Below are 144,179 nucleotides of genomic sequence, written 5' to 3' on the forward strand. Positions count from 1 at the left end.
GGAGGAAGTGAGAGAACCTTCCCCCCACCTGAGAAGGACAGTCACTGGGAGGATTTTTTGGCGTCTTTGGAGGGCTTGCCGAAGTAGTAGCCTCTCCCTCCTCTGGATCGCTTGTCAGAGTTGTTTCTGTCTCGATCCCGGTACTGCTGTCTTCTGACTTTTCGGCCCTTCTGAAAGGAGCGCCGAAAGGTCTGAAATGGCTGTTTTGGGAAATTCTTCTTTCTCCAATACATCATCCAATGCCGGTTCAAACAGGAAATTTCCCTCACACGGCAGAGTTTCATCTCTGCCTGTGTGTCCCCCGGCCAGCATTTGAGCCATACTGCACGGCGTCCCATATTTAGTTGATTTTGCTGCTAGCCTGGCTGAATCTGCTGAAGCCTCAGCGAGAAAGACTGCCGCTGCTCTGATGGCCGGTATTGCTTCCAGAATAGACTCCCTGGGGACTCCTTGTTCTAGCTGATCCTTCAGGTTATCAACCCATGTTTTTAGGGATCCAGCCACACAAGTGGCCACGATGGCGGGTCTTAGTGCCCCAGCCGAGGCCTCCCAGGCAGTTTTAAGACAATTGTCTGTCTTTCTGTCCAGAGGTTCTTTTAGGGAGCCTAAATCCTCAAACGGTAGGGAGGATTTTCTGGCGACTTTTGAGATTGCTACATCAATCTTTGGAGCTCTATCCCAGGACGAGGATGTTTCTTCATCAAATGGGTACCTCCTTTTTAGGGAACTGATTATCTGGGACTTCTTCTCTGGTTTTTCCCATTCTCTCTTTATGAGTCCTTCCAGCTGTTCGTTAATAGGGAAGGCTCTACGTTTTTTCTTTTGCAACCTGCTAAACATCAGTTCCTGAGCCGTCTTTTTTGCTCGCTCATCTACCAGCCCCATAGTAGACCGGATTGCCTTTATAAGCTTATCTGTAGCTTCTACTGGGCATCTTCCTCATCAGAACTGCTATCCGAATAGTGGGATTTATTGGAATCCTCCTCTGACCCAGTGGAGTCCTCCTGAGAGACTACTGAGGGGCTGGATCTATCTTTTGCTTTGCTATCCGTATACGCTGATTGTAACGCCCTCACTGATTTACAGACCTCCGTTTGAATTAGGAATCTCAGGTTGTCAGAGAAGGAGGATGTCTCCTCCGCTACTGTTTTGTTAATACAATCCTGGCACAAACTTTTATTCCAGAATGCTCCTAATGGACTATTGCATAAGGGACATTCCTTATTTTTGGCTTTTGACCTACTCTTCTTAGGGACCTCCTATACTCCACCCCGCCAATGTATGTAAAAAGAGGGGAGAAAGGAGACAAGAGAGAGAAAGAGAACAGACATTAGCGTGCTGGACTTCCTCGAAGCTCACTCACCACTCGGATGCTTCACGGAACGGGTACCGGATCTGGAGGCTGACTGGTCTTCTCTCTGTCTCCCAAAGAGACTAGGGACCCCTCCTTTTTGCGGTGACGATCCGCCCGTGCGCTGCCCGAGCTGCTCCCACTGCTGCTGCGGGTGCGTCTGGCTCTTCTCCTCTGAGCGAGACCGCCTCTCCTGCACCTCCTGGTGCGGCTGCAAGTGTTCTGGTGAAGGGCTCTCCATTGCTTAGCTGCTGCTGCTGTCACGTCTAACCTAGTAATGGTTCCGTGACGCCCGCCAGTACCTCTGCTGAGTTTAAATACCAGCATTTCCCTTTTTCTTTTTTTTTTGTAATTAAACACCTGGTTGACCCCATCTGCCGGCTGCCTGCGCATGCACACTATCATGCCTCTAATAATCAGCGCGCGCTCTTATGCCGGCTTAAAAATTGTGTCTGCACACACCCTGACTGTATCTGGTGTGCGCCCATAGTCATGTGGCCGTACCGCGCTTATTCCTGTGCGCGCTCTCTGACCTGCCGCTGCCTCCCGTGTCGCAGCATCTACTTCCGGGGCGTGCCTTAACTACTTCCGGTGCACGCTCTCTAGTGCGTCGCACCTGGCCTGCTGTCACTCTGCTATGAGCTCTGCCCCCGTCTGTGCTTCTGCTACTGCTTTAGCTGGCGCCTCCGTCTTCCGGGTGTTTGCGCTGCCTGCGCGCTCCCGGATTCTGTTTCCGGTGTGCGCCTGGGTTCTCTGCCTCAAGCACTTCCGGCACGTGTGCCCGCTCCATCTCTGGCGTTCCCTCGCCACCAACGCCATGACACCTGCCCCCTCATACTTGCGATCTCACCGGACCTGAAGGAACATGGACGTTACCCTGGCTGAAAACAGGTACCCAGACTTCTTTCCAGTGGGGTCTGGCTTCTGGCCTCAACAGGGAGGGTACACTTACGTGGCTTCCGAGGAGCTTAATTTCTGCCCGGGCACCGATGTGTCTCATGGGCTGCATGGCCACTGGTTGTCGACAGTGAGGGAGCACAAAGTGGCCTCCGTGGGCATCTATGGGGTCTGTCGGTCATCAGGGAGGGTACACGAACCATGGTCTCCGAGGTCAAAACTTCACACGGGCATCTGCCTCGCAGGCTGTGGCCATGCACTCTCTCAGGGGGGCATAGGAATATATGGCCCCCCGAGGCGACATCTGGTACCTGGTGACGGGTGTAGCAGACCAGTGCCTGCCAGTAATCACCCGACCCAGGCCCAGGCATCCTCTTCTTTCTTATTTCTTCCAGAATCTTCAAGAGGTTTTCATCTTGAGGCTTCCCCATCGAGGACAGAAAACCAACTGATGCGGAGAGAGGAGCCTTTTATCTTAAAGGTTTCCTGTCCATGTTGGGCGGATTCCCTCACTCGTGGTGCCATCATGTAGAATGGAAAAACTTTTATTTTCCTCATGAGAAAAACTGTTGACCCTCAAACCACACTCTGATCAAAATAATCGGTCCTTTATTGTCGTACGTGAGAAAATTGTACGTCTGAATGAATCCTCAGATGTTGCAGATGGATAGCCTTTCTTGCCATGTGGAAAGCTCCAGCACTGCAAATAACGCCGCTGTTTTTACTGTAAATTGCTATGGTTTCCGTGTTTTAAAACCCAGCATAGCAGCTACATCTGAATAAACCCTATACATTGGTCAGTGACTAATGATGATGGATATTGTTTGCAAATAGCTTAACTGGAGAACTGGCTTATCTAGTTTCTTATGCATCTTAATGGCTTTGTGGTTTTGGCCCAGGAAGCCACTTAGTGAAAAAAAAAACAGCAAACATCACAAACAGCTTTCCTCTTCGGGGCATTAACTTTGTTTTCCATGAAGTTTTGGCAATATAAATGTTTTTTTTTTCTGCTGTGAATCTCATTGTGACATGGGATCTGGATATTGCTTTCAGAATCCGGCTCGCGCTCTATGATTTACAGAAAGGTTATGTGACTGCGCTGAGCCTTGTAAGATGTGGTGGGATTTCTAATTCCTCCATGACCTTCATTGGCAGAAGTCCAGGAAATTGAGGTCACATAGGCAGAAGGTCATAGATAACTGTGTACAATAATCTTTAAAAACATTTCTGCCCAGAGAGTATCTTTATGCCGGAGCACACATACAGTACTGTATCATTGGTGGAACTGCACATAGACCAAAGAGGTAAGGGGCCCATTTCCACCTCGAAAACTGTGAAAATTGGGCATTATGATGAGCTATTGGACTTCAAAGGGCCCATATATTGTTTTTGCACAGGGTCCCTTTTCTGTTTGTGTCCATATATAAATGTAATGGGCATCTATAAAATAAGCTTTGCTCTGATCTGGGCAAAAGGTAATTGTGAATGGAGAAGGTGAGCTGTGATATTACTTTTTGTGAATGGTGGATCTTTTGTTATCTGTCATTGTATAAGTAACCATGATAATTCTAATGTTTGCCTATAAAGAGACTTCTGAAAAGTGATAGAATCATAGAAGGTTAGAGTTGAAAGGGATCTCCTGGGTCATCGCGTCCAACCCCCTGCTCAAAGCAGGATTCACTAAATCATCCCAGACAGATGTCTGTCCAGACTTTTCCACTGATGGAGAACTCACCACCTCAGATGGCAGTCTGTCCCACTCATTGATCACCCTCACTGTCAAACAGTTTTTTCTAATATCTAATCTGTATCTTTTCCCTTTCAGTTTTATTCCATTGCTTCTCGTGTTTCCATGTGCAAATGAGAATAAGGATGATCCCTCTACACTGTGACAGCCCTTCAGATATTTGTAGACAGATATTAAGTCTCCTCTTAGTCTTCTTTTTTGCAAGCTAAACATTCCCAGTTCCTTTAACCGTTCCCCGTAGGACATACTTGGTAGTCCGCTCACCATTCTGGTCGCTCTTCTCTGAACTTGCTCCAGTTTTTTTTGTCTCTTTTAAAATGTGGTGCCCAGAATTGGACTCAGTATTCCAGATGAGGTCTGACCAAGGAGGAGTAGAGGGGGATAATGATTTCACGTGATCTAGACTCTATGCTTCTCTTAATACATCCCAGAACTGATATCAGTATCTAGAATTAAGCCGTTAGCTTCTAATGGCCGGAGTGTAAACAGCAAGATTTCAGATTTTATTTTATACTTTTGATATAAATAATGATACAGAAAAAATGGCAAATATTTTTTAAACTACACTTAACATAAACATATCAACTATGTAAGTGTTTTCTATAAATGTTTTTGTAATTTAGGACTATGATACTACACGGCATTCTGGTTGGACTTGCAATCCCTGATCATGCAGTTCACATACAGATTAGACAGCTGTCGGCCAAATACTGCTTCAGCCGGTCGTTTAGCTGATGGCCCTCTCAGCCGACTGCCAGTTCTGAGTGATCCTGTGTCTCTATGATAAAGCCGCCTGGATAACATGTCAGCTAACAGCTTCTTGTCAGGAGAACAATATGATCAGCGGAATGAAATTGAGCATGCCTGATCGACATGTCCGCCAACTATCAGTCGTCCAGTGGCCTCATACACATTAGTTGATATCGATGGGTTTGGCAGGCATTAGTCTAATGTGTATGGGGCCTTTAGGCTGCGTTCACACTTTTAGGCTGAGTGCAGACGGAGTTTTGAGCCCTGTGGATTTTTCCGTGCAGAATGGAAGAAAACCGCAGGTCAAATGACCTGCATTTTTCCTGCGGATTTCTTCCATTTTTCACGCGGTTTTTGTGCGGTTTTCCTTTGCGGTCTTCCCCCTGCGGATTTGGTAACAGGGGAGATAGAAAACCGCACAAAAGAAGTAACATGCTGCGGATTTTGTACCGCAGGAAAACCGCGCTGAAAAATCCGCAGCGTCTGCACAGCGTTTTTTTTTCATTCATTTTAAAGGTACTGTACATCACAATGCGGATATGCAACGTTTCTGCGCGGTAAAATCCGCTGCGGAAACGCTGCAAATCTGCATCGTGTGCACATGGCCTAAGTCACTGCAGTCATTTTACTGCTACCATGCAAAATCTCTTAATTTTCTAGAAAAAAAGCTGTTTCACCTACAAAACCGTATTGTCGCTACGATCTGCCCTGCAGTCTTAAAGGTAAAACAGCTGCCTCCCTGCAAAATGAATTTATTGTGCAGAGGAGCAAGTAAAAAGACGCGAGGAGCACAGGGCTTTTACGTTTTTTTTCGCTACAGTGCGGCGGCTGCTTGTGAGCACAGTAGTGGCAAATGCTGATCAACATATATTCTGATATGTAACCACTGTTTCCATTCCATGTCTTTGATGTAATACAATACGGGTCCGAGCCGTGCAGGCAGCACCAATATCTTGTGTCACCGGGAGAGCAGGCGGTGGTGGACTCTGCTGAACGGTATTAGTCTGGATACCATTACTACAATATACATCACAAAGGGATTTTTTTTATTACCGCCCTACATAAATGCTATTTCCTTCAAGGTTTAAACATGGATATCCTTTTGAGGTTTTCATTCAAGCCAAGACTCTTTCTGTCTATGCAGTGTCCACAATTCGTGTACACCACTTCCGAAGAACTTTCTTTTTACACCTAGTGGTCGAGAGCAAGAGCCAAGATATAACTCCATTATCTTCATGCATTGGCCTTCCTATCATATTTGCACATTAATAACTTACCAATATCACAGAATCAACACAGTGTCTTCAAAAAGTTTGTGAACGACTATCAGGTCACATGGAATTATCATAATGGATGCATAAAGCACAGGCAGCACGGTGGCTCAGTGGCTAGCACTGTTGCTTTGCAGCGCTGAGGTCTTGGGTTCAAATCCCACCTAGGACAACATCTGCAAGAAGTCTGTATGATCTCCATGTGTCTATCTGGGTTTCACTCTAAAGACATACTGATGGGGAATTTTCACAAAAGTCTGCAGTCAATCTATGTGAGGATTCTTGTGGTTTCCATTTCATGTCGGTGATGAAACACAACACGAGTCACAGCTGTGCAGGCAGCAGCAATGTCGGCAAAACAGCAAGACTGAGCGGTCATATGACCGCAGGTATGCAATATGCATAATTCTGGCCACATTGTAACTGAGTGCTTCCCAAACTCCAGTCCTCACAGGTTATGCTTTCATGATTTCCATAGTATTGCACAGATGAGAGAATTGCTGGTACCTTGATGATACTTCCACCCACTGTGCAATTCTAAGGAAATCATCTGTTGGGGGTCATGAGGACTGAAGTTTGGGAAACACTGTTCTAACTAGACAAGCACGTGAATTGCACACCTGCCACTTACCACTCAATCCGACTGTCACTCTCGTGCAACTCGGAGACAGATGTCAGGATCATGCACCTACAGAAAACTTTTTCCGAAAGACTTTAAGTTGCGATGCACCCCGTCTAATGTTCAATGTAAAACTACATATTTGCAGTAAACTCCATCTAGTGATGGCTGGTACCGTAGTAACCAGTGAATCCTGGAGAGAAGGCCACACACATTTCAATCTTCACATAAAAGTTTTCGATAACAATCTATATGGACAAAATGACGCACAATAGGAGAATAAAACGCTATGTATGAAGACTGAGGGCAGTAATGTCTCCATTTCTGGTTTATATATTACTTGTGGGAGTCAAAGACGAGTCTCTCTAAGATTGACTTGGTGATAAAGGTGGACATTTTTCATTCTGTTGATCATCAGATTTGGAATATATGTTATTGGCATATTCCAGATACTGAATCTCTCATTCTTTTTATGTACAATTACAGAATTTAGTGTCAATTCATGTATTACAGATCTGACAGGGCAGTAATAAGTGGTTACATTACTAAATGCACTGTTACAAGTGGAGTACAGTCGTGTTTAGAAGAACAAGTTTGATCCCTTGATCATGTTCTCCTCTAATACTGGTGTAGTATTTCTGTCAGTCTATTTTAGGCATCCACATGGCATGGTTCAGTTGTACCACAAGAAAAATGGGTTAATTTAAAAGGGTTCATCAAAAGTACAGGCGGAAATAAGGAATGTGCCAATTGCTGTCTGTACAAGAATAACTCTGAGATGAGAGATTTGGCAAGGTCTGGTGTCTCTTTATAAATCAGTAGGAGCCAAACTACTTCTTGTGAACGACAATTCTCCACGATGAGTTGATGGTCGAGCAGCGGTGGGGCCAGGACACAGAAAATGAATGGAAGTAACATCTGGCAGTCAGTTACTCGTCTCCGAAGCTGCATTAAGTTCAGAACAATGGGCTGTGATAAGCGATTACCGCTCTCGAAGGAGAAAAAATATTACTGCTTTCAAGAAGTGACCCAAGTTGCAGGCGCTGGAGAGCAACCAGTGGGATCGTAGACCAGGTTCAGTGGTGAAGACACATTTTGTTACATCCGTCTGTAAATTGAAGAAGGAAATAGAAAATTAGAAACCATTCACATGTAAAAGGAAACATTAGAAAAATACACGGCTTAGTCTCTGTTGATACTGGTATGATGGCTTATGTTTCTACAAAATTTGACGGCTCTCTTATATAATCTAATGTTATCCATTTACTGGATCCATTCCAACCTTTTTCCCTCCTATTGACTGAGGGTGAACACCATGCTACGCTATTCTGACTCTAAATTCGTAATCTCACAGAACAGAAGTTATGAAAGGAGACTTATACTTATCAGCTTGCACCGTCCTTCTTAATTGGCCTTTGTATTTTATCAGACAAAAAAAAGTAATGATTTCCTGTTAGAAACTGTTAAGAAGTGCATGTTATTGAATGCGTTGACTTTAATGTTCATTTGTTTGAAGAATTTTTTACATTCGACCTGAAGCTATATGGGATATCTTGACTAACCTTTGCCATCTGATTTAGTGCTATTTTACTAGATAATTTGGACTGTTCTGTGTATACTGTAAATTGAAAGAAAATTGCTAGTCAGTACTGGGGGGTGTGGTTGGACCAGGAGGCACGAGACACTTAGTCCTCTAGTCAGTAGAGTAGCTACCTGGAGACAGAGTGGGCAGTTATATATAGATAGAGTTAGATATAGTTATATATAGTGTCCATATATTGTTTTTGTGCAGGGGCCCTTTTCTTACACATTGTAGATGCTGCTGCTGCTGCTTTATATACCACCACAACAGCTGCAGCTCTCAATCGGTTGCACCCCTCACACATACCAAAGATTGCACAATCAACAGGCAACCCAAACATGCCAGCATAACTAAAGAACTGAGTCAAGCTTCCAGGGTTGCTGAGCGGAGGTCAAAAAGGTACCATTCCAATGAGCACTTCATCGCATTCAAGCAGTCCGTCACTACCTTCAAGTCCACACTGACTGCAGCAAAACAAACTCTTCTCTCATATCCTCCCTGTCTGACAACCCAAAACTGCTATTCAGCACTTTCAATTCTCTCCTCCATCCCCAAGCTCCTCCTCCCAATCTTCTCATCTCAGCTGAAGACGTTGATGTTATAGATCTTCTTGAAGAATAAGGCAGAGAAAGCTTTGGCCTACAACCTCCACAGCGCCTCCTCATAACTGCTCAACCCTCCTCCTCCAAAAACCAGCTTCTCCATCATTAAAACTTCCCTCTTTACTCTCCAAATCACTACCTGTGAACTTGACCCAATCTCTTCCCACCTCATCCCAAACCACAGCACAATCTTTATCCCAACCCTAACCCATCTCTTCAACCTGTCACTAACAACCAGTGTCTTCCCCTCAAGCTTCAAACATGCCTCAATCACACCCATCCTAAAAAAAAACCCTCCTTTGACCTATCCTCTCGGTCTAGCTATTGCTCCATATCACTTTTCCCTATGCCTTAAAACTACTGGAACAAAACATCCATTTTAAACTGTCCTCTCACCTCTCCTCCCACACCTTCTTCGACCGCTTACAATGTGGCTTCTAACTGCACCCTTCCACTGAAAGCGGCCTGACTAAAGTCACCAATGACATACTAATTGCCAAATCCAAGCGACACTACTCTGTCCTCCTCCTCTTGGAGCTGTCATCTGCCTTCAACACAGTGGTATATGAAAAAACCTTAGGCACTAAATGGATGCGGTGATTTTTTATTATATCAAAGTGGTATACACTTGGCATAAAATAAATAATTTTATATTATTCAGCATCATATCGAGACAAAAAATTATATAGTCTTACAAATTGATAATGTTTTGAAGAGAAAGAAGATCTTCAATTCAGGTAAATATACCTCTGGGAAAAATAAAATAGATTAGAATAAACTAGATTATTTTTATGATAACAAGCATTTGGTTATAAAGAGGTATTTCATTATTAAAAGAGCGGTTAAATCTAAACACAGAGTCCTCTATCAAAATAGAATACAGGATTTAATCTTGATCATAAATTGCAACAACATGGTCATACAGACAGCAGGTATGGCAGCTATGGAAATAAGTGATATAAAGGTGTATTACCTGGGAGGGGAAATGAGAATGGTGAGAAACTGTGAATGAAAAAATCCCCACAGTATGAGTAACAGTGGATATGGGTAAGTATACATATACCATATAAAGAGAAAAAAAGAAATAAAGGAATAGGGGGAAATAATATGTTTACCTATGTCACCGGGAAGTGAACACCGCCAAGAGTATACCACTTTGATAGAATAAAAAATCACTGCATCAATTTAGTGCCTAAGGTTTTTTCATATACTATTTAAATACATTACCTAACAGGCACTCCTTTTTTGTCAGTACCCCCTTATTTTCTATTGATTCAACACAGTGGACCATTCCCTCTTACTACAGACTCTCTCATCTCTTGGCATCACAGACTTGCCCCTATCTTGGATTTACTCATATCTAACAGATCGGACATTCAGCATTTCCCACTCACATATCACCTCCTCATCTCGCCACCTTTCTGTCAGTGTCCCACAAAGTTCAGTTCTAGGACCCCTGCTCTTCTCCATCTACACCTTCAGCCTGGGACAGCTCATAGATTGCCACAGTAGTTTTCAGTATTCCCTCAATGCTGATGACACACAGATCTACCTTTCTTGAACCGATATCACCTCCTTACTAACCAGAATCCCACAATGTCTGTATGCCATTTCATCTTTCTTTCCGCTAGATTTCTAAAACTTAACATGGATAAAACAGAACTCAACATCTTTCCCCCATCAAACTCAACCGCCCACTACAGACCTATCCAAATTCAATGGCTGCCCACTCTCCCCAGTCCTGAAAGCTCGCTGCCTTGGGGTACTGCTTGACTTCTGATTTCTCCCTCGAATCGCACATCCAAGCCCTTTCCACTTCCTGCCGACTCCACCTCAAAAATGTCTCCCGGATCTACACATTCCTCAACCAAGAATCCGCAAAAACACTAGTGCATGTCTTCATCATCTCCCGCCTCGACTACTGCAACCTCCTGCTTTGTGGCCTCCCCTCTAACACTCGAGCACCCCTCCAATCTATCCTACACTTCGCTGCCCAACTAATCCACTTATTCTCCCCCGCTATTCCCTGGCTTCTTCTCTCCGTCAATCCCATCACTGGCTCCCCTTTGCCCAGAGACTCCAGTTCAAAAGCCTAACCTTGGCGTACAAAGCCATCCACAACCTTTCTCCTCCATACATCTGTGACCTAGTCTCCCAGTACTTACCTGCACGCAACCTCTGATCCTCCCAAGATCTCCTTCTCTACTCCCCTGTTATCTCCTTTTCCCTCAATCGCATACAAGATTTCTCTCGCGCATCCCCCCTGCTCTGGAACTCTCTACCACAACATATCTTGCCTACCGTAGAAACCTTCAAAAGGAACCTGAAGACTCGCCTCTTCCGACAAGCCTACAACCTGCAGTAACCCTCATTCCACCAAATCACTGCACAACCTGCTCTGCCCACACCCACTGTATCATCATCCATCCCTTGTAGACTGTGAGCCTTCACGGGCAGGGTCCTCTCTCCTGTACCAGTCGGTCACTCATTTTGTTAAAAATTATTGTACTTGTTTATTGTTATGTATACCCCTTTTCACATGTAAAACGCCATGGAATAAATGGCCCTATAATAATAAATAACAATAATAATACTGCACGGAATTATATCACGTGGTGTTGGATAAGGCCTCTTTCACACTTCCGTTTTTTACAATCAGTCACAATCCGCCAGGTTTTGAAAAAAACGGATCCTCAATTTTCTTTTGAGGATCCGTTTTTTTCCCCATTGACTTGCATTAATGGCGGATTGTGACGGATTGCTGTCTGTTGCATCCGTTTTTTGTGAGGATCCGCCAAAAGTTGCTGTCCGCCACCATCCTCAAAGATTTCAAAACGGAGCTTGCAACGTTTTATTCTGTGGCGGATCCTCCAGACACTGATTTAACCCAAAAGCCGGACAAAATCTCTCCCTCTCCCTCTCCCTCTCCCTCTCTCTCCCTCTCTCCCTCTCTCCCTCTCTCCCTCTCCCTTCCCGGCCAGCAGTTCCTTTATATTTTCTGGATCCGTCTGAAAACGGATCCTGTGCCATCCGTTCGCATCAGTTCAGAACGGATCCGCTTCTCTGACTTTTTGGCGGATTTGAACTGATGCAAAAAAACTGAAGTGTGAAAGAGGCCTAAGCCGTTATACCTGAACTGAGTTCTACTAAGAAACTGGTGTTAGCCTACGTGCAGAATCACTATGTATATACAATAATAACCCTCATGGGCTATGGTGAAGTGCTAATCAATTATATACTATCATCATAGTGACCCTTGAGGGTTGTTATTGTATATACATACAGTGTTTTTGTACATACTCAACACCATTCAGTACAAATAGTTTCTTAGTAGAATTCAATTCAGGTATCATTGCTATACAACACCATGTGGTATAATTCCGTGCAGTAATGCTGCTTTTACTGATTAGCTATTCTAACAGGCATGTAATCACACATCAGGATTAGCCAGACACATTCTCCTCAGATTATCTAAGTACTGGCCTTTGTTATGACATCATTTTCCTTTATTATGATGTTATGTATACTAATTGTCCAATAAAATTTTGCTATTATTACACTTTATTGTGTTAAGGGTTTTTTCTCCTTTTGATTTTCCATGGCTGGAAGAAGCTGTCATGACGGTCTGGGCCAAATGGAAAACATAGTAAAGGTGAACGACTCCATCAGAGAGAACGTCAGCTGTAAGTCACCATCTTTTATTGTACTGTGATCACTTGTATGTTCTACCACTTTATGGTCACCATATGATATTAATATCAGTGTTGCTCTTTGTATAGTGAATTACTCTCTGTAACAACACAGTCATCTGCTGAGGATATCCACTACCAACAGGGTGCGCCACCGTAGTTGCAATCAGGCTTACCTGGTTAGTGGCCCACTCAGATGTTTTGCCCCCCACCCACTGGGCTGAACTCCTAGTTACACCACTGTCTCTAGTGATAATCTCCTGCTGATAAAACACTGATTTTATTGAAACAACAAAACAGCCTGGAAAGTAACACATCAATGGAATCAGGGTCTCAGCCCCTAAAATATGCTGCACTTAGATTATAAAGAAAAAACATGCTGACAGATTTCTGTTAATTCTTGTGACTGATATACAACTGAAAAAGACATTGGGGAGAGGCATTGTGAAGTAAACCTTCCCTAATGTTTTTAGTGATGGAGAACATCCAACAGACAGAATGCAGTTTACAATTATAATCCCAAATGCCCTTTTCTACTGGATGTCAGGTGCAATATACATTTTGCTCTCTAGCCTTTTGAATCTTTCTGGACAGTATGTCATGTGCAGTAATGAGCATCAGTGCATGGTGCAGGGAGTATTATAGGGAACCTGAAATGACTTTATCTGGAAAGCAGAAACCAAGTAATCTAAATGGCATCAGGAATGAAAAACACAGACTGGACTTGATTTCCCAATGAATTCCTGGTATTTCAACTGTGTCACAGCCCCCTTAATCCAGCTTAAGAGTAATTTGAAGTTCAAGTCATTATTAAAATATGGTGTGATACTAATTTCCGTATGCTTTCTTTGAGCTTTTTCGTAAAAGAACCTGTACAAAGACGGATATATATGCAGAGCAGATTAAAAGCCAGAAACCCCTATGTAGAGTAACAGGATGTTTAGTTCTGAATGCTAAAAGGCTGGTTATTGTACTCAGGGCGGCCACTGACAGCTTGGAGCCCCTGTGCAAGAAATGTGTCTGGGCCCCCCTCTTTTTATGGTGACATAGATACATATATATATATATAGCCACACACACATACATGTATATATATTACATGGTCTCCTTTATTATTTATATTGCCGTCCCTTATTATACAGTGCCCTTTCTTGTTGTCTACAGCACCGTCCCTTACATATCGGATTATATAGAGCCCTGTTTTTTATTACATACTGTCCTGTCTTGTTAGCTGTATAATGCAATGATGGCTGATGGAGCATGGGAAAGTTTATTTTCTAATGGAGGAGCTGATGGACTGGTAGTCTGGTCACCGGCTCCTCGATCAGCAGTCATTTTATATCTAAAAAGAGAGGGGACTATGTAATAAAAGAGGGCGCTGTGAATAACAAAATTAACAAGAATACACTATGTAAGAGACAGCACCATATATAACTAGAGAGGATGGTACGTAATAAGGGGCAGTGTTATACATAGTAAAGGAGGAAATTATGTAACTAAGGATGGTGTTATACAGAATTAGTGAGTATACTATATACGTTATACAGAATTAGTGAGTATACCATATACTAAGGGTCTGTGTTATACATAATAAGTATGTACACTATATACTAAGGGACTGTGTTATACATAATAAGTATGTACACTATATACTAAGGGACTGTGTTAGAAATGATAAGCGATAATAATATCTTCCTCCACCTCCCCCTATTCCTAAGTCCATTATAATTCCCCCTTCCTCCCCCCCGCATCCTATTATTGTCCTTTCCCCACCCCATCGCTCTCTTCACCACCTCCATCATTGCCTTCTCCCCACCTCTATAATTGCTTTCTCCCCTGCCACCCCATCATTGCCCATTCCACCACTTCTATCATTTCATCCTCCCCCACCACCCCATCATTGTCTTCCTCCACCACCCCCATTATTGCCCATTCCACCACTTCTATCATGTCATCCTCCCCCACCACCCCATCATTGTCTTCCTCCACCACCCCCATTATTGCCCTGTCCACCACAACCATCATTGCATTCTCCCCCACCATCCCATCATCATTGCTTTTTTCCCCCACCACGCCATCATTGCCTTCTCCCCTACCACCCCATCATTCCTTTCTCCCCATCTCCATCATTGCCTCATCCCCCATCACCCCCATCATTGCCTTCTCCCCATCACCCACATCATTGCCTTCTCCCCATCACTGCTTTCTCCCCACCACCCCATCATTGTCTTCCTCCACCACCCCCATTATTGCCCATTCCACCACTTCTATCATGTCATCCTCCCCCACCACCCCATCATTGTCTTCCTCCACCACCCCCATTATTGCCCTGTCCACCACAACCATCATTGCATTCTCCCCCACCATCCCATCATCATTGCTTTTTTCCCCCACCACGCCATCATTGCCTTCTCCCCTACCACCCCATCATTCCTTTCTCCCCATCTCCATCATTGCCTCATCCCCCATCACCCCCATCATTGCCTTCTCCCCATCACCCACATCATTGCCTTCTCCCCATCACTGCTTTCTCCCCATCACCCCATCATTGCCTTCTCCCCATCAATGCCTTCTCCCTATCACCCCCATCATTGCCCTCTCCTCCACCTACACACACACAGCACCATTCACCTCTTTGCACATTCCCCCAGAGCTACACATGCACACACACAGCACCTCTCACCTGTCCGCACCGCAGGCACTCCTGCAGCATCACCTGCGCCCTCGCTTCCTCTCTCTGCCACAGCCGGCCACTGAATGATGATGTCATCCAGCAGCGCTGCTGTGTGAGCGGAAGCACGGGCGCCATGTAGGAAGTAGGATGGATCCCTGCAGCTCCGCTTCGCTGCTATTTTCTCTTGTAGGCAGCAGAGCTGCAGGGATCGCTCGCACATGAGGGCAATCTGGCAAGGGGCCCCCCAGAGCCTTGGGCCCAGAGAAACAGGCCAGATTGCCCTCATTATTAGCCGCACTGCAGGGGCCCCCCTCCATCTCTGGGCCCTGGTGCAGCTGCACATGCGGTATGTCCACCCATGATTGTACCTGTTATTATACGTGTCCTTGTGGACATTAGAAGTAATCAGTTTCTACAGATATGGTGGGAGATTGCATTAAAAAAGTCAGACTTTTATCTGAATCCAACTTGTGATGGAGATGTGGTACTCATATTGCTGCTATTAGCTACACGCCACTGGCTGGGGGCGCCTGGGGCAGCGGAGGTTCTAGGCAGCTGCCTATATGCCAGCACATGTCCGGTTCTTATATAGAAATCTATCACCAGGTTTTTCCTACCCCATCTGAGAGCAGCATAATGTAGGGGCAGAGACATTGATTCCAGCCATGTATCACTTACTGAGATGCTTGCTTACTTTCATTTTGATGAAATCCCTATTTTATCTGCTGCAGAATTGCCAGTTTGACCCGGACATTATATGAATGGTAAAGAAATGTGCTGCTTTCTTTTGGAAAATATAACAATTCCCTTCTTTAACCTGTTCCATCCTTTAAAGAGGACCTTCAACGTGTCAAAAGTGGTGATTTTTGCACTTTTTTTTTCTATAACTCCTTAAAGACCAAGCCATTTTGTAGGATAAAGCCTCATATTCCAGATCTGACCAGTGTCATTTTATGTGATAACTTTGGAAAGCTTCTGTGGCACCCCTGAGGCTCAGTCACCACAGGGGTACTGCACCTCCTCCTGAGGTGTGGTACCCCACCATCCAGGTAAGGTTGAGACTCCTGACCCCACTCCAACACCTGCACCCCACACCACAAAGTAGTGTAGCAAAGCACCTTCGGCGGCTCCCTGCTTGGAGTGTAGCAAAGCACCCATTGGTGGCTCCCTGCTTGGAACACGAAACGTGCTGGGTGGTAGGTGGAGTTTAGTTTACATTAAAGAGAGCGGGAAGAGTTTGGGAGAGGAGTCAGTTGTTGAGGAAGGAGAGAGAAGAAGATCCCTGGAGAGAGGGATAGATGGATGGAAGTGCTGCAGCAGATCCCAGTGACCTGGGTCTGCTGGCACGGGAAAGGAAGAGAGAGAGAGCAACATAGACTGAAAGCCTGATTTTCCATAGAAAGAAAGATTAGTACGGAATGTGAGGAGTAAAAGAGAGCAGAGGACGTGGGTTAGAAGAGAACCCTTCCTAGAAGTTCTAAGCGCAAGGCCGGGGTCCGGTCCCCGAAGTTGTATGGATACTAATGGTCCTGCAGCAGACTCCGGAGGAATAGAAGTAGTGACCGCTTTATTCCCACACAAGACTTGGGGGCACAACAGCAACTGGATAGTGAGCCGGGACTTAGTACAAGGAGTCCCCGAAGCAGCTGTCTGCCGTACAAGTAGAGTTCATAAGAACATCGGACATGAGGAACTCCAGTGTAACTCAGTACTAGGAGAACTTCATTTAAAGGCGCTATAAGAGGAGACGTTCAGAAAGGCACATGTTGGCGGAGTGTTGGAAAGGAGTATTCCATCTGGCCTGGAGGTTGACTGAGTCCCTGACCCCGAGGACACGGCACGGAGGCAGGCACCTGTTTGTACAACAGACTGTGAGTAAAGCTTTGGGACTACATGCCCTGGTGTCCTCCACTCATTCCTGCGCCTACACCGCACCATTCCTGCAATGCGTCTCTACACTGCCCTGGGACTACAGCCCTGCCTGTGGAGGGCTATAACATCACTGCTGCACCACACCATCTGTCCCAGAGGATCTGTCTGCAGCGTCGGCTTACATCTCTATTGCTGAACACCACAGGTGGCGTCACAAATCACTCATAAACTTTCATCACTATAAGCACACTGCAACAACTCCTTTTACAATGGGCGCCCCGGGCCACGGGCCGGGTCCCAGCTGCCGTGACATCTCCCATTGAAGCTCATCGGGCCCGGTACCGAGTACCCCACAGCCCTGGGATGGCGACCCACTTCTACAAATCCCAGTGATTCTGAGATTGTTTTTTCAGGACATGTAGTACCTCCTGTTAGTGGTAAATTTTGGTTGATATGATTTGCTTTTATTTATGAAAATATCGAACATTTGACAATTCGAAAATTAGCTTTCAAACTTTCTCTTAAATTAGATAGTTATACCACACAAAATAGTTAATAACATTTCTCACATGTCTACTTTACATATGCATAATTTCTTAAATCTAATTTTCCTTTTGTTAGGAAGTTAGAAGATTTAAAAGGTTATCAACAATTTTTCATTTTTCCAACAAAATTTACAAAACCTTTTATATTGGGTCCGCATTACATTTAGGGGATTATATGAAAGAAAATACCTGAAAGTGACACTATTCTAAACTGAACCCCTCAAAGTCCTCAAAACCACATTCAAGAAGTTTATTAACCTTTCAGGTGCTTCACAGGAACTAAGGCAATGTGGATGGAAAACATGAAAATTTTACTTTAGCCCCAAAATGGACCCCAAAATTTGTTGTGCAATTTCTCCTGAGTACACCCATACCTCATATGTGGGGGAAAACTACTATTTTGGTGCATGGCAGTGCTTGAAAGGGAAGGAGCACCATTTCACTTTTTGAACACAAAAATGTCTAGAATCGAAAACGGACGCCATGTTGCATTTGGAGAGCCCCTGATGTGCCTAAATAGTGGAAACCCACACAAGTTAGCAGAGTTTGGAAACTAGACCACTCAAGGAATCTATGTAAATGTGTGGTGAGCATCTTGAACCCCCATGTGCTTCACAGATGTTTATAACGTACAGCCGTGAAAATAAAAAAAATCACTTTTCTTCCCACATGTTGTTTAGCCTTATTTTTTTATTTTCACAAGGGTAACAGGAGAAAATGGACCCCAAACTTTGTTTTGCAATTTCTCCTAAGTACTCTGATACCCCATATGTGGTGGAAAATTACTGTTTGGGTGCATGGCAGGGCTCCGAAAGGAAGGAGAGCTATTTGACTTTTGGAGTGCAAAATTGTCTGGAATAGATATTGGTCGCCATGTCGCATATGGAGAGCCCCTGATGTACCTAAAGAGTGGAAACCCCCAACAAGTGACCCTATTTTGGAAACTTCACCCCTCAAGGAATATATCTAGAGGTGTGTTGAGCATCTTAAACTTACTGGTGCTTTGCGGAATTTCAAAACATTGTGCTGTGAAAATTAAAATTATTTTTTTGCCCCAAATTTTTCATTTTCACAAAGTTAACAGGAGAAAAAGGAAACCTAAAATTTATTATGCAATGTCTCCTGAGTACGGCAGTGACCCATATGTGGTCAAAAACGACTTTTTAGGCACAGTAGAAAGCTCAAAAGGGAAGAAGCGCCATAAGAGTCCAAATATGCCTTGAATGGTTGCAGGTGGCATGTCACATTGCCAGAGCTTCAAGGGTTTCAGGACAGCTGTACCCCCATAAATGACTCCATTTTATAAACTACACCTCTTAATGAAATCACCTAGTGGAGCAGTGATCATGTTGACACCACATGAACTACTTGTGTTTCCTCCCGCTACTAATGTACCTATACCCGACATTGCCATTTCCGTGTGTGGTTCCACTATTACTCCCCAACAACATGCCCGCTGTCTTGGGGTCATGCTTGACTCCGAGCTTTCCTTTGTCCCCCACATACGATCACTGGCTTGCTCTTGTTATCTGCACCTCAAAAACATTTCTAGAATTCGACCTTTTCTTACTTTTGACTCGGCAAAAACTCTTACTGTTTCTCTTATTCATTCTCATCTCGACTATTGTAACTCTCTTCTAATCGGTCTCCCTCTCCAATCTGTCTTGAATGCTGCTGCCAGGATCATATTCCTCGCCAATAGTTACACCGATGCCTCTACCTTGTGCCAGTCATTACACTGGTTACCCATCCACTCCAGAATCCAGTACAAACTTATTACCCTCACCCACAAAGCTCTCCATGGCTCAGCACCACCCTACATCTCCTCCCTTGTTTCAGTATACCATCCTACCCGCGCCCTCCATTCTGCTGATGACCTGAGGTTAGCATCCTCAATAATCAGAACCTCCCACTCCCGTCTCCAAGACTATACACGTGCTGCACCAATTCTTTGGAATGCACTTCCCAGGTAAATACGATTAGTCCCCAATCCCCACAATTTTAAGCGTGCCCTGAAAACTCACTTATTCAGACTGGCCTACCGCCTCAACACATTAACCTAATCTATCCCTATGTGGCACAGCCAAAAGTTTTTACCATAACCAGGTTCCCCGTATCATGTTCCCACATGCTTTATGCATCCATTAGCCCTCTGCGTCTGTACTGTTACACACTTAACATTATGGCTGGTCCATACAATCAGGGCAACTGTTACCACCCACCTTTCATGTCTCCCTTTTTTTTCCTCATAGATTGTAATCTTACGGGCAGGGCCCTCATTCCTTTTGGCATCTGTTAGTATATATGTGATTATTGTTATGCTGTAATGTCTATTGTCTGTACAAGTCCCCTCTGAAATGTAAAGTGCTGCGGAATATGTCGGCGCTATAGTAATAAAATTTATTATTATTATTATTATTATGTTTCACAAAATTTTATACCATTGAGCGATGAAGAAAAAGAACTAAATTTTTACAACTGTAATGTTCCTTTAGCTCCAGGTTTTACATTTTCACAAGAAGAAATAGGTAAAAATGACCACATAATGTGTTAATCAAGTTCTCATGAATGAGGCAATCCCTTATATGTGGCTGTACAGTGCTCATAGCCTCACAGTGAGACTCGGGAGGGACTGAGCGCTATTTGACTCTTACAGAACAGATTTTAGTAGAATAGTTTATGGACTCTCCATATACAGAGCCCCTAAATGCCAGAAGAGCAGACTCCCCCCCCTCAATTGACCCCAATTTTGAAATTACAGCCCTCTGGGAATTTATCTGCAGGTGTAGTGATGATTTTGACTCCATGGGTGTTTTCCAGAAACAAGCATCAGTGGATGTTGGTGAGTGAAAATGCAAATCTGCCATTGTAGTGCCCGTACATTATGCCCAGCTCCTGCTTCTGGAGGCACGCACCCATAAATTAAGTGGGCTCTCCTTGCTGCAGTAATGCCAAAGATGTGGAGGCTAACTGCGGTTTAGGCACACTGTTGGGTTCAAACCGGAGGGGCATTTGGATTTTGGAGCGCAGGTTTTGAAGTATTTGTTTTCGTGGGAGCCACATCACTTTTCCAGAGCCTTTGAGCTACCAGTAATGTGGAAGCGTCCTATATTTCTGTTAACAGATGACGCACCTGAGTGGGGACTTGCTTTTTCGTTGGTTGAGTAGAAGTATTGTCATGATGGACATAGCACGTCATAATCCTGGAACTGATACCCATTCATGACGTGCTATGTACGTCATTGGTCATAAAGGGAATGTGTCAGCAGGTTTTTGTATTGTAATCTGAAAACAGCATGATGTAAAGACAGACTCTGATTCCATTGATGCAGAGGCGTAGCTAGGGTTTTGGTTCAGGGGGGGCGAAACTTTTGAGTGGGCCCCTAACCAGGTAACCTTGATTATAACTGGGTGACGCACCTTAATAGTGGAGGAGAACCTCAGCAGATGACCGCGCTGTTACTGAAAATAATTGCTATATAAAGACCAACATTGATATTACCGCCATATGGTCAGTGGTAGATACCCGTCCTACAGAACATACTGTATAAGAGATCACAGCACAGCTACAGATAATAATCTACCGCTGACGTTCTTTCTGAAGGAACCGTTCACTTTTCACGTCTTTTCAATCTGGCCCAGACCGACATGACAACTTCTCCAGCCAGGACTCGGCTACAGAGAATACAACAAAGACATGTTTCACTTCTCACATTTTCGGCACTGTCCAAAACGGGACTATCCCCAACCTGCACAAACTCCTCATTCTGCTGATGCCCCAATGCTGATCCGCTGCTGTCGTATGTGACCCTATTAATGCACCTGCTGTGTGGCCCTGTGTGACCTCTAAATTTTAAAGCAACCCTCTAGAAAACACTAAGGCCGGGTGCAAGTGCCCTAGAAAACAGTGCCCACATTTTGTCCCCTAGAACGTAATAATGCTAGTACTGTACATAATGCACTCCCCATAGGCCGACTCTATAGTATAATGAATTCCATATAGGCAGCCTCTGTAGTGTAATGCACCCCTATAGGCAGCCTCTATAGTGTAATGCACTCCCCATAGACAGCCTCTGTAGTGTAATGCACCACCATAGGCAGCCTCTATAATGTAATGCACCCCCATAGCCACCCTCTGTAGTATAATGCACCCCCATAGCCACACTCTGTAGTATAATGTATCCCCATAGCCACCCTCTACAGTATAATGTACCCCCATAGCCACCCTCTGTATATGCACCCCCATATCCATCCTCTGTAGTATATGCAACCCTATAGCCATCCTCTGTAGTATATGCAACCCCATAGCCACCCTCTGTATATGCACCCCCATAGCCACCCTCTGTATATGCACCCCCATAGCCACCCTCTGTATATGCACCCCCATAGCCACCCTCTGTATATGCACCCCCATAGCCACCCTCTGTATATGCACCCCCATAGCCACCTTCTGTATATGCACCCCCATAGCCACCCTCTGTATATGCACCCCCATAGCCACCCTCTGTATATGCACCCCCATAGCCACCCTCTGTATATGCATCCCCATAGCCACCCTCTGTATATGCACCCCCATAGCTACCTTCTGTATATGCACCCCCATAGCCACCCTCTGTATATGCACCCCCATAGCCACCCTCTGTATATGCACCCCATAGCCACCCTCTGTATATGTACCCCCATAGCCAACCTCTGTATATGCACCCCCATAGCCACCCTCTGTATATGCATCCCCATAGCCACCCTCTGTATATGCACCCCCATAGCCACCTTCTGTATATGCACCCCCATAGCCACCCTCTGTATATGCACCCCCATAGCCACCTTCTGTATATGCACCCCCATAGCCATCCTCTGTATATGCACCCCCATAATGATCCTCTGTATATGCACCCCCATAGCGATCCTCTGTATATGCACCCCCATAACCACCCTCTGTATTGCACCCCCATAGCCATCCTCTGTATATGCACCCCTATAGCTACCCTATGCATATACACCCCCATAGCCATCCTCTGTATATGCACCCCCATAGCTACCCTATGCATATGCACCCCCATAGCCACCCTCTGTATATGCACCCCCATAGCGATCCTCTGTATATGCACCCCCATAACCACCCTCTGTATTGCACCCCCATAGCCATCCTCTGTATATGCACCCCTATAGCTACCCTATGCATATACACCCCCATAGCCATCCTCTGTATTTGCACCACCATAGCTACCCTATGCACATGCACCACCATAGCCACCCTCTGTAGGATAATGCACCACTCCCCATAAACTAAATACCTCTCTTCCTCCTGGTTCCTGCGCTGATCCTGCTTATCTGCGACTGCAGGCGCCGGGTACTGACGTCATCGCGCCCCCTGTCAGTGTCGGCGTCGGTGACGTCAGACGCTGACAGGGGGATGATGAGAGAAGGAGCGCTCACTCCTTCTGTCATCAATGCGGTCAGCTGTGTCGGCATGTAGCTGACACCGCTGACCCTGCGATGACGGGCAGGGGGCCCACTGCTGGCACCGGGCCCCCCCGCCTGCTAAGGGGCCCATAGCGGCCAGACTCTCCCTGCTCTGCCGCAAAGTGCATCTGTAGCGTAGCGCCGGGTGGGCCCCCTGAGAGCGCGGGGCCCGGGGCCACTGCCCCCCCGGTAGCTACGCTACTGCATTGATGTATCACTTAGTTCACTGGGTGCAGCAGTTGTGATAGAATCACAGTTTTCTCTGTTGCAGATCTAGCAGTGCTCTGAATGTTTAGCTGTGTATAGCTCCGCCCACACCACTGGCAGCTTTTTGTCCTTGTACAGTGTACACAGAAATCTGCCAATCAGTGCTGCGGGTGGGGATATACAGAGCTCATGAATATGGAGGACTACATGGCAGTAGATGTAATAGTCCTCTAGTGATAATCTCCTGCTGATAAAACTGATGTTATCAAAACTACAACATGCAACCCAATAATTGACACACCACAGAAATTGGGGTCTTTGTTTCTACAATATGCTGCTCTCAGGTTGGGTGGCAAAAACCTGATAAAAGATTCCCTTAAAAAGTAAAGATCTGATATAAATTCAAGACAACTAGTGTGTCTGAGACATACCAGACTATTGGATATTCCATAGAATAGGTAAAATAAGGATGGCAGCAAAAAAAATATGATTTTGTGACAAATACGTCTATTCTACGGGTCAAGAAATTAATGAATGAAGTGCTGCACTGTTTGTGTGAAAATTAATGTATTATATGATAGTTTGTAAATTATTCGATATATTTTGTAAGTCACATGGATGCCCATGAACAGATGCATTGACACATGTGTGTGGGAGATGAATAGTAATAGCGGCCAAACTGGAAATCTTTCAACTTGTAGGTGGAGATGACTAGTAAGCCAAACAATCTGGAGCCTGGGATCAGCCTGGATGTGCACTTACAGAAAGGAGCTTCAAAACTTGAAATAGATGGTGCAGATAAAATGGTCACAAGTAATAAAATGTGTGTGTGCCATTGAGGTCGCCATCATGACTACAACCCACCAGTTGCTGCCTGAGAGCTACTAAGTTTGACTTTAACAATGGGCAGACCTGGCCTCCCACATTGTGCCGTCCCCATATTCCCTTTCTCCTCTTGGGATCCACTATAAGGCCTCTTTCACACATCAGGTTTTCGCCGTCAGGCGCGATCCGGCGCTTTTGACAGAAACCGGATCCGGCGAAATGCAATGCCGGATCCGGTTTTCCCCCCCCCCATTGACTTGCATTTGCGCCGGATCGCGCCGGATGGCCATGCGTTTCATCCGGTTTTCGCCGGATCCGGCAATGTGTCGCGATCCGGTGTCTGGAAAAAACGGCTACTGTAACGTTTTTTGTCTCCGGCGAAAAAGCCGGACACGCCGGATCCGGCGCGTCCGGCTTTTTCACACAATGAAAGCCTATGAGCGCCGCAATGCGCCGGATCCGGTTTTTTGGTCTGAGCATGCTCAGTAGCTCTGCCCACAGGAGATATATAAAAGCAAGACAATGGGACCCTCAGCCACACCCAACATGCCACCCAAGCCAAGAACCAGGAGCAGGAGAAGGCAGCAGACATCTGCAGCAGCAGCACCATCAGCACTACCCCAAATGGAGCAGCAAATGGAACATGCTGAGGAGGGGAGTCCAGCAGCAGATGAGAGACGGTAATTATCAAATCCCCCATTCCTCCAAACTAGGGCCATGGAATATCAAGATATTCATTGGCCCTTTGTTTCTCTTTATTCAACAGCCGCCAAAGAGATGCAGCAGCAGCAGAAATGGCATCACTGGCAGCAGCAACAGCAGCAGCAATACCCACAGCCATGGAGTCTGGCCATCAACAGGACAGCACATCTTCTTCTGGGAGCCCTCCCTCGCATCGTCAGCGTTTGACGGTAAGTTTTTATTTCCAAAATCCATCATCTCTGTAATATATGTCTATGCATTGCCTTTTATTTCAAAACAGGAATCACAAGATGAAGAGGAGCTCCCAGAAGAAGAAGGAAGGGGTGGACAGACACCTGGAGTGGGCTTACAATTGGTAAGTTTTTTGCATCAAACGCAGAAACACAACATCACACTACACACAACACATAGAAAACAATGTTCTGCAGACCACACACAGCAAACAAATGCCTACATCCAAAGACATAACATTTTTTGTTTTTTTCTCTAGTCTTCCCAATCTGGTGCTCGGCCAAGAGGTCCTCGCAGTGCCTCCCAGGGTCGTCGGCGACAGCAACGCGGCGGTCACCAGCGTGTAAGTATAAATATTTTTGCTTTGTTTTTTTGCACTTTTTATTTCATTTCTTTTGTGGAGGCTAATGTTATTTTTGTCTTTTTCTTTAACAGCCTTCACAGCGTGCTCCCGACTCTGACGGTGAGGATGGAGGACTCGATGTGGACCACCTCATCGATCTCGTCAGACAAAGGGAGCCGCTCTGGAATATGGCTGACCGCCGCCACGCTGACCTTATCGTTACCCGACGACTCTGGGAGGAAATCTGTTCACTCCTTGTGGGCCGCTGGGAGGACCTCGATGTTCGGGACCAGATTAAAGAGCGTAAGTATATACAGTAACGGTTGCTTGATGTAAACCAGTGTTTCCCGAACTCCAGTCCTCGTGGTCCCCACGGATCATGTGTTCAGGATTTCTATTTACTATGGAAATCCTGAAAACATGACACCTGGGGACCATGAGGACTGGAGTTTGTGAAACACTGATGTTGTATACTAACCACTCCTTTCTCGTTTCAGGGAACAGAATTGTGAATTGGTGGCGGTCTGTGAGGGATCGTTTCAAGAAGGAGTTCAATAAAGAGATGCGGGCCCCGAGTGGATCTGGAGGACGCAGGAGCAAGTACAAGTACGCACAAGCCCTGTCGTTCCTCCGTGAAACAATGCTCACCAGAAGGTAAATATTACACACCACATGTGAAAAAAAATGTTAGATGTAACTTTTTTTTTTCTGCCAGGGCCATACCATGTCAGTATTTTAATTGTTTTTTTTTCTCTTTATTCCACAGCACGGTGAGCAGCACTCGGGAGCCTGCACGATTGGACCCTTCTGAGGCGATCCCTGAGGAGACCGGCACCGAGGGACACTTCGACCGCCCCGGTACATCTGCACCTTCCCAGCCTTCCCACACATTCGACCCATCTGTCCCATCCACCAGCACAGGAGCATCGTGGCCGCCTACATTACATGAAGCTGCTGGTGAGGAGATCGCTTTCCCTTTACCCCACCCTTCTGCCCCTGCCACCTCTAGTACACCTGCGGGTACTGGGCGGCAGCGGCAGAGGGGTCAGGAAAAGAGTTATGCGCAAGAGTTCTTGCATCTGAATGCATCTTTCCAGAACTGTCTAAAAGTCTTGTCAGAGCAAATCTCCGCAGGCTTTCAGCAGATCAACTCCAGCATTCTGGAGGTGAAGACACTTCTGCAAACCATGCATTCAGAAGCAAGATCTTCGCCAAACCACACCTTTTTCAGGTCTGTTGTGGAGCGCATGGCAACACTATCTCCTACCCAGCAGATGCATGTAATGCATTCGTGCCACGGTGCTCTACAGCAGGTTACCTCCCAACCTCCACCTCCCACCACTGTAGTTCCTCCACCTGCACCCCCTCCAGCCACTTTCCATCCTCCCCCTCCTATTACATCTGCACCCCCTCCAGCCACTTTCCATCCTCCCCCTCCTATTACATCTGCACCCCCTCCAGCCACTTTCCATCCTCCCCCTCCTATTACATACCAGCAACCTCACCAGTACCAGCAACCTCCCCAGTACCAGACATCTCCCCACTTCCAGCAACCTGCCCCATACCAAACTCCTTCCCCGTACCAAACTCCTTCCCCATACAACTTTCCATCAACATCATCTGCTCCTACAGTCCCTGCCCAACCCTCCACTCCACCGCCCACCACCTCTTCTGCCTCCCACATGTCCACCCATTCTGTAGTTTTTTCCACACCTTCACCTCTAACTGTTCCTTCCCCACCACGATCCCAGTCCTCTCTCCACACACCCAGTGTCGAAGTGTCCCGCAGCCCCTCCAGCAGTATTTCCACCCCACACTACACAGATTTGTAATGTGTGTTTTTTAATAAAAATGCCCATTGGGTTTAAAACCTTTATTAAAAAAGTTTTTTGCACTTTAAAAACATTTTACAAAAAAAAAAAATTTTTAAATAAAAGTTAAATTATCGTTTCACAATGGTTGTCTGTCTTTTCTTTCTGCGGCGAACTATGTTTAAAAAAAAGGTTAAATACAGGGTATTTCAAAGGTAAAAAGGTATTCAAAACCAGGTATAACTGTGGGTAAATTTTAGCTTTTTGCCACAGTTGTGTTCCTGGTTGTGTTTGAAGCAAAGTATTTCACCTAAAAAGTTGTGTTTATTGTTGGTGATTTCCTAACAATGTACACAACTTTTGTTAAAAGGTGAAATACTTTGCATAAAACACAACCAGGTACACACCTGTGGCCTAAAGCTAAAAATAGTAAGACCATGACAAGATAGCCAACTTTGGTTGGCAAAGGTATATACTGTTGGTACAGAAGGTACACAAGTTTAGGGCACAAATCTTTCACACTCTGTCATCCCAGTGTACTCTGCCTTGAGGGTCAATTTTAAAAACCGGATCCGGCGTAATCCGTCGAAAAACGGATAGAAAAACGGATGAACCGGATGAGACGGATCCGGTTTTGTCTGTCAAGAACAAGACGGATCCGGCAGAAAACCGGATCCGGCACATCAGGTTTTACAAAACATTTGCCGGATCCGGCATTCCGGCACGACGCCGGATCGCGCCTGACGCCGAAAACCTGATGTGTGAAAGTAGCCTAATACGGGCTTGACCGACCTGGGAAAAGACAGTAATTTGTCCTCTTACTACAAGATCAGGGGGTCCCTGTGCTGGAGAAGTAGAACAGTTTGCTCTGGAGCTATGATCACCTGCAATTATGGGATCCAGAAAACATTGTGGCAATCACTGTCTGCAATGTCCATCATTATTTATACTCCTTGTTGGAGAATTTCTGGGTAATATATTAGTGCTAATAATGAAAATGACTTGTTCCACTTGCAACATGAACTCTACAGAGAATAGGCACAAAGACGCTGCGGTAAATTCATCAATTATTCTTAGACAGTGCAACTTAGACCAGACAGTCTTATAATGTGCCAGATTTACCATATGAGTTGACGCTGTTTAGTAAATCTGGTGCATTTTTACACTGTAAAGTCTAATCGCTTATAATTTGGTTTAGTGTGTGTCAGAAATTTTCACCAAAACATTTGTGCATTTTTTTGGAGCGCGGAGTTATATGTTTGGACACTGCCCTTTCTGCTTTTTAGCCAAGTTACGCCCTCTGTCAAACAAGGCACAAAAAGTGTCTATAACACACATAAATATGGTGAAATTCATAAAAAGCATGTATTTAGCTTGATAAATGCCCCCTATCATTTCCTAATGAGAGTGATTTTTCAACTTGGCTATCGTATAGAACCCAAATGATTCTGGTGTAAAAAGGTGCAACATTTTTGTGTAACACGAAGTTGAGCAAAAACTTAGCAGCTTTTGGGATTTTCACACCATTTTCATCCAACTCTAACAAAGTGGGTGGGTTGGGGGAGGAATGACAACACCTGTTAGTTAAATTCATGAGAAGGGACTGGAGTAAGATTTGTAGTGAGGCGCCTGATTCATTAAAGGGAACCTGTCACCTGTTTTGGCCACTATAAGATGTGGCCACTGCCTTTCAGGGCTTATCTATAGTATTCTATAATGCTGTAGATAAGCCCCCTGTCCAACCTGCAAGATAAGAATAATAAGTTTTATTATACTCTCCCGGGGAGGGGGCGTCCGGTGTGGTCCAGTCCGATGGGTGTCTCAGGTCTGAGTCCGGGGCCTCTCATCTTCTTGCGACGCCGTCCTACTGCTTGCTTCATCACTCCCCGGGCATCGTGCTCCTGCACAGGCGTACTTCTCTGCACTGTTGAGGGCAGTGCACATTACTGCAGTACGCAGGCACCGGGAAAGTTCAGAAAGGCACAGCGCCTGCGCACTGCAGTACTTTGCTCTGCCCTCAATAGGGCAGAGAAGTACGCCTGCGCAGGAGCGCGATGCCAGGGAGTGATGAAGCAACAGGAGGGCGGCGGCGCAAGAAGATGGGAGGACCCGGACCTGCAACACCCATCGGACATGACCGTACCGGACTCCCCCCCCCCCCAGGTAAGTGTAACAAAAGTTGTTTTTCTTATTTTGCAGGTCGGATCGGGGGCTTATCTACATCATTATAGAATGCTGTATATAAGTCTTGAAGGGCAGTGGCCGCATCTTAGAGCGGTCAAATCAGGTAACAGGTTCCCTTTAAATGGTGGGCGCCTCTTAATGACTTAGGAGCCCATCACTACACCTCGCCCTCTGATCAAGGCCGGCATGAAAAATAGTTGAATCTAATGTAGTTTCCAAATGTAGTGTGAGCTGGATAAGCAAGGGGCGGTGGAGAACAGACCAGAACAGGCTTGAAAAGGACCTAGATGACACTCATCCGTGGACTCTTCCAGAGAGAGAGAGCTCATAGAGGAGATATGCTAGTCATGTTATGCAGAAATTGGATGAATTGTGGACTTCTTGACACAGACATGATCTTTCCCAAAAAGACTGGCCTCCAGAAGGGACTTGAGTGAGGTTGATTACAGGGAGAATGCTCAGGAGGAAACTAAGCCTTTAATAGGGTTGTCCACTACTCGGACAACCTCTTCTCACTCAGAATGTTTGGCCTCGATAAAATAAAAACACTTATACTCACCTACCTACCGGTTCTGTTGTGGGTGCTCGCGTTCCCAGTGCTCACGTGAGGTTGTTAAGACACGTGAGCCCTGCGCCTCATCAGCGCTGGCATCACTGCTCCCACCTTTGGAAGTTTCCGTAATCAACAGGAGACGAGAGCTGCCGTAGCCTCTCACTTCCGCTTGATTTGTTATAAGGCTGAAGGCGCTGATTGGGCTCAGGGTTGACGTGTCATAACATCCTCACGTCAGTTCCGGTTAACGCAAGCTCCGACATCGCTGGCATGGTTTTTAATTTAAGCGGGCCAAACATTATGAGTGAGAGGAGGTTGTCCTAATAGTGGACAACCCCTTTAACAGAATTATGGAAGTAACTGTAGAAGATTTAACAAAAATGATATATTTACCCATCCTCCTCTTCGCTTCAGCCAAGTGACCAAAGTCTTGCGTACAAATTCCCCTAGACAGTCCACAATGGTCAGAACCAGCGCCGGCTGAGACTGTTTCACACAGTCAACTGCAAGTCCAGCTGCCACTGCATACAGTGAGACCACTTTACCCCATGTGATTCCTACAGAAGCAAAGAAAAAATAAATTGGAAATATACATTAAAAAAAACAAAACAAAGTGCCAGCAAAGAGACCATGTATACAGTCTGATAATGCCCGGTGGGTGATGTACGGTAAGTAGGGGAATGACAGAATGACAGAAATCAGACGTAATCATTTCTATGGTTTCATAAAACTAACTAGCCTTTTATACAAAAGAGATTTTCGCCATTTATCACATCATTGTTAATTTTAGATATTGGTAGTCACTTGTAAAATTAAACATCAATTTTTAATTAATCGGGGAGACAAAATGACTTGTTGGTGCCACCACCACCATTTGACACAGCCCTTTGCGCACATGCTCCCGCTGGCAGATAATTGCATGAGTTATCACCGGAAGGGAGGAGTGAAGGCATTTTTATATTTCAGCTGTTGTAAGAACCTTGCCTTAGATTCCTGGATTAGGGTGTTCCATGGATTGACATTATACTTGTAAGATTATTGCTATTTCATGCATTTTATCGTATTTTTTTGCACTTCTTCGTTCCATGATACAGATACATCTAGGTAATACAGGTGCAGAATATGGATTCTGCAGTTAGGCTTCTTTGCTGCTGGGACAATGTGGATGTAATATTTAAATATCTTTTATAGTGTTTCATCTGATGTTTGTGTTGCTAAATAGTGATGAGTGAATGCGCTCAGATAAGGTGTTATCTCAGCATGCTTGTGTGCTAACCTAGTGACTTCGGTGTGCTCGAATAATATGTTCGAGTCGAATCCCCACGGCTGCATGTCTCGTGGCTGTTCGACAACCACAACACATGCAGGAAATGGCTAAAAAACAGGTAACTCCTGCATATGTAGCAGCTGTCAAACAGCCACAAGACATGCAGGCACGGGGACTCGAACATAATATACGAGCACGCCGAGACACTCGGTTAGCACCCGAGCATCTTCAGATAACGTCCTATCTGAGCACGTTCACTCATTGCTATTGCTAAACACTATTCCTAACCTATATGTTGTATTTATGTCTTTTGACACGATAGAAATGTGTGTCCCGTATTACATTGTGCTGGAGTCAACAGTGTTATATATCATTTTTACGCTATGATGTTGCCCGCGCTGCCCTGCCACAAAAGGTGGTGAGTTCTCCTTCAATGGAAGACTTCAAACAGAGGCTGGACAGACATCTGTCTGGGATGACTTAGTGAATCCTACTTTGAGCAGGGGGTTGGACCAGATGGTCCAGGAGGTCCCTTCCAACTCTACCATTCTATGACTGCAGTGTACACATTGGGATCAGTGTGCCCAACACTTTGATGTACAGACATCGCAGTGTATCTGTGCCATGAGTGTGCCTGTATGCCATCTGTGCATGCAGTGAATATGTGCACTCTGTATGTGTGTCGTATGTACAGTTGTCACCAGAAGTTTACATACACTATATAGAAATACACATATGCATGATTTTCTCAATATCTGACATGAAATCAGAATAAACCTTTCCCATTTTAGGTCAGTTAGGATTACCACAATTATTAATATTTGCCAAATGCCAGAATAACGAGAGAGAGAGAATGTTTTAGTCATGTTTATTACTTATTGCAAAGTCAAAAGTTTACATACATTTCATTAGTATTTGGTACCATTGCCCTTAATCCGAATGACTTGGGTCAAATGTTGTATTTGTGTATAATTGTTTGTAAAGATGAACGAGGCACCTTCCTGAGTGGTATGATGGCTGGACATGCCCATCTTGTTTGTACTTCCTTGTACTGATGAACAAGGCACCTTCAAGTATCTTGAAATTGTACCCAAGGATGAGCCAGACTTGTCCAAGTCTACAGTTCTCTTCCTGATATCTTGGCTGATTTCTATAGACTTTCCCATGATGCTACACAAAGAAGCAGTGTGTTTCAGGTGTGCATTAAAATACATCCACAGGTGTCTCTAATTAACTCAGATGTTGCCAAAAAATCAGAAGCTTCAAAATACATGATCTCTTCATATGGCAGTCCAGAATTGTTTAAAGGCATAGTGATCTTAGTGTATGTAAACTTTTAACTTTGCAGTAAGTAATAAAAATGCCTTAAAACATTCTCTCTCTCATTATTCTGGTATTTGGCAAATATTAAGGCTAAGTGCACACATTGCGGAACTCCCGCGGAAGTTACCGCGGGTATTCCGGAATTCCATTCCGCGGGAAAACCGCATTTTAAATTACCGCGATTTTCCCGTGGAAAAATTAGCGATTTGCAAGTGTAATTAGCTTGCAGAATGCTAGCGTTTTCCAAGTGATCTGTAGCATCGCTTGGAGAACTGATTGACAGGTTGGTCACACTCGTCAAACACAGTGTTTGGCGAGTGTGACCAACTTTTTACTATTGAGGCCGCCTATGCAGCATCAGTAGTAAAAAGATCTCATGTTAAAAATAATAAAAAAAAATAAATTGTGTGTTTCTCACCTTCTGGCGTTCCGCGCAGAGTTCCCGATCATTGCGATGCTCCCGTTCCCAGTAATGCCTTGCGAGACCTTTGATGACATAGCAGTCTCACGATACTGTAGCGGTCTCGTGAGACCGCTACGTCATCACAGGTCCTTGCCGCAAGGCATTACTAGGAACAGGAGTTGGCGGGAGCATCGGTAAGGCTGCGGGGGACGCCGGAAGGTGAATATAACCCGATTTTTTTATTTTAATTCTATTTTTTACAGGGATATGGTACCCAGGCCCTGGAGGACAGTCTCCTCTCCTCCGGACCGTGGGTACCATCCGCAAATGTTCTTACTTTTCGCATGGTGTGCACAGCCACATGCGGAAAGTAAGCAGAACAATGCATTCCTATGTGGGCGGAATCGCCGCGATTCCGCAAAATAATGAGCATGCTGCGTATTTTTCCGCGATGCGATTCCACCGCGGGAAAATCCGCAGCATTAGCACACTATTGCGGAATCCCATAGGAATGCATGGGATGCTGTTTTTTTGCATTTTCGTAGCTAAATCACGCGTTAAAAACCGCTGCAAAAACGCGAAAAAACCACAACGTGTGAACGCAGTCTTATAATTATGGTAATCCTAATTGACCTAAAACGGGAAATTTTTTTTCGGATTTCATGTCAAATATTGAGAAAAACATGCATGTGTGTTTTTATAAAGTGTACATAAACTTCTGGTTTCAGCTGTACATGTCTGTAGACTTTTTTCTATGTACTGTTGAAACCGTTCATGCCTGCATTTAGTAAGGCTACTATAGATATAGAGAGTGTGTATGTACGTAAAATGCATTTGTGCATGCGTGCCTCTATTTCCTTACATTAGATTTTTCATTTATTAAAAAAAGTCCCACGATCCCTCAGTATTCGCTTGAGCTGTGACTACTGCCCTGTATATTGCATGCATACATTGCAGTAATCTATTTAAATCCAACATGTCGTACTGTTGAACTCTCTTTTGGAATGTGGCACAATGCCCAGGAATACTTTGTAAATAAAATGAACATCTGACTATAACCCATTTGGTAGATTGACTTTACAGACTGGCAGAAAGTCACAATCAAGGACTCTGTGCGGCACAACGCTGTGTGTGCTTCAGATCACATACCTAGATAGCGATTTAACAGGCAATTACATTTTTATGGCTAACACCAATTATATAAAATAACATAAAACTATTGACATGCACCACGGAGACTGGAGCCACGAGGTTCACATTAATACAGTGCTCTGCGTTGGCGTTTCTGTTAGAATACAGGAAAGATGTAGATCTTTGTACCGTGTTTATGCATGTCTGAAAAGGATGAATGATGTTAGGACAGAAGCCGGGCTCAGTCAGGGATCTCCTTTGGAATACAGATCAGAAGAGCACTGTATTAAAGGGAATTTGTCAGCAGACTTTTGCTACGCAATCTGAGGGTAGCATGATGTAGAGGATGAGACTCAGATTTCAGCAATGAGTCACTTATTAGGCTGTGTGCTGTTATTTCCATACAATGAATATTTTAGCACCAGGATATTATCACTGCCCTGGCCACTGTGCACATGAGCCCTGGTTCAACTACACCCCCTGTGATAAGCAGCTCACTGTCAATAGACAAGGTACACAGAAAGCTGTGGTGTGGGTGGGGTTAGCTTTCTGAGCTCTGCTACATCTAGAAACTCTGATTTTATCACAACTCTCGCTGATAAAACACTGATTTTAGTGAAACATCAAAACACAGCCCAGTAAGTGTTACATCACTGGAATAAGGGTATTTACCCTTACATCATGCTGCTCTCAGAATACATAGCAAAAGCCTGCTGACATATTCCCTTTAAACAGGCACTCTAATGAACAGCTGTTTCACCTGCAAAACCAACTGGTAAATTTTAATGGGTGTGCAGTCCTGTGGGTAGTAATAGTAACGAATGCTCTGCAAAAGCATGAAAACAATGAATTTAAAAACCACAGCATCTCTCAGAGGCATTGCGGCAACGTCAGTCCTCCTCTATCTAGCATTACCTTTTGAACTAACCAATAAAATGTAAAAAATGAAGAATTAATACATAAAGTAAAGAAAATGCAGAATGTTTCGGTTTATAAATAAACTTAATTTTCTGAGAACAGAATACCCCTTGAAGTAGTAGTAATATGGAATACTCTGAGAATAGCACATGTACATTTTCCAGCTCTACTACCTGCTGAGAAAATCTCTGCAGCAACTGCCAGGAAAGCATCGGACAGGACAGACTCGGAGGCGAGGGAGATGTTCAGCTGACGGGCAATGTTCCGGTATACAGCTGGCCTCATATATTCAAGCTCATCCCCTGCAATATCAATAATGAGAAATAGTTAGTTCTAAACTTTTGTCTCAATACGATGTAGCTGCAAACAAATACTTTTCTCCTGAAGTTCTAAAAGGATTTCAGAGCCCCGTTCTTAGGATCTGTTGGGATCCGATTGTTCAGACCTCTACCGATCTACCAGCTATTACTTATCCTATATGGGTAGGTAATAACTTTCAATATATGGAATTTCCCTTTTTATGTGATTAGTCCCAATGTGCTATTCAGTACTATGTGATATACTCAAGGGTGAAGGAGACTGAAATTTGTGGTCACTGGTTGTGATCTGATTTTATGTGCATATGTATCAGGCAGAGTCCCTATCCTGTTTGTTCCTACATCTCAGGTTTTTGGACTTTTCATGAAATAAATGAAGCATGTACATTGGGATTATCTGTAATTCCTTAAATTGTCATATTGAGTTCCAGTTACACTTGGCGAATATAGAGAGCAAACATTGTTAGGAACTCTCATTTCCCGAAAATAGGGCAGCGAAAACAAACTATCGAATCACATAAAGAACAAGCAAAACACTTCTTCATTGGTTCACATTAGTCTTAAGCCTTCTTAAAAAATCATCATTCACAGCAACACATCTTCCTGTGGACAAGGGGCTGTAAGCTTAGGATTACTTTATGGCCTAGAAGACTGATGTTTTGTACCCCAGTCTTGAAGAAGAGTGCACTGGAGTAAGATGTGCCACATTTCTAAAGAGGCGTGCATGTACACCTCTTAATGAATTTGATGTAACTTTAAGGGTACATGCACACGCTGCGGATTGGGGTGCAGATTTGGCCACGCGGATTTTGTAAAATCCGCAGGTAAGTCTGCAGGTCAAAAGACCTGCGGTTTTACCTGCGGATTGCTCTGCGATTCTGCCCTGCGGTTTTTCATCTCCTCAATGGAGGAGATGGCAAACCGCAGCGGAATCCGCAGAAAGAATTGACATGTCAATTCTTTCTGCGGATTGAGAACCGCAGCAAAACTGCGCGGAAAAATCCGCACCGTCTGCACTGCAGTTTTTGTTTTCCATAGGCTATAAAGGTACTGTACAGGTTCCTGCGGAACCGCAGCAGAATCCGCAGCGTGTGCACACACCCTTAGTCATGCTGCACCGCCAGAAATGTTTACTCCAATCAGCAAATGGAGTACATCTCTATCGCAATATATGCCGCTTTTGTGTTGTAAATTTTGTTAAACTTGTTCACTGCGCCTCCTTCTAAGCTCCGTCCACTTTTCAAAAAGTTAGCTAAAATATCCAGGATTGGTGTAACTGTGAGTTGCGAAAACATTTTGCTAAATTTCAAACAGTTTTATGCCAGAATTCCGACAAAATGTGTATGATGAATTGGGGTCCTAGACTTTTTGTACTAAGAATTTTTTTGGTGAAGCAATACAAACCTTAAATGGGTTGTCCCCTGCTTGGAGAAACAATGTAGACTCCATATAAAATAAAATAAAAAAAAATCTCTTGTCTTCCTGCTCTAAGCCAGAGAATCCAAGGAAAGATCTGCCCACAGGCCGCCCCAAAGCTCAAACATGTTCCTCATCATAGAGACAGACTGTGCTTCGGCCTGTGTGCAGGTCTCTCCTTGGTCTTTCCATGGTTTCTCTGGGCCCGTCACACTAAGCGATATTGCTATAATATCGCTATAATGTCACTGATTTTGTGACGCAGCAGCGATATTGCTAGCGATATCGCTATGTGTGATACTTACCTCCGACCGGCTCCCCCGCTGGTTATCGCTGATCGCGCGAGAACATCCTGGGCCGTTTCTCGTCGTTAGCTTCCTGCTGTGGCGACGAGCGACGCGTGGACGCGGGCGGGAGGACGTCTTCATCACCTCGTCTGACAGGTAAGTAGCGACCCCCGACCGCTGCTATGTTGCTGGTGAGATCTGCCTGTGTGGCAGCTCACTAGCGACCACTTAGCGATGCACCAGCGATCCTGAACGGGTCATATCGTTGTCGGGATCGCTGGTGCATCGCTAGTGTGACAGTACCTTTAGAGCAAGCAGATAAGACTCTGCCTACAGACCGGCCTCAGAGCACGAGCATATCATTAGCTGAATACTTCTAACACCAATTGCACAAGAACCACAAGATGGATTTCTTCACCCCAGGTATCATTTTAATCCATATAACAGCGGCAACATGACAGTTTCTGTAGGTTACTGAGCAAAATCCTGCCGACAGGGTCGCTTTAAATAAAATGTTCCTGTGCTGAGATAATCTTACAAATGTTCCCCTGCTGTGTACTGTGTAATGGCCGTGTCTGACCGTACAGGAACATGGGCTGATCATACCACAGCTCCTGGGCGGGGTAGAAAGTATATAGTCATTATGGCATGGAATCGCAAATTATTCTTTATTTGAAGCAAAAAAAGCAGTGAAATGTTTTACCTCACAAAAAGAATCAGCTGTGATCCCATACTGTCCTGTCTGTATCCTCTCTTTTGCTTCCTCCCCTGCCCAGGAAATGTGGTATGATCAGACCATGTTCCTGTACAGTCAGGCACAGCCATTACACAGTATGTAGCAGGCGCACATTTATAAGATTATCTCAGCACAGGAACATTTTATTTAACACATCCAATTGTGAAAATTATTATTATTCCAAGATCTATTGAGTAAAATCAACTTTTGTTCGTGGGAAAACCCTTTTAAGTTTATCACATGGAAATTGCCCAGTGATTGCTCATTGAAGCTTAATGAATTCCATCTGTTTGCTTTATATTCACTTGAGGAAAATATTACGTGATTTGAGAAAACCAGGAATTTTACTGTAAGCTATTTAAAGCCCTGTTTTCTTGAGTGTAATATGGATGTATTTCTGTACCTGTACTACGGCTTCTAGTCCGGAACCAACTGTAGGTCGATTGACCACAACTATGAGGCTGTCAATTCGTGTCTTCAGACGCATCAACGGGTCAGGATTTGTGGATGTTCTGCTCTTGTTTGAAATTGACCTTAGGGCTCGTCCAGACAAACATATTATACTGATGGGTGCATAGCACACAGAGAGAATATGCACCCATTATAGCCAAGGTGCCTGTGTACATGGCCAATTTTCCATGTGGACTTATGGTCTGTGTGATAAAAATCACACCATGCACAACTTTGGTCCATGTAAATGGTAGGTAGCTGCTGCACACGGAGCTAGTCACATCTGCAATTTATGGATGTGAATTACGTGAGTTTTCAACTGCCTTCTGAACCTGGCCTTAGTCTATGTGGGTAGGTAGAAATCTGTAAAGTCCGTATATTCATAACGGGGCTGAAATGTTCTCCTCATCCACAAAACAGTTGTATGTACTGTATATTATGAGAGGCTTGAGGACATGGCTGATACCAAGAAACATTGTTAAGACTAAAGGTTGAATGTATGAACATAAACTTTAATATCCTGTAGAAAATATGCACAAACATGAACTGAATCAACCTCGGACAGGTGTCTGGTTTATGTCCCATTGGATAAGCAAAACATAGTCACGTAGAGAGCCATAAAGAGAAAGAAGGCGCGTAAGATGTTAGGTTGGGTGAAGATATGCTGCATTTTCCAAGACAGTCTGCTAATTTTCCTAGATACCCATCATTTTTTAGAATTAGAAGACTTCTGAGGGTCAACAGTGAAAAATTTAAGGAAACCAAAGAACAGGTTGTACAAGACATTGACCATGTAGTTGTCAGTATATTCTGTGGATGTTAGATCTGGATATTCTTTGTCTGTTGATAATAGAAAGAATAAGAGGAGGCAAGGACCATGTGCACATGGAGGGATTTTTTTATGTAGAATTGATAGGGAATCAGTAAAAAAAATATGGCATGTGTAATTGCATGCAGACGAAGATGCCATAACGTGTGATACAGCGCTACAGGGACTCCTTGTGCCAACGTATAAGCTCACTGACTATGGTAGTAAAAGTGTGCCTCTTTAGAAAAACTATTTTTCCGGAAGAGACTGAGATAATGGTAGAGATATATTGAAACTTGGGGGTAAAAAAGAACCAATTGCCTAAAGCAGCAAACCAAATATCAACTCAATTTTTTCAGATTTTTTTTTCTGACTGGCTGCAGTGGGCAACTGCTACTACATTTCCTAGACAAGTTTTGGTAAGTCTCCCCTGATAGCCAAGCCTTTTTCCATTAAACATAACAGGCATCCCATTATTAAAGAATACCTACCAAGTCTCAGGAAGGTTACAGATACCTCCGCCATACGCCCACTTGCTGTAGAAGAGATGCCATGTTCTGGTTTGCTCCATCCAAGGCCAGAACGCTGAAGTCGGGCCTGTATATAGTCTCTGCATAAAGCTTTGCCCTGTGCTACCAGCTCTTTATCTGTGGGGGACCTGTCGAAAACCTCTAAAACTTCTGCAGCAAACACAGATGAACGACGTAGCATCTCCATTTTTAGAGAGCACAAAGGAAGACTTTATGTTCAGCCTTCATTCATATGTAGTCCATGGCTTTGGATCAAGCATCTTATCCAAATGAAACCTAAAGAAACAAACAAAAGTGTCTCCATCAGTCTTAGACATATAACAGTAGTGAGAAAGCCACGATGGGGCTGAAATCCGACGGCCGCTACAGTTTTCTGATTATTTAACAAGTAACCGCTTGATTTTTAGTTTCAACGATTTTATTGCAAACATGAATATCTTTTAACATGAAAGACATTGATATCAAAGCACAAGGGTCCCCTCGCAGGGGGACATATGTGAGAGGATAAATGGAAAAATATACAATATCCTTATTATCATAGTCTTAGCTTTATAAAACTATAGAATAACAGGCTTAACACAACTTAGGCTGCTTTCAGACTAGCGTATTTTACATGCAGTGCACGGCACCGCTAAGCCCCGCCCCCTGTCCGCCCCGTCTGGTCATTTCCTCCTACTATCGCACACAACTGCATGCGATCTGCGCACCCTATCTTTAGCATAGGGTGCGCTGGCCGTGCGCTAGTAGGATTTTTGCATGTGCTGCGCACTTTTTGAAGGTGCGCCGGTGTGCGACGAACGCACCATGTTGCATTTTGGTGCGCTTGGCGCACCTTCAAAAGTGCGCAGCGCACGCAAAAATCCTACTAGTGCACAGCCAGCGCACCCTATGCTAAAGATAGGGTGTGCAGCTCGCATGCAGCCATGTGCGATTGTAGGCGCTAATGACCGGACGGGGCGGGCAGGGGGCGGGGCTTAGCGGCGCCATGCGCTGCATGTAAAATGCGCTAGTTTGAAACTAGCCTAAGTTAGAGTTAATGGGGAAGGGGGAAAGAGGGGGGATGGACAATGAATGCTGTTATTAAGAAATAGTGTAACATTTGTTTCATGTCCTATGTTCAACAGTGATAATAACTATATTTATATATTACATGGATAGGGATATCATTCTAGGGAGATCATCATTGTTTTGCGCCTGGATCCAAGGTTCCCATATACCTCTGAAAACATCAAAAGAGTCAGATCTAATGGCTTCTATTTTTTCATACAGCATCATTAGGTCAACTCGTTTTTTCACCTGTAATATTGACAACGTATTAGTTTTCCATTTACTGGCTATGTGGTTTCTAGTTTCCATAGTAATAAAATCAATAAGTCGGCACCTTTTGTTATTGGCATGGATTGGTCTGTCCCCTAGAAGTAACACAGTCGGTGTTAGTAGTAGTTTCTTATTCAGGACAGTGTTGATTAATTTTATGACTTCTTTCCAGAGAGACTTCACTATTGGGCATGTCCACCATATGTGGAGTGTGTCTCCGTCATCAGCGCAACCCCTGAAACAATTGCCAGGTACCGTATGCTAAACGCTGTGTAGGAAACTGGGAATGTATTCTGTGAAACAATTTAAGGGACATATCAGTGAGTGAAACTTGATTACTACCTTTTACTATATTTTCATAGCATTTGTACCACCTTTGAGGTGTAAGGGAGATTTGTAAATCTTCCTCCCATTGTTCCATAACCTTCATTTTCAAGCACTCCCTAGGTTGTAGAAATATAGAGTAAAGATAGGATATAAGACCATTTCCCAGTGGGTCATATAGACATTTTAGTTAATAAGATGTAGGTTTAGAGTCCGCTAAGTTTGTAGTTAATTTTTGTAAAAAATGGAAAATTTGTTCTAACCTAAAAATTTCAGACCTTGGTACTTGATGTTTTGTGATGGTCTTGTTTTGGCATTAGTTTAAAGCGAGTAGATAAATTTTGCAGCCTAATGAATTTATTTTGTTTCCACCATGTGTGATTCCTTGACGCTACCCTTGGCGGAAACATGGGATTGTTGAACAATTTTAAAAGTGGAGATGGTTGAGACTGCAATGCAAATTGAAATCTATTGGTTCTCCATACACGTAGTGAATGAGAGGTGTATGGCGAGTGTATATCCATATCTTTGGGTAAAGGTCCCATGGCCCAAATCAGACTTTCCAAGGTGTAAGGTGCTATGTGAGAGTTTTCTATTTGTGGCCAGATAGGTGCCTGCTGTCCAGCGTTCACTGCTGCCAATTGAGCAATCTGGGCCGCCTTATAGTAGAGAGCAAAATTCGGTAGTGAGAGTCCTCCTTGTCTTTTGTGTCTAAACAAGGTATACTGAGATATACGGGGTTTCTTATTGTTCCAAATAAAGCGCAGAATGTGTGAGTTTTTTCATTTTAAATGTCAGTTGAGGTATCGGAATAGGCAGGGATCGGAATCAACATAGAAATTGAGGCAATGTAACCATTTTTACTGAGTGGATCCTTCCCAAAAAAGAAAGGGATGGGGAAGACCATTTTGAAAGAGTTTGCGGTAATTTATGAAGGAGAGGGGCAAAGTTATATTTAAATAGAGTGGATTTGGACGTTGTAAGTTTAATTCCTAAATAAGTGATATGTTGCTTTGCGTGTCGGAAATGAAAATTACTTAGTATGGAAGCTTGAACCGTAGGTGAAATATTCAGGAACATAATCTCTGATTTATCCATATTAACCTTAAGTCCAGAGACCTCCTCAAAATGATTAAGTGTTTTTATGAGATTAGGTAGCGATACGTGAGGATTCTTTAAAGTTAATAGGAGGTCGTCGGCAAAAAGACTGACCTTGTATTCATGTTTACCCACATTTTGGCCCACTATGTCGGGGTGTAGGCGGATCTTTTGAGCCAGTGGTTCCATCACCATAGCGAATAGGGCAGGGGACAGAGGGCACCCCTGCCTGGTTCCCCTGCTATTGGTTTGGGTGTGATCGAAGGTAACTTCAAGTAAGCCACTGGGTTATTATAGAGGAGCTTAAGTGAGTCAATTAATTGTTGCAAAATCCCCATTTTATACAGTATATGGAACATATATGGCCAGATGACAGTGTCAAAAGCCTTTTCTATATCTAAAGTCAACAGGACCAAGGGAGATTTTTGTTTGTTGGCGGTATGAATAAGATTTAGATTCCTGCGAATATTATCCAGGGCCTGTCTTGTTGGGATAAATCCGACCTGATCTTTGTGAATGAGGCTGGGTAAACATTTATTGATCCTATTGGCTATTATGGATGAGAATATCTTAAGATCTAGATTTAATAGAGAAATAGGTCTGTAGTTCTTGGTGAGTAAAGGATCCCTCTGTTGCTTTGGAATAACTGCAATACTGCAATATGTGCTGTATAGAATTCTGGTGGCATTGGCTGACCTGTTAACATGCTATTACAGTATGTTTAGTCAGTATTGTTGAAAAATTTTTATAATATAGTGCCGTTAGCCCATAAGGGCCTGGGGCCTTCCCAATTTTTAGATGTTTGATAGTAGAGGCAATTTCAACCGCTTGATTTTTGAGGAGGAGCAGAAGTTTCACCGGCAAAACCACGCAGCCAAAATAATCAGCGCAAAATCAATTGATTTTTTTTAATGAGCAATTTCAGACACTAATATGTCCACAATATAAAATAAATAATGTTGGTGGCAATTGCAAAAAATATCCCCAAAAATTATATTGAGAAAACCTTGTAACTGTTCAGTCACTGTAGTCAACTGCTTTATGTCTTGGCCCCTCAGAAAACGTCTGAAGATATTGGTTGTTGGGAGCCATCATGTGTCCTAATATACGGAGATGACTGGAAACAGCTTACAAATATCTTAAAGATATCAGTATGTCTATCACGATAACCATTGTGTTATGTCCACCCAATCGTATGTACTTAGCATCTCTACTTTGCTGAGAACCATGGCCTCGCCACCACCATGACCCGATTTTTACCTCCATTAAGGGCTCTTCTCTCTCAGTACTTGAGGCAGCAGCTGACAGGAGGAACTCAAATCTATCAGTTATTTTTGGATTGTCCGTGTTCTGGGAAATGTAAGTGTTTATGTCAAACTGTCAGCGCTGCCTCAGTATTTTTCACCCTGGTCTATAGTTCACTTAGCAAATTGCCCTACAAGATACTTGAAATACCTCAACAGACTTTCATGGTCATATTTAACCCCTGTCATTCTTACTGCCTATAGCAGTGGTGCACAATCACTCTTGGTCTTGAGGGCCACATTGTCATATTGAACAACCCCCGTGGGCCGCAATGCAGCATCATACACATCACAAAATAAATATCTATTAGATGCAGATTTCATTTTTAGGACTCTCAGATATCGGAAGGATGGAGGTCCTCTACTCTTCCATTCACAATCCATAATGGAAGAGATCATGGATTCAGCTTTCTCCATTGCAGTTTATGTAAGGCAATGGCACCGTCGAGTGTTTCCCTTCACCCATAATTGACAATGATTATGGCAGCACTCATACATGGCCACTTCTGTAGTTTTACCGTAAGCGAGGACAGTGACACCAGTGCTGATTGGGTGCAGGGATCACGTGTCATAACGACCGCATGAGAGCCCCAGCAATGCAACTGCTGACACCGCTGAAAAAGAGCCAGCATGGGAGCTGAGTACAGGTGTTTTTGTTTTATAGTAGTGAACAACCCCTTTAACACTCTCCTACTCTCTAATATGGAACATACACAAGAACAGTCACCCACCAGGAATGTCTATGATGGAATAGATGAGCTTTGTACAGAAAGGCATTGAGGGACGCATGCGGCCCTTGGGCCACAGATTGTGCACTGGCCTATAGTCTTGAAAATGAAACTTTTTTTGTTGCTTTAACAGATTAGGCAACACATTTAAGATCCAAAATTTCCACCCATTTTATATGAGGCCAAAGATGGTCCACGAGCAACAATAACTTAAGAACCTATTTACCCTTTCTGTGGGCATCTAACTACACCATCTCTATAAAACTGTAGCAGACGTCCTTTTATACATGTCATACTATGCAGAGGCGCTAGAGAGTCTGCAAGCATGTGGCCCATACTGGTGCTATCTACTAGTCATACTGTCATAGGCAGCAGGCTGCAACTCTGACCTAGTAAAATGTAACGGTGTTCATGTAAGCGACACTTTACAGACTTGTAAAGCTTCATAGATTTGGTCACTGGCGTAACTACCGGGGTAGCAGCCGAAGCGGTTGCTTTGGGGCCCGGCCCATATAGGGGCCCGGGTCCCCGACTCCAATCGGCGCTACCCCAGGGGCGGACCTACCGCCCGTGCAGCCTGTGCATTGCACGGCTCGGGGGCCCCAGGGGAGAGGGGGGCCCTCCAGCACCACATGGCTAATTATTCAAATTAGCCATGTGGAGCGTCAGGCGCAAGGAGGAGAGGAGCCAGCCTTGAGGTGAGATGATATCAGCGTCAGTCACGCTGTGCTGCGCTGCTGCTGTGGGAGAAGAGAGGAGGAGACAGACTGTCTCATTCACTGTGCCTGTGGCGCGGCTGGACAGTGGCTGCAGCCGCAGGTCAGTCAGTCACTTGTGTGTGTATGTGTGTATGTATGTGTGTATGATGTATGTGTGAATGTCTGTGTGTATGTCTGTGTGTCTGTGTGTATGTCTGTGTGTGTATGTGTTTATATTTGGATGTGTGTGTATGTCTGTGTGTGTATGTATGTGTGTCTGTATGTATGTATGTGTGTATGTCTGTGTGTGTATGTATGTGTGTGTCTGTGTGTGTATGTCTGTATGTATGTGTGTATGTCTGTGTGTATGTCTGTGTATGTGTGTGTGTATGTATGTGTGTATGTTTGTGTATGTATGTGTGTATGTCTGTATGTATGTGTGTGTATGTCTGTGTCTGTATGTCTGTGTGTGTATGTATGTGTGTATGTCTGTGTCTGTATGTCTGTGTGTATGTCTGTGTGTGTCTGTGTGTGTATGTATGTGTGTATGTTTGTGTATGTGTGTGTATGTCTGTGTGTGTATGTATGTGTGTATGTATGTATATGTGTGTGTATGTGTGTATATGTATATGTGTTTGTGTCTGTGTGTATGTGTGTGTATGTCTGTATGTATGTGTGTTTATGTATGTGTGTGTCTGTGTGTATGTATGTGTGTATGTATGTGTGTGTATGTATGTGTGTATATGTATATGTGTTTGTGTCTGTGTGTATGTGTGTGTATGTCTGTATGTATGTGTGTTTATGTATGTGTGTGTCTGTGTGTATGTGTGTGTATGTATGTCTGTGTGTGTATGTATATGTGTATGTCTGTGTGTGTATGTGTGTGTGTATGTATGTGTGTATGTCTGTGTGTATGTGTGTGTATATGTATGTCTGTATGTATATGTGTATTTCTGTCTGTGTGTATGTCTGTGTGTGTCTGTGTGTGTCTGTGTTTCCGTGTGTGTGTAGGTTAGCCTGGCCCTGGAGGAGATGCGGATATGAGAAGACTGTGATGAGGAGAGGAGGCCATGATGCCCGGGGTGATGGGAGAAGAGAAGGCCATGGGGGGTGATGGAAAGAAAGCATTGATGGGGAGAAGGCAATGATGGGAGTTATGGAGAGAAGGGAGTGATGGGGAGAAGGCAATGATGGGAGTGATGGAGAGAAGGGAGTGGTGAGGAGAAGGCAATGATGGGAGTGATGGGGTGATGGAGCAGGCAATGATGGGGAGAAGGCAATGATGGGAGTGATGGGATGATGGAGGAGGCAATGATGGGGGTGATGGAGCAGGCAATGATGGAAGTGATGGGGAGAAGGCAATGATAGGAGTGATGGGGTGATGGAGCAGGCAATGATGGGAGTAGGCAATGATGGAAGTGATGGGGAGAAGGCAGTGATGGGGTGATGGAGAAGGCAATGATGGGAGTGATGGGGGAAGGCAATGACGGGAGTGATGGGGTGATGGAGCAGGCAATGATGGGAGTGATGGGGAGAAGGCAGTGATGGGATAATGGAGAAGGCAATGATGGGAGTGATGAGGAGAAGGCAATGATGGGGGTGATGGAGAGAAGGCAATGATGGGGTGGTGGGGAAAAATAAATGATGATGGGGTGGTGGGGGAGAATGCACTCGTGGTGGTGGAAAGGGCAATAATGGGGGTGGTGGACGAGGAGGAAATGATGGAGGTGGTGGAATGGGCAATGATGGGAGTGGTGGGGGAGAAAGCAAAGATAGTGGTGGGGGAGAAGAAAATGATGGAGGTGGTGAAGAGGGCAATGATGGGGTGGGGGAGATGACAATAATGGGATGCGAGGGGAGGAGGACAATGAGGGGTGTGGGGGATTGGGATGTTAGGAAGGGGGACTTATAATGGCCTTAGGAACAGGGGGAGGTGGAGGAAGACATTATCACTTATTATGTCTAACACAGTCCCTTAGTATATAGTGTACTCACTATGTCTAACACAGTCCCTAAGTATAAAGTAGACTCACTAATTCTGTATAACACCACCCTTAGTTACATAGTTTCCTCTTTTATTATGTATAACACGTCCCTTATTCCGTACCATCCTCTCTAGTTATATATGGTGCCGTCCCTTATTATATAGCTTCCCCTGCTGTTATATATAGTGCTGTCTCTTACATAGTGTATTCTTGTTAATTTTGTTATTTACAGTGCCCTCTTTTATTACATAGTCCCCTCTCTTGTTAGATATAAAATGACTGCTGATGGAGCAGCCGGTGACCAAACTACCAGTCCATCGGCTCCTCCATTAGAAAGGAAGCTTTCCCATGCTCCATTAGCCATCATTGCATTATTCAGCTAACAAGATAGGATGGTATGTAATAAAAAACAGGTCTCTATATAATTCAATATGTAAGAGACGGTACTGTACATAAGAGAGGGCACTGTGTAAGGGACAGCAATATACATAATAAAGGAGACTATGTAATATATATACATGTATGTGTGTGGCTATATAATATCTATATATATATATATATATATATATATATATACAGTATATATATATATAGCTTTGATGCCATAAAAGGAGGGGGGCCCAGACACATTTCTTGCACAGGGGCCCCAAGCTGTCAGTGTCCACCCCTGTGCTATCCGGTAGTGCAATTTAATTAAGTACATTACTGTGGCGCTCCGGCGGGTGCTGTGGGTGGCCAACGCTGTCTTGGGGGCCCGTCGGCCCGGTGAGTGTAGTGTAGGGGATCCGGGGCCCCGGCGGAAAAAAATGTACACTATGATTTCGCAGCCTACACTGCATTTCTGTGCCTGCTGTGCGGAGCGAAGCACATATTGGGCCCGCCTCCCTGACTGCAGCCAGTCACAGAATGTATTGCTTCAGACTAATTCAGTCCCGCCCCTTCCCTGAGCCCTCGCTGTCTATTAGCTCTCTGCAGAGCTGCCTGCCGCATGGACCTCTGGGAATGTCTTGAAGGGGGTGTGTCTTTGAGGGGGCCCCGTTTAAAAGTTTGCTATGGGGCCCAATCAGTTCTAGTTATGCCCCTGGATTTGGTTTAAGGCTAAATTGTATATGTTTGCCCTAAATTTAAAGGTTTTGTTTTTTTTAAATTCACACAATGTCCTTAAAGGGAATCTGTCAGCAGGTTTTTGCTAGGTAATCTGAAGACAGCAGGAGATAGAGGCTGAAACAATGAATTCAGGGAGGTGTCACTTGTCAAAGTGCAAAGTGCTGCTGTTTACTAATTATGAATGATTTATCACTAAGAGATTAACATTGCCGGATTGGTCTGGTAACTTAGGAGCTCACCGTCTATGAACTTTGTACATATAGATCCTAATGTGGGCAGGGCTAGCTTTCTCAGCTCCGCTTCATTCTAAATCTAAAAGCTCTGATTGTGTGAGAACGGCTGCACCCAGTAATCTAAGTGATACATTGTTGGATTCAGCATCTCTGTGCCTACATCAGGCTGCTCTCAAATGAGGTAGCAATAACCCGATTATAGATTCCCTTTAAGATGCATTAGTACCGGATTAGTACAATCAGCTGTTTGAATGGTCTCCAGCCTTTTTGCCAGAGCGGCTACCTCTTCATTACTTTTTTACATTTTTTAGAAGTTTCAACTACCCAAATCCAGTGTGGTCATTTTGTCTCTGTTTTAATAGAGAATTGATCAAACCAGACATTTAAAAGAATTCTTCAGATGTATTTAAATAAAGCTTCATCATTGCATATGAAACCCATTAACTTTGGAGGAAACTTATTAACCCTCCGTCAGGCGCAATATAGATTCTCCTCAGTTCATGCGCAATGTGCCTGACAAGCACAGGTCAGAAAACCACCTATAGTAGCTACATATTTCAATTTCAGGACTATAGAAGTAGTCAGTGACCTTCATAGGAATGTATTAAAAGAGATTACACCAAATCAGATGCAAAAAAAACCATTTATTAACCATAAACTTATTAAAACTAAAAGTACCACTTTTCGGTAGTACCGCCAAATAGGCTCCAGTTATCTTTACTTAACTATTGCTTAAATATAAAATTATGGAAAAAAACTTAAAGGATATTGCACTTAGATGTTACTTAATTATTTTCTACTCATCTTCAGTGGTTTCAATTGCAGCAGAAGCAGCACAGGTACACTTAGAAAAGCAAGGCTGGCAGACGAAAGTTGCATGGGAAAGGCAGATTGATTCTTTACATATTTTGCAGTCATATTTAGAAAGCCTTTTGAAACCAGATACAAATGAGCAGGTAGTACAACTGCGTCTTTTAGAAGGTGGTAGAGTCGGTGTTTGTTCTGGAACGTCCTTGGGACGTCCTTTGTATTTTTATCTTTGCCCAAATAATAAGCTAGATCTGTGTCTGTTTCCTCTGTATCAGTGTCATCACCATCCTGCTCTGTTCCAGAATCGGTGTTACATTCTGCTACCTCATCTTCAGATGAAATGTCACTAGATTCCTCTAAATCCTCAGTTACTGCTGGTTCTTCCTCATCATCTTCTAACAAAAAAATCTTCATTTCTTCTAAATGAAGGGGTTTAGATGAATCATACTGTTTTCTGGCCATTGCAGCAGAAAATCTGAAGCAAGAGAGAAAGAGTATGTGTTAGGGCGCAATGTGCCTTAGAAGCCACCCTCCTTTTGTCTAAGAAAACAGTACTTATGTACACTAACTTAGCATTAATCCTTCATAAAACAAGCTAAATACACAATCGTGATGAATAAAAAAAGAAAATACTAACCTTTCAATTTGTGTTGAAATCAGGCGCAATGTGCCTGAGAAGCCAAAGTGTTGATATCTGCTCACTAGAAGGTCTGCTGAGTCACTGTGATATCAGGGTTCACAGAGCCTGTAGAGTCAGGAGATAACTAGGAGGGGTGGGGTTTTCTGATAAGTGGGCAAGGAGAGAGAAGTGAAACTAATTACTGTGTGCCTGTCAGATCTATTGCGCCTGACGGAGGGACCAGAATTCAATACTCAGGTTTTAATAAAAATACTGCTGGAGCAGGATGTACCTAATGTTTAAGGAGTCACACACCTGCTAATAAATTGTGCTTCTCGAATTAGGCAGATCTCCCATGTACCAGAAAATCAGGTGTGAATAGGTGTAGATTTACATTATAATTTACAACTTTGTTATGGCTGAAATTTAACTTAGGGGAAGTTCCCCTTAGTGTACTATTTCCTACTCATCTTCTAGATATTTTTTTGCTGACAGTAAATGAGAACACTTTTGATTACATTAAAGTGGATCTGTCTTCAGATTTCACTATAAAAGCTGCATACATAATTAAATAGATCTCTTAGACCTGATGAGGCTAATTCATTCACCTTGAAACTCAATGTCAGCATGGCTGTATAACACTCCACTCACCCTTGCCTGATTGACAGCTCCTCAGTGTCCCTCCTCCCTGCTGCTGAGAGCTCACACTGATCAATACAAGCTGCAGTTGTCAGTCAGTCTAAGTAGGTTGGAAGAGACTGAATACACATGGATTCATGAGCTATCTCATCTATAGATGGACTCATAAAACACTCATCTTAAAGGGAACCTGTCACCATGTAAATGCCATCCACTCTGCAGGCACCCTGTTACAGAGCAAGGGGAGCAGAGCAGACTGATATATAGCTTTGGGAGAAAAGATTCAGTATAATTTGTGTTTTATGCACTTAATCCTCTGCTCTTTCTGGGATTATCAGTCCCTTGGGTGTTCCTATCAGTGACTGACAGCTTTATACTGTATGTGTGTGTGTATGCAGTGATAGCTGTCAGTCACTGATAGAACCGCCCACTGGACTGCAGAATGGATAGCATTGACATGGTGCAGGTTCCTTTTAATGTCTGGAATATGCAGCCATTCACAAATGGATCTTCAAGTAAGTATAACTGCCCCATCAGGTCGAAGATATCTATTTTTTAAAAAATGAAGTTTCTATTGTGAATTCTGACGACAGATCTGTTTAGACTTCTTTATATACAATTGTAAAAGCCACTGAAATATCACTGTGTATCATGGACAAAATTTGATGCCTCCCCCCAAACCAGAAATAATGCAAGTTTAGTTATACTGTATGGAGCTGTGCAATTCACAGGTGCCTAATAAGGAAAGCGTGAAGCAGCTGAGGCGATTCCATGTTGCTGTCTTATTGTCTTATTATCTTTATTGTGCAGCATTTTCCTGTATCTACTTTGAGGTCTTCCTCACTTGCCGTTTGTCCCAGTTGATAAGGCCACAAGTGTCAGCAGGGAGGGCATCCTTACAAATGTACTGATTAGCCCAACACAGGCTTCCAATTTTATGGCCTTTATTTCCTTTGGTTTTCCATTTACCGTAATTAACCCTAATGGTCAGATTATGCAATAAGAATGTCTGTGGAACTTGGAAGTTGTTTTATAAAATCCCTGTTACATTGTCATCTGCGTTATGTCATCCTGAAGGTTATTAATCTTTATAGATAAATGCTTATTGTGCCAGAAGGTAACATTCAAATGTAAAAGCGCAGAAAAACATTAGGTATCCGCTACATAGAATTATTGCAGTTTAGGACAATATGGTGACTGGTCATGTAATGCAATCACATGCCACTTACCATACAGTATATGGGGACCTGCAACCACAAATCCTACAGGGTTGTCTTTTTTAATGCAACAGTTGCTTTGCCTTAAGTCATGGATCTCTCATTATTTGAGAGTTTCCAAAGCAACATTATCTAATACTCAGTCTTAAAATAATACTCAACACAAAAAAGCCCCCAAAAATGGAAAAAAAAATCCCAACAACTCTTTCATTAATCGTCTCCTTTTATTTGATTCTATTTTACTATACAATAACCCCTTCCTGACATGTCACTAAAGTATTGCAGTATACTGTGCAAGCTATTCAACAATCATACAGTTGTGGCCAAAAGTATTGACACCCCTGCAATTCTATCAGATAATATTCAGTTTCTTCCTGAAAATGATTGCAAACACAAATTCTTTGGTATTATTATCTTCATTTAATTTGTCTTAAATGAAAAAACACAAAAGAGAATGAAGCAAAACGCAAAACATTGATCATTTCACACAAAACTCCAAAAATGGGCCAGACAAAAGTATTGGCACCCTCAGCCTAATACTTGGTTGCACAACCTTTAGCCAAAATAACTGCGACCAACCGCTTCCGGTAACCATCAATGAGTTTCTTACAATGCTCTGCTGGAATTTTAGACCATTCTTCTTTGGCAAACTGCTCCAGGTCCCTGATATTTGAAGGGTGCCTTCTCCAAACTGCCATTTTTAGATCTCTCCACAGGTGTTCTATGGGATTCAGGTCTGGACTCATTGCTGGCCACCTTAGAAGTCTCCAGTGCTTTCTCTCAAACCATTTTCTAGTGCTTTTTGAAGTGTGTTTTGGGTCATTGTCCTGCTGGAAGACCCATGACCTTTGAGGGAGACCCAGCTTTCTCACACTGGGCCCTACATTATGCTAAAAATTGGTTGGTAGTCTTCAGACTTCATAATGCCATGCACACGGTCAAGCAGTCCAGTGCTATATGCAGCAAAGCAACCCCAAAACATCAGGGAACCTCCGCCATGTTTGACTGTAGGGACCGTGTTCTTTTCTTTGAATGCCTCTTTTTTTCTCCTGTAAACTCTATGTTGATGCCTTTGCCCCAAAAGCTCTTATGTCTCATCTGACCAGAGAACATTCTTCCAAAACGTATTAGGCTTTTTCAGATAAGTTTTGGCAAACTCCAGCCTGGCTTTTTTATGTCTCTGGGTAAGAAGTGGGGTCTTCCTGGGTCTCCTACCATACAGTCCCTTTTCATTCAGACGCCGACGGATAGTACGGGTTGACACTGTTGTACCCTCGGACTGCAGAGCAGCTTGAACTTGTTTGGATGTTAGTCGAGGTTCTTTATCCAACATCCGCACAATCTTGCGTTGAAATCTCTTGTCAATTTTTCTTTTCCGTCCACATCTAGGGAGGTTAGCCACAGTGCCATGGGCTTTAAACTTCTTGATGACACTGCGCACGGTAGACACAGGAACATTCAGGTCTTTGGAGATGGACTTGTAGCCTTGAGATTGCTCATACTTCCTCACAATTTGGTTTCTCAAGTCCTCAGACAGTTCTTTGGTCTTCTTACTTTTCTCCATGCTCAATGTGGTACACACAAGGACACAGGACAGAGGTTGAGTCAACTTTAATCCATGTCAACTGGCTGCAAGTGTGATTTAGTTATTGCCAACACCTGTTAGGTGCCACAGGTAAGTTACAGGTGCTGTTAACTACACAAATTAGAGAAGCATCACATGATTTTTTGGTGTGGAATTATATCCAATTTGGCTTTAGGACAATTCTTTTTGTGTTTTTTTCATTTAAGACAAATTAAATGAAGATAAAAATACCAAAGAATTTGTGTTTGCAATCATTTTCAGGAAGAAACTGAGTATTATCTGACAGAATTGTCAATACTTTTGGCCACAACTGTAGGTTCAAGTCACATGAAAAAAATGGTTATAAAATAAACGTTATATATATATATATATATATATATACATATACAAGCAAAAAAGGAATACAGCAGCACTCTATGCACTAAGATGTATGCAAACATTATTTATTATATGAAATTTGTGTTGCATTGCTGCTATATCAAATATATTTATAAAAATGAAAGTACTTGGCACATAAATTGGCTAGTTCATAAGAGCCCATCCCCACAAGGCATAGCTTTCTTTGATGAGACCCTAGCCTAATATTTATCAAACGTGCCTATACTATTGGAGGTTGTGACTGAGCATTGCTCCTGCCAGCTTATATTGTTTTTATCCCATCTGTCATTTATATGTGTAGGCTTATAGCCCTGGAGAGGCATGTTTGATAAATATTTGGTTAGGGTACTGTAAAAGAAAGGTACGCCTCATGGGATCTCATGAATTGGTCAATCTGTACACTAATCTATATAGCAGGAATGCAGTCCAAATTTCATATATCCAATGTTTGCATACATCTTAGTGCGTACAGAATGCTGTTGTATTTTTTTGTTAATATATCATGAAGTTATAGCAGCTTGCACCTGTTCACACTTGACTTGCTTTACTCTGATCGGATGTGCGAGTTTTCTTCTGTTTTTTTGTAGTATATTATTGGAGGTTTTGACTGCCTCCTTTTCTGACTAAGCTCCTTCCATCATCCTAAGGCTGTTTTTAATTGGCACTGGATCCTACCTACACGCCATAGATAGATATACTATAGATATGTATAGATTTATATAGATATTTATCTATCTATCTACAGTGGCATGTAAAAGTTTGGGCACCCCCTTTCAAAATTACTGTTATTATGAATAGTTAAGCAAGTTGAAGAAAGGATTTCTAACAGATACATATATATATTATATATATATGTCATGTTTACATTTTAAAAATTACAAAAAGGAACACAGGCCGATGCAAACATTGGGCACCCTTAGAGATTTGTGTAATCAGATACCTTTGACCAAGGTTTTCGACCTTAATTAGCCTCTTACGGTTATGGCTTGTTCACCATCATAGTTAGGCAAGGCCAGGTGATGCAAATTTTCCAGAGTTATTAAAACCCAGCCTCCACTAACGTGAGGAAAAACAGCAGTCTTAGTTTCTTCTAAGCAGCTGTCTAGCACTCTGAAAATGGTGGAGGCCCACAAAGCAGGAGAAAGCTATAAGAAGATAGTAAAGTTGCCCTTTCCTCAGTTCGAAATGTAATTAAGATAATGGCAGTTAACAGGAACAGTGGAGGTCAAGATAACGTCTGGAAAACCAAGTGAAACTTCAGAGAGAGCTGCTCGTAGGATTGCTAGAGAGGCAAATCTGAACCCCCTCTTGACTGCAAAAGACCTTTAGAAAGATTTAGCAGACTCTGGAGTTGTGTTACATTGTTCTACTGTTCAGAGACACCTGCACAAACATGGCTTTCATGGAAGAGTCATCACAAGGAAACTTCTCCTGAGTAGTCACCACAAAATTCAGCATCAGAAGTATGCAAAACAACATCTAAACAAGCCTGATACATTTTGGAAACATGTACTCTGGACCAATGACGTTAAAGTAGAACTCTTTGACCACAATAATCAAAGGTATGTGTGGAGAAAAAAGGGCACATAATTTCAGGAAAAGAACATCTCACCAACCGTTCTGCATGGGGGTGGATCAATCATGCTTTGAGGTTGTGTTGCAGCCAATGCCATGGGGAACATTTCACAGGTGGAGGGAAGAATGGATTCAATGAAATTTCAACAAATTATTGATGCAAACATAACACCATCTGCAAAAATGCTGAAGTTGAAAACAGGATGGCTTCTACAAATGGATAATGATCCTAAACACAAGTCAAAATCCACAATAGACTACCTCAAAAGATGCAAGCTGAAGGTTTTACAATGGCCCTCACAGCCTCCTGATCTGAATATCATTGAAAATCTGTGGCTTTACCTCAGATTAGCAGTGCATGCAATACGACCCAGGAATCTCACAGAACTAGAAGAATTATCCAAGGAAGAATGAATGAAAATCCTTTAAAGAAGAATTGATAGACTCTTGGCTGCCTATAAGATGTGTTTACAAGCCGTGATACTTGCAAAAGGAGGTGCTACTTGGTACTAGTCATGCTGGGTGCTCACATTTTTAAATCGGACCATTTTATTTTTTTTGCAATTTTTAAAATGTAAAAAAATGACAACATTTTTATTCCCTAAAATACAAAGTGTATATGTCATCTTTAACTGTAGGCCTTTTAGAAATCATTTAATCTTCAACGTGCTTAACTGTTCACAAAAACAGTAATTTTGACCAGGGGTGGGCAAACTTTTACATGTCTCTCTATCTATCTATCTATCTATCTATCTATCTATCTATCTATCTATCTATCTATCTATCTATCTATCGTATGCCCAAGCATTGAAATCACCCCTTTTCCCATTCCAAAAGTAATAATCACTAAGTCTGGTGTATCAATATAAAATCTTATTGAACTTATGTGGTAAATGCTGTAAAGGAAACAGAAATTGAAATTAATTACGGTACCTTTTTTCAGTAAGTGTTTCTCCCCCAAAAATGCAATAAAAAGCTATAAAACATTGTATGTACCCCCAAGTAAAAACTTCTTCATTTCGGCACGCTAAGAAAAAAAAAAAAAGAAACCCAGACACTTCCTTTGACAAAAAAAGTTATAGGTCTCAGAAAATGGTGATAAAAACATTTTTTTTTAAACTACAAGTAATATATACAGTACTGTGTATGGAGGAAGGGGCCAAAATCCCTGCAAGAACTACAGGAAACGTTTGACCTCCTTAATTTTAATTAAGTTCTGTTTTTCTATTGTATTAAATATTGTATCAAATACTTATTTCATGCAATAAAATACAAAATAATTACGTAAAAATTAGGAATCCAGCTTCAAGAGTAAAATAATGATATCTTTATTTAGTCATTTTAAGAAACCGGTTTCTCGTATATTTTTTTTCTCCGCACCTGTTATCTCCAACTACATTTCATTTGATGTTTTACAACAATGCCATTTATTATTTTAAAATGACTAAATATAGACTTTATTTTTTTATGCTTGAAGCTGGATTCCTACTTTTTCATATCAGTTGTCTTCACGTCTGGCAGAGACTAAATCCAGTGCTTCGCTGATGGAACCTAATTCAAGTTCCCCCTAAGAGTGAGCTGAAGCCTTTTTCTCTCTATTTTTCCTAATATTGAGCTTGTGGTCCCAGCTCTCTTCAGGTCAATGACCGACCAGGTCCCCCATCTAGTTCTGGGCTGATTCATGACCTTTCTCAGAATCATCATTACCCCATGAGGTGAGATCTTGCATGGATCCCCAGACCGAGAAAGATTGACAGTCATCTTGTGTTTCGTCCATTTTCTAATAATTGTGCCAACAGTTGTTGCCTACTCACCAAGCTGCTTGCCTATTGTGCTGTAACCCATCCCAGCCTTGTGCATATGTACAATTTTGTCCCTGGTGTCCTTAGATAGCTCTTTGGTCTTGGCCATGGTGGAGAGACTGGAGTGTGATTGAGTGTGTGGACAGGTGTCTCTTATTCAGGTAACAAGTTCAAACAGGTGAAAAAAATACGCGTAATGAGTGCAGAATAGGAGTTTTTCTTTAAGAAGCACTGACAGGTCTGTGAGAGCTGGAATTCTTGCTTGTTGGTAGGTGATCAAATACTTATTTGATGCAATAAAATGCAATTTAATTATGCATCATACAATATGATTTTCTGTTTTTTTGTTTTGTTTAGATTCTGTCTCTCACAGTTGAAGTGCACCTACGATAAAAATTACAGAACTCTCCATTCTTTGTAGGTGGGAAAACTTGCAAAATCGACAGTGTTTCAAATACAGTGGGGAAAAAAAGTATTTAGTCGGCCACCAATTGTGCAAGTTCTCCCACTTAAAAAGAGGCCTGTAATTTACATCATAATCAGACCACAACTGAGAGTCAAAATGTGAAAACAAATCCAGAAAATCACCTTGTCTGATTTGGCAAGATTTATTTTTCAAATTATGGTGGAAAATAAGCATTTGGTCACCTAAAACATGCAAGATTTCTGGTTCTTACAGACCTGTAACTTCTTCTTTAAGAGGCTCCTGTTACCTCCACTCATTACCTGTAGTAATGGCACCTGTTTGAACTTGTTATCAGTATAAAAGACACCTTTCCACAACCTCAGTCACACTCCAAACTCCACAATGGTGAAGACCAAAGAGCTGTTGAAGGACACCAGAAACAAAATTGTAGCCCTGCACCAGGCTGGGAGGACTGAATCTGCAATAGACAAGCAGCTTGGTGTGATGAAATCACCTGTGGGAGTAATAATAAGAAAATGGAAGACATACAAGACCACTGATAATCTCCCTCAATCTGGGGCTCCACGCAAGATCTCACCCCGTGGGGTCAAAGTGATCACAAGAACAGTGAGCAAAAATCCCAGAACCACACGGGGGGACCTAGTGAATGACCTGCATAGAGCTGGGACCACCGTAATAAAGGCTACCATCAGTAACACACTACACCACCAGGGACTCAGATCCTGCAGTGCCAGATGTGTCCCCTAATTAAGCCAGCACATGTCCGGGCCCGTCTGAAGTTTGCTAGAGAACAGTTGGATTATCCACAAGAGTATTGGGAGAATGTCATGTGGTCTGATGAAACCAAAGTAGGACTGTTTGGTGGAAACAAAACTCGTCGTGTTTGGAGGATACAGAATGCGGAGTTGCATCCAAAGAACACCATACAGTGGGTACGGAAAGTATTCACACCCATTTAAATTGTTTCATTGCAGCCATTTGATAAATTAAAAAAACTTCATTTCATTTTTTTTCTAATTAATGTACAAAAAAAGAAAAACTGAAATATCACATGGTCATAAGTATTCAGACCCTTTGCTCAGACACTCATATTTAAGTCACATGCTGTCCATTTCCTTGTGATCCTCCTTGAGATGCTTCTTCTCCTTCACTGGAGTCCAGCTGTGTTTAATTAAACTAATAGGACTTGATTTGTAAAGGCACACTCCTGTCTATATAAGACCTCACAGCTCACAGTGCATGTCAGGCCAAATGAGAACCATGAGTTCAAAGGAAATGGCCAAGGAGCTCAGAGACAGAATTGTGGCAAGGCACAGATCTGGCCAAGGTTACAAAAGAATTTCTGCATTGCTCAAGGTTCCTAAGAGCACAGTGGCCTCCATAAATAGAAGAAGACTTACAGAAAATGTTTGACCTCTGTCATTGCCAATAAAGGATATATAACAAAATATTGAGATGAACTTTTGTTAATGACCAAATACTTACTTTACACCATAATTTGCAATAAATCTTGCCAAATCAGACAAGGTGATTTTCTGGATTTTTTTCTCATTTTGACTCTCATAGTTGTGGTCTACCTATGATGTCAATTACAGGCCTCTCTCATCTTTTCAAGTGGGAGAACTTGCACAATTGGTGGCTGACTAAATACTTTTTTCCCCACTGTACTTATTTTCCCCTTTGATCAGTAAATGGCACCAGTTAAAAGCACAACTTGTACAGCAAAAATAAGCCCCTGAGACAACTCTGTCTGTGGAAAAAAAAAAAAAAACAGATCGCAGAATGTGGTAAAGCCTCCAAAAAATTTGTTTTTAAAAACATTTTCTTCTAACTTTAGTAAAACTCAAAATAAAAAAAGTTCTAATATAGCTCATTTGATAAAAAAAATCTAAACCAAAATCTCTCTCAGAATATGGTGATGTGAAAACAAATTCCTTTTTTCCCCGAACAGTGTATTTATTGTACAAAAGTGATTAAACATAAATTTGGAATTTGTGCAGCATGTGAATAGTGTAAAATTTAAACCATGAAAGGACATCAGATTTTCTGTTATTTTTCTACTTCACCCCATAAACAGTTAATAAAAGTAAGTTCTATATACCGCAAAATGTACCCCCAAATGGTGCTACTTACAAATACAACCCTTCCCTCAAAAAAACAAGCCCTCATAAAGCAATAGTGTCAATGAAAAAATTAAAATATAACGGCGCATGGAAAGTGAGGATGCAAAAACAAGAACATGCTCTAAGAGATTAAGACGCATTTGTCATCAGATTTCCCAATATAAACTTCATACATTATTAAATAGCTCTCCCAGACCTGATGAGGCTTGTGCACTTACTTTGAAAATACATCCACATCGCTTTACAATCCCCAAATTAAAATTTGTATATAGTTATTCTGGCATGGATTTTCAAAGTATGTACAACAGATTATACAGGGCTTAGAATATTTATTTAATAATGTATAAAGTTTGTATTGTGAAATCTGGTGACAGATCTGCTTTAAAGTTGAGGTTTGCTGTAGCCTTGTTTTGCAGAACAGCTTAGGCCGGTTTCACATTTACGTTTAGGGCCGCAGCGTCGGCCTGCGCACGGCCGCCGCTAAGCCCCGCCCCCTGCCACGCCTGGTATGCGTTTGGCGGCGCCTGCGTCCTTTTGACGGTGCGCCGACTAGCGCCAAACGCAACCTGTTGCAATTTGGTTGCGCTCGGAGCACCGTCAAAAGGACGCAGGCACCGCCAAACGCATACTGCGCACGGCCAGCGTCCTCAGTGATAAAGATAGGGGACGCATGACGCATGCAGCGTCATGCGCCCGGAGGCGGAGCTACCGGAGGTGGCGCGGCAGGAGGCGGGGCTTAGCGGCGGCCGTGCGCAGCCCGATGCTGCGGCCGTAAACGCTAATGTGAAACTAGCCTTAAACAACATAATTTGCGTGAGACTCTCTCACCCCCATTCACATGTCAGGTAAATGAAAGGATGAAGCTGGAGTCCCCACAGGTCTATATTAGGTTATGTTTAGATGAACATATTTTCATTCTGTGAATTGTCCGTGTGGAAAGCAGACAGCACACAGACCCAGTAATAGCCAATGTGCTCGTGGCACCTGAGGAGTGAAAACAATCACAGCAAGCATTATTCTGGTCTAGTTTACAAACCAGACTAGTGCATATAAATAGCAGGCAGATCCTGCCTTCCTTATCAATTATATAGATTGGCAAACATGACTAGTCCAAGTTTTACAATGGCCATCTGGTCACCATAGCCCAAGAGTGGGTTTGATCCATTTTTCTTTTATCGCCTTCGGCTTGATCTCGAGCCATGTTGACTTGATGGATGAACGATCTGTAGAAAATCGATCTTGTGCAAACATAGATAGCATAGATAGGTCCACCAGGGTCTTCTCCGCCGTTATCTTGATAGTATCATGCCATCGAGTTGTTGGTCTTCCTCTTCGTCTTGTTCCTTCTATTCTTCCGACCATGATGTCCTTCTTCAGTGATTGCTTTCTTTGTCTGATGTGTCCAAAGTTGGCAAGTCATAGAATGATGATCCTTCCTTCAAGTGACATGTCTGGCTTGATTTGTTCCGAAACTGATTTGTTTGTTCTTCTTGCTATCCATGGTATTGATAACATCCTTCTCCAGCACCACATTTCAAAGGGGTAGAGTCTTCTTCTGTCTTGATTCTTTAACATCAAGGTTTTGTATCCATATGTTAATACAGAAAAGACCAGACTATGAACCAGCTGTGTCTTTGTCGCCAGTGAAATGTTCCTCGATTTGAAGACCTTGCCCAGTGACCTCCTTGTTGACTTGCCCATAGCTATACTCATAGTTTGATCTATTCCTACGATCCAAAACATACATGTCTCCAGTTTGCTTCTGCGGACCTCTCAGTCTGTGATCAGATATAGGACGTTTAGCCATTAACGTGAAAAATACAAATAGAACTCAGGCTTTGTCAACGGACATCTGAAAGAAGGACATTGGGATACTATGTCCTATGACAGTGGTGGGGAACCTATGGCACGCGTGCCAGAGGGGACACACAGAGCCCTCCATGTGGGCACGTGTGTCATCGCTGTTTCGCATAAGTGTATCGAGGCAGTCGGGTGAGGAGCCAGGAGATGCCAGCCCTTACTTCAGCTAAACCAAGGACACACGCACATCTACCTGAAGTGTATTGCAGCGCACTATCTTGCTAGGTCCGTGCGTGTCGCAAAACACATGTCTGACCAATCAGAGGCCAGCAGCTAACGTTGACGTCATGCGCTCCAGTTGCTTAGACGCTGAAGTCAGCTGCCAGCTTTGGGAGACAATGCGGCACGATGGGGAGAGGAAGGAATGTTGTTTTAGTTTTTTTCCCCTTGAACAGTGGGGCCGGCAGGATGGCGGCATATACTGCGTGTTGAAGTATGATGCCATTTTATCAAATGGCTTAACTGTGTGTCTCATGTTCTTTAATTATATATTTTAATACATTTTCAGTAAAGATTTAGTTCTTTTGCATTCCTTGATATTATGGTCATAATTGCTCATAATTTTTATATGATTTCCTAGTAATATTGGTGCATTACCATATATACCTAAGTCCTACTGGCTAAGTACTCACGTAGGCATGTATACCAGGATGGGGTACATATACCAGGATGAAGGGCATATACCAGATCGGGGGGCAAATACAAGGCTAGGATGAAGGGCATATACCAGGATGTGGGTGCATATACCAGGATGAGGGGAGCATATACCAGGATGGGGGGAGCATATACCAGGATAGGAAGAATATTTATATCTGCAGTCTGGTAAGCCTGCTCCTGTCTGTGGCTGCTCTCTGTTGCCCCTGCCTCTTCTCTGCGGCTCTGTCTGCTCTCTGTTGCCCCTACCTGCTCTCTGCTGCCCCTGTCTGTTCTCTGTATGAGTTGTTTCTTCTAAACTAAAACCTCAGTATTCAGGTTAAATTGCAGTCTTGGCACTTTGCAATAAATAAGTTGGTTTTGGGTTGCAGTTTTGGGAAATCGGTCTCTAAAAGGTTTGCTGTCACTGTTCTATGACATTAGTCCTGCTAATTGTATCAAAGACATGGGGTATATAGAGTGTAGAGATCGAATACATGTGAGAAAAGTAATAATTTTTTAACAGCACAAACTACAAATGCAGTAGAATCAATCTAGAAATAATGAAGCTTTAAAGGGGACCTGTCAGCAGGATTGTGCACAGTACAGGATTGTGCACAGTACTACAGACAGTGACCTGTTCCCTATTTTACATACTGCATATATTATTTTGGGGTTAGAAAAAAAAAATTGGCTTTAGCAAAATTGCGCCAGTGGCAGGACTTGCGCATTAGAATGTATCGTAACACGATAGATGATACTGTGTAGGTGCCACCTTGGGCACCATTTTGATGACGTTAAAAAAATTTTCTAACCCCACAATATTATATGCAGTATGCAAAATGGGTGCACTTCATAAAGCCCCACCCACAGCCCCTCCCACAGCCCCACCCTGGAACACAAGAATCTCATGAAAATTACAAATACAGATTAAACAACAACCACAAGACGGATTTGATCACCCCAGGTATCATTGTAATCAGTATAACGGTGCCAACCTGACACTGTCTGTAGGTTACTCATCAAAATCCTGCCGCCAGATTCACTTTAACTTGTGAGGATCACCAAGGAATTGGAAAGCCAATTGAGGATTTTGCGAACCGTGCTGAAACCAATGATTCTTAGGCCAGAGTCACACTGGCGAGGAATACGGGAGAGTGAGAGGCGCAAAAAGCACGCATTAGACACGGACAAATGATTTTCTATGGGGTCACTCGCACCAGGCGTATATTTCTCATCCGTATCCTACGCTGCGTGCCACTCGCAGCATGCTGCGATTGTCAGCGTACTACGCCCGTAGGTACGCCAATGCAAGTCTATGGGTGCGCAAAAAATACGGATTACACACGGAACACACGTGTGACCTGCGAGCAATATGCAGGTCTTTTGGTTGGTGAACAGGAAATGGGCCAATCCATCATCAGGAAGCCTAGACATGCAAATGAGCTCAAAAACCGCTCCAGACATCCAGGAAGTCAGCCTCCATGGAGTACAGCAGTAGCATGGCGTCCACATATATTAATGTAGAGATGCTCAGTGTGCTGGTGCAGGAGCGTCCAGAAATATGGGACCCACGAGATGCAAACTATGCTAACCGCACAAGAAAGGAGGCGTCATGGAGGCGCATCTGTCGCCAGATGTACCATGACTTTGGTGACAGACCACGTGATGAGCAGCATAAAATTTGTAAGTGCAACCATAAAAACATCATTAACCTTAGCGCGCGCTATAAAATGAATCTAGAATCAGCACCCCCCCTTCCTGTGCATGTACTTTTATTAGCCTCATCAGGCCGTTACATTTGGATGTGACACGTGGCTTCACACAGCCATAATTTGGGGTTAGGTCACAAGCTCCTCATCCTCCTAGCCAAAAAAATTACTTTAAGTGGAGCTAATGAGACCATGTGTATCGGCCCAATTACATATGCCACCATGGGTAGAACGCACACCCCAGAAGGCCCCATGCCTAGACCACTGTTCGAAAATGTGACCTCTCAAATATGTGATTTTGACAATCTTTCCTGTCACATTGCAGTGGAAGATGTGATGAAACGGTGGAGAAGCATCCGGGACCAGTAACGCCGGGAACGCCAGCAGCGGTCCAGGAGTGGGGATGCTGGACATGTCAAACGCAAATATATATATTATGACCGGCTGAACTTCCTCGCCCCAATTCTGGATCTGAGACCGTAAGTACATACCTCACACCACATGACACAAAAACATTACACAAATACTTTACAGGGACAAAAATATTGATGTATTTTTGCCTCTGTTCTATTTCATAACAGAACTCAATCCAACCTTACGGATCGAGGAACGGCCTCAGAGGCAGAGCCAATTATAGATCCTGTAGGGGATGAGGTGGCTGGCCCATCTTCTCCCCCTACAAGAAGGATGGCTGAAGAGGAGGCATCACAAGACCACACAATGGCTGGCCTACACACCACACCACCAGGATGGTCTGCTGCTGCCACCTCACCCATCCTGGAAGAGCCGGGCAACTTGAGCAGCAGCCCAACTGCCCCGATCAGGTCCTCCCCACAGGCTGTTCTAGCATCACGGCGAACAAGAAGATGGCGCCAGGTCACCATTCAAGAGAGCAGGACCAATGTGGACACAGGGGTGCTGAATTATTTGTCTAGAGTCACTACAGATGATGGTGAGGAGGCCTATGCACGTAGCCTCACCCTTTATCTCCGTGCCCTTACCCGTGAGGTCAGGCTCCGTATTAGGGGTTGTATTCAGATCCTGCTTGATGCAAGCACCCCCCCCAATACCCCATATGAGGTTTTTGAATTTCTGGAGAGGTGGCACCTCTCACCACAAAATTTAATGCGCATGAGACCATCCACACAGATGCTTGCTCAAGCAGGGTCTGAACAGCCCCTAATACGTGGGCCAACACCTCAAGCCCTTCCTCCCCCTACCCATCCTTCTATTCCGCAGCCCCAAATGTCTTCCTCAAGCCAACCCCACCAATATGGCCACTTGTACCCACCCAGTGTTGGAGGCTGGTCCCAACCTGGTTGGGGACGATCTCGCTATATTGGTGGGTATGAGCCACTGGCCTACCATAGCCAACAAGAAGCCCCTCACCATCATCATTACTCTGGCCAGTATCCCCAACAGGCCGAGGAGGCTGGCCAATTACAGCATCATGGGCAACAGTATGGCCCCACACGGAGCGATGTTAGCCACAATGTCCAGCAGCACCCACAGGCTGGTCATCCACGTTCCCCTTCCCCTACATATGAGGATTTATGATTCTAATGTTTGGAGATGTCCAGTGAGATGTAACTGGTGCTCCTAATGTAAAACTAAAAACAGGTGTTCTCCTTCACCAACATTTAGAACATAATTTAACACTCACATTTTTAAACAATGTTTTCCAAACATATGAAACAATCCATCATGACAGGCAACGCTACCTCACGCCTTTCACACAGATATTACATGTGTGTATAAAAGAGAATATTTAAATGCGCTATACTGTAAAATGAAAGGATGAAAATACACTACTCACTTGCTAACGCCTAGGAAAGGCGTGCTCACCTTAGTTAAGTAGTCACCTTTTTTGTTAGCAATCTCTAGTCAAAAAATTAGAGGCGACCAGCATACAGAATATCACGCTCTCTCTATGTCTTAACAAGTGAGTTTTGTATTTTGATCCTTTCCAGTATAGCATGCTTAAATATTGTCTGTTCTACAGACAGGTAATATCTGTGTGAAAGATGTGAGGTAGCCTTGCCTGTCATGGTGGAATCTTTCTATGATTGGATAACATTATGAGGAAATGTGAGTGTTATCTTGTTGCCTTTATTTTGGTGATGGAGCTCACCTTTTGTTGCCAAATCAAGGTTAATCTAGGCATGCAGCAATGCTGTTATTGCCTAATGTTTGTTGCTGTTTTGTTCTGTTATGTTAATTTAACACCAAGTTAAAGAAGGCACAAAGGGTCATTTTGGCCATTGCCAAATTTGTGTTATGGCAATATTATGTTTGCCTTTAAGCAAACCAAAAAAAAAATAGGCAAAACTAAAAATTTGTCTACTCTAGTTAACGTCTCTGTGTGATTTTTCACAATCCCTCACAACATACTTACAAACACCAACCAATGCAATGAAACACTCATAGAATCATAAAGGCTTGAGTAATATATATTTAGACACACCTAAAGAAACAAATTATAACATAGACACAGCATTCTCTTGCCAAGAAGTAGCCCCCTCAGGTGAGATAAAGTAATTCGTGAAAATATCACGCACTTTGAGGCCAGAGAGCGGTCTACGTTGAGGGTTGATAGGTGGTCTCACCCTGCGCACATTGTCCGACCTACGCACAACACCATCAGAGGAGGAACAATCATGTATCCTGGTGAAGTTATGCAGAACAACACAGGCTTTCACAACTTCATTCACATTTTGCTCACTCAACTGAATGGCAGACTGGAGTACCCGCCATTTGGCACAAAGAATCCCAAAGGAACACTCCACCAGTCGCCTAGCACGTGATAGGCACAAGTTAAAAATTCTGCGCCTGTGGTCAAGGTTGCGCCGGGGATATGGCCTCATTACATTGCGTGATAACTGAAAGGCCTCATCTGCCACAAGGACATAAGGGACTGATTGTTCGGGGGAGCCTGGTAGCTGGCGTGGTGGTGGTAGATCCAACTGGTTGGTGCGTAGCCGCCGAGCCATTATGGAAGTATTGAAGACTCTAGAGTCTCCCGTCCTTCCATAGGCCCCAATGTCGACAATTATAAACTTGTATTGAGGGTCTGCCAGAGCCAACAATACAACAGAAAAGTATTGTTTATAATTGAAGAATTGGGAGCCTGAGTTCGGCGGCTTACGCACCCTGATATGTTTGCCATCCAGGGCCCCAATACAATTTGGAAACTGGCAGTCCTCCTCAAAGTCCCTTGAAATCCTTAACCAGTCTTCCATCCTGGGCTCGGGCATGACCACTTGATGGAGTCTTGTCCAGATTTGTGCACATGTAGACCTCACTATGCCTGAAATGGTGGACTTTCCAATGAGAAACTCATGGTGGAGGGCGGCATAAGACAGGCCAGTGGACAGGAAGCTGTAGAACAACAGAAAGAGTACAGTTTAGAATGGCTTAAGTAAAAAAAATAATTTACATGCCGACCAAACTTGGTAGGAAATGAGAGAGAACAACACACACATATTTGGTGGCACAATGACTAAGTGATATGCAGGACATATTAGATGTAACATTCTGGTGTGTCAGGTGAAACATATTTTGAGTAAGATGAGGGCATTAAACTTTGTCCAAGAAGGCAAAAAAACATAAATTAACACACACATTATGACCATAGAGAATGTGGTTGTGTAGTACATACCGTATTGTGAGTAGAAGTTGCTCCTCTGCAGATATGGCTTTGCGCATCCTTGTGTCCTGAAAGGTGATCCCAGGGCGCACTGTCTCCAAGAGGCGATCAAATGTGGAAATGCTCATACGACAGTACTGGTAAAATTTCTCCGGATGCTCCCGCAGAGAATAATAGAGGCAGTGAAAATGACCTCTTGTGAGTCGTTGCCTCAAAAGTGGATGTACCCACATGCGTCTCCTCCTCCGCGGATCCACTATCACAGGATATGGTTGCCCAAAGCGCCGTGACAAAAGCCAGGTAAAGAGAACCTGCTCAGTTGTATTGAATGTCAGACCCTCTGCCATGCTGCACAAAGAACACCAACACACCTCGTGAAAGCAAGGTGACAAATGTACAGAATGTAGGCATCCACCTGTTTCTGAGTGTCTAAATAGGGTGCAGGCTAATGATTTAAATTGTTTGCAGGCCTCAAAACCGTTAAATGTCCATTTTGCAAGGCTGCGAGAAAATCTCGCCATACGGATTGCATACGGATGCCACACGGATTACATACGGATGCAGACATGCGCAAAATACGCGACCTCACCTTGCTTACGGATGACCTACGGAGCACTATTTAGTGGTCATTCATCCGTATTACGCAAGTAAACTACGGACCGTATTTTGCGCAGGTTAGTGTGACTCCAGCCTTATACTAAGTTGCAGAGGTAACTCCCAGAGGGTAGCAGAAAGCAAATAAAAAGAGAACAGAGCTAGGGCAGTCTCGGCTTGACTACAATGTAACAAAATATAAAAAACAACATTAAAGGTTGTTGTCTTCAAAGAGGAGAGGGGGTGGAGATAGAAAGAAAATAAGCAGGTGTGAGGGTGTATTTTAATGATTGGCCCCACCATGAAGCACCGAGCGGCGGGACTTTGTTTGAACAGTCATTCTATGCTGACAGAGACCCTTTAACAGCTGTGGCCAGCTTACATAAATGGCCATTAAACTTCCCAGTATTACAGTATTATGCAAAGCACCAATGTATATGGGGTTTTTTTTGTGTGTGTGTTTTTTTTTTGGGGGGGGGGGTGGGAGTTGGCATTTCTTTACATTATTTATTATGGTTGGCCATCACATTCCTCAGTGCTTTACAGATATTACCTCCACTGTGGCTCACAATCTAGATTCCCTATCTGTATGTCTTTGGAGTGTAGGAGGAAACCGGAGGAAACCCACACAAACACGGGGAGAGCATACAAACTCCTTGCAGATGTTGTCCTTAGTGGGATTTAAACTCAGGACCCCAGTGCTGCAAAGCTGCAGTGCTAACCACTGAGCCACTGTGCTTACAAATCAAGGTATTATTTGTTTGTTTGCTTAAAAAGTGAAAACTAAGAAAAATATCCGTTATTATATAATAATAATCTTTATTTTTATATAGCGCTAACATATTCCGCAGCGCTTTACAGTTTGCACACATCCTCACTGTCCCCGATGGGGCTCACAATTATATAGCAGTGTATAGAAGTGGGGGTTTTTTTTCGTGGCATTGGAGTATATGTGGCAATATCAAGTGGTGTCTTTAACAGAGTAATATCATTATAGGTGTCGGTGGACAACAGTGTCAGCATGGCCATGTTTTAAAGAACTCTTTAAAATTGGCAAGTGAGGACAGGGGGGGGGGGGGGTTGTGTGTGAGCTAATTTGCATTTTTCCCCAGAGGTCCTATTATCCATAAAACCAGCCATGCTTGTACTGCCTGTGGGCCACGGAGGAATATGGAACTGACTTCTAAATAATTAAATATACATCTTACATACCGCAGATATGCATGTCCTATTTTAAGGGCTGCAGTGTGTTACTACATGGTATCACTTCAAATACACGTTAATGTGAGCTGAGTATCTGTCACTTATATTGCATTCATTCAGCTGACCAATCAACATTTGCAGCATAACTCACAATTATTTGTGCTTAGGTTTGTCCCTTAATGAGGGTTTGGTCAGTGTTTATTACATAATAATAAGACAGTATCGAAGTTTGCAACCAACTATTAATGGAGTTTTAATAGATTATAATAGGCAGAGTGACAAGTAATAAGAATGAGTCACGCTGGAATGTCTGCGCTACAAACAGATTAGGTGGAGAATGAGATATGTTGTAATTATATTATTATTTTAGGACGATTGTTGTCTGTGTTTGGTCAGTGGGATGATACTTTGTAGCATCCATCTTAACATATGGGGCACTTAGGGCTCATTTAGACTTCAGTAATTTTTGCAACATTTGCAACAAAAAAAATGTCATCAGTATTTTTGATCCGATTTCCATCAGAGTTTGGTGGGTGTCAGTTTTAACCATCATCAGTCTCAACCATCAATGTTTGGTTCAAGTTTTATCCGTTTTTCTTTTATGAAAAAAATAAAATGATGGCGGTTTCTCAATATTCTCCTATTAAACAGTCAGTGAAAACCGGGCTGCACCAAGATGCACTTAGGCCGGGGTCACACTTGCGAGAAACACGCACAAGTCTCGTGCCTCAATACCCGGCACTGCCACCGGCACTCGGACCGGAGACTTCAGCTGAATAGAAATACATGCAGCCGCACACTCTGGCCCCGATTGCTGGTGGCAATATTGAGACGCGAGGTTCTTGCAAGTGTGACCCTGGCCTAACCCATAGACTGGGGATGCCAAATTTGAACCATTTCTCAGCTCAAAATCAGACATGTCTGACCACTCTGTCTGAAAAAATGCACAGACATGTGAACAGGCCCTTAGACCAAAATGAGTTGGTGAAAAGCACGCACAGAATATGTACTGTATGTAAAGACTTGATGCTGGAGTGAGCCGTAACAGTCTGGCATGGCCTTAGAGATGTGTGCCATGTCTACTCACATGGGGTACATTACTTATCGGGGAACATCAGGGTTCATTCATTCAATTATTTTTTATGCTTTGCTTATATAGTGCTATCTTATTTTGCAGCACTTTGCAGACATTATCATCACTGTCCCCATTGGGGCTCACAAGCTAGAATCCCTATCAGTATGTTTTTGGAGTGTGGGAGGAAACCGGAGAACTTAGAGGAACCCAGGCAAACATGGGGAGAACATACAAACACCTTGCGGATGTTGGACTTTGGTGGGATTTGAACCCAGGACCCCAGCGCTGCAGTGCTATAATGCTAACCACTGAGCCACCGTGCTGCCTCCCACCGTTAATGCCGCCCCCATCAGAGTACGGGTGGCAAACCCTGATGGGGGGACTCTGATGAGACGGGGAACCGAGATCTTGTACCCTCAATGCCACTTAGAATACAGCTAGGCTCCGTAGTTTATTGATTACGCAGTATTATTAGAGTACGCTATTATAAGGGGCCGCTAATCAGTCTCACGCTGCCTGTTTTACAGCACATGGGACTCGGTAGTGCTGTTTAGTATTCCGCTGTAGTCCTTCTGCTGTTTGATGGTGAGTATTAATGCAGCTTTATGGACACTTTACAGCACCTCTCCTAGGACATATAATCTTCTCTCCCGTCAAGCTTAGTATTTGTGGGTTTTTTTCTTCTTTGACTCCTTTCATACATGTGAGATCACTTGTAATTTTGTAACAGAAATCTCTTCTGAGAATGTGTCATTACTGTTTGCTTCGGTGCAGGTTTTGGCATTTAGTGCTTTTTCTGCATTGCACATAGCACCCTCATGTCATCCAACCAATCCAATCAATTACTTGTCGGACAAGTTTTTCAACCATGACTAAATGGAAACGCGTTGCTCTTAGCATTTGATCTGATTATTAAGAGATCTGACATCTGCACTGACTCTGATTTTATATCGTGCACCTACACAATAAGTAGAATGATAGATACTCATAGATCAGACGGAATACAGGACTTTCAAATTTTGAGGGCGTCATCATAAATCAATGTATTGAGCGCTACTTACTTATACGGCATGAAGCTCTCTACCTGCAGCCATACAAGACGGTGACAATAAACCCAAGAGTAGAAAGTCAGTACTCACCCCTGCGCTGGTGTAGAAGTCACTGATGTGTGCGCCTCTCCTCAGGTACCAGTGACTGCAGCGCAGATGGGCTGAATCCCATGCTCTTGGGTCTCTTTGCTCTGTGGCTCTGGTGTGATGTTCCTCCTCCTATTAGTTCTTACTGAGTGTCTTCTTCTTGATTCCTGGCTCCTGCGGCAGATCTTGTTCTCCAGGACTCTCTATGCGTTAGGTCTGGCAGAAGCAAACATAACCAGAAGCTTTAGACAGAAGGCGTGGTGGGAGGAGAGAGGCAGTACACAGGCTTTATCCTTCTAAGGAAAATAGAAAGAATGCAATGGAGGAGGGAATAACACTGCTGCGGGTGCAATAGATGCCAATTACTGCCATATGTCCCGACTGGTGTCATTTTTATATCCACTAATTGAATTTTAATTTTGTGGCTAGGATATAATCTGGTATAATGAGGACTCGCTGTACCCCCTTTGTTTTCAGACTGAGCGGATTGGCAAAAAAATATATAGATAGAATTAGTTTACCGCAATTTTTTGTTTTCTCAATCATTTGCTAATGCAATGCTATGTTGTACAATATTTATTTACGTCTAGATGCCCGCTTGTCTTCAGAAAACAAGGGTTATATTGCTGGCTTACGTTGGGTGCTGATTGTGACACCTTCGGCGTCAGAACAGGTACCGAGATGCAGGGCCGGACTGGGACTGAAAATCAGCCCTGGCACACCAACCAAAGCAGCCCACGTGCTATAATAATTATATATATATATATATACATACATATATATATACATATATATACACATATACACACACACACATATACATTTTTTTTTTTTTAAATGGGAGGGTATCTTCAATACAACCTTTTCTCTACAGTTTGTTAAATCAGAAATATCTGGGAATTCTACAGATCCACAGAAACACATTTTACATAGAACAGACGTCTTTAAAGTATGGTCCCACGGGATAAATTCACAACGCTTTTTGTGGTTGCAGGTTTGCGTGTGGTAACTCTGCTTCATATTACCTTACTATCAAGGTGGATTGCTCTTACTTGAATCAACCACAAAGCTACCATTTGTAATGATATTAGCATTGTGGAAAAACAAGTGGTGGAAAACATACATGTCCATATGCATCAAATAGTTTAGTACTGTAGCTGGAGCTTCCCATCATAGCACACGTGTAATAAGCTTAACAGGAAGAAGTCATGATGAGAACAAATTTTTTTTTTATTAAGTTATTGTATTTCCACTACAAAAATTTAATATATAGTGAAAATACAATTTCAAAACATTGAGACAATGAAAAACAATAACCAAAAAAATCTGTGCAATCTTTGAGCAAACTTTGGTCTGCTGATTGACGTATTTTACGTTATTAATTCGCAAGATGAATAAAACATTATTCATAAAAATGCAGCATGTCAGAAAAAATAAATAACATAAGAAAATTGCAATATACAGTGCCTTGCAAAAGTATTCGGCCCCCTGGAACTTTTCAACCTTTTTGCACATATCACATGCTTCAAACATAAAGATACCAAATGTAAATTTTTGGTGAAGAATCAACAACAAGTGGGACACAATTGTGAAGTTGAACAAAATTTATTGGTTATTTTACATTTTTGTGGAAATGCAAAAACTGAAAAGTGGGGCGTGCAATATTATTCGGCCCCTTTACTTTCAGTGCAGCAAACTCACTCCAGAAGTTCATTGTGGATCCCTGAATGATCCAATGTTGTCCTAAATGACTAATGATGATAAATATCATCCACCTGTGTGTAATCAAGTCTCTGTATAAATGCACCTGCTTTGTGATAGTCTCAGGGTTCTGTTTGATGCACAGAGAGCATCCAGAAGACCAAGGAACACAACAGGCAGGTCAATGATACTGTTGTGGAGAAGTTTAAAGCTGGATTTGGATACAAAATGATTTCCAAAACTTTAAACATCCCAAGGAGAACTATGCAAGCGATCATATTGAAATGGAAGGAGTATCATACCACTGTAAGTCTACTAAGACCTGGCCGTCCCTCTAAACTTTCATCTCGAACAAGGAGAAGACTGATCAGAGATGCAGCCAAGAGGCCCATGATCACTCTGGATGAACTGCAGAGATCTACAGCTGAGGTGGGACAGTCTGTGCATAGGACAACAATCAGTCATACACTGCACAAATCTGGCCTTTATGGAAGAGTGGCAAGAAGAAAGCCATTTCTCAAAGATATCCATAAAAAGTGTCATTTAAAGTTTGCAACAAGCCACCTGGGAGACTCACCAAACATGTGGAAGAAGGTGCTCTGGTCAGATAAAACCAAAATTGAACATTTGACAACAATGCCAAACGATATGTTTGGCATAAAGGCAACACAGCTCATCACCCTGAACACACCATCCCCACTGTCAAACGTGGTGGCAGCATCATGGTTTTGGAATGCTTTTCTTCAGCAGGGACAGGGAGAATGGTTAAAATTAATGGGAAGATGCCGGATGGAGCCAAATACAGGACCATTCTTGAAGAAAACCTGTTGGAGTGCGCAAAAGATCTGAGACTGGGATGGAGATTTGTCTTCCAACAAGACAATGACCCCAAACATAAAGCTAAATCTACAATGGAATGGTTCACAAATAAACGTATCCAGGTGTTAGAATGGCCAAGTCAAAGTCCAGACCTGAATCCAATCGAAAATCTGTGGAAAGAGCTGAAAACTGCTGTTTACAAATGATCTCCATCCAACCTCACTGAGCTCGAGCTGTTTGCCATGGAAGAATGGGCAAGAATTTCAGTCTCTCCTTGTACAAAGCTGATAGAGACATACTCCAAGCGACTGCAGCTGTAATCGCAGCAAAAGGTGGAGCAACAAAGTATTAAGTTAAAAGGGCCGAATAATATTGCATGCCCCACTTTTCAGTTTTTGAATTTCCACAAAAATTTAAAATAGCCAATAAATTTCGTTCAACTTCACAATTGTGTCCCACTTGTTGTTGATTCTTCACCACAAATTTACATTTGGTATCTTTATGTTTGAAGTATGATATGTGGGAAAAGGTTGAAAAGTTCAAGAGGGCGGAATACTTTCGCAAGGCACTGTACTTTCAAGGGTTATCCAATACTCAGACAACCCTTTCTCAATTATTATATCTCACCATGCAAAATAATAACAGCCTACACTCCTCTCTGGTGCTGCCGCTGTTCCAGCAACATCGCTACTGAGTCTCCTGGGGCTTGCATGACATTATGTCGCATGAGCCTTGCAGTTAATAGGCTGCTTCACACTTACCTACTTTAGAGTAAACTGACATCCAGAAGAAGTGAGAACTGCTGCTGCCCTCTCTGAATGTCAGTTACGTTAGAAAGTAAGAGTTCATTTGCCCATTATCAGCTGCTGACTGGTTGCAGGGCTTATGTGACAAAAATTTGTTGCAAGCCCCAGGAGACCCAGTGCCGATGTTGCCGATTGGAATGTTGCCAACACCAGAGATGAGTTCAGGCTGTTATTATATTACATAGTGGAATATAGTAATTGAGAAGGGGTTATCTACTAGTGGTCAATCCCTTTAAAAACAAAAGTGCAATGCTTAGTCGTAAACACTCAAAATTATTTAGTCACATTCTTTGTAAACCACATAACTTAAAACATCTCTGGACACTTATTGCATCAGTGTTCTGACTGTATTACAGTTTAATACAACATAATGCCCAGAAAGTTGCCATTCCCAGCTAACAAAACTTTAACTTTTTTTTTTTTCAGCACAGTATTTGGTGCTTTAAATTTAAGTCCCCTGTCCATGTTCTTAGTCACCCTCCTGCGGCTTGTTTTTCAGCACTGCTCCGGTCCCGCGGTGCGATCTTGTGATTGTAACGTCTGACTGGTTGGAAGTCCGAACAAGTCACGTCACAAGCTCCCAATGCTACTCAGAGGCAGAATGAGGCACTTGGATATGCATTGATTTGTGACCTCTGGCGCTGAATGTCACACTGGAGCAGGCGGCAGGTCACCACTTCAGAACGGTATTAAAGGACCCTTGCTCCCCAATTATAAACCTATGGCTATGGTGTACCTTCCCAGTAAACTTCATTTCTAAATTTACAGTAAATATTAATGTAAAAAAGAAAACCTCCTACAGCTATTGCAGTTTGTTTCCTAATATAATAAACCAAAAAGGAATGGTGATACCGTTTTAATTACCTAAGGCTTTTTGACAATAGGTTGCTTTTTTCAGCCACTTTGTCAATAATATTATCTCCATCAAGTTTCATCAGGATGTCCTTTTCAGTAGCCATTAACATGAAAGATTCTAGGTGACTTTGATTCAAGCTGTTTCTTAATCTGTTTTTTTTATAAATTTTAATGTAGAGAAGCTTCGTTCACAAACAACTTGTGTAATGGAGAGACTTAAGGCCCTTTAACATTTAGCGATGCACCAGTGATCTGACCCAGTCAGGATCGCTGGTGCATCGCTAAATGATCGCTAGTGAGCTTTCACACAGAAAGATCTCACAGCGATGCAGCAGCGACGCAGCGCACGATACTCACCTTTCACACACAGCGATCCTGACGTTCTCCCGCCCGCCTCCACGCGTCGCTCGTCGTCACAGCAGGAAGCCTCAGCAGGAAGCTGACGACGAGAAATGGAGCCGCGCGATCAGCGACGGACAGTGGGGGAGCCAGTCGGAGGTAAGTATCACACATAGCGATATCGCTATAACGTCACAAAACCAGTGACGTTTTAGTGATATTGCTAGCGATATCGCTATGTATAAAACCCCCTTTAGAAGAAATTTGTATGCCTGTCCAATTATATTGTAAGCATCAGTAAGTAGATTATAGCGCTGTAGTAATTGATAGACACACAAAGAACAGTTCTTGCATGATGAGCAGCTTTTAGTCACTAGTTCTGTATCATCAATGGTGTCGTCTTCTGGGCTTGTGTCTGTTGCCACTCTAATATTATATTCTTCTAAGGGCGATCTTTTCAATTTCTCATAGTGCAAAGCCAGGCTGCGCAGCTCACTGCGGAGATTCTCAGGTGTTGCTCTGTCATCAAATTTAATCAAGCGTTTGCTTGTCTCATCCAAAGTAGGGCTATTTAATCCATTTTCTCTTATGGAATTAAAGTTTCGCGGATCAAGGCAGGCAAGGTCTGCATATATTGTTCCATTTGCGGTGAAACGTTGTTCCATGCTTTGTGTGACAGCATCCAAGATGATATTATGAACTTTCACCTTGTATGCGATTTCTGCATTTGAATGTACCTCATCTTCGGCTACTTCACCTGCCATTAGTTTTCTTCTTCTAATTCTTTTCTCAGGCAAAGAATTTTCAATTTTAAAGCTAAATTCTCCATATTTTTCTTGAAGTTGGTCATTTGCCCATTTTACAAAGTTATTTGCAGCTTCTTTGACCTCATCAAATGATCGAACATAGCTTTTTAGATTCTCCTGCACGTCCATCACCATCCAGTAACCTGTTAAAATATCCATGCCAGATGTTTGCAAATACTTAGATAATGGAGAGGTGAGTTCAAATATGCGTAAAAAATTTGTGCTGTAATGACTGTTTCGTATCTAAGCAGGCAGTCACAGTATCCTTTAGCTTTTGCTCGAGCATCAGCGTTATGGTTGCTTGAAGAATAGAACATTTTAAGCATGACAATGAGACTGACATATAAAGCAGAATCTGGCTTGTCAAAGGATCCAAAAACCTTTTTCAAAGCAACATCTTTTGACCACCAACGTGTTTCAGCTACTGTTGAAAGCCTGCGATGGAGTGGGTCCTGGCTTACATTCTCCCACAAATCCATTCGAACATACGAATCTTTAATGAACGTTGCTACATCGTTGAGAAGCATAAATAATGATGCACTTTGCAAAGTTGTCTTGGTGCTCTCTGACAAAACTAGGTTTAGGATATGCGAATAACACCACACATGTATTTGGCCAGGAGAGACAGTTGTTAACCAAGTTGAAAAGCCTTTGTAAGTCCCTTGCATATTAGCTGCCCCATCAGTGGAATTGCCAATGCATTTTGTAACGTCTATGTGGCATAAAGAGAGAACGCTCATTAGAAGCTGGTGTATTGCTTCACCGGTGGTTAATTTGCAGTCTACTATTGCAAGCAGCCGTTCATGGATTTGGTTAGTGACATAACGGATTATAATGCTCATCTGTTCTCGTGATGTTATATCTTGTGATGTGTCAATCTGGATGGAGAACATTCCAGCGTCCCTTACTTCTTTTTCAATAGTAGTTTGAATAAGTTGCTTGATGGCATCAAGTATTCCATTCACATTGTTTTTTGACAGCAACGTTAATAGTGATCCTCTGCCTCTAGCACCTTTGGAATGCTGCTGTTGGCTTTTTTCAATGCATTCACTTACATGTTCTTGCAGACAAACATCATACTTGCTTAACAGTAGAACTAGTTCCAAAAAATTCCCATGCCCTAAAGTCACATTCTTTAACATATATGCTGCTTCAGCTTTGTCCCCTCTGTAGCTGAGTCCACATTTTCCAATCACCTTTATTATGTCTATTACCCTATGAAGTACTTGTCTTCTTTTTCGAACTTAGCTGTTGTAAGTGTTGTGGCTTGAACAGTTGTGCGGGAGAACAAGTCTGATAACTTTGCACATTTTGCTGCATCAGCTTCCAGACTCCTCTTCTTTTTTTCCCTGACCTTCTCTGCACCACCTTTCCTTTTTGGCTGTGGTTGGATCCATTTTACATCATTAACACCAATCTGTGAATTAATGAAATTGCTTTGTGTAATCCAAGTTGTAACTCTACAAAAAGTCAAAGCTATATTTTTCTGAGGTTATTTTGTGAAATGATGCTGCTTAATAGTAATAACTAATTGAAGAATATTTGATGTATTTATTACTTAACCTAAGATCATAAAATATACCTATGTCATGTTGACAGTGAACATCTCTGAGCTCCTATAGGCATGCCATGCATAAATCTGGAGAGAATTCTACACTCACTGGCCACTTTATTAGGTACACCTGTCCAACTGTGTGTTAAGACTTAATTTCTAATCAGCCAATCACATGGCGGCAACTCAGTGCATTTAGGCATGTAGACATGGTCAAGACAATCTCCTGCAGTTCAAACCGAGCATCAGTATGGGGAAGAAAGGTGATTTGAGTGCCTTTGAACGTGGCATGATTGTTGGTGCCAGAAGGGCTGGTCTGAGTATTTCAGAAACTGCTGATCTACTGGGATTTTCACGCACAACCATCTCTAGGGTTTACAGAGAATGGTCCGAAAAAGAAAAAAAATCCAGTGAGCGGCAGTTCTGTGGCCGGAAATGCCATGTTGATGCCAGAGGTCAGAGGAGAATGGGCAGACTGGTTCGAGCTGATAGAAAGGCAACAGTGACTCAAATTGCCACCCGTTACAACCAAGGTAGGAAGAAGAGCATCTCTGAACGCACAGTGCGTCGAACTTTGAGGCAGATGGGCTACAGCAGCAGAAGACCACACTGGGTACCACTCCTCTCAGCTAAGAACAGGAAACTGAGGCTACAATTTGCACAAGCTCATCGAAATTGGACAGTAGAAGATTGGAAAAACGTTGCCTGGTCTGATGAGTCTCGATTTCTGCTGCGACATTCGGATGGTAGGGTCAGAATTTGGCGTAAACAACATGAAAGCATGGATCCATCCTGCCTTGTATCAACGGTTCAGGCTGGTGGTGGTGGTGTCATGGTGTGGGGAATTTTTTCTGGGCACTCTTTGGGCCCCTTGGTACCAATTGAGCATCGTTGCAACGCCACAGCCTACCTGAGTATTGTTGCTGACCATGTCCATCCTTTTATGACCACAATGTACCCAACATCTGATGGCTACTTTCAGCAGGATAATGCGCCATGTCATAAAGCTCGAATCATCTCAGATTGGTTTCTTGAACATGACAATGAGTTTACTGTACTCAAATGGCCTCCTCAGTCACCAGATCTCAATCCAATAGAGCATCTTTGGGATGTGGTGGAACGGGAGATTCGCATCAGGGATGTGCAGCCGACAAATCTGCGCCAACTGTGTGATGCCATCATGTCAATATGGTCCAAAATCTCTGAGGAATGCTTCCAGCACCTTGTTGAATCTCTGCCACGAAGAATTGAGGCAGTTCTGAAGGCAAAAGGGGGTCCAACCCCTTACTAGCATGGTGTACCTAATAAAGTGGCCAGTGAGTGTATATGATGTATGAGTGAAATGTCTCACTTAGGCCCTGTTCACAAGCTTTACTTTTGCAGTGCATCCTAGGTTTGTCTGTGTTTCTTCAGGGTTCTAACACATTTCAAATACATACTGATAGGGAAATTGTATTGTGAGCCCCAATTGGGACAGTAAAGATAATGTCTGTAAAGTGCTGTGAAATTAGTGGTGCTAAGCGACTAACAAATAAATGCTGTTTGTATAATTTTAACTGTTAAAGGGAACCTGTCAGCTGTTCTGGCCGCTATAAGATGCGGCCACCGCCTTTCAGGGCTGATATACAGTATTCTATAATGCTGTAGATAAGCCCCCCGATCCGACCTAAATAAGTTTTATTATACTCACTCAGACACCTGTGCAGGAGCGTGATGCCGGGTAGCCACAAACCAAGCAGGATGGCGACATCGCAAGAAGAAGGGAGGCGCCGGACCTGGAGCTGCGACAGCCATCGAACCGGACTGCATCGGACCGCCTCCCCCAAAAGTTATTTTTCTTATCTTGCTGCGGCAAAAAGAGGTGACAGGTGCACTTTACTAAAAAGTAGTAAATAAAAATATAAAAACAATACAAAACATATACAATAACAAAATGTGCATGTGCATCACCACTCAAATACTCATGAATCCATGTCCGCTTTTGAAAACATTTGATGTGGCATCCATTTTGAAATTGTATCACAATCCAAATTTTTTCATTCATTTATACAAAATAATACTGCAGGAGGCCTTTCACTCACCTTCACATGTAGTATAGTGCTCTCTTTCCTGCTTTTTGGCCCTTCGGATTTTGGTGTACACATCTATTTAAAAAAAAAAAATTCAATGACTTTAATTGAGGCACACTTCCACCACCACTGTATGTGGAAGTGATTACTTTGGGTGCCATTATTCTGCGTTGGGGAACAGTGTAGGGGCCATCATACAGTGTTGGGGTCACCGGAGATCTTAATGTGTGTGTGTGTGTGGACTGTGTGTGGGCATCACTGTGTGTGGGCATTGAATGGGAATCATGCTGTGTATGTGGAGGGTACTATGGAGGAATTCACTGTGAGAGTATCCTGTGTTTGTGGGAAAAATGTGTTGCTTTATGGTGGCCATTAATGGGTTACCATAGTGAGTGAGAACACAAGGGGGGTTCAATAGGGGAAAATTACTTTGTAAGTGCTACAATACAAGTCCCTCTCACTGCCTTTAATATCTGGGAGATACAGCCTTCTGTGACTGCACCTATGTGCTGTGACCCCACTGACATTTTTTAGTTTTGTAAGGGGAAACCCCATTTAAGATGTCTGCTAGACCTTTCGCCGCCAGACATGGATTAAGGCGTATGACAGAACGATGGACAGATATGTTATATTATTGTTTTTAGGGCTTTGGTGGAATTAGGCATTAGGTGAGTATAACTGTGCTTGTTATCTAATATATAAAGCTCAATGTGTGTGTGTATGTTTGTATGTATGGATGTGTGTGTGCACTGTGTATGTCCGGGAATGGCATCTGCACCGTCGCAGCTACAGCCACAAAATTTTGCAGTCACACGTCTGGACCCCGAGAGCGTCATAGGCTATGTTGCGAGGCGAAATTTTAACCTTGCGCGTTCCAATTCATCAAACAATTTTGCCTATTCATATCATTTCTATGGTGTTATCGTCCTTCTGTAAAGCTGGAAATAACACAATTTATTACCGTGCCAACACAGACCACCCTCTGACACAGACTACAGGGGGAGCCCAGTATCACACAGGATAGGATTAGATACACGGCTCAGCAGTCAGTATCACACAGGATAGGATTAGATACATGGCTCAGCAGAAAGTATCACACAGGAGAGGATTAGGTACACAGTTCAGCAGACATCACACAGGATAGGATTAGATACACAGCTCAGCAGTCAGTATCACACAGGAGAGGATTAGGTACACAGCTCAGCAAACATTATCACACAGGATAGGGTTAGATACACAGCTCAGAAACAGGATGTGCCAAAGGAGAGGACATTTTCTTTCCAAGAATTCCACTCATTCCATCTGATTTGTTTTTTGATTTTAAACGCCTCCAGTTTCCAGTTCAACTGCTATTTGCAATGTCCATTAACAATGCTCAGGGACAGTCCTTTAAAGTAGTATGGATCGATTTGCAATCTCCATGCTTTTCTCATGGTCAACTTTACGTGATCTGTTCAAGAGTTGGAACTGCCAAAAATGTGTTCATCTTTGCACCGAAAGGAAAAACCAAAAATCTTGAATGAGTTGAAAATAAAATACTATCAATACTTGGGTAATCGTTTAGTTAATTTGTGTTGCAAATCTGTAGTGTTGAATATATGATGTGAAATGTTTTTATGTGCAATATAATCATAATAATTTGTTATAACTAACCAGAGTTGGTTACTATGCTCAGGCAACACCAGGCTCTTCAGCTAGTTTTTAAATAAAAAAGTAAAAGTGTTTTGTTTCATTTATAATAAAGGATTTTTATTTCATATGTATACGGAGGTGCTGGGGATGATATATACAGGTGCTGGAGTCTCGTGTATATACAGGGGCTGGTGTATACACAGGTGCTGGTGGAGATGCATTGCTGGGGCTGGGTATATACAGGTGCTGGGGCTGTTGTATATACAGGACCTGTATACACATTAGCCCCAACAACGTATATCCACCAGCACCTGTGTATACACACCAGACCCAGAATCTACATCCCCCCAGCCCTTGTATATACATCCACATCAGTGCAGGGGGCAGGTGGCGGCCCCCCCAGTCCTGCCCTGTATATACATCCACATCAGCGCAGGCAGATGGCGGCCCCCCAGTCCTGCCCTGTATATACATCCACATCAGTGCTAGCAGATGGTGGCCCCCCAGTCCCTGTATATACATCCACGCTGGCAGATGACAGCCCCCCAGCCCTGCCCTGTATATTTATATATATATCCATCACATCAGTGCACCCCCCAGCCTCTTTTAACTCACCCCCGGCCCACAACGCTTTGAATGAACTTCAGCCTGCCCTAAGCCCAGCGCGCGGGGGTAGGAGTGGAGTCGCGCACAGCAGCTCCCTCTGCCCAGCCTCCTCTGGTCCCTGGATAAATTCCTGCTTCCTGGCCTGGGTCGGTGAACGCAGCCACGGCGACGCCATTGATAGTGTCTGTGCCTGGTGCAGGCAGCCAGTGACGGAAGAGCATAGCAGAGGCGTGCTCTTTCCGGCTCTCCGGCGTTGATCACTCTCCCTGGGTCTGCGCTGCCTCCCTGCTGCTGCTAAGGATGTTTGCTTACCAGCTGCAGCAGTGACGTCACGTCTATAGTGCTTGTAACTGTTGCAGCCAATCAATATAAGCAGTGAATAAATGTGATGTAGTACGTGTTTCAGACCTCTGTAACACAGCCTTATGAGGAGCGGAAGAAAATGTATGGGGAAATGAAGACGTCCGTGAGCCCACCGGTTGAGATATGGGTGGGAAACAATATGGCTCCGGACAGCTTGCCACCCAGCTTTCCCAGACTCCTGCATGGCAATTATGACTATATATAAATAATCCTACCCTCCTCCTGGTAGAGCAGAGTAATGCGGCCTTTTTGTAGAAGTATTTTTTATGAGTCACTCACATCACATCATGGGTCGCCCTGAGCTTGCCACCCAGCTTTCCCAGACTCCTGCATGGCAATTATTATGACTATATAAATAATCCTACCCTCCTGGTAGACCAGAGTAAGGCGGCCTTTTTGTAGCAGTATTTTTTGAGTCACTCACATCACATCATGGGTCGCCCTGAGCTTGCCACCCAGCTTTCCCAGACTCCTGATTGGCAATTATGACTATATAAATAATCCTACCCTCCTGGTAGAGCAGAGTAATGTGGCCTTTTTGTAGCAGTATTTTTTATGAGTCACTCACTCTCACTCACATCATGAGTCGGTCGCCCGCGCTCAAATTAAAAATGGCCGCGGCCGCCAGGTTTCCTCCTGCTCCTGCTGCGGCCCGGGGCGAGGCCTTGTCGACGTGCAACGTCACCACGTCGCGGCACGTTTTTAACCCCCGCTGCCTGCCGCCTTGCCAGAAAATTTAAAGGGCCGGCGGCAGGAAAAAAGAGGCCGACTGGCCGCCGCCGCTGCTGCCAGCGGCCCATAACCTCATGAAAATGGCGGCCCAGCGGGAAAATGCCTGGTAAAAATGACACGGTAAAAATACTGGCGGAAATTAGGATTGTGATAGGATATACGTAACCCATAAAGGGAATCTGCAAAGAACAAGAAGAGAGAGAGCGAGCTACATCAAAAGGGATCACCGGAATGAAATGTACAAAATAATGCAAACTACAAACAACAAAGGTCAAAACACATATGTGACTGTACACACAACCACCAAAATAGGGTGATGGGCCATGTCAAGCAGTTTATGAATGATAAGATGACCTCAATACAATAATTTGATTTGAGACCCAGGCAAGAAGAAACATAATACAGGTTCCGATATGATGAACCAAAAAGGTAAGTATACAGGCATAATCTCATCAACATGCAGGAGAGGACCCCCAATAGGGCATTAGTTTCAATATTAAGGGCTCAGCATTCTGAGATCTGCAGCCCAGAAAACTCTCTTCTTTGCTTCCCATCGTGGCTCCGGCGCAGGCGTACTGCTCTGCCCTGTCGAGGGCAGAGCAGAGTACTGCAGTGAACAGGCGCCGGACCAGGTCAGAGTGGTTGTCCTAACTCATCTGACCGCGACACCCATCTGACCCGGACCGGACCCGCCCCCGCCCCCTGGTGAGTATAATATAACTCGTTTTTCTTCTCTTTCCAGGTTACATCGGAAACAATCACTGACCTCAGGGAGACCAGTCAAAGAAAACACTGCGGCAGCCGGCAAAGGCACTCAATCAGTGAAATCCTAGGTGCATTGCTCCCTGGGAAATACGAATATGCAAATAAAGTCCGTGGAGCCTCATTTTAGAGTCTCAAACAAGGGACTAGCCAGATCTTCCTCCAGGAAAGGACCCAGCCAAGGGGTGGCTCCTTTCGGAAACCACCATTACCACCATATTAAGTGGCCCTTTAAGTCAATATCCAGCTCTTTACGAGTTTACAGATATGACAAGGGAAATACCAAGGCCAGGTATCCATCCACAGACAGCTGTTTCGAGGTGTTGCCCCTCATCAGTGTGGAGTAGGATTCTGGCTAGGTGGAAGGAATGCCTAGTAGACCAACATCACAAAACAATCACTGACCTCAGGGAGACCAAAGAAAACACTGCGGCAGCCGGCAAAGGCGCTCAATCAGTGAAATCCTAGGTGCATTGCTCCCTGGGAAATACGAATATGCAAATAAATGGTGGTATTTCCTGATGAAGGGGGCATGAGACCACTGAAACGCGTAGAATAAAACCACTGCAATCATACAGCATTCTCCTGGAATTTGTCTTAGCGGCAGCGCGGAATATAACTACGAATTCCCTTTGGTTTTATCATTTCTTCTGGTCATTGAAGACCTGTGGATCTGCAGCAGCCGCTACCTACACGCCTTTATCTCATCCTAACCAGGTGAGCATATTTCAAGATATACTGTCTTTTGTATCGTGGATAAGACCCTATTGCGCTTTTTCTTTTTATCTCCCCCCTTTTCTCTTTGTGCAATATTTATTAATGCCCAGACATTATCTATATGCCAGGCGATTCATGGTTGCTTCCAATTTACAGACTGGTACATGAGAGAGCAAATTGACGGCAGAATTCCTATTGGGCTTGATTGATATTATGCTATGAAGGTGTGGATGTGTGCCCAGGTGGGGGGAAGGGGAAGTTGGTTATAGTTATAATACACTGTCTAATGGTCAAAGTACTGTAAAACTCTATTTGTCAGATCTTCTATAATGCTTCTGAACAATTTATGTACCCTTTGTTTATTGTTCAATAAAGACGGTTTTATTAAAAAAAAAATGTATTTAAAAAAAAAATGTAAAACCCATCCCACCTCGTCAAGGTAACCCTAATTGGGATGGTCCTAACCTCTAGTATTAAAACCTTACCATATGTGAAACGACATTAATGCGAATAAGTGCAGAGCATAATTTTCATAATCAAAATTATGTTAACTAAGTACCCTACATTATTTTCATGAAAATGAGCCTACACGTTGCATGCATACCAATTTATCTTCCAGTTTTTCCTTATACACTAGATACCATAGTTGTCTGATCCCGCCAAAAGCGTCAGATTCTGCCCACATTCAGCTAATGTTATGGGTACAGTGATTCACGTGACATTGTTATGTAAAATAACTGCTGCAGGCAATCAGCTGAGATCCGCTCTGATGGCGTTCTCGAGGGTTGCATTGAATCAGTGGCCACTGATTAGCTGCAGCGGTTCCGTGACACAAGAAAGTCATATGACAAATCAAGAATAGCAACGCTGACTGAATACTGATTGTTTTTATACCCTATGGGATACTAAAGTGATATAGCAGAGGTTATCCAGTAGTGGACAACCCTTTTAAATTTCGCCAGATGAATGTTCATTATGTTTGAAATCATCCATCTCCATCAGCATTAGTCTAGTGGTACAGTATTTAGAAAAATTTACTACAATTTTACATCTAAATGCAATTTATAACTTGCTCAGAGATTATAATCTAATCTGAGAAAAAAACGAAACAAAAGAAGCACAAGGATAGGCAGAATCACGACAGGATGTCTAAAAATGTTTTGATTGGAAAAAGAATTGCTCGCTCATAAATGAGAGGAAGAAAATGTGGCGCCCCCAGGAGTGCATTCGCCACAGTGGCATTACCTTCCTCCTAGGGAGTGTGATGTCATGCTTGGAAGCAATGAAAGGGTCTCTCTATCAGGTAAATCCAGCACACAGCACAGTTTCCACTCCAGGCCAGCAGAGGGAGCTCTGAACCAAACTGCTGAGGAGCTGCTCTCTGGGGCCGGGAAAGGGAATTTAGTTGAGTTTGTGTGGTGAGGGAAAAGAGTGCAGACGTGGAGAGGTGAGCTGGAGGATTGAGCAGAATTCAGGCTCACTTCTAGCTGTAGCGCATGGTCCGGAGTCCGGTATCCGAGGTTGTATGGCTGCTGATGGTCCTGCAGCAAAAACCCGAGGAACAAGAGGCTGTAAATGCTCTGTTCCCAGCTAAGACTCGGAGGCACAGCAGCAACTTGTGAGAGCCAGAAAAAGGAGGCTACAGCTGTGTGCCATACGAGGGGAGTACTAAAGAGAGCAAGCAAGGGGAACTTCAGTGTAGCTCAGTACTGCAAGTGCCTCAGATAAGCGCTAGAAAGGAGACTACACAACCCATCTGCATAGAGAGATTCCTAAGTTGCTCCCAGGCTGATCAACTCCTATTCCATCTGTAATCTGGATCCTGGACTGCACTTACAAAGCAAAGTAAAGGTAAAGGAAACTGCACCCTGTTATGTCATTGCCTTCTTCCTGCAACCCCTTCAGCACTGCTACATCTCTGTGCCTAACACTGCACCCTCTTCCTCAACACCTATTCCCATTGCCCTGGGACTACAGCTCCATCTGTGGGGAGCTATTACATCTTGCTGCCTTATACCATCTGTCCCAGAGGATCTGCCTGCAGCGTCAGCTTAACCCCTTCATTGCCGAGCACCACAGTTTGCGTCATGTATCATCCACCTATAAACTTTATTCAGCCACGTTTCACCCCTTTTGCATGGACGCCCAGAGCCACGGACCGGGCCACCGCCACTGTGACACATCCCTCTGAGACATCGGCCCGGTACTATCAGGATCCTGACAGCGCCGGCGTACAGCCTCCGCTGAGCAGGGACTCACCCGCACTGTAGGGACCCCTGGGGACCAGAATAGCCAGAAAGTATAGGTGCACAGGACCTTAGTGATGAAGTTTAGCAGGCCGGCACGGGACCTACGGTCATGTGACTGCAAGGGGGCGGGGCTTAGCATTCTGGTTTCACAGAAGACAGCAAACTCAGAGTCAGGCAAAACGGAGGTCGTTCACAGTACGGACAGCAAGGTACAGAAGGGGTAAACAGACGGGAGGTCAGACAAAGCCAAAGGTCATACACAAGAGGGCGACGTGGTACCAAGGGGATGAGCAGAGAGATGTCGGGTCTCAAGCAGAGAGTCATACACGAGAGGTAGCACAGTACAAGAGGGACAGGCAGAACTCGTAACAGGGACAGAACCGAATCAAAACCAAACAAGCAAGCAAGATATCAGGCACAAGGCACACGTACGCACAAGGTCAACTAACTCAGCCGAGGGCAGGAGTATAACTGACACCGGACCTAGGTCCAGTGAGCATTAAATAGCCGCCCTCTGCCAGGGAGAGGCGGAATAATTAACCCCCAATCAGACCAGGACGGGCCAAAGTGAAACCCCGTCCTGGATTATGACAGTAACCTCCTCTCAATGGGGGGCCACTGGACCCCCAGGTCTCTCAGGGTACTTGGCGTGAAAGGCCCGGACCAACCGATCTACATGAACTGATCGAGCAGGAACCCACGAGCGTTCTTCAGGACCGTAGCCATTCCAATGTACCAGATATTGAAGGGCACGACGGACCAACCTGGAGTCGACAATTCGTTCCACCTCGTACTCCGACTGCCCGTCTACCAAAACCGGTGTTGGGGAAGCTGATGATCCCTCCCCAGCGGACCTCACAGGTTTCAAAAGGGCCTTATGAAAAACATTTGGGATCCGCAGAGATGGCGGGAGACGCAACCGAAAAGCCAGCGGGTTAACTGCCTCGGTAATTTCATAAGGACCGATAAACTTGGGTCCAAGCTTCGCAGAGGGGACCTTGAGTCTTATATTCTTGGTGGACAACCATACCTTATCCCCAATCTGCAACACCGGTCCGGCGGATCGTTTTTTGTCCACAAAAAATTTAAACTTGTTCTGGGCCTTCGTAATATTACTCTGGACCTCTCGCCATACCTCCCCCAACCGCTGGATCGTCTCATCCGCCCCAGGATACCCAGAATTCAAACGGGAAAATTCTCCAAAATGAGGATGAAACCCATAATTGCAAAAAAAAGGAGATGTACCCGTAGACTGGTTAACACGGTTGTTAAATGCAAACTCAGCCACCGGTAACACAGAACACCAATCATCTTGTCGGTCTGGAGTCAAGCAACGCAGAATTTGCTCCAGAGACTTATTGGTCCGCTCGGTCTGCCCATTAGTCTCCGGATGATAAGCGGATGAAAAGGACAGACCAATACCCAACCTTTTACAAAAAGCCCTCCAAAATCTGGAAACAAATTGCACTCCTCTATCAGACACCACATTCGAGGGTACCCCATGCAACCGCACCACATGCTCAACAAACAATCTGGACAATGTTTCCGCATTAGGTAGAGCCGCCAAAGGTACAAAATGTGCCTGCTTACTAAACCTGTTCACCACAACCCAGACGATGGTATTACCCTTGGAGGGGGGAAGGTTGGTGATGAAATCCATGGACAAATGTGTCCATGGTCTCTCAGGAATTGGCAGTGGTGCCAATTCCCCGGCCGGCCGGTTATGGGGGGGTTTTGCACGGGCACAAACATCACAAGCAGACACATATTCCCCAACATCAGAGGCTAAAGCAGACCACCAGAATACTCTAGCAATGGCCTTCCGGATAGCCGAGATCCCTGGTTGTCCACCCAGAACTGAGTCATGGAACTCCCGGAAGACCTTAAGGCGAAGCTGAGCTGGCACAAAAAGTTTGTCCACCGGCTTAGCCGGCGGTGCAAGACTGGGCTTCCCGAATCTCTCGTTCCAACATATTCGAAATACCTGCCACCACCACCCCAGGCTGATGAATGGAGGATGGAGGTTCCGGGGGGACACCGGATCTAGACTGCGTGACAAGGCATCTGCTCTGACATTTTTAGATCCTGGCCGAAAAGTGATCGAGAAGTTGAATCGGGAAAAAAAAGTGACCATTTAGCCTGTCTAGGAGTCAACCTCTTAGCTGACTCAATATAAGCTAGGTTTTTGTGATCCGTAATTACAGTTATAGGATGGAGAGCCCCCTCCAAAAAATGCCTCCATTCTTCAAAGGCCAACTTAACGGCCAGAAGTTCTCGATTTCCCACATCATAGTTTCTCTCCGCAGGAGAGAATTTCTTTGAGAAAAAGGCGCAAGGTCTTAAATTTGTCAAAGTGGTGGGTCCTTGGAACAATACCGCCCCCACCCCCAAGGCATCTACCTCAACAATAAATGGTTCAGACGGGTCCGGTTGAACAAGAACCGGGGCCGACATGAAACATGTTTTCAAAAACTGAAATGCCGCTATGGCTGCGGTTGACCAATTCTTGATATTGGCCCCCCTTTTGAGTCATGTCTGTGAGGGGTTTAACCACCTGTGAGAACCCCTTTATAAATTTGCGATAGTAATTGGCAAATCATAGGAAACGCTGCAGAGCCTTCAAATCACAAGGTTGAACCCACTCGACAATGGCCTGCACCTTATTAGGATCCATGCGATACCCTTCAGCAGACACGATGAACCCCAGAAACGACAGTTTCTGAACAAAAAACAAACATTTTTCCAGTTTAGCAAAGAGACAGTTCTCCCGGAGCCTTTGGAGAACTGCCCGAACATGACCAATGTGAGTCTGTTTATCAGGAGAATAGATCAATATATCATCCAAATATACCACCAAAAAAAAAAGTCCAATAAAATCAGAGAACACGTGATTTATGAAGTTTTGGAAGACCGCTGGAGCATTCGTCAAGCCGAAAGGCATGACCAGATTTTCAAACAACCCTTCAGTAGTGAGAAAAGCGGTTTTCCATTCATCTCCGTCTCGGACTCGAATAAGGTTATACGCTCCCTGCAGATCTAATTTTGAAAACCACTTAGCTCCGGTCAATTGGTTGGATAAATCAGGAATAAGTGGAAGGGGATTCGTATTCCTCACAGTTATCTTATTTAACTCACGAAAATCGAGGCATGGGCGTAAACCACCGTCTTTTTTCTTTACAAAAAAGAACCGCGCCCCCACAGGAGAAACAGAAGGACGAATGTGTCCCTTACGGAGGCTCTCGGAAATATACTCCTTCATCGCAGCCCGTTCTGGACTCGAAAGGTTATACAAGCGGGCCTTGGGCAATTTAGCACCTGGAACCAGGTCAATGGCACAATCAAATGGGCGGTGTGGTGGTAAAACCTCAGCCTCTTTTTCGGAGAAAACGTCCTTATAGTCTATCAGGCACTCCGGAATACCTTCCAGACCCACGGACGACACAGACACAATCAAGACATTTCTCAGAACAATAAGGACCCCATTTAACAATGTCCCGACAATCCCAATTAATTACAGGATTATGCAATTTTAACCAGGGGAACCCCAACACCAGTCCCGCTGGCAGGTTGTCCATCACAAAACATGAAATACGTTCCTAGTGCAAGGAACTCACTTTAAGTAGAAACTCTTCAGTACGAAACATAATGTCATTTTTTACCAGTGGTGTTTTGTCAATGTCCACAAGGTGAATAGGAGTCTCCAACCTAACTATCCCTAACTTACACCTGGATACCAAATCAGAGTCAATAAAGTTAAATGTTGATCCACAATCCACGAAGGCAGAAGTGGATGTGGAAACACTCCCACAACAAAGTTCCACCTGCAACAACATTTTAGAGAAGGCAGAAAAAGGTACCTGAGAGCCTGGGTGACCTCCACGACAATCACCCGGGCTCAGTCGCTTGGTTAGTGGACGGGAAGGGCACACCTTTCTCCAATGTCCAGAATCGCCACAGTGAAAACAGTCTTTTCCCACGCGCCGTGGTCTCCTTTCATTTTCTTTGAGGTCGATGGTTCCCATCTCCGCGATCTCCAAAATAGGACTGGGTCCCCTTCCTTGGAAGAATAACGGTCTTTCACTTTGCATCACTCCCCTCGCCCGTAACTGGCGATCCATTCGGACGGCCTGTGTCATAGCCTCCAGGGAATCAGGCGGAGGGTGGAGAGCCAAGGCATCTTTCAGATATTCAGACAGGCCTCTACTGAACAAACCCCGGAGGGCGGCATCATTCCAACAGACCTCCGCTGCCCAGCGTCTGAATTCTGTACAAAACCACTCGGCTGAGTGCTTTCCCTGGCACACACTCATCACCATGTCCTCAGCCATACGCATACGATCAGGCTCATCATAAATATGCCCCAGGGCCTTAAAAAATGCATCTACCTTCATACGCTCAGGGGCTGTGGTCGGAAGGGAGAAAGCCCAAGCTTGGGGGCCTCCCCTTAACAGAGACATAATGACCCCCACTCTCTTACTTTCATCCCCAGAAGAGTGTGGTCTTAAGGAAAGAAAAAGCTTACAGCCCTCCTTGAAAACTCTGAACTTTTTTTATTTCCAGAAAAGGTATCTGGTAACTTCACTGGAGACTCAGGGGAAACTAATGTGATATCCCGAGCCCCCGATGAAAAAGCCCCCTGCACAGTGTCAGCGATCAGCTGCTGAGACTGAGCCAGGACTCGTTGTTCTCCAAGGAGTTTCGGAGACATCTGGGTTAGGTGTTTAACCTGCTCAGAAAGAGCGTGCATAGGATCCATCACACACACAGGTGAATGGAAGCAGAGAAAAAAAAAATGATATCGGTCAGTTATAATATCAGGATCCTGACAGCGCCGGCGTACAGCCTCCGCTGAGCAGGGACTCACCCGCACTGTAGGGACCCCTGGGGACCAGAATAGCCGAAAGTATAGGTGCACAGGACCTTAGTGATGAAGTTTAGCAAGCCGGCACGGGACCTACGGTCATGTGACTGCAAGGGGGCCGGGCTTAGCATCCTGCTTTCACAGAAGACAGCAAACTCAGAGTCAGGCAAAACGGAGGTTGTTCACAGTACGGACAGCGAGGTACAGAAGGGATAAACAGATGGGAGGTCAGACAAAGCCAAAGGTCATACACAAGAGGGCGACGCGGTACCAAGGGGACGAGCAGAGAGATGTCGGGTCACAAGCAGAGAGTCATACACGAGAGGTAGCGCAGTACAAGAGGGACAGGCAGAACTCGTAACAGGGACAGAACCAGATCAAAACCGAACAAGCATGCAAGATATCAGGCACAAGGCACACGTACGCACAAGGTCAACTAACTCAGCCGAGGGCAGGAGTATAACCGACACCGGACCTAGGTCCAGTGAGCATTAAATAGCCGCCCTCTGCCAGGGAGAGGCGGAATAATTAACCCCCAATCAGACCAGGACGGGCCAAAGTGAAACCCCGTCTTGGATCATGACAGGTACTAAGTAACCCCACTGCCCTGGCGGGCGATCCATTAACATGAGGCTTGGTGAGATTTTCTGAATACAGTTATACTGACCACTGTTATCACTTCACGCAAATCCCGGCATAATGAAACCTTGTGATTCTCATTCCATTTCTAATCATTCCCCAGACTCCCAACACTACAGTAGGATAACAGTTTTGCAGTACAACAGTCCATTAGGACTCATCAATGCTTCATTAGTAGAGATGAGTAAATCAATTTGATGTGAATGGAATGTGTTGGGTTCCAACCCTTGAACCAGTGCTTTGTGGTCGGCTTCTCTGTCTGCGGAGCCACATCAGATACACCGGGTGTTTAAATTCTGTTATCCTTGCATCAGTCTTTTTAGGGTTACAGGTGTTTTATCCATCTGTTTGCCCTAGCACCTTTTGTGTGCAGCTGCATACACTTTCACCTTACCGGTATTTCCTGCTGGTGATAGTCTTGTTTTGATGTTCAGCCATACTGCTATAGTTTAACCCCTTTCCGACATCAGGAGTCAGAGGCGTAGCTAGGGTTTTGGTTCGGGGGGGGGGGGGGGGCGAAACTTCTGAGTGGGTCCCTAACTAGGTAACTTTGATTATAACTCGGTGACGCACCCGTGGATGTAGGAGATGACTGCGCTGTTACTTAAAATAATCCCTATATAAAGACCAATATTGATATTACCGCCGTATGGTCAGTGGTAAATACCAGTCCTACAAAACATATCAAAAGTGATTACTGCACAGTTATAGTTGGTGTCTTACCGCTGATGATCTTTCTGATGGAGTCGTTCACTTTTCACGTCTTTTCCATGTGGCCCAGACAGACATGACAACTCCTCTAGCCAGGACTCGGCTACAGAGAATACAACAACGACGCGTTTCACTTCTCATATTCCAGCTCCATCACCATGTATCCCCAACCTGCACAAACCCCTCTGTGGCCCCCCTGAGGCTCAGTCGCCACAGAGGTACTGCACCTTCTCCTAAGGTGTGGTGCCCCACCATCCAGGTAAGTTGGGGGCTCCTGACCATGCTCCAACACTCGCACCCCACACAGTAGAGTAGTTCAGCACAACCACATTGCGGCTCCTTGCTTAGAGAGAAGCAGAGCACCTTTGGTGGTTCCCTGCTTGGAACACTAGATGTGCTAGGAGGTGGGTGTAGTTCAGTGATCTGAGCCAGCTGGCACAGGAAAGGAAAGAAGGAGAAGGACATTGACCTGAAGCCTGAGCTTCCATAGAAGGGAAAAGACAAGTACGGAACGTGGGAGTAAAAGGGAACACAGAGGACATGGGTTAGAGGAAGAACCCTGCCTAGAAGTTCAAGGCCGGGGCCCGGTCCCCAAGGTTGTATAAACACTAATGGTTCTGCAGAAGACACCGGTGGAGTAGTGAGCTGTAAATGCACTACTCCCATCTAAGACTTGAGGGCACAACAGCGACACGGATAGAGAGCCTGGACTTAGGAGTAGAGAGTCCCCGAAGCAGGCTACAGCTGTCTGCTGTGCAAGTAGAGTTCTTGGGAGCATCTGTCAGGAGGAACTCCAGTGTAACACGGTACTAGGAGATCTTCACACTTAAAGGCGCTATAGAGGAGACATTCAGGAAAGGCACATAAGTTGGCGGAGTGTGGAAGGGAGCATTCCATCTTGCCTGGAGGTTGACTGAGTCCCTGACCCGGAGGACACGGAACGGAAGCGGGCACTACAGACTGTGAGTAAAGCTTTGTAACTACATGCCCTGGTGTCCTCCATTCCTTCCTGCGTCCATCCGCCTGGCACTGCTACATCCCCTGCGCCGGACACTACACCATCTAAGTGTCTCCACATCTACACTGCCCTGGGACAACAGCCCTGCCTGTGGAGGGCTATACCATCATTGCTGCACCACACCATCTGTCCCGGAGGATCTGCATGCAGCGTCGGCTTAACACCTCCCTTGCCGAACACCACAGGCGGCGTCACGAACTATTCATTTAACTACATTCCACCATTCACATCTTCCTATTACTTGGGTGCCCAGGGCCACGGTCCGGGTCACCGCCACCGTGACACATCCCATTGATACCCGGCCCGGTACCGAGTATCCCACAGCCCTGGGAGGGCGACCCAATTTTGGCGCTGCGAACAGGTTGACGAGACCCGATGCCATCGGGTTCTGTGTGCCTAGGATTTGTTGGACTTTTGAGAATGTGCAGAAGACCCAATTTAATAGACAGTGAAATGAACATTAAAAATGGCCGTTGGCGGGGAGAAGAAGGGCGTGAAGAGATGGGAGGTCCTAGGAAAAGACCGCGAAGAGTCTTGGGCCTCCCCTGCCTGAATTACTATGTAACAGCAACATGGCCCACCCCCTGAGGGGTTCGTATACTGGCTTGGTATGGAGGTGCTGGAAGAAGACGCCGCCCCAGGAAGGAGGGGCAGAAGCCAGTGACGGGAAAGGGGCCGAGAGAGGAGGGAGAAGAACGCCATCTTGGAGAGGGAAGGAGTCCTGTGGAGCGCGGGGAAACGGATCTCCCCGGTGCCATGGCTGAAGGCTCCAACCCCGTAGCAGAGATGAACCTTCAGCAGCTGGAGGACGAAATCGCCCGGCTGACACAATGTTTGCGGCTGAGGCAGGAGGCCTTGTGGAGGCTGCATTGGCAGCGCGCCCAGGAGGGGCCTACATCTGCGGTGACCGCTGCCGCTGCATCGGAGCTTCCCCAGGCAGATTCAGTGGAGTCTGCCGCCGCCGTCGCATCTCCGGCAGCATCCGAAACCCCTTTGCTGCCGCCACAGAAAGACTTATATGAAGCCCGGGAGCTGAGACGGAAGAAAGGAAGCTCCCGCCTGGACCTGAGTGGCTGCGCAGGTCCCTACAGAGACCCCCGCGGACCCGGAGCCGCCGTTAGCTCCACCGCCATCCCCGGTGTTCCACCAAGCAGCGTCCACTGCCACTATGCTTGCACCGGAGCAGGGACCGCACCGCCAGGAGGCACCAGGTATATACCCCGGCCCTCCTAATGGGTTGCCCTCCGACTTCACGTTGTCAGAGGAAGGCTTGCAGGAACTCGAAATGGGGCAGTTGGAAGAGTCAGCTGGGGGCACTGGACTATCGGAAATGGGGAGGTGGAGGAGGTCCCTACTGAGAATGGTACGGCTGGAACAGGCGCGCACGATTCGGCATCTTCGGGGATTGGATGAGTCTCAGTCGCTTTGGGATAGTGACCTCGGGATCCCTTGGCTGCCGAGCCCCCGTGTAGTCGCTTATCAGCGCCGACAAGCTGCGGCATCCCTCAGTGCTAGGCCACGCACTGGAGCACTAGAATTAGCAAGTAACCAGCAGGATGAAGACACCCAAAGTATTTCATCTGGTAGCAGTACACAATCAGCAGCTTCCAGAACCCCAGGAGGGGACCAGCACTAGAAGCACTAGAACCTACACTAACTCTCGTTACCCAGGAGGGTTTATTTGCACCGTTGTGCCTTTTGTTCTATTTTTGACCATCATGGTATAGTTTTTGTTTTTCCCAGTGTTGCCCTGTTTTGGTTGGCAGCCTTTACATTTGAACTGAACGATCATGAACTTGGAGTGATCCAAAAACTGTGTTTGTAAATAGTTGCACCTCTTTAGGTGCCCTCTCTTGGTTTTACATATAGACACTTTGTGAAGATTACATCTACCTCATTTGGAGCATGACTCCAATCAAAGGACACTGCAAGAGATCCCGGCTGGGAGCGGTGTCCAGCACTTTGATTTGAATAAAGAATTGAAAATGTAGATGATGAACCAGGCATCACGGTTGTTACTTGAAAAAAAAAGTAGAAAATGTGCACTGGAGAGAAAGGAAATGAGTACTAGAGATGGAAAGATGAAGAATAATGAAGTGATAGAGAGTAAGAGATAATAGCACTTTGAATTAAGTATTATATGGAAAAATTGCACTTTTGACTTAAAATTTTAGATAGTTAATAATTGTTGGTAACGTTCAAGAATGAGTGCCTCTCACATTGGGAAGTTTAGTATAACAAATGTTTATTCAGCATTATAAAAATTTTGTATGTTCCTGTACTGTCAACTTTGTCTGCCTTGCAGCCCGTGGATGTGCTGTGTTTAACGGGGGGTATGAGGCACCCCTGAGGCTCAGTCACCACAGAGGTACTGCACCTTCTCCTAAGGTGTGGTGCCCCACCATCCAGGTAAGTTGGGGGCTCCTGACCACGCTCCAACACTCGCACCCCACACAATAGAGTAGTTCAGCACAACCACATTGCGGCTCCTTGCTTAGAGAGAAGCAGAGCACCTTTGGTGGTTCCCTGCTTGGAACACTAGACGTGCCAAGAGGTGGGTGGAGTTCAGAATATATATATGAGCGGGATGGTTTAGGATGACAGGTCAGTCTGACGGGAGGTCAGTGAGAGAGGAAGCCGCTCGGGATGAGTGGGGATCCCTGGAAGAGGGATGGAGGAAGGAGTGCTGCAGCTGCCTCAGTGATCTGAGCCAGCTGGCACGGGAAAGGAAAGAAGGAGAAGGACATTGACCTGAAGACTGAGCTTCCATAGAAGGGAAAAGACAAGTACGGAACGTAGGAGTAAAAGGGAACACAGAGGACGTGGGTTAGAGGAAGAACCCTGCCTAGAAGTTCTAAGCGCAAGGCCGGGGCCCGGTCCCCGAGGTTGTATGAACACTAATGTTTCTGCAGCAGACATCGGTGGAGTAGTGGGCTGTAAATGCACTACTCCCATCTAAGACTTGAGGGCACAACAGCGACACGGATAGAGAGCCGGGACTTAGGAGTAGAGAGTCCCCGAAGCAGGCTACAGCTGTCTGCCGTGCAAGTAGAGTTCTTGGGAACATCTGTCAGGAGGAACTCCAGTGTAACACGGTACTAGGAGATCTTCACACTTAAAGGCGCTATAGAGGAGACGTTCAGGAAAGGCACATAAGTTGGCGGAGTGTGGAAGGGAGCATTCCATCTTGCCTGGAGGTTGACTGAGTCCCTGACCCGGAGGACACGGCACGGAAGCGGGCACTACAGACTGTGAGTAAAGCTTTGTAACTACATGCCCTGGTGTCCTCCATTTCGTCCTGCGTCCGTCCGCCTGGCACTGCTACATCCCCTGCGCCGGATACTGCACCATCTAAGTGTCTCCACATCTACACTGCCCTGGGACAACAGCCCTGCCTGTGGAGGGCTATACCATCATTTCTGCACCACATCATCTGTCCCGGAGGATCTGCATGCAGCGTGGGCTTAACACCTCCCTTGCCGAACACCACAGGTGGCGTCACAAACTATTCATTTAACTACATTCCACCATTCACATCTTCCTATTACTTGGGCGCCCAGGACCAGGGTCCAGGTCACCGCCACCGTGACACATCCCACTGATACCCGGCCCGGTACCGAGTAGCCACATCCCTGGGAGGGTGACCCACCTCATCCTGCTAATACCCCAATGCTGAGCCGCTGCTGCCGTATGTGTCCCTATTACTGCACCTGATACCCCAATGCTCAGCCACTGCTGTCGTGTGTGTCCCTATTACTGCACCTGATACCCCAGTACTGAGGCGCTGCTGCCGTATGTGTCCCTATTACTGCACCTGATTCCCCAATACTGAGCCACTGCTGCCATATGTGTCCCTATTACTGCACCTGATACCTCAATGCTGAGCCTCTGCTGCCGTATGTATCCCTATTACTGCACCTGATACCCCAATACTGAGCGTCTGCTGCCTTATGTGTCCCTATTACTATACCTGATACCCCAATGCTGAGCCACTGCTGCCATATGTGTCCCTATTACTGCACCTGATACCCCAATACTGAGCCTCTGCTGCCTTATGTGTCCCTATTACTGCGCCCGATACCCGAATACTGAGCCACTGCTGCCTTGTGTCCCTATTACTACACCTGATACCCCAATACTGAGCCGCTGCTGCCGTATATATGCCCCTATTACTGCACCTGATACCCCAATACTGAGCGTCTGCTGCCTTATGTGTCCCTATTACTATACCTGATACCCCAATGCTGAGCCACTGCTGCCATATGTGTCCCTATTACTGCACCTGATACCCCAATACTGAGCCTCTGCTGCCTTATGTGTCCCTATTACTGCGCCCGATACCCGAATACTGAGCCACTGCTGCCTTGTGTCCCTATTACTACACCTGATACCCCAATGCTGAGCCACTGCTGCCGTATGTGTCCCTATTACTGCACCTGATACCCCCTATACACACACGGCTCCGTTTCGTACACCATGTACACAAGCAGCTCTGCTCTGTTCATGCTGTACACACGAGGCTCTGCTCCGTACATGCTGTACACACGCGGCTCTGCTCCGTACACGCTGTACACACGCGGCTCTGCTCCGTACACGCTGTACACATGCAGCTCTGCTCTGTACACGCTGTACACACACAGCTCTGCTCCATACATGCTGTACACACGCAGCTCTGCTCTGTACACGCTGTACACATGCGGCTCAGCTCCGTACACCTTGTACACACACAGCTCCGCTCCATACACCTTGTACACACATGGCTCCGCTCCGTGCACCCCATACACACACGTCCCCGCTCCGTACACCTTGTACACAAACGGCTCCGCTGCGTACACCTTGTACACAAATGGCTCCTCTCACCCCATACACACACGGCTCCGCTCCCCCGTACACCTCATACATGCATATCTCTGCTCCGGACACCTTCTACACACACGGCTCTGCTCTGTACACCTCATACACACACAGCTCTGCTACATCCACCCTGTAAACCCCTCCTGACCCCACACAGAAACTTCACCTCATCCAGCCAGCACCATGACAACCAGCACAGCAGAGTCCTGCAGCCACTGAAGCCTCTGATCATGTGACCCCCTGACTCCTCCCCTCCTGTGACCTCATCACAGGTCCTGTGCGCACAGAATAGCCCAGGATGACATTGCTGGCTGAGAGGTGGGGGCCCACTGCTGGCACCGGGGCCCCCCATTGCCTTCTCAGGGGCCCATAGCGGCCGGGAAGCAGAGTAGGGAAATCGATTCTCCCTGCTCTGCCGTAGAATAGTGGTGTAGTGTAGTGTAGCTCCGGTGGGCCCCCTCAGAGCGTGGGGCCCGGGGCCACCACCCCCCCTGCCCCCCGGTAGCTATGCTACTGTCAGGAGTAATAGTACGCCGATGTCGGACACCCTCCCTTTGATGTGGGCTCTGGCGCTGTGCAAACATCTTTCCCGGCACATGTCAGCTGTTTTAAACTCTGACACGGGCATTTAACATGCAATTCCAGCAATCCCGCTGGAAATCCGCCCATCGGTGACCTCCATCACGTGATCATGGGTCACCGATAGGTCGTCATGACAACCAGAGGTCTCCTGCAGACCTCTATGGTTATCAATGCCGGGTTGCTATGACCACCGCCCGGTGGTAGGTGCTCATAGCAAGTCAGCAAATCTGCTACATACAGGTGATCTGATCATCGCCTGTATGTAGCAGAGCCGATCGGGTTATGGCAGCTTCTAGTCTTGGAGACCATTGAAGCATGACAAAAGTAAAAAAAAATGTTTTTAATAATATTTAAAAAATAAAAAAATATAAAAGTTGAAATCACCAACCTTTTGCCCCATTCAATATAAAACAATTAAAAATGAAACATACACATATTTGGTATCGCCACATTCAGAATCGCCCGATCTATCAATATTGTAGTATAGTGACCACTGTGTCCGCTAGGGGGCACTGTGTGGATGTCCCAGGAGAGAGGATGAGTGGCAGAATACTGAATGACCGTTATGTATCTCAAGGTGGGAGGCCTTGGGATGGAGACTTGTGTGTATGTTGATCAGCTGTGATACTGCTGAGGTGCTGTTTCAATGTGTTTGGGAAGTCTCTAGGTGGCTGGTGAGACGGGCAGGACCAGTTACCTACAAATCCACACAGGGGTGTGTCTAGAACGCCATACTAAAGAATGTATGAATGCTTGTAGGACCTGTGATGAGGTCATAGCCATGTGACCCGGTGGGTGTGGCTACGGACCATATAAGGTGGCCAGCATAGGTCACATGAGTGAATGCTGGGACCTGGTTGGTCCGTTTTGGAAGATCCCGTCTGAGAGAGATGGGGCTGTCTTCCTGATAGCAAGTGAACGCTGTGTTTAATGGCTGCACGTGCCTGATCGTTCCCTGGAGGGAATGAATGTCTGCAGTATGGAGAAGCGGCCATGAGGTAAACCCCGAGAGGGGATATATCTGTGAGGCTAAGAGAGCCTGTGTATGGCATAACCTGTGTGACCACAGGGATAACAGAGGGAAGCTCTGTCACGGACGCTATGCTGTTGATATGAACTTAATGTTGCTGGTCATGGTTTATGATGCCTAAATAAACCGCATGGACTGTGATTGTTTTTATGGAAAACCTGTGCCGGATGTGATGTATTGGCTGCCAAGCAAGTATCCCCTACCCGAATGACAGCGCTACGTTACAATTGGTGGAGAATGCTATGGGCAATGTTGTAGCCTTGTTGCTAGGAGCAACGGAAGAGGACTGCAAAATTCGGTTGCTAAGGGCAAAGGTTTCCAAAGCACATGGTGCAGTGCTGGCAATGCTGAGCCAGGAGGGCTGACGGTTGTGAAAGCCATGTGATATACTGACAGCTGGTCAGTGGAAGAGACTGATAGGACACCTCTGCGGTAGAGGGGTCCGAGAACCTGCGCGGCCAGCAGGTGACGGTCGTGAAAGCCGTGTTGTACAGATCGGGGTCAGAGAAAGAGACTGTGGATTGCTATAGGGTGCCTCTGTGGATATGAGGTACCCGAGGACCTGAGTGGCCGACACAGGTAATGGACAGGTGTTTGTGTTGTACTGACTGGGGTCAGTGAGAGAGACTGTGTACCTGGAGGGTTCAGTGAGCAAGGTCCTGGAGGGTCAGTGTTGGGAGGTTCTGGGAGAAGAATCGGATCCCTGGAGCACGTGGTATGACCTTAGACCTGGTGAGGCATGAGTGTTGGGCAGTCTCCGGTGGAGACGGATGTCCTGAATAGCACCCGCCGAGCCCCTAGACCTGGTGAGGACGGTGTGTTGGGAGACCCTGGGAGGAGGGTCGGCTCCCTGAATAGCATCCGGTGCGCCCTGGGTGTTGGATGGTCTCAGGAGAGGAGACGGACATCCTGAAGAGCACACAGACAGGACACGTGAGTTTTGTGTTGCATGTGTGTTTTTTTTCTTTTCCCTTTCAAATCAGCCTGCGGTGTCTCAGGGGGGGTCAAGAAGGTGACAAGCGGCTTGCTTTAACTCGGCGGGGTTACGAAGGTGACAAGTGGCCTCCTGTAACTCGGCAGGGTTACGAAGGGGACGAGCAGCTTCCGGTAACTCAGCGGGGTTACGAAGGTGACTCCAGCAGCTGTGTGTGAATGGCAGCCGGTGGTGTCGGAGATAGATGGCAGGAGGAGCTTTGGTGGTGCCAGCAAGGACTTGTGTGGTATCGTTAAGGTGGGTGGTATCTCAAGGTGGGTGGCCTTGGGATGAAGACTTGTGTGTATGTTGATCAGCAGTGATACTGCTGAGGTGCTGTTTCAATGTGTTTGGGAAGTCTCTAGGTAGCTGGTGACATGGGCAGAACCAGTTACCTACAAATCCACACAGGGATGTGTCTAGAACGCCATACTAAAGAATGTATGAATGCTTGTAGGACCTGTGATGAGGTCATAGCCATGTGACCAGGTGAGCGTGGCTACGGACTATATAAGGTGGCCAGCGTAGGTCACATGAGTGAATGCTGGGACCTGGTTGGTTCGTTTTGGAAGGTCCCGTCTGAGAGAGATGGGGCTGTCGTCCTGACAGCAAGTGAACGCTGTGTTTATTGGCTGCACGTGCCTGATAGTTCCCTAGAGGGAATGAATGTCTGCAGTATGGAGAAGCGGCCATGAGGTAAACCCCGAGAGGGGATATATCTGTGAGGCTAAGAGAGCCTGCATATGGCATAACCTGTGTGACCACAGGGATAACAGAGGGAAGCTCTGTCATGGACGCTATGCTGTTGATTTGAACTTAATGTTGCTGGTCATGGTTTATGATACCTAAATAAACCACATGGACTGTGATTGTTTTTATGGAAAACCTGTGCCGGATGTGATTTATTGGCTGTCAAGCGAGTATCCCCTACCCGAATGACAGCGCTACCTTGCAATATAAAAAAATTAACCCGATTGCTAAACGGCGTAACTAGAAAAAAAAATTAAAAACCCCAGAAATACCTTTTTTGGTTGCCGCAATATTCCATTAAAATGCAATAACGGGCAATCAAAAGATCGTATCTGCACCAAGATGGTATCATTAAAAACATCAGCTCGGCACGTAAAAAATAAGTCCTCACCCAACCCAAGATCACGAAAAATGGAGATGCTACAGTTATCGGAAAATGGCACAAATTTTGTTTTTTTAACAAACTGGAATTTTTTTCACCACTTAAATAAAAAAGAACCTATATATGTTTGGGGTCTATGAACTCGTAATGACCTGGAGAATCATAACGTCAAGTTAGTTTTAGCATTTAGTGAACATGGTGGAAAAAAAAAAAACAACTGTGGGATTGCACTTTTTTTGCAATTTCAGTGCACTTGGAATTTTTTTTTACCTGTTTTTGAGTACATAACATGGTAAAATCAATGGTGTCATTCAAAAGTATATCTCAACCCGCAAAAAAAAAACAATTCCTCAATGGCCATTTTGGCAAAAAAATAAAAAAGTTATGGCTCTGGGAAGAAGGGGAGCAAAACCAAAAAATAGCTCTAGTCGTTAAGGGGCTAAGCCAGTTTGTGAATGACCATCTAGAATTTATCTCTATACTATTTATGCTCATTACTCTGCACCTTTCTTCTGTATCTTTTTAGGAAGTAGGCGGCATATTCTCTAAGACTTTGTACTACATACTTTATTTTGTTTTCATGGTTTGTTTTACTCACTCTGGGAACTGTTTCTATTTAAGCACACTTTCCCTTCTGTAGGTAACTTGCACTTTGCTCTATCCGGTTCTTTAGGAGGAATGTGAAGAGCTTGACGGCCTTTCAGGCAGCATAGGTTCGAATTGGCATTGTTTAGTCTGTGATTAGAGCTATCTCAGCTCAAACAGGAGCCACTAGGGACTGTGGGTTCAGGATTTCTAGTCTGTACAGGATCCGGCAGGGTCAGTTGCAGTTTTTAACGTTACCTTTTTTCCCAAGTGAGTTGCTACACTATCATAGCTTTGATTCAATACAATAGTGTTCAAAAATGTATAGAGAAATGGCACTTCAAAGAAATGACTCAACCCAATTTCGGACTAACATAAGTTCACAGCCGAACGAAGCTGTGGACACCCTGACAGCGCAATTGCGGTCCTTGTCTGTGTAGGTGACAGACATCAAGATGCAACAACAGCATGCGTTACCCGTCGCTACGCAGGTTCTACTCCACTCAATACAGCAAAAGCTCCAACAGAGTGCTTCTAGGCTTTTTCCTACTTGAGAATAAAATAAATATGGAAGCCCCACCATCAATTTTGAAATGGTAGGGGAGTCTTAATAGGCTGTACATTTGCTAAAATGGTGCCCCCTTATTGCAGTAATGGGTAGCCCCTAAAATGCAGTTCTGATATTGCCGAGGCACCCATAAAAAAGTTGGTCCAAGACAAAGTTGTCTTCCAGGAAAGTCATACACATGAAAAACAGTTTAAAATGTTGAGCTAAGTTTCCATCAGTAAAATCACTGGTGTTCTGGCAGAGTCATAGCCAGCCCAATGTATGAGAAAATCTGTGTAATAAATTCATAAATGTTAAGAGGAAAAATAAAGTTGTTATCAGAAACAAGCGCTAAATGAACACCGTAAAGCAACATTAGATGTGATTTCTACAACAGGGAATATACGATATATAGTTACAATGTTTCTAATATTGAATGGCTGTATGGTGCTTCTGCATAAGCTACTGGAGTATTAGAGGGAAGGTATAATCAGAAAATAAACTAAATTTTTATGCTAAACATTTTATCTCAAATCTTGTGACCGGTTCAAGATACCAGATTGCAGTGTTCATGTAGCAGCTTTAAAATAAATTATTCTGTGCATAGGTGATAATTCACCTAGTTGGGGATAAACCTTAAAGTGGAAAAGTCATCTCATTATTTTATTCCCCGTTCTCCCATTAGTATCCAGTTTCTTATCTATTTTTAATCTGCCATATGATTCTAGAGATACTAGTCTTTTCCTTTAGTACTATTTTTTTCACAGTCTTCACCAAATGGACGTGGCTCACAGGCTTCAGGGAGGCGTGTCTGTAGGCTGCACTGCATTTTTACCCTTTAAGTCAGCATCCTTGGTAAAGTCCATAAAAGGCCAATATCTCTGGAATCATATGGCAGATTTAACCCCTTTAGACCATTGATGGACATAACACATCATGAGCGGGCGTTAGTATCCGAAACATGACATGCTATGTCCGTAATGCATTTAAAATGTTACTGTATATAAACACGCAGTAACTGTTCCGTGCCGACAGCTGTCATTGACAGCTGAGTGGCACGGGAAGAGGTGTGGGAACCCATTTTTTTACATGTAAAGATCGTTTTTCTTCTTGCAAACACGAGGTACCACCATGGGCAAGGCGTGTGCGACGTTCTATGCAAACCTGGTTCTCGGGTTTTGAGAGAGGGAGGTTTCGGGGATGGTTCGCTCGCTGCTTCCCAGGTACAATGTTGGTACCGCTATTTTGATGATTTGTTGGTTATCTGGCTGTGCACTGCGGATGACCTACATGACTTTATGACTCAATTAAATCAAAATAATTATAACATTAAACTTACATATAAGTTCCACAAAATAAAATTGTATTTTTAGACATCAAGATTGTCGTGTCCAGTGATGACAGAGTTCAAACCGACGTCTTCAGGAAATAGACGAAATAGACGTCGGTTATCACTTTTACATGCCTCTGAATTGCTTGTTTTTGTTCATTCTGTCTCCAGGAAATCGTAATAAAGATCTCAGAATAAAGCGATGCAAAAATAATTTTTCTCTATAAAAGTTTTTACTGTATAAAAGCACGAAAACATAAAAGTTCTATAAATGAGGTATCGCTATAATCGTACTGATCTGCAGAATAAGCTGCTTTATCAATTTTACCACATGCGGAATGGCATAAAAAAAAATTCTGAATAGCTTGTTTTTGTTCATTCTGTCTCCCAAAAATCATAATAGAAATTGTCATGTACCCGAAAAACATCAACTCATCCCACAAAAAAAACAGCCCTCACATGACTATCGACAGGAATATGGAAAATTTCTAGCTCTCAAAATATGGCTATGCATAGTTTTTGCAAAAAAAGTAGTGTCTTTTAGTGTGTGACAGCAGCCAAACATAAAAAAAATATAGATCTGGTTTCGTTGAAATCGCACTGACCTGAAGAATAGTCACCTAATCACTTATACCACACAAGGAACAGCGTAAAAAATAAATAAAATCAATTCTCCTGCTGTTGATTTTTTCATTCTGCCTCTCAAAGATCGCAGTAAGGCTCAGCGCATGCGCACATTTATCCTGCGCTCTGCGCTGCACGCTTACACTGGAGTTTACGTGTAAATCTCTGAAACACGTGATTCAAACAGAACCTCTGGTGGAATATTTGCTATAATGAGGCAGATGGAGGAACTGTGATACAGCGATGTTCGCATTTTTAGGCGTGCATAAAAGTGCCGTCGGCCACAGTTTTGTGCACTTCTGAAAAGGACACCGCTGAACAGAGGATGGATGTAGTCCAGAGTAACTCTGCTGCCTCATTACAGTGAATGGATCCCTTGGGAATTTCATCTGAGTTACGTCACTCGGAGATTTAGATGGAAACCCCGATTTAAGGGCTCAGCATAGAGCACAGGATAAATGTGATCCAAAATGTTATGTAAAATTTTCCCAACAAATGCTTCAACTCAATTTACAAAAAAAAGCAAGTCCACACTCAGGTGCATCATCTGTTAACAACTATGGCTCCTTGCCCCCCAAAAAGAAATCTAGTGAATTCTGCAATCCAAAATCCAAATGCTCCCTTCTGAGCTCCACAGTGTGCCTAAACCACATGTAGCACCCACATGTTTGGCAGGGGTATAATTTACAAAATGGGGTCACTTAAGGAGGAATTCTGCTCTTCTAGCACTTAGGAGCTCTGTATGTGGAGTCCACAAACTGTGTAATAGAAGTGTCAGGGCAGATGCGAAATGGCCGTTGTCCATTGATTCCCCCGAACCACCTGTATGCTGCCTACATGTCCTGTGTACCGCAATAAAGATTTGTTTTTAGGAAATGGTGAGTGCTGCGTTCTGCTTTTTTCTCTTGCTTGGCTGAATTGTTAATACTTATTCGCTTTCCACCCAGGGCCGCCATCAGGGCATTACTGTCCTGACTGGCGTATGGGGCCCGGTGGGCAGAGGGGGCCCGCATCGGGCTTGGTCTCCTCTGCTCACCGGGCCCCTACCGGAGGGTAAAGCGGGCCCTTAGTGCGGCGCTGCGGGCGGCAGCTAAACCCTATTCACATGCGGGCCCGTCGGCCCGCACTTCAATAGTTAACAGCTGCCAGCCAATTGGAGGCTGGCAACTGACGTCAGCCACAGCGGGCACCTCGCCGGCGTCTGACGTCAGTGTAAGTCGCCGGCTAGAGAGCGCTGCAGCGTGGAGGGACGGAGCTTCACCCGCCGCTGGAGTGCGGCCAGGTAAGGAGAACTTGTTGTTTTTTAACAGCGGCGATCCGGGGGGCCCGAGGGCAGAATGCTGGACACTGGGGCAGAATGCTGGACACTGGGGCAGAATGCTGAACATGGGGCAAAATGCTGGACTGGGGCAGAATGCTGAACATGGGGCAGAATGCTGGACTGGGGCAGAATGCTGAACATGGGGCAGAATGCTGGACTGGGGAAGAATGTGGAACATGGGGCAGAATGCGGAACATGGGGCAGAATGCTGGATATGGGGCAGAATGCTGGACATGGGGCAGATTGTTGGACTGGGGCAGAATGCTGAACATGGGGCAGAATGCTGGACATGGGGCAGAATGTTGGACTGGGGCAGAATGCTGGACTGGGGCAGAATGCTGGACTGGGGCAGAATGCTGAACATGGGGCAGAATGCTGGACATGAGGCAGAATGTTGGACTGGGGCAGAATGCTGGACATGGGGCAGAATGTTGGACTGGGGCAGAATGCTGAACATGGGGCAGAATGCTGGACATAGGGCAGAATGTTGGACTGGGGCAGAATGCTGAACATGGGACAGAATGCTGGACATGGGGCAGAATGTTGGACTGGGGCAGAATGCTGAACATGGGGCAGAATGCTGGACTGGGGCAGAATGCTGGACTGGGGCAGAATGCTGAACAAGGGGCAGAATGCTGGATATGAGGCAGAATGCTGGATATGGGGCAGAATGTTAGACTGGGGCAGAATGCTGAACATGGGGCAGAATGCTGGACATGGGGCAGAATGCTGGACTGGGACAGAATGCTGGACTGGGGCAGAATGCTGGATATGGGGCAGAATGCTGGACTGGGGCAGAATGCTGAACATGGGGCAGAGTGCTGGACTGGGGCAGAATGCTGGATATGGGGCAGAATGCTGAACATGGGGCAGAATGCTGGACTGGGGCAGAATGCTGAACATGGGGCAGAATGCTGAACATGGGGCAAAATGCTGGACTGGGGCAGAATGCTGGACTGGGGCAGAATGCTGGATATGGGGCAGAATGCTGAACATTGGGCAGAATGCTGGACTGGGGCAGAATGCTGAACATGGGGCAGAATTATGGACTGGGGCAGAATGCTGGACTGGGGCAGAATGCTGGATATGAGGCAGAATGCTGAACATGGGGCAGAATGTTGAACATGGGGCAAAATGCTGGACTGGAGCAGAATGCTGAACATGGGGCAGAATGCTGGACTGGGGCAGAATGCTGGACTGGGGCAGAATGCTGAACATGGGGCAGAATGCTGGACTGGGGCAGAATGCTGGACTGGGGCAGAATGCTGGATATGGGGCAGAATGCTGAACATGGGGCAGAATGCTGGACTGGGGCAGAATGCTGAACATGGGACAAAATGCTGGACTGGAGCAGAATGCTGAACATGGGGCAGAATGCTGGACTGGGGCAGAATGCTGAACATGGGGAAGAATGCTGGACTGGGGCAGAATGCTGAACATGGGGCAAAATGATGGACTGGAGCAGAATGCTGAACATGGGGCAGAATGCTGGACTGGGGCAGAATGCTGAACATGGGGCAAAATGATGGACTGGAGCAGAATGCTGAACATGGGGCAGAATGCTGGACTGGGGCAGAATGCTGAACATGGGGCAGAATGCTGAACATAGGGCAGAATGCTGGACTGGGACAGAATGCTGATCATGGGGCAGAATGCTGAACTGGGGCAGAATGCTGGACATGGGGCAGAATGGTGGATATGGGGCAGAATGTTGAACATGGGGCAGAATGCTGGATATGGGGCAGAATGCTGGACTGGGGCAGAATGCTGGATATGGGGCAGAATGCTGGATATGGGGGCAGAATGCTGGACATGGGGCATAATACTGGACATGGGGGCAGAATGCTGGAGATTGGGGCAGACTGCTGGAGACTGGGGCAGAATGCTGGAGATGGGGGCAGACTGCTGGAGACTGGGGCAGAATGTTGGAGACTGGGGCAGAATGCTGGACATGGAGCAGAATGCTGGACATGGGGGCAGAATGCTAGACATGGGGGCAGAATGCGAGACACTGGGCAGAATGGAGATATGGGGCATGATTGGAGACAGATGGGGCAGGGTTCAAGATAGATCGCACAGGATCATGGGGCAGGATGGATATGATGGAGATCATATGGGGAAGAATGGATACTCATGAGGGCGGGATGGGAGAACATATGGCTAAAGCCAGGAATGAGACACACGGGGGTCAGGATGGGGGATATTATTACCATAGGAGCTAATTAAGGGATATTATTACTGCAGTGAAGTATTTAATTTTTTGAGGATACTGTTTTAAATGGGGGGGCGGTCCTGTTACTGTGCAGAGCGACACTACGTCGCCTTTTTTTCTTCATGTGATGTAATGTAGAAGTTGGGAAAAAATAAGTAATGTGTTCTGCAAGCGGAGCTCTAGATAACTGTGTTATTTCCTGCAGAGACGAGTCCTGGCTGGAAGACGTGATGGCGATCTGTGCTGGATGAATGAAAAGCAAGGATGAAGGACTTCACCTAGATACATCACTGGTGAGTTAGTGTGTTACCTGTACACTGACACTATACACTGTATACTATATATACATAGGTTCTGTGTATAATGTCACCAGTGATCACTGTTACCTGTACATTATATACAGAGCTCCTGTGTATAATGTTATTGATCACTATATTACCTGTACACAGACAATGCATACTAAATACAGATCTCCTGTGTATAATGCCACTTATGGTGATAGCATTATGGGTTTTTTTATTAATGATCAGTATTGTAGTATTCAGTCACCATGTGGTGGTAATATGTGGTCTGGGCATGGTGCGGTGGTATTTGTTCCTTGTATGTGATATTATTTGGTCATTATGGTAGTAATATGTGGTCTGGTCATGGTGTGGCAGTATTTGTTCCTTGTATGTGGTATTATAGGTCACTATGTGGTGGTAATATGTGGTCTGGACATGGTGTAGCGGTAATTGTTCCTTGTATGTGATATTATTGGTCATTTTAAAAATTGAAAAATAAATAAAAATATACCTAAATTGTATTGCATATTTTAACAAATATTTAATAGGTTACAGTAGAGTAGAGCCCGGCCAAAAGTGTCTACCCTGTTATGGTAATGTATGAAAAATGAGGATGAGTGACCTCATGGAGATCAACATCCAACATATAGTCTTCCACTAGGCATTGCTCCTACTAGCCAGTTTCCTACTCCACACTGATGAGGGGCAAATACCCCGAAACAGCTGTCTGTGGATGGATACCATGTTTTGGCATAGGTGGTTTCCTTCATTGGAGACTGCCCTTCCTGTGGTTGTTCCTTCCCGGTGAAAGACCTGGCTAGTCATTGCTTGCATTGAGAAACATGTGATGGTGTCTCCGCGGCTTCTGATTTGCATGTTTCACATATTTCCCATAAGGGATGGGGGCAGTGCTCTAGAATCACTGCGTTGAGAAACACGTGATGGTGTCTCCGCAGTGTTGGATGTTGATCTCCATGAGGTCAATCATCCTCATTTTTCATAGTCTTCCTCTAGGCATTGCTCCTAATAGCCAGTTTCCTACTCCACACTGATGAGGGGCAAATACCCCGAAACAGCTGTCTGTGAATGGATACCATGTTTTGGCATAGGTGGTTTCCTTCATTGGAGACTGCCCTTCCCGTGGTTGTTCCTTCCCGTGAAAGACCTGGCTAGTCATTGCTTGCGTTGAGAAACATGTGATGGTGTCTCCGCGGCTTCTGATTTGCATGTACCCTGTTATGGTGGCGGCTTAAAAAAATCTTTTGTCCAAAGCAAAAGCTGCTGGCTATATGTGTGATCTGGTGATGGGAACTGTTAATGTGTGATTGGTGAGAAGTGGAGTTTTTCCAAGAGAGAGCGGTGGGACTGTGGACAGTTTGAGGGGTGGAGCCTGGGCGGAGTCTCAAGGGAGCCCCGAAAATTTTGCTAGTATGGGGCCCCGAAATTCCTAGTGGCAGCCCTGTTTCCACCAAATGATTCCATTTTTTTTACACCAAATTTGTTCACAAAAGGGTGAATAACCACTAAATCACTAAATCAAGTCTCCTGTATTCCCAGCTCCCTTTTTTTTGCAGGTCAAAAATAATAATAGTTTCTGAAATGCTCATGCTTAAACAATGTGTAAATCTGTATAATCCAGGGAGGAAAGATTAAAACCCCGCATGAGTCTAAGGAGAGTTATTCCATGACAACACAATTCTTACTAAACAGGTGATTAAAAATTGAAATACCAGAGAACAATTCACTGCCTTTAGGCACATTATATTGCCGCCATTCAAAACTTGTCCCAGGATCTCTGTCTCGCTAGATGTGACGAGTAACTCCATGTTTATAAGTTGGTCTCATCCAGTTTTCTGCTCTAATTGCTAGCTTGAAGCATGTTCTGTCACTCAGACTGGCTTGAACAAGCATTTTCTTACTTCACAATGAGAAATTCACCAAAGCATAGCATAATAATATTTATAAGGCATGATAGTAAGTTTTATGGAGAAAGGACAGACACTATACAGATATATACAGAAGATATTAAGGGGGTGATTTAAAAGGGTTATTTCTCCATTGCAACTCTATTGTGAAAGTTAGCTCCTCTAACCCCTAGTGATCAGCTGTGATCAATAGAATAACCTGCAACTATCCATTAAATTCAATATAGAAAATGTAGCATTACAAAGCCACCATTCAAATATATACAAAGCTCATGCATGGACCAGGTCTGCCGTGACAGGAGGCTCTCTTGTCAAGAGTGGACTCAACAAACAGGAAACAAATTATCCTTTCAATTATACTTTCCTGTTAGATCCACTCCAAGAATTGCATCGATCCACTAGTCTTAAAAACAGCATGTGTGATTCCAACCTAAGCAGAAATATAGTTAACATCTAATAGGCCCTAGTGGAAAAATTTTGTTTCTTCCATCTTCCTGATCCACCATCTATAGCTTAGTCAAAATCTACTGTTGTGAATTCCCTTGCTCGGACTTCTGAGCCGGAGCTCCCTCTGCTCCCTATGGTGGTTACTGGGAGTAGTGGAGCTGGCTAGGTTTGCCACCTGACTATGATAATTGGGAATCTGAGATTACTGGCTGGGAGCATATAATTGAGCAGGCTTCCCTTGGTGGTTGCTGGTGATTTCCTCCTTGCGCATTTGGAGTTCTTTGTCTCCTGCCTGATCTGCATGGTTCAGTTAAGTGATTCTTTTGCTAATCCTTTGCATCTAATCTGGTTGTGCCTTTTTTTGCTTTCTGCTTTGTTGCTAGGGTTCAGCGTACTCCCTGCTGGGGGCAGCGCTCATATGTTACAGCTTGTGTCAGTTTGTTCAGTCCCCTGTTATGATAGTATCTTTTGCTTTGCTTCCAGTTCATACCAGAGTGCTGATCTAGCGGGTGTGAGGTCGTGTGGCCTCAGGTTTTTTGTATATCAGATGTGTTGGACTTTTTTAGGGTTTTGTGCGTGATTGCAGACAGTATCTTTTCTGTCCTGTCTAGACAGCTTTGTTATGATTGGGTCACCGAGGAGGAGAGCAAGCCCAAGCTAAGCCACAGAAAACCAGAGAGGTTGGTAACTAAGCAGATTTCAGACCCCTGATCCTATCCACACAACTAGCAGTAGCCATGGAGCGTGCCTACGATGATCCTAGACGCCTCAGCACATCCAGAGCACTAACTAAGCCTAAAGCAAGAAAGGGGAAATCTAAACGGCCCGGAACAGACCCCAAAGGAATAGACAGCCACCACACATGTATTGTCGGTGAGACAAGATGAAAACACAAACGCAGGTAGGAAAATAGACTGAGCAAACGATGGGGCCCACACTGACTAGACAGAACAGGAAAGGAAAGACACTGTCTGCAATCACGCAAAAAACCCTGCAAAAAAGTCCAACACGTCTGATGCAAAAAATACTGAAGTCGCACGACTTTGTCCACTATATCAGCACTCTGTTATATTCTGAAAGCAGAGCAAAAAGAGGCCAATCTAATAAGGGACAAAAAAACTGGCACAAGCAATAACATATGGATAGTGATTCAGCACAGCCCCAGCCGGAGCTGGCTGACCCACACAAAACTGAAATAGACAAAACCAGATCAAATGTAAACAGAATAGCAAATGAACACTTAGCTGAACATGCAGGGACTGAGCTGGAGACTAAGACCTCAGGAGGCAGGAAGAAAATCACCAGCAGGGATAGAGGGAGTCGGCTGTCTTAAATCCCAGTCTGAAACCCCAGATCTCCAATCGTCATCCTCATTATCAGGTGGCAAGCCTCTGTTAATCAGATCAGCTCCATTACCTCCAGTAACCACCAGAGGGAGCCCAGAAAGAGAACTCGCAACCCCTCTGTCAATGTGACCAGCTCCACTACCTTCAGTAGTAACCAGAGGTAGACCAGAAAGCGAATTCACAACACAGCTTTTCTCTGCCTGTGTTTGTTTCTCATCTTGTCTCTCCGACAATATATGTTTGGGGGCTGTCTATTCCTTTGGGGATCTGCTCCGGGGCAGTTTAGATTTCACCTTTCTGGCTTTACTCTTAGTTAGTTCTCTGGCTGTGCCGAGGCGTCTAGGGCATCGTAGGAATACTCCACGGCTACTGCTAGTTGTGTTTATATGCTCAGGGTTCTGCAATCCGCTTTGTTACCAACCTCTCTGGTTTTCTGGTGGCTTAGCCTGTTCCTGCCATCCTTCTCGGTGACCCATTCATAACAATCTACGGTATGTCTTTTGAGGTAGAAAGTCAACATTTTTAACTCCGGGGACACTGTTAAAGCGTCGGTGGCATCACTACTACAACAATGTCACTACCCAAGACAAAGAGGCAGCATCTCCTGAAACTGCACTGTTCTCCACAGTCTATGAAAGAGATGTGGCTGACATTAGCACAGCATAGGCACATTCCCTACCTCCCCTGACCAACTTTCTCTTCCAATTTGACCACTTCACCCTGGATCATCCTGTTGTTTTATTGTCATATTATAAGTTTATACTGACCTTGGTCTTTGTCTCCTCCTTTTCCCAGTTACCATACCACATTGCTGAGGTTTAACCTTCTATTTGTCCGATAATTTTGCTTCTGCCTCCATCCTCGTTCTTCTCACCTCTGCTATCTTGTGACTGTCTCTGATGTTGTCTTATATCTGCCCTCTCTGATTTTTTTTAATAACTGAAATTTTTATTAGATTTTCTAAAATTGTTAACAATCAATATTATCACAAAGAAATACATATACAATATGAAACATAGGTAAAAAATGCAATGAGGATGGAATACAATGAAGTTTAACTGGTGGGAAGCAGTACCAAAACATAACGTATAATAAAACAAGGAACTGAGGTATTTATAACCCTTTACATAATAGTTGCCCCAATGCCATAATATAACAAATCCTAACCATTTATTTATTTCATTTCAGATATTTTAGAGAAACAAAAGGCAGGACACACCCACAATAAGGGTTAGGGAAAGAAGGTGTCATAATCCAGAAGGTCCTAATGATTATTTTGAGCCCAAAAATAATCCCAGGGGGCCTAGATAACATGAAATCTGTCCACCCTCTCATTCATTAAAGCTGTCATATATTCCATTCCGCGAATATCCGGGATTCTGTTTAATAAATTCTGATAAGTGGGAGGAGTGGATTGTTTCCATTGGAGGTCAATCAAACACCTGGCCGCAGTTAATATACAGGGGCTTCTCACAAAATTAGAATATCATCAAAAAGTTAATTTATTTCAAGAATGTATGTCATGTTAATGTATTGTCTTAAACACAAATTTTTATTTCAAATTTTCAAATTTTCATAGACATTGCTTCATTTCACATAACAAGTCATATTTCCAATAAACAGACAATAACTTAGCCTATCATCCTCCCTTCCAACCCTCCCTTGAACAAACCCTCTTCCTCTTACATTTTCAGTGATCTCCCCTAGCAACTTCGCACACACGTTATGCCTAGACCACTTGTAAAACACAGATTGCAAGCATCACCCCTGTAAAATATCACCACACATTTTTTTTCTTTTTAACTCCTGTCCCAACCAGGACCTTACACTTCACCTTCATTAGCCACCTTCAGTTTCCCCAAATTGTTTTGGATGTCCTCCAATAGGTACCATTCTGTATATTTAAAGGGCCTTACTATTCTCCTTATTTCCTCTTCATCACACTGTATTACTATGAAATGCCTCCATTTTTTAAAAAATTTACCCGTCAAGCCCTCCTTGTTCCTTTCCGCCTCCAACTGTTCGATTCTGAGTAAAGATTTAATCTGTCCCATCACCTCTTCTTCCGACAGCACACTTCCCTCAAGCCATTTGGACAGTAGAGCCCTCTTGCCTATCATAGCCACCCCATGAAACAATTTTGGTAATTTGGGCCTCTGGTCCTCCCCTCCTATTACTACCTGTCCTTTGTTCCTATAATGAAAGATCCACAGCAATGGATCCATTTCAACTTCCACACTCCCCACTTTTTGCATAAATGTTTGCAGTCTCTTCCAGAATTTCTGGCTCTCTGGGCATTGCCAGATCCCATGGAATAGGTCTGTTTTTGGCAATTTACATTTGGGGCACTGGGTCACTCTGTTTATCTGTTGTGTAATTGGGATGTTAAAACCATAGATTGCTCTATGTATCAACCTATATTGTGTATCCCTCCAACCTTCATTAATCACCTCCTTCCTCATCTTCATCCACCCCTGTAATATCTTATCCCCTGCTTCAGTGTCACCTAATTGTCTTGCCCATGCTCTCCAGACTTGTTCTGGGCATATTGGAATCAAAACCTCCCTCAAAGCTTTATATAATGCGGAGATAGAGTTCTCATGTCGGTCTTTCATAATAATTCTGTCCATGTAATTCGTCACCTGCTCCATTCTAACATCCCTCAGTTGTGACATTAGCCCCTTTTCTATCTGTTTGTATTGGAGGATTTGAAATGTGGATAGCCCATATTTTGATACGATTTCCTGGTATGTCAGCCATCTATTCTCCGTCTCATGTATTAGATCCGTCACCCTTTTTATCCCCTTGTTCCTCCATTCTGAAAATAGGTTGTTGTCCCTTCCCGCTGGGAAATCTGGGAACCTCCATATATCAAGATGTTTGGATATTCTCCAGGACAACTTGAATTTTTTCCTCACTGCTTTCCAGGCCATCACCGTATCTCTACATACCAGTGAGTGTTTAATGTTCCTTGGTATGTTGGCCAATGACGTGTGCAATAGTGCCCCTAAATCCCAGGGTTTACAGAACTCACTCTCTAAACGTATGTCAGAATGCCCATTTGTCTTCCTCAACCAGTCTATGGCGTGCCTCATCAGGCATGCCAAATTATACCCTCTAATATTTGGCAGTTTAATGCCTCCTTGTTCCAAAGATTGCATCAATTTTTCCGTTTTGATTCTCGGTCTTTTCCCCCTCCATAGGAATGTCGAGAATGCTTTATTCAATCTATTTATGTCTGTGTGCTTCAACAACATGGGGATGGTCTGCATTGGGTAGAGTAACTTTGGAAAGCACATCATTTTCAAGAGATGATTTCTACCTAGCAAAGATAACGGTAGCCCTTCCCACATCTTTAGTTCCCGTTCTATTTTCTGTATCAAAGGTTTGTAGTTCAATTCATATATCGACGCTGACGTACGTCCCATCTGTATTCCTAGATATTTAAGGTGTGACTTTGCTATTGGTATCCCACAGATGTCCCCCCTTGTTCCATCTGCTACCATTAGTGGCATCTTTTGCCCATAGAGAAATAGTATTTCACACTTTGCTCTGTTCAGTTTAAAACCTGACAAGCTCCCGAACTCCTCTATCTGTTTTATCACTTTTGGTAGGTCACTCTGAGGGTTGTTCATGAATAATATGATATCATCCGCAAATAGGGCTGAGTGCTGTCGTTCCTTCCCAACACTAATACCTTCGAAACAATCTCCTTCATTTAACAGTCGAGACAATGGCTCAATGGCAAGATTAAACAGGAGGGGTGACAGTGGACATCCCTGTCTAGTCCCTTTGCTCAATGGGAAAGACCGCGACAGGAACCCGGGCGTCGCCACCCTCGCCTGAGGATTCGCATACAATACTCCTATGAATGTACGAAAAGCTCCCCTTATCCCCATATTATCTAGCACCGTCTCCAGCCATGTCCACCCCACGCTGTCGAACGCTTTTTCAGCATCAAGCGTGACCATGGCTGGACACTCCTCCTTTCGAAGATCCCTATGTGTAATGGCATCCATTACCAACATGGCCCTCCGCACATTTGTCACCGCTGCCCTCCCTTTAACAAACCCCGATTGTGCCGGTGAAATTAAATTTGGTATTATCTCCGCCAACCTATTGGCCATCAATTTGGCCAAGGTTTTGAGATCCTGATTTATTAATGAAATTGGCCTATAATTTGCTGGATTGTCTAGATTCTTTTCACCCTTGGGTATCAATTTTATGTACGCAGTGTTGAGATGTCCCGAAATTCCACACCCTCCCAGTATTTTATTGTACATTCTAGTCAGAACCGGTGCTATCTGCTCTCTCATTTCTTTATAAAATTCCCCATTGAACCCGTCAGGTCCCGGTGCCTTGTGTACGTTCAATTCCCCTATTACCGACTGTACTTCTTCTATTGTTATTTCCACGTTCAATCTAGACAGCTCTTCCGTATTTATTTGCGAGAGTTTTATTTTTTCCAACAGATCACTTCCCCTGTCACCCGTCTCTTCCCCCTTGCTATATAGTTTCGCATAATAATTCCCCAAAATCTCTGTAATCTCCTGTGGGCTTGAGGATTTGCTCCCGTCCGGTCTAGTCATATTAGTTATCAAGGTCATTGGTCGTCGTCCTTTCGCCAGATTGGCCAATAGTTTCCCCGCTTTATTGCCAAATTTGTGTAGGTCAACTTCCTGTTGTGATCGTATCAGATCCTCTCTTTTCCCCGCCCAAGAGTGAAATTCCTGTCTCGCTGCCTTCCACTCCTCTTTCGCACTTTGTGTCTTGTTTGCTAAGTACCACGTGTATTTCTCTCTGAGGGCCTCACTTGCGTCTTGGTATTGTTTGTGAGTATGTTTTCTAAGTTTAGCTACATGTCCCATCAATCTCCCTCTCAATACTGTTTTTGCTGTTTCCCAGAACAACATTACATCCGCCTCATGTTCACTATTAGTTCTGCTATAATCATCCCACCATTCGGTCAGAGTTTTGGCAAATTCCTTGCCTCTAAGCAAAAACGACGGAAACTTCCACAGATAATCCGTCCCCCTCTGTATTATATCAGTGATGTCTAGAAGCACCGGGCTGTGATCCGAAATCACCACATCTTCAATAACCACATCTCTAACCCTATGCATCAGAAATTGGTCAACCAAGATGTAGTCAATCCTGGACCACGCTTCATGGGGATGCGAATAGTGAGTGTACTCCCGGTCATTTGGATGATGCAATCTCCAGCTATCTTTCAGATTTGTGTCCTCCAAAAGCTTGGCCATTAAACCTTTTACCTCCCTATTTGGCCTACCATCATCCCTACTATATCTCTTGTCTTCCCCCCTTGAAACCACTGCATTAAAGTCCCCTCCAACTACCCTTTTGAGTTCTGTATCCTTTTCCAGTTCCTGAGTGATGAAGTTAAAAAAAGAAGTTTGTTCGTTGTTGGGGGCATATGTTATGTATACCAAATTCTCCCTGTGGACTGGAAAGCTTGATGTGGATATACCTCCCTTCTTCGTCATTGGTCTGGGACACTATCGTGTGATTAAAATTTTTGTTGATTAGAATCATCACCCCTGCCTTGCGTCCCAAGGAGCCTGACCCAACTACTTTTCCCACCCATAATTTCTGCATACGAAAGAAATCCCCCTGGGGTAAGTGTGTCTCCTGTAGTAATGCTATATCCACTTTCAATCTTTTGAGTTGCCTCAATATCATCATACGTTTATGTGGTGACTTCAATCCCTTCACATTCCATGTCACTATTTTAACCATTATCCCAATTCCTCAAATATTTCAAGTCGCCATGTGGTCTTTCATATGTGTGGTGTTGTGTTTCCTCCAAGCGTTCGGTGCGCTTATGCCGTTGCTTTCCCTGAACCCATCTACCCTTCCTATATCTATTATCAACTAACAACCCCTCAACTAACCCCCCCTTTACAATCAAACGTCTCTTCACTCCCATTTTTTCTGTGATGCTCCTGGCTCCGCAATTCCCCCTCAGCCACCTAATTAAGAATTATACATAGCCTATCCCTCGTTATTTTGTTACCCAACTCACCCAGACAAGGCCTTCTTGGTCAATAGTCGTACCAACATATAACACCCCCTCCCTCCTCTCCCATACATAGTATTTGTTATTTCTGAACCCAGAATCCCTCTTCTTCCCAACGGTGTGGACATCCCAACACCCAACAGAGAAGTTTATCAAAAAATACAAATGAGAAAGAAGCCCGTTCCCCCCCAGATATTAGTACTCCCCTACCCCTCAGAGTAGGCAAGACCCCAAGATCAATAGAATCTGAAGAGACGAGGGGAACCAAAAAGAAGAGGCCAGAAAGGAAAAGAAAAAAACACCTTCGACCTCTACTATCAGCCAATCTCCCCTCCCATAAGTCCCTCAGTTCAGTCAAAAAAAAAAAAAGAAAAATTTTTTCTTTTTTCTTCTTTTCTTCAAATCCTCCCCCCAGAGTCTCTCTCAAGGCACTCCCCTGCCCTGGTTTCCAGACTTATGTGGCGGCGATCTTCGTGCCTTGGGGTTCTCCATGTGAGGCTCCTTCCCTTCCTCTCTCCTCTCCCTCCATTCGTTCCAGCCCTCCTCCCGAACCTCCCCCTCCCTCTCCCCGTATCGACCACCCCTCCTTTCCGGAGATTCACTTGTCAGGTTTCTGTCCTCCATCTCCTCCATCCATCTCTCCGCCTCTCTCAAGTCCTTTGTCACAAAAAGAGATCCATCTTGTTTTGTCACTCTCAGAAGGGCAGGATAGAGTAGCTGAAACTTTATACCCTTGCGGTACAGTGTAGTGCATATCTTGCTGAAGGACTTCCTTTTCCGGGTGACCTCTGCCGAATAGTCCCCAAAGATCAATACTTTATGTCCTTGTAGAGACAGTGGGGTCCTCCATCCTCTAAATGCTCGCAACAACTCTTCTTTGTCCTTGTATTCCAAATATTTTATTATGACTTGGCGCGGTCTGGCTGATCCAGTCACCCCTGCATTACCCTCCTTCCCGTTCGCTCCCCATGCGCCCGTGTTCTCTCTTACAGGGCCCACTCTGTGCGCTCTTTCCACTCTGAATTTGTGTGTCAGGCCCAGCACCTTGGGAAGCTCTGCTTCACAAATGCTATCCAGCTGCCGCATGCTTATAGTTTCCGGTAGCCCCACCAGCCTTAAGTTGCTTCTCCTGGAACGGTTTTCTAGATCTTCCAGTTTGTCTTTCATAGCCTGGGAACCCTCCTCCATCTCCTTCATCTTCCCCTTTAACGTTGTCACCTCATCCTCTGTGTTAGATAATCTTTGTTCCAGCTCTGCCACTCTGGCTCCCTGCTGTGTGACCTGTTCTTTAATAGGGGATAGCGCTACCCCCACCATGGCCTCCAGGGATTCCTTTATCTTGTCCGCCAGGTGTGCTGCCACTGCCCCTGCCAGGCGATCATAGTCTATGAGCACGTCCGTTAACTGACTGCTCTGCTGGGCTGCCGGCTGCTCATGCTGCCTCTTCCCCTCCTCCTCCACCAGGCTCTGCTCACCTCCTTGCAGACCGCTGTATCCCGCGTCTGCCGCGCCCGCCGCCATTTTGTGGTCTCATGCTGTGTGATCTTCCCCAGCAGCTCCTGGCTTTAAGTGCTTGCCGCCGCTCCGGAGAAGGTACCGCTCCATATACCGGCGTCTCCTACTCCTTATCCCTCACTTCCCGCTGTCTCCCGCGGCCGTGGGGTGGTCTGTGTCGGTATTTGTAGCTGAGGGGTGCGTGGAACTCTGTCTCCTGCGTCCTCACATCACAGCGCCGGAACCGGAAGTCTCGTTAATGTATTGTCAAGATGAAGATCAGAGACACCAAGGCCTAATAATGCAGACGAGCTGAAGGCTGCTATCAAAGCAACCTGGGCTTCCATAACACCTCAGCATTGCAACAGGCTGATCGCCTCCATGCCACGCAGTATTGATGCAGTAATTGATGCCAAAGGAGCCCCGACCAAGTATTGAGTGAATTTACTGAATATACATTTCAGTAGGCCAACATTTCAGTAGTTAAAATCATTTTTTCAAGCTGGTGTTATGAAGTATTCTAATTTACCGAGATAATGTTGTTTAGGTTTTCATTGGCTGTAAGCCGTAATCATCAACATTAACAAAAATAAACACTTGAAATAGAAGAATCTGTAATGACTCTATTCAGGGGAGGGCAATTAATTTTCCCGAGGGGCCACATGAGAGATCGTGACTGTTGTGGAGGGCCGAACCAATAGGCTGAAATTAATACTACTCAATTAATATCAATATATTATAATTATCATATTATTGATAATAACACTAATTGTATCACTGAGGCTACTTTCACACATCAGTTTTTTGCCGTCAGGCGCGATCCGGCTCTTTTTTTAAAAACCGGATCCGGCTAAATCTAAAGCCAGATCCGGTTTCTACCCATTGACTTGTATTAGCGCCGGATCTTGCCGCATGGTCTTGCATTTCATCTGTTTTTTGCCGGATCCGGCGAAACTTTGCATTCCGGCATCTGGAAAAAACGGCAACAGTAACGTTTTTGTCTCCGGCAAAAAAGCCGGAAACGCCGGATCCGGCAATTCCGTTTTTTTGCTACAATTGAAGTCTATGGACGCCGCAATGCGCTGGATCTGGCAAAAGAAGGATCCCGTGGCCGGATCCGGTTTTTACGTCTGAGCATGCTCAGAAGGTGGCCAACCCCCAGGAAGCATATATAAACCAGTGGGGCCCTCACCCTCAGCCATTACCATGGAGCCTGCCAAGGATAAAGCATCCCAAAGGCCATCAAGGCATCAGCCAGACAGCAGCGGAGGCCGCAAGCAGCAGCAGATGCTGCCAGCAGCAGTTGTAGACGGTGGCCAGGATCTAACACCGCCAGCAGCAAGAGACGCCGCGCAGCTGAAATGCATGCCACCAGCAGCAGACGCCGTGCAGCTCAAGTGCATGCTGCCAGCAGCAGACGCCACGCAGCTGAAGAACACGCCGCCCAGCATCAGCCAACGTCGCCAGCAGCAGACGCCAGGCAGCAGCAGGAGGCGCTCCCAGCACCAGACGCCGCACAGCAGCAGACGCCACCAGCATCAGATGCTGGCCTTACAGTTGTCATCAACTTTTTATTATTGATGCTGTCTATGCAGCTTCAATAGTAAAAGATAGGATATAAACATTTGTAAAAAATTATATACTCACTATCTGATGGCCTCCGGACTCTTTCTCTTCTCTACACACTCCTTGCATCTTCTGTTCCCAGTAATGCTTTGCGCCAAAGACCGCTCATGACGTTGGGTGAGAGTGACATCATCAGCGTTTTGAGCAAAGCATATACTGTGACCGGAAGATGTCGGGCGCGTGGTGAGAGTAGGGACAGAGTCTGGGGGCTGTTGGATGGTGAGTATATTCCTTTTTTGTTTTGTTATTGTATGTTTTTCTAGCGCCGCTGATCAACCGACGTCTTTAGAACTCCGGACTGCGTCTGCGTCTGTCACTGATTTGTCACGCCCTAGCGGAACCCTACCAAGCACCTACGTGTGATTTTTGTGACAGACAGACCTGACATGATAAGATGAATATATATATATATATATATATATATATATACACTCACTGGCCACTTTATTAGGTACACCATGCTAGTAAGGGGTTGGACCCCCTTTTGCCTTCAGAACTGCCTCAATTCTTCGTGGCAGAGATTCAACAAGGTGCTGGAAGCATTCCTCAGAGATTTTGGACCATATTGACATGATGGCATCACACAGTTGGCGCAGATTTGTCGGCTGCACATCCCTGATGCGAATCTCCCGTTCCACCACATCCCAAAGATGCTCTATTGGATTGAGATCTGGTGACTGAGGAGGCCATTTGAGTACAGTGAACTCATTGTCATGTTCAAGAAACCAATCTGAGATGATTCGAGCTTTATGACATGGCGCATTATCCTGCTGAAAGTAGCCATCAGATGTTGGGTACATTGTGGTCATAAAGGGATGGACATGGTCAGCAACAATACTCAGGTAGGCTGTGGCGTTGCAACGATGCTCAATTGGTACCAAGGGGCCCAAAGAGTGCCAAGAAAAAATTCCCCACACCATGACACCACCACCACCAGCCTGAACCGTTGATACAAGGCAGGATGGATCCATGCTTTCATGTTGTTTACGCCAAATTCAGACCCTACCATCCGAATGTCGCAGCAGAAATCGAGACTCATCAGACCAGGCAACGTTTTTCCAATCTTCTACTGTCCAATTTCGATGAGCTTGTGCAAATTGTAGCCTCAGTTTCCTGTTCTTAGCTGAGAGGAGTGGTACCCAGTGTGGTCTTCTGCTGCTGTAGCCCATCTGCCTCAAAGTTCGACGCACTGTGCGTTCAGAGATGCTCTTCTGCCTACCTTGGTTGTAACGGGTGGCAATTTGAGTCACTGTTGCCTTTCTATCAGCTCGAACCAGTCTGCCCATTCTCCTCTGACCTCTGACATCAACAAGGCATTTCCGGCCACAGAACTGCCGCTCACTGGATTTTTTTTCTTTTTCGGACCATTCTCTGTAAACCCTAGAGATGGTTGTGCGTGAAAATCCCAGTAGATCAGCAGTTTCTGAAATACTCAGACCAGCCCTTCTGGCACCAACAATCATGCCACGTTCAAAGGCACTCAAATCACCTTTCTTCCCCATACTGATGCTCGGTTTGAACTGCAGGAGATTGTCTTGACCATGTCTACATGCCTAAATGCACTGAGTTGCCGCCATGTGATTGGCTGATTAGAAATTAAGTCTTAACACACAGTTGGACAGGTGTACCTAATAAAGTGGCCAGTGAGTGTATATATATATAGATTAATATATTTTTTAATCTTTTTATTTTTTTTTTCTTTAAAGGATTTTGAAGATGAAGAGGTGGCTGAAGAGGTGCTCCCAGAAGAAGAAAGAAGGGGTGGAGAGATACCTGGAGTGGGCTCGCAATTAATAAGTTTCTTGCATACATCACAGAAACACAACATCACAGTACACACAACACATATAAAACTATTTAGTACAGACATCACACTGCAGACAACAAATAAATATAGATGATTGCAGATATCACACTGCACACAGCACATATGCCTACATCCAAGCACAAATTTTTTTTGTTTTATGTTTTTTATTATAGTCTTCGGAATCTTTTGGCCGTTCAAGAGGTCCTCAAAGTGCCTCCCAGGGCAGTCGGCATGAGCAACACGGCGGTCGTCATCATGTAAGTACCTTTTTTTTTCACCTTTATTTTAATTTTTTCGAAAATATTTTTCTCCTTATTATTTCCGCCTTTTTTTAAAAAAAATTTTCAACGTTTTAGGCATTTTTTCTAATTTTTTTATTTTTTTGGCCCTTTTTTCCAAATAATTGTTTACAAATTTTATTGGCCTTTTTTCGAATTTTTATTTTTAAATTTTTATACCCTTTTTTTTTTTGGTAGGTACTTATTTTAAAAAAAAAATATTTTGTCTTTTTGGTAGAATGTTTTTGATGGGTTTTTTTGTGTCTAGTTTTGAGGTTAACATTTTTTTTTCCTCTAACAGGATTCACAGCGTGCTCCTGACTCGGACGGTGAGGAGGGGGGGCTGGACATTGACCTCCTCATTGATCTGGTCCAAGAAAGAGAGCCGCTGTGGAACATGGGGGACCGCTGCCATGCCAATCTCATAGTGACATGGAAGATGTGGGAGGAAATCTGTGCCCAACTTGTGGGCAACTGGGAGGACCTCGATGCTCGGGCCAAGATTCTAAACCGTAAGTATACACATTTCAGTAATGTGGCTGCATGTAAACCAGTGTTTCCCAAACTTCAGTCCTCGTGGACCCTATTTGGGTTCTGTTTTCAGGATTTCATTTGTATTGCGCAGATGGTGGAAGTATCATCAAGGCATCTGTGATTATATCACCTGTGCAACACTATGGAAATCCTGTAAACATGACTCGTGGGTGACTTGAGGAGTGGACTTTGGGAAACCCTAACATAGTAACATAGTAACATAGTTATTAAGGTTGAAGGGAGACTTTAAGTCCATCTAGTTCAACCCATATCCTATCCTAACCTGCCCTAACATGTTGATCCAGAGGAAGGCAAAAAAAACCCATGTGGCAACAAGTAAGCTTCACATTGGGGAAAAAAATTCCTTCCCGACTCCACATACGGCAATCAGACTAGCTCCCTGGATCAACGCAATATTAAGGAAACTAGTGTATATACCCTGTAATATTATACTTTTCAAGAAAGGCATCCAGTCCCTTCTTAAATTTTAGAAGGGAATCACTCATTGCAACATCATATGGCAGAGAGTTCCATAGTCTCACTGCTCTTACAGTAAAGAATCCGCGTCTGTGAGTATGCTTAAACCTTCTTTCCTCCAGACGTAGAGGATGCCCCCTTGTCCCCGTCACAGGTCTAAGAGTAAAAAGATCATTAGAAAGGTCTTGGTATTATCCCCGCATATATTTATACATTGTAATAAGATCACCCCTAAGCCTTCGATTCTCCAAACTAAATAACCCCAAGTGTAATAACCTGTCTTGGTATTGCAGACCCCCTAGTTCCCTAATAACCTTGGTCGCTCTTCTCTGCACCCGCTCCAGTTCAGCTATGTCTTTCTTATACACCGGAGACCAGAACTGTACACAGTATTCTAAATGTGGTCGCACTAGTGACTTATATAGAGGTAAAATTATGTTCTCCTCATGAGCATCTATGCCTCTTTTAATGCATCCCATTATTTTATTTGCCTTTGCAGCAGCTGCCTGACACTGGCCGCTAAATGTGAGTTTGTCGTCCACCCATACACCCAGGTCTTTTTCAGTGACTGTTTTGCCCAATGTTTTACAATTAAGCACATAATTATACATCTTGTTCGTTCTACCCAAGTGCGTGACCTTACATTTATCCCCATTAAAGCTCATTTGCCATTTATCAGCCCAAGCTCTAGTTTACATAAATCCTCCTGTAATATAAAATTGTCCTCCTCTGTATTGATTACCCTGCAGAGTTTAGTGTCATCTGCAAATATTGAAATTCTACTCTCTATGCCCCCTACAAGGTCATTAATAAATATGTTAAAAAGAAGCGGGCCCAAAACTGACCCCCTGTGGTACAAGTATGCGCATGCCCTGTCGTTCCTCCGGACAACAATGGTGTCCATAAGGTAAATATTAAAAAACACGTGTACAAAAAAATGTAACATGTCTAACAAATTTTTTTTGTTTCAGCCAGGGACATGCAATAGCAATATATTAATTTTGTTTTTTCTCTCTTTCTTCATCAGCACTGTGAGCAGCACTCGGGAGCCTGCACAGTTGGACCCTTCTGGGGCGATCCTTCACGAGACCGCCACCGAGGGACAGTTCGACTGCCCTCGCCCATCTGCACCTTCACAGCCTGCCCTCACATGTGATCCCTCCATCCCATCCACCAGCGCTGCAGCATCGTGGCCAACTCCATTCCATGAATCTGCTGGTGAGGAAATAGCTTTCCCTTTACCCCACCCTTCTGCCGCTGCCACCTCTAGTACACCTGCGGGTACTGGACGGCAGCGGCAGAGGGGTCAAGAAAAGAGCTATGCGCCTGAATTCTTGCATCTGAATGCATCTTTTCAAAACTGTCCCAAAGTGTTGTCTGAGCAAATTGCCGCAGGCTTTAATATGCTCAGCAACAGCATTCTTGAGGTCAAAACACTTTTGCAAGCATGCATTCAGATGCAAGTCGAACTCCAAACCACACATTTTTCAGGTCTGTAGTTGAGCGCATAGATGGACTATCACCTGGCCAGCAGATGCATGTAATGCAGTTGTGCCACGCTGCTCTAGCGCAGGTTACCTCCCAAGCTCCTCCACCCACCCTGGTAATTCCACACACACCTGCCCTCCCTTCAGCCTCTGTCCCCCCTCCCCCTCCTATTCAATACCAGCAGCCTCCCCAGTACCAGCAGCCTCCCCAGTACCAGCAACGTCCCCAGTACCAGCAACCTCCCCCATACCACCAAACTGCCCCGTACCACAACCTGCCACATTCCAACATCCTTCCCCGTACCATTTCCCAACCACATCTTCTGCGCCTCCAGTCCCTGCCCAACCATCCTCTCCACCACCCACCACCTCTTCTGCCTCCCACATGTCCTCCCATTCTTATTCTTTTTCAACCCCTTCACCTCTTTTACCTACCGATCCTTCCCCACCACCACCATCCCAGTCCTCTCTCCACACTCCCAATGTCGAAGTGTCCCAAAGTGGAAGCCCCTCCAGCATTATCTCCACCCAACACTATGTTAATTTATAGTTTTTTACTATTAAAAAATCATAATTTTTTCAGATTAATAAAAATCGTTTTCAGTAAAAAATGATTAATACCAATACAATAAAAAAATTTTTGTTGGTTCAAAAAGTTGTCTGTCTTTTAAATGTATTTCAAAGGTTAAATAGTAAAACACAGGTTAAAAAAATGTCTTTACATAGGGTTAAATTGATTGGGTATCCACAACCAGGTACATAACTTTGGGTAAAGAAAGTAAAATACTTTGCATAATACACAACCAGGTACACAACTTTGCAAAAAAGGTAAAAATATTGTGGGAAAATACACATCCATGTACCCAACTTTGGTTAAAAGGTAATGGGTCGCCCTCCCAGGGCCGTGGAGTACTCGTTACCGGGCCTGACAAGCCTCACTGGGAGATGTCACAGCAGCTGGGACCCGGCCCGTGGCCCTGGGCGCCCATTGTAAAAGGGGGAATGTTCGGTGTGCTTTTGATGATTAGAATGAATGAGTCGTGACGCCACCTGTGGTATTCGGCAATGAAGGTGTTAAGCCGACTCTGCAGACAGATCCTCTGGGACAGATGGTGTGGTGCAGCAATGATGGTGTAGCCCTCCACAGGCAGGGCTGTAGTCCCAGGGCAGTGTAGATGGAGAGATTGTCAGGAGAGGAGAGCGGTGTGGTGTCAAGCACAGAGATGTAGCAGTGCTGAGTGGGTTGGTGCAAGAATAAGCGGAGGCAGACTAGGTGAAGTGACACGCAGATGATGTAGTGTCGGGCGCAGGGGATGTAGCAGTGCTGGGCAGGTTGACGCAGGAATAAGTGGAGGACACCAGGGCATGTAGTTCCAAAGCTTTACTCACAGTCTGTTGTGGCACAAGAGCCCACATCCGTGCCGTGTCCTCCGGGTCAGGAGCTCAGCCAACTTCCAGGCAAGATGAAGTACTCCTTTCCAAAACTCCGCCAACATATGTGCCTTTTCTGAACGTCTCCCTCTTAGCGCCTTTAGTGAAGTACTCACAGTACTGAGTTACACTGGAGTTCCTCCTGTCAGATGTTCCTATGAACTCTACTTGTATGACAGACAGCTGTAGCCTGCTTCGGGGACTCCTTGCTACTAAGTCCCGGCTCACTATCGTTGCTGTTGTGCCCCCAAGTCTGGTGTGGGAATAAAGCGGTGACAACTTCTAATCCTCCGGTGTCTGCTGCAGGACCATTAGTATCCATACAACCTCGGGGACCGGACCCTGGCCTTGCGCTTAGAACTTGGGAAGGGTTCTCCTCTAACCCTGATCCCTGGTTCTCTTCCTCTCCTCACGTTCCGTTCTAACTCTTTCCTTCTTATGGAGAGTCAGGCTTTCTATTCAAGTTCCTTTCCTGTGCCAGCGGACCGAGATCACTGAGGTCGGCTGCAGCACTTCCTTCATCCATCCCTCTCAGGGGATCTCCTTTCACGGACTGACCTCGTCAGACTCCTGTGACTAACTAACTACTTCCTATCTTCTTCCCGCTCTTTTAGTGCAAACTAAACTCCACCCGCCTCCCAGCACGCTTCGTGTTCCAAGCAGGGAGCCACCAAAGGGTGCTTTGCTACACTACTATGTTGTGTGGGATGCAGGTGTTGGAGCATGGTCAGGTGTCTCCACCTTACCTGAATGGTGGGGTACCACACCTCAGGAGGAGGTGCAGTACCTCTGTGGTGACTGAACTCTCAGGGGCGCCACAGTAACATCATGTAGGTAACAACAAGGTACACCACTTTGTTAAAAATTTCAAATAATGTGGTTACAGAAGGTACATGAATTTTAGTTAAAAAGGTAACAGAAGAAGTTTTCAAACTCTGTCATCCTGCCAGTCGATTCGTCCTTCAGGTGATTTAAAGTATTCAGCAAATTTGTCCCTCATTCTGGAAACAGCCACAGAACTTCTAAAGGTAATGTTCTGGTAATCATGCAAGGTGGTCCTCAATGGAAATCTGTTCGTTGCAGATAACAAAATTGTGCAGGACCACACAAGCTTTGATCACCTCGTCCACAGTTTCAGTCTTGAGGTTGATCGCGGTCAATAGAACACACCATTTTGCTGTCAGAATACCAAAAGAGCACTCCACCATTCTTCCTGCTCGTGTGAGGCGGTAATTAAAAATTCTTCTTGTAGGTGTCAATGCACTGCTGGAGTACGGTTTCAATAGGTGTTCTGAGAGCTGGAAGGCTTCATCCCCTACACAGAAGGCATTGGTGGGCCTGATGTTTCAGGCAGCGGTCTAGGGGGTGGAAATTGGAAGGTGTTTCCATAGAGATGCCGGCCCATTGCTGACAATTTAAAGACTTGGGAATCATTGGACCGGCCATAGGCCCCTATATCAACCGCTATAAATTTGTATTCAGCATCAACAATGGCCATGAGGACAATGGAAAAATACTTCTTGTAATTAAAATATTCCGATCCAGATCCAGCAGGTTTGACGATGGGGATATGTTTCCCGTCCACTGCACCCAAGCAATTACGAAACTGACATATTTTTTGGAACTTGTCAGCAATTTTAAGCCATCTCTCCATTGTGGACTCTGGTATAAATTCATCAACTAAAGAGTCCCACAATGCACGGCATGTGTACTTCACAATTCCAGATATGGTGGAAATCCCAAGTCTGTACTGGAAATGGAGTGACGAAAGGGATTTTCCAGTTGCAAGGAATCTGTGAATAAAAAAAAAGTTTAAAATGATTTCCAATTTACAGCAATAACATAACAGTTATAAGTCAAATACAACAGTTGGGGATACTATAAAAAACAATTATTACAAACGACCATCAACAACATTCCAGTGCAAGTGTGCGAGCAGATCAAATAAATATGGCTTACCAAAGAGTCACCATCAGACGCTCCGCCGGTGAAATGGAGAAGCGGCAATATGTGTCACTTCTTCTGATGAGGTGTCCAATTCTTTCCAACAATAAACTAAAGTTCTCCATTTTCATCCTAACATATGCGAAAAATTTCTCAGGGTTTCCTCTTAGCTCCATGTAGAGTGTAGAATACACCCCACGCATTATTCTCTTGGCTGTGATGGGGTTGATTTACAAACGTCGTCGGCGCTGACGCATGATGCGCTGCTGTCTCTTTCTTTCCTTCTCCAGAACAATTGCTTTCAAATGATTTGCCTCAACAGTGAAATCCACCAAATTCTTCAGAATGTTTGTTATCACAACGTCCATCTTCGCCAGCCAGCTACTTTCTCTTCTCTCTCTCCAACCTGTACTTGCTCCTCTACAAACTGTGAAAAATGGGCTTGGAACACTGTAAAAATAGGTTTTCCATAGCCAATCATGTTTTGGAGCACCCCCATGGGCGTTTTTAAAAAATGGATCCGTCATAATCCGGCAAAAACGGATTAAAAACCGGACAAAATGGAAGAAACGGATCCGGGTTTGTGCCGGATCCGTTAGACGGATCCGGCAGAAAAACATCCGTTTCTACATAGCTGGAGCCGGATGCCGGATCCGGCGCTCCAGGGAGACGCCGGATCACGCCTGTCGGCAAAAAACTGATGTGTGAAAGTAGCCTTAATATTATTTATTTATATAGCACCATTGATTCCATGGTGCTGCACATGAGAAGGGGTTACATACAAATTACAGAAATCATTTACAGTAAACAAACTCACAATAACAGACTAATACAGAGGGGAGAGGACCCTGCTCTTGCGGGCTTACATTCTACAGGATGGTGGGGAAGGAGACAGTAGGTTGGGAGGTTGTAGCAGCTCCGGTGTTGGTGAGGCGGTAGCTCCGGTAGTGGTAAGGAAGCAGCGGGGTAATTGCAGGCTGTATGCTTTCTTGAAGAGATGGATTTTCAGGTTCCGTCTGAAGGATTCGAATGTGGTTGATAGTTGGATGTGTTGGGGCACAGAATTCCAGAGGATGGGGGTTATTCGGGAAAAGTCTTGGAGGTGATTAGGTGAGGAGCGAATAAGTGTGGAGGAGAGAAGGAGGTCTTGGGAGGACCGGAGATTACGTGAGGGAAGATATCGGGAGATTAGTTCAGAGATATATGGAGGAGACAGGTTACGGATGGCTTTGTAGATCAGCAGAATTGAGCAGAATTAAGTATGCTGACATCCCGCTATATATCATAAGAACCTGAGTACAGCCCCTCCCTATATATACTGCATGAGCCCCACACAGCCTCCCCATATATACTGCATAAGCCCCACACAGCCTCTCTATATATACTGCATGAGCCCCACACAGCCTCCCTTTATACTGCATGAGCCCCACACAGCCTCCCCCATATAAAGCGTGAACCCCACACCTTCTCCCCCATATACAGCATGAGCCCCACAGTCTCCCCATCTACAGCATGAGCCCCACACAGCCTCCCCCATATACAGCATGAGCCCCACCCAGTTTCCCCAAATACAGCATGAGCCCCACACAGCCTCCCCCATATACAGCATGAGCCCCACCCAGTCTCCCCAAATACAGCATGAGCCCCACACAGCCTCCCCCATATACAGCATGAACCTCAAACAGCCTCCCTATATACAGCATGAGCCCCACAAAGTCCCACTATATAAACTGCATGAGCTCCATACAGCCTCCCTATATACTGCATGAGGCCGCCACAATCTTCCCATGTGTAACATATCACTCCATAGCCTCCACATGTTCTGCACGACACCCCCATAGCCTTCCCATCCCCACCCAAACATCCCATACATATGAAAAAAGAACACCACTTACCTCGGTCCCAACCCCCGTCGCTCTGCTTCTGTTCGTCTCTCAGTGTCTTCAGTGCGCTGACTCTCCGCAGTACACAGCTGACGCGATGAAATAACATCATCGCGTCAGCTTTTTCACACACTGATTTGTGGAAGAAGTGGCTGGAGGCCCCTCCTCCACCAATGCAGTCAGCGCAGATGAAGACAGCTAGCAGGCGGGCACGGTGCGGCCCGCGGATCTCTGGTTTCCAGCCCCACAGCTGTCTCCATCCGCGGGCCGCACTTTTTCCAGGTCTGCTCTATATAATATATGAGTTTCACTTTTTGTATTGAAGAACTGAAATAAATTAACTTTTTGATGATAGTCTAATTTTGTGAGAAGCCCCTTTATGTAATAGTAATTTAGATAATTTCCCCTCAACCCTGAAGGAGAAGCATTTACTTCAGTTGCAGGGTCCAGCCCTACATCCATAAAGAGTACATTTTGTATTAAGATTTTCACTAATTCCTAGAATCCCGCCACCCTGGGGCAGGACCAAAAAATGTGATATTGAGAACCAACTGCTGAACCACAGCGCCAGTATGTATTTGGGAACTGGGGATTCAATTTATGAAGAAGCTGAGAGATATGATATCAAACATCAAAATCTTATATTGGTTCTCTTTTTATATAGATTACATATCGAAGATTTGGCCGCTTTGTCCCAAATACGCTACCAACTTTGGGGAGACAGCTCCCTTCCAAGGAGAGATTCCCACTTAATAAAGGAGTGTTTTCTTGGGGGATCTACCTGAGGGGAGTTTAAAGTCTCATAAATATCAGTTATCATCACCCTTAGTTGATGGCCCCATTCTACTCAGGGGTTGTTTGGAGACAGTTGTTGAACCAAATAATGAAAGCGCCAGGAGCTTAATCTGCAAAAATTGAAAGAATTCTCGATTAGTTATGGAGAATTTAGTGTTAATAAAATCAAATGAGAGAACTTCCAAAGTGTACCCAATATCTGAAAAGTCCCACTGAAATCCATGGATGGCCCATAGTTGTTTCTAAAGGGCCTGTCACACTAAGCGATATCGCTAGCAATATCGCTATAACTTGTGACGTTATAGCGATATTGCTAGCGATATCGCTGTGTGTGATACTTACCTACGACCGGCTCCCCCGCTGGTTATCGCTGATCGCGCGAGAACGTCCTGGACCGTTTCTCGTCGTCAGCTTCCTGCGGCGCTTCCTATGGAGAGACGAGCGACGAGCGTGGAGCTGGGCGGGAGGACGTCAGGATCGCCTAGTGTGACAGGTAAGTAGCGACCCCCGACCCCTGCGATGTTGCTGGTGAGATCTGCCTGTGTGGCAGCTCACTAGCGATCACTTAGCGATGCACCAGCGATCCTGAACGCGTCATATCGCTGGTCGGAATCGCTGGTGCATCGCTAAGTCTGACAGTACCTTAAGCTAATCGGGATCAGAAGTTGATAAAGGATATCATTGGGGAACTGGGAGAGGCCAAGCCAAAACGCTTCACATATGACAGCCAAACATCTCTTGTGAACTTCATAGGACCCAGTAGGAGAAATGTTATCTTAATAGGCTTAGTTGTCCATAAAAGGGAGTTTGGGTGAACAGGGGCCATCCAAAACTTTTCTATTTCAGTCCATTTATTATAAGCCCATAATGAAGCCCACGAAGGAATCCTTCTCAGGTGAGCTGCCCAGTAGTATCCAATGATATCCAGAACCGATAAACCCTCTTGTCATCTATGAGAAGTGAGAACCTGTTTAGAGATATCGTCTATCATATCAGATTAATCTCATTATAGTGGCTTCAGCTTGTAGTGACTAAGGTTCACCCAGAGGAACACTGGCAGGGATGGTCTCAAAATAATAAATTAGCTTGGGGAGGAGAGACATTTTAACCAAAGCTAAGAGGCCGGTTAGTGAGAGTAGCATCCTCTTATTCAGTAGCCACTTCAATTCTCCAAAGAGAGGCAGAAAGATGTTGTTAAATACTGTAGGTTATTATAGGATGAAGCTAACTAAGTTAATATCCTCAGTTTTCCACCTAAACTTAAAGTTTATTTTTAATTGTTCTAAAACATTAGGAGAAATGTTCAAGGGTAAGGCTTCCGTTTTGGAGGTGTTTATTTTATACCACGATATGTGTTCATATTCCTTTAGAGTGTCCATGAGGTTAGGAAGTGTTGTGTGGAGCCAGAAGTTAAGCCTGTTAGCCAACATACACGTGAATATTTTCAAATCTGAATTTAATTAGGCTATGGGTTGGAGAGACTCTCCTGGAGATTGCATAATTTTTCTAAAAGTTATAAAGTATATTCAAAATTTCAGAGGGGTTATAATGAATTGTACCATCCGTGCCCCTAAGAGCCTGAAGGCTCAAGGACATAACAAGGTCCTTCAATTGGCGGGCCAGTTATTTATGGGCCTTATTACATTTTTCATAACATTTTTGTTAGTGTATAGGAGCAGTTTTTCAACTTTGCGTATGAATAAGTCTTTCAATTTATCTCTGATCTCCAGAACCTTTCTCAAGGTTTTCATAGAAGGGGATGTGGCCAATTTAAGTTTCACAATTTTAAGTTGGGATGTTAGTTCATTTGTTAAAAATTTTGCATATTTATTTTTAATCTAGACTCTATATTTGATACAGTGACCCCTAATTACCCCCTTGTGTGCTCCCATAAAACAGGTGGAGAGGACACCGAACCCTCATTGAATTGAAAAAATTCAGAAAAATGGACAAATAACGGTTTCCTAGCATAGGGGTCCTTAACCTAGAATTCATTCAAACCCCAATGACAAGCCCTAGTTAGAGAATGGAAGGATTTTAGGTGTAATAACATAGGCGCATACCTCCCATTGAATGCCTATTAAAGATTTCAGAAAAGGGGACATTAAAGTCGCCTCCTATTAGTAGTGAAGCTGCAGGCAATTTCTAAAGGCGAATACCTTTTGCAAAAGCCGGATCTGTCCTACATTTAGTACATAAATATTACATAGGATTATTGGTTTGCAGTTCTGCCTCCAAAACAACAAACCTATCTCCCCAGGTCACTGTATTATTTAATCACCTGTAATGGGCAGTTTGATGATATTAAAATCACTACCCCACTTCTGTTATTAAAGGCTGAGAAGCCCAAGGGGAAATGGCTACTGTAGCTGTGAAATTAAATATACAGTTGAAACCAGAAGTTTACTTATGTATATGTGTCTTTTTATATAGTGTTTTCCTCAATATCTGACATGAAATCAGAATAAACCTTTCCCGTATTAGGTAAATTAGGACTACAATAATTGTTAATATTTTCCAAATGCCAGAAAAATGGGAGAGAGAGAATGATTTAAGGCATGTTTATTACTTATTGCAAAGTCAAAAGTTTACATGCATTACATTAGTATTTGGTACCATTGCCTTTAAACTGAATGACTTGGGTGAAACGTTTGGGATATCCTTCCACACGCTTCTCACAACAGTTGGTTGGAATTTGGGTCCATTTCTTCTCACAAAACTGGTGTAACTGATCTACAGTTGTGGCCAAAAGTATTGACACCCCTGCAATTCTGTCAGATAATACTCAGTTTCTTCCTGAAAATGATTGCAAACACAAATTCTTTGTTATTATCTTCATTTAATTTGTCTTAAATGAAAAAACACAAAAAGAATTGTCCTAAAGCCAAATTGGATATAATTCCACACCAAACACAAAAAAGAGGGTGGACAAAAGTATTGGCACTGTTCGAAAAATTATGTGATGTTTCTCTAATTTGTGTAATTAACAGCACCTGTAACTTACCTGTGGCACCTAACAGGTGTTGGCAATAACTAAATCACACTTGCAGCCAGTTGACATGGATTAAAGTTGACTCAACCTCTGTCCTGTGTCCTTGTGTGTACCACATTAAGCATGGAGAAAAGAAAGAAGACCAAAGAACTCTCTGAGGACTTGAGAAACCAAATTGTGAGGAAGCATGAGCAATCTCAAGGCTACAAGTCCATCTCCAAAGACCTGAATGTTCCTGTGTCTACCGTGCGTAGTGTCATCTAGAAGTTTAAAGCCCTTGGCACTGTGGCTAACCTCCCTAGATGTGGACGGAAAAGAAAAATTGACAAGAGATTTCAACGCAAGATTGTGCGGATGTTGGATAAAGAACATCGACTAACATCCAAACAAGTTCAAGCTGCCCTGCAGTCCAGGGTACAACAGTGTCAACCCGTACTATCCGTCGGCATCTGAATGAAAAGGGACTGTATTGTAGGAGACCCAGGAAGACCCCACTTCTTACCCTGAGACATAAAAAAGCCAGGCTGGAGTTTGCCAAAGCTTACCTGAAAAAGCCTAAAACGTTTTGGAAGAATGTTCTCTGGTCAGATGAGACAAAAGTAGAGCTTTTTGGGCAAAGGTATCAACATAGAGTTTACAGGAGAAAAAAAGAGGCATTCAAAGAAAAGAACACGGTCCCTACAGTCAAACATGGCGGAGGTTCCCTGATGTTTTGGGGTTGCTTTGCTGCCTCTGGCACTGGACTGCTTGACCGTGTGCATGGCATTATGAAGTCTGAAGACTACCAACAAATTTTGTAGCATAATGTAGGGCCCAGTGTGAGAAAGCTGGGTCTCCCTCAGAGGTCATGGGTCTTCCAGCAGTACAATGACCCAAAACACACTTCAAAAAGCACTAGAAAATGGTTTGAGAGAAAGCACTGGAGACTTCTAAGGTGGCCAGCAATGAGTCCAGACCTGAATCCCATAGAACACCTGTGGAGAGATCTAAAAATGGCAGTTTGGAGAAGGCACCCTTCTAATATCAGGGACCTGGAGCAGTTTGCCAAAGAAAAATGGTCTAAAATTCCAGCAGAGCATTGTAAGAAACTCATTGATGGTTACTGGAAGCGGTTGGTCGCAGTTATTTTGGCTAAAGGTTGTGCAACCAAGTATTAGGCTGAGGGTGCCAATACTTTTGTCTGGCCCTTTTTGGAGTTTTGTGTGAAATGATCAATGTTTTGCTTTTTGCTTCGTTCTCTTTTGTGTTTTTTCATTTAAGACAAATTAAATGAAGATAATAATACCAAAGAATTTGTGATTGCAATCATTTTCAGGAAGAAGCTGAGTATTATCTGACAAAATTGCAGGGGTATCAATACTTTTGACCACAACTGTAGGTTTGTAGGTCACCTTGCTCGCTTTGGCCTTTTCAGCTTTGCCCATGAATTTTCAATAGGAATGAGATCAGGGCTTTGTGATGGCCACTCCAAAACACTGACTTTGTTATGCTTAAGCCACTTTGTTGCCATTTTGGCAGTATGTGTCGGGTAACTGTCCATGTGGAAGATCCATTTCCGCCCAAGTTTTAACTTCCTGGCCGATGTCTTGAGATGTTGCTTCAGTATTGCCACATAATCTTCTGTTCTCATGATGCCATCTATTTAGTGAAGTGCACCAGTCCCTCCTGCAGCAAAACAACCCCACAACATGATGCTGCCACCCCCGTGTTTCACAGTTGGGATGGTGTTCTTACGCTTCCAAGTTTCTCCCTTTTTCCTTCAAATGTAACAATGGTCATTATACCCAAAAAGTTCAATTTTAGTTTCATCAGACCACAGGACATGTCTCCAAAAATCAAGATCTTTGTTCCTGCGTGCATTTGCAAACATTAATCTGGCTTTTTTATGTTTCTTTTTGGAGTAATGGCTTCTTCCTGGCAGCGTGACCTTTCACTGGATATTGACATAATCTTACCAGCTTCCACCATCATCTTCACAGGGTCTTTTGCTTTCATCAACTGTATTGTGTTCATCAATCTATTTTGTCAAAGTTTGTCTACTGTAAGTGCACAATGTTCGCTCTCCGAGTCTTTATCTCCTGCAATTTAAACCTTCTCTTCCTGGGGGGGGGGTTAAGACCTCTTACATTAAGTGATATTATGCAAGTCATGATGAATATTTAAAGGACAGTGTCTGCAGATGTCAGTGTTGTTAGTCGCTCTCCTGGGATACTCCAGAGCTGTCTCCCACCTAGGACCTCTGAATAGATGATGATTTCCCGTACACTTATGGGATTTCTCAAGCATCAAATGAGGTACCCGGATACGTTATGTCCTTTAGGGACCTGACTTTTGCCATTATCTTTTATTTTGTCTTGCAATCATGCAGGCAGCAGAAAATAACACGAGGGTAAACTGAAAAAAAAATTAGGCTGCTGGGCTCGGTGCACTCTATCAAACTTAATTGGCGTAGCAGGTGGATCCTCCAGAACAGAGCTAAAGATCGTTTGAAGCATTATTTTAGGATTTTCCTGATCATTTGATTATGGACACAACCCTCAATCTTTTGTTACATCTCCTGCACCTGTTGTCAAGATCTTCTAAATGGATGTGCAGATCCTTTACAGTCTTTTGTTGTGATAGCAGTAGTTTATGAAGGAGGTCAGCCGCGTGTGATCTAGTGGTGTCCTGTTCCCCCTTCAGTGTGTCTAAGCAGGTCCGCGAGGTGCTGCAGATCTTGTCTTACACAAGCAATTTCTGGCCTACAAACATTTTTAACCTCTTCTATTAAGGTTTTAAAGTACTCTTAAAAATGGAAGTGTGTCATGAGTTTCTTCCAAGATGCTGAGGGAGGTTCATGTGATAGGTATTTATCTTCCCCAGAAGAGTCATCAAGAGTTTAAATCAATCCCCCTTAACATTAATCAAATTAGATGCTTTAGGTTGTCCCTTTAAAGTAGACTGGTGTCCTGTGGCCAAATCAGTCTGAACCTTCTCTGAGGGAGTTCTCCCCGTTCTAGGTGGGAGCTGAGGCCCAGGGACTTGATGCTGTTATGTGGGGGTAAGGGAGAGACAGTTTCTGATTACTCCAAATGGCCATCTTGTGCAGGGTTCTGTATGAGGGGGCCTAATAGTGTCGGACTGGGGTGCCAAGGACACACCAGTAACATTGACCTGCATACAAATATTACACTATCCTCATTCACAAATTTACCTATATCTCTATGCAGTAATAAACTGGGTATTTTGGTTACTGAATGATGAGATGCTGCGTTTTCCTGTAAAGAGCAAATCATGTCAATTATGCCAAGTACTGCCCATACAATGGGGTTGGGGGCCCATGTCTGCACAGGGGCCCACCGGGGGATTCCCCTGTTCCCCTATGGGATAGTCTGAGCCTGGGGCCTAATATGTCCGATTCTGCCTGTGCCCACAGCTGCAGGTTCTCATTGACCGACTGCTGGTATACATCTACCCTTCCCATCTCACCTTCCCCACCAGCAGAAACCAGCCACTCCCCCGAATCAGGTCCTTCCATCTCCCCGTCCTTATCTCTTGTGACTGCTGCTTCTGCGCTGGAGCAAGATGGCGCCTGAACAGTGGAGCTCGCCGACTCTCTAAGGCCTGTTTCACACATCCGTTTGTCACCATCAGTCAAAATCCGCCGATTTGCAAAAAAACGCTTCCGCCATTTATCTTGGCGGATCCGTTTTTTCCCCATTGACTTTCATTATCGGTGGATTTTGACTGAGGATCGTCCGTTGCATCCGTATTTCTGCGGATCCGCCAAAATGTTGGCGTCCGCTGAGATCACCGAACGGACAATGCAACTTTTTTTGTTGTCCGGATCCGTATTTTCCTCTTTTGCTACATGTTTAACCCTAAATCCAATCTGGCTGCTGGATAAAAAATCTCTCTCTCTCTCTCTCTCTCCTCATTGCCCGAGATCTCGCCTCATCGCCCGAGATCTCGCCTCATCGCCCGAGATCTCGCCTCCTCTGACCGCTACATCGCCGGTAGTCATTTTTTTCTTTTCAGCCGCGGTTCCTTTAAAATTCCGAAATCAGTGGATCCTGGCGCACCAATGGTCCGGTGGCTCCCATTGGTGTTTCATCGCCCACGGATCCGTTATCTGCCATTTTAGCGCCTGCCAACGCACAGGAAAAACGTAAGTGTGAAACAGGCCTTAGATGTCTTCCTGCTTAGGCCTGTTTCACACTTACGTTTTTCCTGTGCGTTGGCAGCCGCTAAAATGGCGGATAACGGATCCGTGGGCGATGAAACACCAACGGGAGCCACCAGACCGTTGGTGCGCCAGGATCTGCTGATTTCGGAATTTTAAAGGAACTGTGGCTGAAAAGAAAAAAATGACTACCGGCGATGTAGCGGTCAGAGGAGGTGAGATCTTGGGCGATGAGGCGAGATCTCAGGCGGTGAGGAGAGAGAGAGAGAGAGAGATTTTTTATCCAGCAGCCAGATTGGATTTAGGGTTAAACATGTAGCTAAAGAGGAAAATACGGATCCGGTCAACAAAAAAACGTTGCATTGCCCGTTCGATGATCTCAGCGAACACCAAAATTTTGGCGAATCCGCAGAAATATGGATGCAACGGACGATCCTCAGTCAAAATCCACCGATAATGAAAGTCAATGGGGAAAAAAACGGATCCGCCAAGATAAATGGCGGATCCGTTTTTTTTGCAAATCGGCGGATTTTGACTGATGGTGACAAACGGATGTGTGAAACAGGCCTATGGCTGTCGCGGTGGTGGGGGCTGTAGGACTTGCGTGTGCAGGTGTTTTAACATTCCTGGAACCTATCCATAGAGGTTAGTTGGGCGATAAATATGCGCTTGAGCCATAAAATAGCAGATGCATGGCGGAAGCTCTCCTGACTCACGTCTCCTCAGCTCTGCATCCTGGACACGCCCCTGCCCTCTCTGATTTTGACATCGTAGTTGACTATCCTCTGCAAGCTCAATCCACCAGCCAGCAGCTACTTCAGTTCTTCTTAGCTACTGGGTACTGAAATAATTTAGCTCAAAGACATTGTGGGTGCCATGAACTGACAAGTACCAGGGTGGAAGGAGAGATCGAAAAGATAGTTACCATAGTAACTAGAGCCTGTGTAGTCTCACTTGAGGGGGTTGTCATATGCCATAAATGTCTAAAAAAAAATGTGGAGTCCATTGCTAGGATTCTCATCTATCTCAAGTAATGGAGAGATGGTAACTCATGGATAACCAACCTCCTCTATTAATTTCTATGAGAGCGCTAACAATTGTTAAACCACTATACATGTGTATCCATGTCTCAAGTCCTGATAGAACGCAATGAGGTCCTGATCTCAACCAGATATGATCAACGAGGCTTCAGGTTTGTGTTGCAATTTCTGTGACAACTATAGCCATGCAACTGACTGCAGACAAAATGTATGAGCATTGAATTGAGACTGAAAGCTCAAAGATGACTATCAACTGTATGTATTGTATCAAATTCCCATCTTTTAGGGCTCATGCAGACGGCTGTATTTTCGGTTCGAGAGCGATCCGACAAAAACATCACAACTCCCAATGTTATTCTATGGGGCCATGCACAGGTCCTTGGACCTAGTTGCACAATTTGCAGCCGTAAATTGGATCTACTTGACCATGCAAGTCAATTAGTCGATCAAAAAAATCTGACCATACTTAGATGACATCTAAGTGTGGTCCAATTTTCACAAACTGACAGAACGGAAAAGATTATTTTTTTTCTAATTTTCTCCATATCGAAGAAAATCGGATCACACTATGATCAAACTCTGATCAGAGTGTGATTATCATAATTGGCCCGATTCTCTCTGATGAGAGGAAATATGGTTGTGAGACCCTAGCCTTAGTAGGTTTAGGTGTGTCCAACGTTTCAGCCTTTAGCTGAAAACAAAGCAATTTCCTTTACTTGACAGAAAATATAGATCTTTGAAATAGTAAGAAACACAAAGGCCTTGACTCATCATTGGCATTTTTTTATGGGCCTTTGACTTTTGATTATTTTTGCTTTTGTCTTTTACCAAGGATCAAAGACTACAATGAATCACAGCCAAAGTATATTAGAAAGTTACATTACTTTTCATTATTCACTAAATCATTGAATTACCAAAGGGAACTTATTTTACCAGCCATTGATCCAAGGTCTGGGTGTTTACCATTACATTAAACCACTGGCAGACACAAACAGAAAACGGCCCATGGGAAAACACAATATATGGGCCCTTTGCAGCACAATAGCTCTTCATAATGTACAATTCCACCTGCTTTGGAGGTGGACTTGGGCCCTCTGGCCTCTCGGTCTCCTGTGAGGCCACAAAGGTTGTCCCACTGATATGTCCGCCCCTGCATTAATCATTGCGTATTATAAACTCAACGTGGTATTAGAAAATGGCAATTTAAAACAAATAAATTGTTACCTGCCTTGCCAGGTTAGTGTATCAGATACACACATGTAAGGCGGCCAGGGTGGTAGTTGTGGCAACGAGCTATAGTGTTCCCACACCCTGGCGCCGTACAGATGAAATATAATGTCTCTTCTGCTGTATGTGCAGCATGCGTGACAGAACACTCACATTTGCTGTCAGAGTCCCCTCTGCTTCCGTCACTCCATCTTCAACTCTGTGGGCCACACAAACATCTCTGGAGATGAAAACAAACCGAACCGTGATAAAGAGTGAGCGAAACGCGCGTCGGTTGCGGCGGTCTGTGGTCCTGTGCAGCTTTACTATGGGTAAGCACTTTGCTTGAGCATTTTTTTACACCTCAGATTATTGTCTGTATACTTATATAATGATCTCTATTGTGAGGAGGTGTGAGCCTATTTTTCCCCATATGTTGTCTGCACCTTATGCAAATTTGCACTAATCTTATTATTATCTGACCTCAGCCAGGATTGCCTGATCTTTGTACTTTATTGTATTTTTGCATACTTATTGTTATTGTCATTTTAAACTATTATAATAAATTTCATTAAATTTTATAATTATGGACCTTGTACTCCTGTGTGTTTCTAAACATCTCTGGAGACAGTGTCCATTGCTAACAAGTTAACTTTACTTAACAGTAGGGTTTTCAGTACAAATGCGGCACAGTGTACACAGAGTGACATTTCTTAAGAAACAGGAAAGAGCAAGCTCAACGACTAAGTGAAAAAAAAACTTCTTTATTCACTATAGAAAGTGCTCAATAGAGGATAAAAACATCAGCGTAAGACGTTACATGATGAATGACATCGACAGGTTTTCTTTTTTCACTTAATCGTTGAGCTGGATCTTTCCTGTTTTTTTACTGCTATACGCCTTGGCACAGCGTCTCCGTGCTCCGGATCCTTCAAGATGTCTACTACGGTGAGTTGGACTCTTTTTTGTGACATTTCTTAAGCTCTCCCTGCCTTCCCAACACCTTCTGTTCCTTCTGGCAATCCCTGCCTCGCTTCTGGCAATCCTTGCTCTTTCCTGGACAATCTTCGTCCTGTCCGTGCTTTTAGGCCCACCAGCTTTCTGCCATTCACCTGGTCCGGCTTTGAATTAAAGGGTAACAGGCTCGCTGTCTCAGCTTCACCTAATCCTGCCTGTAAGCTTTGGATCCTCCTTACAACAGTCCTGTTTAAGCTGGTGACCGCCT

General features: G+C 44.5%; 1 protein-coding gene across 1 annotated transcript; it reads right to left on the reverse strand.

The window, feature by feature from the left end:
* Positions 1–4,477: 4,477 nt before the first annotated feature.
* On the reverse strand, positions 4,478–82,708 carry BOK (BCL2 family apoptosis regulator BOK). Its single transcript, XM_073581188.1, has 8 exons — positions 82,527–82,708; positions 80,292–80,354; positions 79,901–80,056; positions 71,336–71,548; positions 39,466–39,780; positions 35,134–35,262; positions 30,312–30,475; positions 4,478–7,743 (listed from the first exon to the last, which is right to left on the reverse strand). The coding sequence occupies exons 5-8, from the start codon at positions 39,689–39,691 to the stop codon at positions 7,618–7,620; spliced, it is 645 nt and encodes a 214-aa protein (XP_073437289.1). The 5' UTR covers positions 39,692–39,780; positions 71,336–71,548; positions 79,901–80,056; positions 80,292–80,354; positions 82,527–82,708; the 3' UTR covers positions 4,478–7,617.
* Positions 82,709–144,179: the final 61,471 nt, after the last annotated feature.

This window comes from Dendrobates tinctorius, unplaced genomic scaffold, assembly GCF_039654945.1.
Source record: "Dendrobates tinctorius isolate UK_male_01 unplaced genomic scaffold, ASM3965494v1 ptg000069l, whole genome shotgun sequence".
In the NCBI taxonomy this organism is placed as follows: domain Eukaryota; kingdom Metazoa; phylum Chordata; class Amphibia; order Anura; family Dendrobatidae; genus Dendrobates; species Dendrobates tinctorius.

Bases quoted from the DNA above. Each gene is read 5' to 3' on its own strand.
- BOK (XM_073581188.1), bottom strand. From the start codon at position 39,691: ATGGAGATGCTACGTCGTTCATCTGTGTTTGCTGCAGAAGTTTTAGAG. The intron at 35,263-39,465 runs GTAGGTATTCTT...TTGATATTGCAG, and splicing joins TGTAACCTTCCTGAGACTTG to GGGATGAGCTTGAATATATG. The intron at 30,476-35,133 runs GTAGTAGAGCTG...TTGCTTCTGTAG, and splicing joins TGCAGAGATTTTCTCAGCAG to GAATCACATGGGGTAAAGTG.